Genomic DNA, 139,525 nt, shown 5'->3' with positions numbered 1-139,525 from the left:
TTCGGAGTCATAAGATTGAGTCCCCATTGGGCTCAGCACTCACCGAGGTGTCTGCTTATCCCTCTCCCTCTGCTCCTCCCTCTGCTCTCTCTCTCTCTCTCTCAAATAAATAAAATCTTGTTTTAAAAATTAAAAAATAAAATTAAATGAATGAGTGGTGCCTGGGTGTCTCAGTTAGTTAAGCAACCAACTTTTGATTTGGGCTCAGGTCATGATCTTGGAGTCACGGCATTAAGTTCCAACCAGCTCTCCACTCAGGGCAGAGTCAGCTTGTCCCCCTCCCTCTGCTCCCCACCTCTCCTGCTCATGCTGTCTCTCTTTCTCAGATAAATAAATAAAATATTTAAAAAATAAAAATAAGGGACACCTGGGTGACTCAGTGGTTGAATGTCTGCCTTGGGCTCAGGTCATGATCCCAGGGTCCTGAGATCGAGTCCTTCATCAGGCTCCCCACAGGGAGCCTGCTTCTCCCTCTGCCTATGTCTCTGCTTCTCTCTGTGTGTCCCTCATGAATAAATAAATAAAATATTTAAAAAATAAAAATAAATTAAAAGAAGAGAAAATAAAAATAAAATGGATGTTAAATGGTGCAGCTGCTGGAGAAAATAATACAGAGGTTCTTCGAACAATTAAAAATAGAATTACCAACACCTGGCCAGCTGAGTCAAAGAATGTGCAAGTCTTTACCTCAGGGTTGGGAGTTTAAGCCACACGTTGGGTGTAGAGACTACTTACATAAAACTTAAAAAAAAAAAGAAAGTAAGAAAGAAAAACATTGTACTGTAGTGGCAGGCAGGTACCAGTATTCCACTGCCCTTGTAGACAGGTGGATGTCTCTTTACTGCCTGCCCACCTGCCGTGACCCAGGACCCCAAGTTATGGTCAGTTTGGCCAAGGAGGACAGAGCCTGGATCCCAGGCAGAGCATCAGGGGTGCTGAGCACCCTAACACGCAGAATGGGAAAAGGAGACATGGGTCTGTGCAGCCTCCGTAGGGATTCCAATGGGCTTTTTCGCCCCGGACTCCCATGGTCCCATGGGTTCCTGGCAGCCAGGGAGTGGGCGACCTGAAAGAGGTTGGGGTGGCCATGCCACCCTTGACTTACATCCCGAGGCCAAGGTTCACTGAGACTGACGCAAGAAGCTGAGGGAGCCAAGGTCGCACTCGTAGCTTGGAGGAGATTTTCACAATGTTAGGGGATTTTTTTTTTCCCTCTTATTTATCTATTTCCCCTCCCTCCCTTCCCTCTTTCCTTTCTATTTGATTTTTTATTTTCCTTTCTTTCTTTTTTTAGTGTTAATCATGGCAAAATACACAGATACACGTAACATAAAATTTACCATCTTAATCATTTCAAGTGCATGGTTCAGTGGCATGAAGGACATTGACATTGTTATGCAACCATTAGCACATCAACCTTCAAAACATTTCCATCTTCGCAAACTGAAAGTCTGTCCTCATTAAACACTAACTCTCCCTCCCCCTGCTACCCACCATTTTCCTTCTATCTCTATAAATCTTTTTTTTAAGGATTTAATTTATTTATTCATGAAAGACACAGACAGAGAGGCAGAGATAAAGGCAGATGAAGAAGCAGGCTCCCCATGGGGAGACCAATGCAGGGCTCGATCCCCGGACCCCGGGATCACACCCTAACCAAAGGCAGACGCTCAATCACTGAGCCACCCAGGTGCCCTGTCTCTATAAATCTGACTCCTCTAGGGACCTCCAATAAATGTAACTTGCCCTTTGATGAATGGTTTGTTTCACTTTTTTCTTTTTTATAAAGATTGTATTTATTAAAAAAAAAGATTGCATTTATTTGAGAGAAAGAGAAAGAGAATGGGGGGTGGGGAGAAGGGGAGAGAATCTCAAGCAGACTTCCCACTGAGCGTGGAGGCCAACATGGGACTCAATCTCACGACCCTGAGATCGTGACCTCAGCTGAAATCAAGAGTTGGACACTCAACCAACTGAGCCACCAGGCACCCCCTGTTTCATTTTTTTTTGTAATCACATAAGTAGTAATACATGAATACGACACATCCCTGTAGGACGTCAAACATCACAGGACACAGTGAAAGACACTTTCTCACTTGCCTCAGACTGGAACCCACGGCTGTGTGGCTCCCTGGATGTCACCACTTGCTCTGGACAGTTGGCATGCAGCCTTGACTGGAGTTCCAACCTCTACTCATTTTCACTCCAGCCCACGACTGTCAATCAGTCTTGGTTCTTCAAGAGTCATAGAAATTCACAGACGGTCTGCTCTTTTTTTTTTTTAAAAAAGATTTTATTTATTCATGAGAGACAGAGAGAGAGAGAGAGAGAGAGAGGCAGAGACACAGGCTGAGGGAGAAGCAGGCTCCATGCAGGGAGCCCGACGCGGGACTCAATGCCGGGACTCCAGGATCAGGCCCTGGGCTGAAGGCAGCGCTAAACCGCTGAGCCCCCTGGGCTGCCCAACGGTCTGCTCTTAGAGATGCGACTGACAACCTGGGCAGGCAGAAGCAAGCCCAGCTGGCCATCCAGGAGCTTGTGCCTTTGTAAACCAAGAACAGACTGCTGGTAAATGAAAGTCTTATCTTGGCCTTTGGGATCCCCGTGGCATCTCAATCCCACCTCAAGTACCTTGCACTTGCTCTTCCTTCTGCCCACATCCCCCTTTCTTCAGCCAAGCCTTACCTTAAATGCCCTCATCCTCAGAGATGCCTCCCTTCCTTCCCCAACTTAGCTCAGCCCAGTGGTGTGAGGGACACTGCTAATATTACCTATATTACTCTAGGTGGTAGTTACACAAATAAGCCCATATAAAATAAATCTCTGGTGGAACACTTGGGTGGCTCAGCTGGTTGAGCGTCTGACTCGATCTCAGCTCAGGTCTTGATCTCGGGGTTGTGAGGTTGTACTCTAAGCTCAGTGAGGAGTCTGCTTGAGATTTTCTGATTCTCTCTCTCCCTCTGCCCCTCCCCTCTATGTGCTCTGTCTCTAAAATAAGTATATAAATATTTTTATTTTTTTAAGATTTTATTTATTTATTCATGAGAGACACACAGAGAAAGAGAGAGAGAGAGAGAGAGAGAGAGAGAGAGAGGGAGAAGCAGGCTCCATGCAGGGAGCCCGACGTGGGACTCGATCCTGGGTCTCCAGGATCACACCCTGGGCTGAAGGCAGATGCTCATCTGCTGAGCCACCCAGGTGTCCCTATAAATCTTTTTAAAAAAAATCTATGGAGGATGGGATCCCTGGGTGGCACAGCGGTTTGGCGCCTGCCTTGGGCCCAGGGCGCGATCCTGGAGACCCAGGATCAAATCCCACGTCGGGCTCCTGGTGCATGGAGCCTGCTTCTCCCTCTGCCTGTGTCTCTGCCTCTCTCTCTCTGTGTGTGTGACTATCATAAATAAATAAATAAATTTTTTTTAAATAAATAAAAATAAAAATCTATAGAGGTGAGGGCAGCCCGGGTGGCTCAGTGGTTTAGCGCTGCCTTTGGCCCAGGGCGTGATCCTGGAGACCCAGGATCGAGTCCCACGTTGGGCTCCCTGCATGGAGCCTGCTTCTCCCTCTGGCTGTGTCTCTGTGTCTTTCTCTGTGTTGTCTCTCATGAATAAATAAATAAAATCTTAAAAAAAAATCTATGGAGGTGAATACATTAGGTTTGTGCATGTCTTTGCTTGTATGTTATATCTCAGTTTTAAAAAGTCACAAAAAGAGGCACTTCCCACACTAGCCATTCTTTTTTGTATTATCACGAATTTGGTTATCTAAAATCACCTTGTTGGGACACCTGAGTGGCTCAGAGGTTGAGAGTCTGCCTTTGGCTCAGGGCGTGATTCCGGAATCCCAGGATCGAGTCCTGCATCGGGCTCCCTGGATGGAGCCTGCTTCTCCCTCTGCCTGTGTCTCTGCCTCTCTGTGTGTCTTCCATAAATAAATAAATAAAATCTTAAAAAAAAATAAAATCACCTTGTTGATTTGTTTCATACTATCTCCTCCAATGGAATCTCAGCTCCTGGAGGGGTGGAATCTTTGTTTTGTTTCTGTGGTGTCCTCAGCACCTAGAACATTCCTGGGACAGAGTAGACGCACAGGAAAAGTTTAGGGACACCTAGTTGGCTCAGTGGTTGGGCATCTGCCTTTGGGTCAGGGCGGGATCCTGCAGTCCCAGGATCAAGTCCTGCAACAGGCTCCCTACATGGAGCCTGCTTCTCCCTCTGCCTGTGTCTCTGCCTCTCTGTGTCTTTCATGAATAAATAAATAAAATGAAAAAAAAAAGGAAAGGTTTATTGAATGAGGAATAAATACAAAGAAACGGAGACCCAGAAAGAAGATTTGTCCAGGGTCCCAGAATTGACGTAATTGAGATGCAGAGCTGACTTCCCACTTCTGGACAGATTTCCCATACCTCTGAAGCTTTCCAGTATCTTCCAGATCATTCCAGATATTTCAAAACCATTGCAAAAATTCTCCATCTGTGGGCAGACTGTGAGCAATGCACTTCACATGGATATATTGTCTAAACCTTGACAGGGTGCTCGCTTCCGCAGCACATGTACTAAACCATGACAGGGCAAGGACTGCTAATGATTGAATTTTTCATTCCAGGATTCATGTGGATTAGTAACTAGTGGGTGCGTCAAATACAAACTGTAACTAAGAGGTGTAATCCCCCACTCTGGCCATCTCTCCCTACTTGCACCTCAACTCTGGTCTAGGCCTCCATCCCATCCCTATCCTGTGACCTAATTAATGAGTCATCTGCCCAAATTACCACTTGGACCTGCTGCTCTCGGCCTCCCTGGCCTCAAATGCTTCTGAGTGCCCTGGAAATAGTTTCCTTCATTCGAAGGGCATGCCAAGCCCTCGGGTATCTATCCTGATTTTATTTCAGCCTTACAGCATTCCACACATGTGCCTCACCCTTCAGCCACCCTGTCTCCTGCCTCCACCGAGGTGCCTCTCCTGCTATTTTTAGTCCTTTTTCAGTGGACAGAAAGATAGAGCATGACATGCAGAGATTTCCCATATATCATTGCCTCCACCACGCACAGCCTCCCCACCGTCAACATCCCCACCAGAGGGGTGCATCTGTTACAATGGATTGACCCACGCCAACAGTCATTTTCGCTCAGAGCCCATAGTATACATTATGGTTCACTCTCCAGGTTGTACATGCTTTGAATTTGGAGGAATGTATGAGGTGTAGTTGCGGTTACAGTATAATATAGAATAGCTCCACGACACTAAAAAAACCTCTGTGCTCCGGGACACTGGGTGGCTCAGTGGTTGAGCATCCGCTTTTGGCTCAAGGAGTGATCCTGGAGTCCTGGGATCGAGTTCTGCATCAGACTCCCTGCATAGAGCCTGCTTCTCCTTCTGCCTGTGTGTCTGCCTCTCTCTCTCAGTCGTGAATAAAATCTTAAAAACAACAACAACAAAAAAAAAAAACACACAAAAAAAAACCCCTCTGTGCTCCACCTATTCATCTCCACCCCTCCCCCCAGGACACCTGGCAACCATTCATCTGTTTACCGTTTTCATAGTTTTCTCTTTTTCAGAATATCATATGCGGGGTTGGAAGTGTACAGTATGGTGCTTTTTCTTTTTTTATTTATTTATTTACTTATGTTAGTCACAGAGAGAGAGAGAGAGAGAGAGAGAGAGAGAGAGGCAGAGGGAGAAGCAGGCTCCATGCACCGGGAGCCCGACGTGGGATTCGATCCCGGGTCTCCAGGATCGCGCCCTGGACCAAAGGCAGGCGCTAAACCTCTGCGCCACCCAGGGATCCCAGTATGGTGCTTTTTCAGGCCAGCTTCTTTCACTTGTTAATTTGTGTTTATGAATCCTGCATATCTTTTCATGGTTTGATAGCTCATTCCTTCTTAGTTCGAATAGTCCATTGGCTGGATGTATCATGGTTTATTTATTCATTTACCTGCTGAAGAACATCTCGATTGTTTCCAAGTTTTGGCCATTCTGAACAAAGCTGCCATAAACATCTGCAAGCAGGTTTTTGGGGTGGGCTTAAATTCTCATCTCATTTGGGTAAGTATCAAGGAGTGTGATTGCTGGATCATATGGTAAGAGTGTGTTTACATTTGTAAGAAACTGCCAAGCTGTCTTTCAAAGTGGCTGCACCATTTTGCATTCCCACCAGCCAGTGCATGAGGGTTCCAATTTCTCCACAACCTCACCAACACTTGTGATTTTCTAGTTTTGGCTTTTTAAAATTTTTATAATAGCTGTCATGGTAGGTATAAGGTACGTAGCATCTTGTCATTTTTTTTTTTTTATGATAGTCACACACACACACAGAGAGGCAGAGACACAGGCAGAGGGAGAAGCAGGCTCCATGCACCGGGAGCCCGACGTGGGATTCGATCCCGGGTCTCCAGGATCGTGCCCTGGGCCAAAGGCAGGTGCCAAACCGCTGCGCCACCCAGGGATCCCTCTTGTTGTCATTTTGACTTGTATTTCCCTAATGTTTAGTGATGAACATCTTTTCATGCCCTTACTGGCCATTTTTATGTCTTCTTTGGAGAAATGTGTATTCAATCCTTTGCTCATTTTTTAACTTGGATTGTCTGTTTTGTTGTTGAGTTGTAGGGGTTCTTTACATATTTTGTTGGAAGCTAGACTGTTATCGGAAACAGAATATGCAATTATTTGCTCCCATTCCATATATTACCTTTTCATTTTCTTGAGAGTGTCCTCTGATGCATGATAGTTTATAAGTCTTCTGAAACCCACTTTACTTATTTTTTCTTTTATTGTCTGCGCTTTTGGTGTCACATCAAAGAAAGGATCGTCAAATCCAATGTCATGAAGTTTTATCCCTATTTTTTTCTTCTAAGAGTTTTATAGTTTTAGCTCTTCCTTTTATTTATTTTTATTTTTTTTAGCTCTTCCTTTTACATCTTCCTTTTACTTTACATGTGAACAAGTTTTCCCAACACCATTTGTTGAATAGACTGCCCTTACCTCATTGAATAGTCTTGCACCTTTGTGAAAAGTCATTCAGACCAGATATACATGGTTTATTTCTGGGCCATCTATCCAAGTCCATTGGTCTATATGTCTGTCCTTATGCCAGTAACACAGTGTTTTGGTTACTGTGGCCATAAGTTTTGAAATCAGGAAGTGGGGGGATCCCTGAGTGGCTCAGCAGTTTAGCGCCTGTCTTTGGCCCAGGGCATGATCCTGGAGTCTGGATCTAGTCCCAAATCAGGCTCCTTGCACGGAGCCTACTTCTCCTTCTGCTTCTCCCTCTGCTTCTCTGTCTCTTGTCTCTGTCTCTCTCTCTCTCTCTGTCTCTCACGAATAAATAAATAAAATCTTAAAAAAAAAAAACAACAGAAATCAGGAAGTAGAAGACCTCTGACTTTGTTCTTAAGATTTTTTTGGCTATTTAGGGTCTTTTGAAATTCTATAGGAATTTTAGGCTGAATCTTTCTACTTCTGCTAATAACCTCATAGGGAATTTGATACAGATTACATTCAATCTGTAGAATGCTTTGGGCAGTAGTGACACCTTAACACTATGTAGTCTTTCTTTTTTTTTTTTTTTTTAAGATTTTATTTATTTATTCACAAGAGGCACAGAGAAAGGCAGAGACAAAGCCAGAGGGAGAAGCAGGCTCCTTGCAGGGAGCCTGATACCGGACTTGATCCCCAGAGCCCAGGATCACACCCTGAGCCAAAGGCAGACAGATGCTCAATTGCTGAGCCAACCAGGGGTCCCAACATTATGTAGTCTTCCAATCAATGAACTCGTGATGTCTTTCCATTTATTTGTGCTTTTTTTGAATTTCATTCAGCAACATTTTTTAGTTTTCAGTGTACAAGTCTTTTATCCTTTTTTAAAAATGTTTATCTATTTATTTATTTTATTTAGAGAGCCCAGAAGGGTGGGGGAGGAGGGGCAGAGGGAAAGGGAGAGAGAAAATCCCAAGCAGACTCTGCACCAGGCACAGAGCCCAACACATGGCTCAATCTCACAACCCCAAGATCATGTCTTGAGCTGAAATAAGAGTCAGACAGACCCTCAACCCAATGAGCCACTCAGGCATCCCACAAGTGTTTCCTCTTGGTTCATTTTTTTCCTAAGTATTTTATTCTTCTTTTCTGACCCTGGGGTTTTCTACGTATAGAACTTCTACTTGTTTTCTACTTCTTCCTTTCTGTTTCGGATACCGATTATTTCTTATTATCTAATTACTCTGGCTAAAACTTCCAGTGGTATGTTGAGTAGAAGTAATGAAAACAGCATCTTTCTCTTCTTGATTTTAGGGAAAAGTCTTTTTTCTTGTTTGAATCATGGGAATGTTTCACCCATTCAAACTAAATGAAAATATACTTTTTCTTTAGTGGCCTTCTACTTCTCATTTGAGAGGTGGTCTCTGCATTCTCCAGCACTGCAGAGGCCCATGTTTGTAGACCCGTCCTACCCTGTTCTCTCTCCTGGAGTCTTTGAAGATGAGGTGGTATCTTGGTTGGTTTTGAATCCACACCCCACACACCCGGCCACTGACTCGTGGCTCTCTCAGTGTTCTCAATACAGGATTGCATTTGAGTCTGCTGTTCTGTGTGTGTGTGTGTGTGTGTGTGTTTTAAACATTTTATTTATTTATTTGAGAGAGAGAGAGAGACTGACAGGGAGAGAACAAGCAGGGTGTGGGATTGAGGAGGAAAGGGAAAGGGAGAAGCAGACTGAGTAGGGAGCCAGACATGGGGCTCAATTCCAGGACCTTGAGATCATGACCTAAGCGGAGGGCAGATGCCGAACCAACTGAGCCACACAGATGTCCCATCTGCTGCTCTGTTTCAAAGGAAAGACTGTCAGCCTGAGATCAAAGTTGAGTTCTGAATTATCAAAATCCCAACAAAAGTGGAATTCAGAAACAGTGCATCCCCAATATGGCAGCCACGCCAATGATGATTTCTCTTATTTTCACTTATTTATTTAACCCTTACCACAGCCAGATACTGGAGATAGAAGCAATGGTCTCAGCTCTCACGTGGCTAATGGGCATCGTATGGGGATAAGTGATGGTCCAGTAGATTCAGGTCCTTTAGTCACACCTATTTGAAGGCACAGAGGCATCTGTAATTACTCACCTTCTCTATGTAGCCTGCTGGGCCAAAGGGCAGGCTGTATCTGCCGTGGCTCACTTCTGGCAAAAGGCCAGGCTCCTCTGGCCTGAGCCTCCTAATGAATTAGAGGTAAAAACTGGGACATGGCAGGTTGTCCACCAGAATGAAGATTATGCCTCCCCTAGTCCTAGATGACTATGCAAGCCCAGCCACTTTGAAATGAAGTGGATTCTGTGGAAGGATTTTTGTTTGTTTGTTTAGAAAACTAACATTTATTATAGATTGAAGGTGTAATACAGTTTCCAAAAATGTAGCAGTGAGAATACCAGCATAAAAGATAAATTTGAGGGCAGCCAGGTGGCTCAGCGGTTTAGTGCCACCTTCGGTCCAGGGCATGATCCTGGAGACCCGGGATTGAGTCCCATGTCGGGCTCCCTGCATGGAGCCTGCTTCTCCCTCTGCCTGTGTCTCTGCCTCTCTCTCTCTCTTTGTGTCTCTCATGAATAAATAAATAAAATCTTTAAAAATAAATAAATAAATAAATAAATAAATAGATAAATAAATAAATAAATAAATAAATTTGAGTGGTGCCTGGATGGCTATTAGTAGAGCATGCGACTCTTGATCTTGGGGTTGTAAGAAACTTGTGCTAAAAACACCTTATTCATTATTGGCAATATTACATAACAATTTTTGTGGATTATATTTTAGTGCCTTCAAGGAAGGTTTTCCCTGAAAAGAAGAAAAAATGATGCAGTTATAGACAAAAAAATAAAAGAGTACAAATCCATATATGGTGTTTACTGAGTGCCAAGCATGGCTCGAAACACTTTATACATTTATGTATTAATTTACTTCTCACATCAACCCTATGAACTAGCTGCAAATGGAGTCTCCAGTAAATTGAAACAGAGAAGTTAAAACCAGCATGACTCCATCCTTAAGGCAATATATGACCATGCCTAGGTGTTGAAGGGACAGGTGGGGCCTTGCGATTTCCAAAGACAGATCAAAGGGAGACCTTGTCCAGGGTTAGGCATCACTGAAATGTTCTTTACTGAGCTCTCATGGCCCTTTGCCAAGCCTGCCCTTACATCTCTGTAGAACTAGCTTTGAAGACATATTAAGCTAAGTCCCTTCCCAGAAGAGAACTCCCTCCTAATAACTTCTTCCAGACCAGCTGGGGAGAAAGGGCCTCCTCCTACCCTATGAATAAGAGAAAGCTGGGGTCTCAACAGAAACTGAACTTACCAGGTGTTGCAATTTTTCTGAAGGGAAATGAAACCTAGTGCTTTTAACTGACCCCTCCGCCCCCCCCAAAAAAAAACAAGAAAAAGAAAAAAGAAAAGTCACACATGGTAATAGGAATGGAATTTGATGATGACATTCATAAATGTGGCAAAAACTCCCAGACCCTGCCCATCCTTACAGATTTTCCCAGGTGATTACTAATTATCTCATTTGACCCCCACATGGAACCTGTCAACAAGGGAAGCGACCATTATTTCCTCCCCTTTCCATGTCGGAAAAGCTCATTTACTCACCCAGGGTCTGCCTGATTCCGAGGCTGGAACTCTAAACTTTTTCTTTCTTTCCTTTCTTTCTTTCTTTCTTTCTTTCTTTCTTTCTTTCTTTCTTTCTTTCTTTCTTTCTTTCTTTCTTTCCTTTCTTTCTTTCTTTTTCTTCTTTCTTGATTTTATTTATTTATTCATGAGAGACACACAGATTAGAGAGGCAGAGACACATGCAGAGGGAGAAGCAGGCTCCATGCAGGAGCCCAACGCGGGACTCGATCCTAAACTGCTGGGCCACCAGGGCTGCCCTAAACTGCTCTTTCTTTCTTACTCTGGATTAACCATTCCCACCCACCCCCTCCCCGAGGGTTCAATTGTCTCCTTTTTGCCTCTTTTCTGCCTCCTCTCTTGGGTTTCTCCATAAGCCTGCTGAGATAGTACACTCTGCCAAGCTCAGTTTGTAAAGCCCCAGAGAGCTCTGCTTATTCTGGGGGGCAGGGGTGGGGGGGTGCCCTCCAAGACTACCAGAGCCTTCCTGGGGTTCAGACAAGATTCTCACACGTGCCTTTTTGGCAAGTGGTCTTGGCAACCTCATGAATCCCAAAAGAGACTGATTCTTAAAAGCTGCTCTCCATCAGTTCTCTGTGATTAGGGCAGTTTCAAAACTAAAATCCATTTAGTTTTGATTTTGCTTTGGGAAGAGGAAACTCCCTGTTTGCTCAACTCCTCCTAAAACAATAAATCAGTATTTATGTCCAGACCCCGACTGGACGGATCAATTGATTTCAGAGATGTTTTTGCTCCTATTCGTCCAAGTGCTGGATCCCACAAAACAAGATCAGTTTTAGGCTGAATATTTGCGAAGATTTCGTTTAAATTCTTCACTGAGTACTGTTTAGACCAATTCTGACGAACGGTCTCAAAAGTATCTAGGACTAAACTCCGTTAAAAATCTAGATATACGATTCCTAGAAAGGAGAAGGCAAGTAGAGGGAAGAGGAGGTAAAGTTTCGGACAGGTCTAGTTTTTCCTTTGGAGCCAGAGGGGAGATGGTCATCAATTAGCCTATTCCATGATTTGGAAGCAAGGTTTGGAAAAGCCTGGAATCCAGAGACAGGGCTTCACGGGTTAACTAGCCCTGGTCACATCGGCCGGTCGAAACTCCTCCTCTCGAAACTCCTCCTCCCGCAGTGAGGTGAAGATATTCGAAAATCACCCCACCGCAGACTCCTCCCCCTGGCGAGGAAAGTCTCATTGAAATGCTGCAAATGACCGGGGCCCCGCGTGCATTTGCCGCCCGACCGCGCGAAGCCCGGGTTTCCTGCACGGCAGCTAGCGGGAGGCTGGGAGCATGAGACCCGAGGGCTGGGGGCTATGCTGGGCCGCCGCCCTGCTCCTCGCAGCGACGGGGGCGGCAGGTAAGGCTGGCTCCAGGTTCCCGCGTGCGGTGGGGTGACCTCCCAGAACTCGGGGACCCCCTGGATAATTCTGGGGCGGAAGCGGAATATCACCCCGTCCTTGTGAGATGTGTGGGGAAAACGGCACGATGTCCCCAAACGGCTTGGAGGGAGTGATGATGGGACTGCGAGGCTTTGGGGATGTGGGGGCGTCACGAGAAGCGGGGCGAGGCTTTCCCTAGAAGTCTCCGCCGGATGGGGGGCCCCCTTGTGTTCCTCAGAGAGGGACAGCGGGCTCTCCAGCCCTAGGGAGGCAGGGACCCCTCATCGAGTTATTCTAGGGTGAGGGCTGCCAGAAGCCCGGGGGTCCCTGCGGACGCCCCGGGGCGGCTTTGTATCGCGCAGGGGCTCGGCTGGAGCCCAGAGCCGGACGCAGACCTTCCTCCCCGGCTCCGCACGCTCGCTTCTGCCGGTGGCCGCCGCCTGCGGCCCCGCCCCCGGCCCCGAGGGCCAGTCCCCGAGCTCCCATTGGACGCGACTGGAACACGCGAGCCTCGAGCCACTCCCCTCGGCCAATGGGAGGCGGCGGATGCGAGGGGCGCGCGGGGCGGGGCGGGGCGGGGCGGGGCTTGGCCCGAGGTGTGGCCGGGGACCCACCTCACCTGGTTCCGGTGAGGCGACCGCGGAGTTCCTCGCGCCCGGCCCGGGTTCCTGTCATAAAGCGGCCCGCGCGTCCCAGGCCCCCGGAGTCGCCTCCGCGGCCCCGGCCCGGGTGGAGTTCGCCCTCCGCGCCCCCAGACCCCTTTAGGGGCCTCCGCTGAAGCGCGGCTGAGAGACACGCAATTCGCGGGGACCCTCCGCTGGGGCAGGGCCCGGGGGGCGGCAGCGTCACACGGATCCCTCGGGGTGGCCTTGCTCGCTCAGACGCTCTGAACGGCTTTAGTGGCGGCTGTGCGCACGGCGATGTGCCCTTGACGGGGGCGTCCGGTTTAGATTTGGTGATGGGAGCAGTTGGTGCGCCCTCCCTGAGGTAGCCTCCCTGAGGCATTTGACCTCGCCCTGGGTATCAGAGAAGCGGGCTCTTTTCCAAGCTTAGAACCACAGCCGCCCATTAAAGAATTGGGGTCACCCGATCGCAGGACGGCAGGAAACGTTTTTTATTGACCGGAGGGGGAGTGGGCGGCCTCGTGTGCGGAGATTTGAACTGGGATTCCTTCCTCCCCGGGACGCGTCAGTTTTCTCCGAGGGGAGGAAGGGAGGATGCTGCCGCACAGGGGAGTTGCGGCAACTCGGCCTCCCGGTTGCGCGAAGACGAGGGAGTGCAGCTTGTGCAGACGAGGCGTGTAATTGACCTTGGATTTCAAACGCCTATTGACTCCCTGCCTGAGGAAATCGTGGCTCAACTCTTGAGCAAGATTTGTCACTTACTTACTTTAGTTTCGGCTTTCCCCCTGGGGTTCTTTTTTTTTTTTTAAGTTTTTTTTTTTTTAAGTTTTTTTTTTTTTAATTTTTATTTATTTATGATAGTCACAGAGAGAGAAAGAGAGAGAGGCAGAGACAGAGGCAGAGGGAGAAGCAGGCTCCATGCACCGGGAGCCCGACGTGGGATTCGATCCCGGGTCTCCAGGATCACGCCCTGGGCCAAAGGCAGGCGCCAAACCGCTGCGCCACCCAGGGACCCCCCCCCCCCTGGGGTTCTGATACAGCTGCAGGAGGAGGAGTTTTCTGGAACTGTCTATGTGGCCGGGCTGGTTAACCCCTGAAGCCCTGGCTCCCATTCCAGTCTTTTCCAGAGCTGCTCCAGGGCCAGCTGCTTGATCTGTCCAATTTTGGTAAACCTGGAAGAACTGAGCCCCGCCCCCACCACCCCAAATTGGGAATGCACCTCCCGAAAGATCTCTTTCCTTTCTCTCAACTTGTATTTGATTTTTTTTTCATCCCTAAGCGGAAATGATGACAGTGAAGTCTTGAGCAAGATGCGTTGCTTGACTTTAGTTTTCTCTCTCCAGGAGCCTCAGTCCTGATGTGTTCCCCAGACTCCTGGGAGCTAGCAGCTCCTTCTCTGGTGTTAACAGGATGATGTGTATTTGTAGCAGTCCTGGCTGCTCCCGCGTGCTCCTTAACTGTCTTTAAAACATTTTGGGGGGTGTAGGGAGATGGAAATTCTTGTTCTTTTTCCTTGGAAATGGAAGTTGTTGGAATCTGAACTGCATGCCTTCCCTCAGCCAGATCAAAACCAGTTAACAGTTGTGTGCAGAGTATGGAGTATGCCCAGGGCACACCCAAAAAACTCTACGCAGAAAAGTAGAGCACCTTGCAAAGAGTTGTGTCTGTTTTAGCAACGTGGGCCAGGGAGATTCATTTAGTCATTGCTGGGCATACTTTTCTTCCAGGGCAACACTGGAAAAAAGACCAGGAGAGCTTTTTTGAGACTGCGAACCTTCAAGGAGAATTATGTGGCTCATTCTGTCTTTCCAGGATATTCCTGCTCTTATCTGTAGGGTTCCTCCCTTGATAAGATCCAAATCTAGATGCCTTTGTTGCTCAGTGCTTTGATGGCCCTTCACATTTCATCTTAAGTACATTAATAGCATTCACACTTTCCGTGGCTGTCAAGCACGTGACATTTGTTGCTAAGATACCGTGGAGGTAACCAGCAATGAACAATCACAAAAATCAAACCCTCCCCAAAGGAGCTGACAACAGCTTCCACAGAGATCACCTCTGAGGAAAATGCCTTGGCATCCCCTAGTTTGGAAAAGCCTGCTGGAAAATTGATTTTGCATTCATATTCAGCTGAGTCTGTTTGCTCCAGCTGTTCTTTTTTTCAAAGAAACAATTCTATAATTTTTTTTGGAAAGATTTTATTCATTCATTCATTCATTCATTCAAAGACACAGAGAGAGAGGCAGAAATAGGCAGAGGGAGAAGCATGCTCCCCGTGGGGGGCCTGATTTGGGACTTGATCCCAGGACCCTGAGATCTGGACCTGAGCCAAAGGCAGACGCTCAACCACTGAGCCACCCAGGTACCCCCTATCTGTAATTTTGATTTTCCTCAACAACTCTGTTCAGTAGTATGGGGGAAAAAAAACATCGAAAGCATTTGTGTGCTGGAGAAAAAGCAGAAATGTGTATTCTCCTTTTCTGTTTCGATAACCTTATTCCTGACTTGTCCTGTGTGACAGGAGAAATTTACTGGCTGAGTTTTGAGATTTGGACGCTGGAGGGTGTGAGTGTGTGCAGTTTTTGTATAATTTTAGGCATCCCCAGCCTGAGGAGAGATGGGTGGATGGGGGATGCTCCAGTTTGCTTTTACTGGAATGCAAATGAAACTGACAAGGAAAACACAAACCTCACTTCTGCAACAGGGAGGAAGCCCTGTGGTTTCTTTGGGTAGTGGTGCTTGAAACAGGACTGATTCAGTCCCCTTTCTCAGAACGGTGTTGTGTGCTGCGGGGACAACCTTCTGATGTGCTGTCTCTTGGTGCTTGCTGTTCCTGATCCCTGTCCCCACTAGCCAGGCCATGGGACTTATTGATTTCCCAGCTGACAGTTGCCTGGCTGCACCTGTAACAGTAAAATCCATTAGCTTTTCATTCAAACATTGTCTGGAGCTGTCAGCCAGCTATTGGACGACCTATCCTGATAAAAAGTAAGGGTAGGGTTTTCCTGTTGGTGAGGTCTTCAGCCATCTTTGACTAGCAAATATTTGGAGAGCTGTTGCCATGGTGTCCAGGGAAAGGGTTTATTATTCCTTATCCCTCTTTAAAGGGCCTCAAGGGGTTATTACTACTTCCAGTCTTTCTGGCGGTATGTTTTGTTGGTAAAATAAAATAAGGCTTTGTCGAAAGGTTAGGAGGCCAGAGGAGTGGATTAGTGGTAATGGAAGTTGTGATCCCCTAGGAGAGGAAGATGTGATAGAAGCTCCTCCTCCAAGATCCTCATTGCAAATGCTCTGTGCTTGAACTTCCTCTTTAATTTTTTTCTGAGAGTCCTGGAATTCCAATTGCTTTTTACCCACCCTGTGTGCCAGTAGCAAGAAGTGAGTCATATCCGGCTTTTGGGACAATTACAAATCAGTTGTGAGTCATAAGGGTGTAGGGTGTATTATAGAGGCAGCTCTGAGGGAGTCATTGTTCAGATCAGTAGTTGGGCAGTTCAATTATTGGTATGTGTAACTGCAGCACATTCCAAAGCTCAACACATTCCCTTCCCTCTTACTTTCTCCTCCTCATTCTCCTTAGTCACCTGGGCTGTCCACTACGGCCACCTCAAGCATGGCATCCTTATAATTCATTTGCCCATTTCTTTAATTCTTCTAAGCACTCCTTGTATTTCTCTGAGCCACCCAGGTGGCCCTCACCCCTGTTTGCTTTTTAAAATGGATAGGGCATAAAAAAATAAAAATAAAAATAAAAAAATAAAATGGATAGGGCAGCCCCAGTGGCTCAATGGTTTAGCGCCGCCTTCAGCTCAGGGTGTGATCCTGGAGGAGACCCACATCAGGCTCCCTGTATGGAGCCTGCTTCTCCCTCTGCCTGTGTCTCTGCCTCTCTCTCTTTCTCTCTCTCTCTCTCTCTCCTGTGTCTCTGCCTCTCTCTCTCTCTCTCATGAATAAATAAAAATCTTTTAAAAAAGTTTAAAAAAATAAAATGGACAGATATTAAATGAAGAACTCAGTGAGTTTTGGTAAATGTCTACCTCCATGAAAGCACTTCCCTTTAGGATATAGAACATTTCCAACTTCCTAGAAAGTTCCCTGGTGCCTCCTTTCTTGTTTAATTACCTCCCCTACACACTAGAGGCAACCACTAATCTGATTTTTATGCTTAGAGATTAGCTTTACCTGAACTACAACTTCACATACTCTTGAGCAAAAGAAGCCAGGCAGGTAACATTTCAGAGATTCATCCATGACAGTGCATTCACCAGCCGGTTGTCCCCTTTTATTGCTGAGATGTGTCCCATTGGATGAACACATCACCTGTTTTTAACCTGATGTTATGTCAGCATGTGTGCAGAGCTCCTTTTTGTTATTATGTTCCTTAATCCTCAAAACCGTCTCACAAATAGGGACTCTCCCCTGTTTTACAAATGAGGAACTGAGACCCAGAAGGATTAAGTCAGTAGTGCAAGTCAATCTACTTAAATGACCCAGAAAGCCATTTAAACCTAGGTCTGGGGGCACCTGGGTGGCTCCTAACATTAAGTGTTAAGCTTTGGCCTTCATCTCAGGTTATGATCCTGGGGTCCTGGGATCAATCCCCATTCTGCATCCCTGCTCAGCGGGGAGCCTGCTTCTCCCTCTCCCCTCTGTTCCTGCTCTTTCTCTCTCTTTCTATCTCTTTGAAAGAAAGAAACAAAGAAAAGTTAAAACAAACCCAGGTCTGACCTCTACACTGCCTCTGAGGGAGTCTATGTGAAAGGGCTGGGTGAACCATCAAAGTAGAAATGATAAAGGGGCTCATATTTGAGAACTGCAATACATGGGTGCATACATACATAAATCCAGACACACCTCATTTTTTTAAAAGTTTTATTTATTTGAGTCATCTCTGCACCCAATATGGGGCTTGAACTTACGACCCCGAGGTCAAGAGTCGCTCGCTCCTCTGGCTGAGCCAGCCAGGTGCCCCCAGACATACCTCATTTTATTGAACTTTGCAGATACTGTCTTTCTTTACAAATTGAAGGTTTTGGCAATCCCTCATGGAGCAAGTCTATATTTTTTCCCACAGCTTTTGCTCACTTCATGACTCATCATATTTAATGTAAACATAACTTTTATATGCATCAAAAAAAATAAATTCGTTTGGTTCACTTTATTACAATAGTCATTTTATTGTGGTGGTCTGGAACTGACCTGCGATATCTCCAAGATATGCCTGTATGTAAATAGTTAGATAATATAAATAAATTAAAAATAAGTAAATATATAGTTATATTTAGTTATATTATATTTAGTTAAAATAGCTTTTTTGGGGGGGGGGCACCTGTGTGGCTCAGTTGGTTAAATGTCTGCCTTCAGCTCAGGTCATGATCCGCCTGTCTGTGATCCCTATGTCAGGTCTCCCTGCTCAGTAAGGAGCGTGCTTCTCCCTCTCCCTCTGCCCCTCCCTACTCTTTATGTTCACTCACTTGTTCTTTCTCTCCTCTTTCTCTTAAATAAATAAAAATCTTTAAAATAATAGTAAAAACAGCTTTTTAAAAAGATTTTATTTTTAAATAATCTCTACACCCAATGTGGGGCTTAAACTCATGACCTTGAGATCAAGAGTTGCATGTCCCACCAATGGAGATAGCAGGCACCCCTAGGGAGGTCGTTTTTAAACTGGGTCCCAATGTCCCTGGCCCCCAGGACCCCCTGGTGCAGGTTCAGGATTAGATTTAAGCCTGGATGAAGTGTTCAAGGGGGTCTGGAGGTCTCTAGCTTTGTCTACTCCTATTGGAATGACCAAAGACATCAAAAGATACTTGGAATAGTTAGACAATTGGAGTAACAAGCACTAAAGCCAGGGACATGCAGTGACTGGTGTGGTTATTTTGCTTGATTATTTTTTCTTTCCATTTATTTATTTATTTATTTATTTATTTATTTATTTATTTATTTATTTATTTATTTATGATAGTCACACAGAGAGAGAGAGAGAGAGAGAGAGAGAGAGGCAGAGACACAGGCAGAGGGAGAAGCAGGCTCCATGCACCGGGAGCCCGACATAGGATTCTATCCCAGGTCTCCAGGATCGCTCCCTGGGCCAAAGGCAGGCGCCAAACCACTGCGCCACCCAGGGATCCCTCCTTTTAAAAAATCTAAAAAATAAAGCATTTTTTGAAGAAAAATAACTCTGAAGTGAGCTGGCCATTATTCCCTATGTGGAAGCACAGATAAGATTCTATTTCTTTTCTTTCTTTCTTCTTTTTTTTTTTAAAGATTTTATTTATTTATTCAGGAGAGACACACACACACAGAGAGAGAGAGAGAGAGAGAGAGAGAGAGAGAAAGGCAGAGGGAGAAGCAGGCCCCATGCAGGGAGCCCGATGTGGCACTTGATCCCGGGTCTCCAGGATCATGCCCTTGGACCAAAGGCAGGCACTAAGCCGCTGAGCCATCCAGGGATCCCCTCTTTCTTTCTTTCAAGATTTTATTTATTTATTCATGAGAGACACACAAAGAGAGAGGCAGAGACATAGGTAGAGGGAGAAGCAGTCTCCATGCAGGAAGCTTGATGTGGGACTCAATCCCAGGACTCCAGGATCACACCCTAAGCCAAAGGCAGATGCTCAACGGATGAGCCACCCAGGCATCCCTCTTTTCTTTTTTTTAAAAAAGATTTTTTTTTATTTATTAGTGAGAGATACAGGCAGAGGGAGAAGCAAACTCCCTGCAGGGATCCTGATGCAGGACTTGATCCCAGGACTCCAGGATCACAACCTGAGCTCAAGGCAGACACTCAACCACTCAGCCACCCAGGCGTCCCAATAAGATTCTATTTCTTTAAAAATAGGGCAATGAGGAACCATTACAAACTATTCTGCACATCCTTTTTCTCCCCAGTTAGAAAATGTGATAGGCAGCTTTCCGTTTTACAACATAGGATGACTTCATTTCTTTCTTTCTTTCTTTCTTTCTTTCTTTCTTTCTTTCTTTCTTTCTTTCTTTCTTTCTTTCTTTTTTTTTAATTTTTTTTAACTTTTATTTATTTATGATAGTCACAGAGAGAGAGAGAGAGAGAGAGAGAGAGAGAGAGAGAGAGGCAGAGACACAGGCAGAGGGAGAAGCAGGCTCTATGCACCGGGAGCCCGACGTGGGATTCGATCCCGGGTCTCCAGGATCGTGCCCTGGGCCAAAGGCAGGCGCCAAACCGCTGCGCCACCCAGGGATCCCTCTTTCTTTTTTTTTTTACTTCATCTTTTTCAGTGGCTGTAGAGAATTCACATTATTATCATCTACAGATTTTGCATACATCACTATATTACCTACAGTTAGATATAGATAAACCTTTTTAAGTTAGGTTGTGTGTTAATTAGGGGTGCCTGGATGGCGCAGTTGGTTAAGCATCTAACTCTTTGGTTTCGGCTCAGGTCATGATCTTAGGATCATGGAATCGAGCCCCCACTTTGGGCTCTGAGCTCAGTTGGGAACCTTTCTGAGAATCTCTCTCTCCCTCTGCCCCCCCCCCATGTCCTCACTCTCTCTCTAAAATAAATAAATAAGTCTTTTAAAAAAAAACCCATGCATGTATTATCTCACAGTTTCTGTGAATCAGGAATTTGGAAGTAGCATAGCTAGATGTTCTGGCTCAGGGTCTCCCATGAAGGTGCAATCTGGATGACTACAAGGAAAAAAAAAATTGGGCAAGCCGGGAGGGAGCATTGCAGCAGATAGAGCTGCAGGGATTTGAGCTCTGAGGTTGTGAAACTTTTATGGGATCCAGTACAGAGCCAGGATATGGGTCGCAAGATTCATTGTGAAGGGGGCAGGAAAAAGTCCCTTCCACAGTGTTGTAATTCACACTGTTTTGGGGCAGGGGGCAGTTTTTGAAATCTGGTGACCACAAGGTCATCACTGCCTTCCTTGCTTGTAGGGAAGGGAAGCTTTCAGATCAGCAATTTATGGGGAAAACGAATGTCTGCAGGTGTGTGTGTGTGTGCGTGCACACGCGCATAAGGAAATGGCATGGAAGGAGTGCTGGCCATATATCCATAAGATTGGAAGGGAAGTACTAGGCAGGTCCTTTTAATTAAATAAAATAATAAAATAATCTTTAAATAAATAAAATCTTTAAATAGCCTTTCTATTTTGGAATTAGATTAGATTTACAGAAAAGTTGCAAAGATATTGCAGAGAGTTCTCATGGGCCCCACATGCAGATTCCCCCAATGCTAACATCTTATAGACCATGGTATATTTGCCAAAACTAAGAGTTTAATGTTGGCATATTACTATTAACTCTAGACTTTGTTTGGATTTCGCCAGCTTTTCCCTTTCCTCTTCTAGGACCCAGTCCAGAATTCCACTTTGCATCTGGCCCTAAAGTCTTTCATCAGTCTTAACTAGTTGCTCTCCAAACTCTTTGAATTACATACCTCCACTGGTAAAACAAAACAAAACACACTGAGTATGTTCTCCCCAATATAAATTTTCATTATATACCACTATTACTGGTATGATATGACTCCATAGAAAAGCAGAGATGTTGAACAGGATAAGCTTAAAAATACGTAGCACTTCTTTTTTTTTAAGATTTTATTTATTGGGCTGCCCAATAAAGTAATTATCTTTGTGCAAAATAAGGTAATGATTAAATTTTGTACAAACCATTAAACTATTCTTTTGGTTATGGCTAACATTCAAAATTGATTAATAAAAGGAAAAACAGAGGTGCCCAAGTGGCTCAGCAGATTAAGGTTCTAACTCTTGCTTTTGGCTCAGGTCACAGTCTCTGGGTTGTGGGATCGAGTCCTGAATTGCTTGGTGGAATCAGCTTGGGATTCTCTCCCTCTCTCTTTCTCTCCCCCTCTACTCCTTCCCCTGCTCTGTCTCTCAGATAAAATGAATGAAATCTTAAAAAAGAAGAAAAAGAAAAACGATCTTTCTTTAAAGATTTTATTTATTTGTTTGAGAGAGAGAATGAGATGGGTGAGAGTCAGATAGAGAGGGAGACTCTGCTGAGTGGGGAGCCCAACACAGGGCTTGATCCCAGGACCCTGAGATCATGACCTGAGCTAAAGGTAGTGCTTAACTGACTGAGCCACCCAGGCACCGCAAAAACAATCTTCTTACAAGAATAGTGGAACTTATAATAAATATAGCCAACATTCAAAACTTATATTTTACATACTATTTGCCTACAGAACATCTGAGTCAATAGGAAAATCCTGCCAGCTTCGATTTTTATTTTTTGGTCTTATTTATTCATATTTTTTGGTCTTTTTTTTTATGATAGAGAGAGAGAGAGAGAGAGAGGCAGAGACACAGGCAGAGGGAGAAGCAGGCTCCATGCATCAGGAGCCCGACGTGGGATTCGATCCCGGGTCACCAGGATCACGCCCTGGGCCAAAGGCAGGCGCTAAACTGCTGCGCCACCCAGGGATCCCCTATTTTTTGGTCTTTTTTATTTATTCATAAAACATGATGAGATAAGCCACATCATAATTTGGGCCACATTGTTTTCATTTACATAGGGCATCCAAGTTTATACTTAGAGATTAAAAGATTTTTTTTTAATTACCGGGTCTCACTAATAATAATAGTTTGCTTTGATTCTAGTTCACATAGAATTGTGCATTCCAAATCAATGATCAATTGATTGAGGGATGCCTAGTGACTCAGTGGATAAGCATCTGCCTTTGGCTCAGGGCATGATCCTGGAGTTCCAGGATCGAGTCCCACATCGGGCTCCCTGTATGGAGCCTGCTTCTCCCTCTGCCTGTGTCTCTGCCCTTTCTGTGTCTCTCATGAATAAATAAATAAAATCTTTTTAAAAATTATCGATTGATAATGAAGTTAATCAATAATGGTCAACGTTGAGATCTCTTTTCCAAAATGCAAAAATCAATGTATTTTAGGAAATTTCCCCAAAATGTACTTGTCCTCTTTTTTTTTTTTTAAGATTTATTTATCCATGAGAGAGACAGAGAGGCAGAGACACAGGCAAAGGAAGAAGCAGGCTCCATGCAGGGAGCCTGATATAGGACTCCATCCCCTGACTCCAAGATCATACCCTGGGCGGAAGGCAGGCACTCAACCGGGGATCCCCAACTTGTCTTCATTTTTATCTAAAAATCTGAGTCTTTTTTTTTAAGTTTTTATTTATTCATGAGAGACGAGAGAGGCAGAGACACAGGCAGAGGGAGAAGCAGGCTCCATGCAGGGAGCCCAATGTGAGACTCGATCCTGGGACTCCAGGATCACGCCCTGGGCTGAAGGCAGGCGCTAAACCACTGAGCCACCCAGGGATCCCCAGTTTTTGCTTTTCTAGAAAAAAGTTTCTCTTACTATAGATTTGCTATGTCTCTGTTCCATTGTTTTTTATCTGACCTTCCAATATCTGATTATTTTTGCTGCAGCATCTCTGTTCTCTAGCATCCACATTCATCATTTCTCACAATTTTTATCTCCATACTTCCTCCCTACCTACTGGAGACGGCCCCTCATTTTTCCTTGATTTCACACTGTCAATTTTCCTCATTACTATCACCAACACAGGTTTGTAATATGCTAAATCATTTAAATCATTTTCTTTATTCACATGCAAGGAACTTACACTGTTTTGTTTCCTACCTTAGTGGGTCCATACATTGGACTCAACAATTATTATGTCAAGTTTTACATGTTCTAGATCTAGTCTTTGCATCCTCTGCTACACTTTTAGTTCATGAAATTTATTGGGTGTGTTTTACTTCCTGGGAACGATTAGATTCTATTTCTAGTTCATTCTGCAGCTGGCAGGAAATAGAAACACTCAGGTGGTGGTGTCAGTTTCTGATTCTGGCGCTGAATGGTCCTTCCTCTTCCCTTCTCTCTCAGTGGAAGACAAATGCGGGAGAAATGAGTTCCAGTGCCAAGATGGGAAGTGCATCTCCTACAAGTGGGTTTGTGACGGGAGGGCCGAGTGCCTGGATGCCTCAGATGAGTCCCAGGAGACCTGCAGTGAGTCCTCTTTGGGTGTAACACACTTCTTACCCTCTTTGATGATAGTGGGTGACAGACGAAGTGGACATCAGCCAGCAGATTCATGTGTTGAACCATGAATTGGGACTTGGGGGAGGAGATGTTTCTGAACTTTAAGGCTTTTTTTTTTTTTTAACGAGGTGAAATTCACATAATGTAAAATTAACCTTTTTTTTATTTTTTTAATTTTTTAAAGAATTTTATTTATTTTTGCATAAGAGACATAGAGAGAGTCAGAGACACAAGCAGGCTCCATGTAGGGAGCCTGACATGGGACTCGATCCTGGGTCTCCAGGATCCCACCCTGGGCTGTAGGCGGTGCTAAACCGCTGAGCCACCAGGGCTGCCCAAATTAACCATTTTAAAGTGACCAGTTCAGTAGTATTAATACGGTTATGATGCTATGCCATTATCACCTCTCTCTCCTTCCAAACCTTTCCACTGCTTCATGTCTGATGTTTTTTTTAAACAAGTTCCATTAGATGTCCTTCATTTTGACCCAGAAAGGTGGGCTTGGCACCTTCTTTCTGAAAACTGTGTTTTTCCTCTGCAAACCTGGGGCTGGGAGGCAGATTGGGCTTCCCTCTGAGCAAACGCTCAGTTCTGTTTCTCCCACAGTGTCTGTCACCTGCAAGTCGGGAGACTTCAATTGTGGGGGCCGTGTCAACCGCTGCATCCCTCAGTTCTGGAGATGTGATGGCCAGATGGACTGTGAGAATGGCTCAGACGAGCAAGGCTGTCGTAAGTGTGCTCCCTCCCCCTGCAGCCCTGTGAGGGTCCCACTGGTTCCCCCAGGCAGTCCTGCCCCAGCTGAGCTGCAGATTGGGGCTCTTCAGTTGGGTCCATCTCCTGGAAGCTTCTACCAAGCCCTCTTGCACTGTTTGAACCCCACCTTGCCCAGGAGGCATTGCAGGGGATACTGATGGTATCACTTCTTGGGGTCATCAGCATACTCAATGAGGCTGTCCTTGTCAAGTGTCCTGCCACCCACATGGCACAGGATCTGTTGAGCCCCTGTGACCACCACCACCAGCCACCCTGGGAGGCCAAGCACACAGTAGGTGCTTGCTGGCCAAGACCTGACCCCTCAGCTAACCTGAGAAGAAGGAAGCTTCACCAAGTTGCAGGGTTCTGGGAAGAAACAGGGTCAAGAGTCCTGGAGGGGGAGGCACGTTAGAGAGCTGGGCGTCTGTCTTGGCTCTTCAATGCTAGTTAATTAGTTATCGAAATGAGTGGTTTGGTTTGGTTATCCTAATAGGGTAAGTCTCTGAGAAAAATAAGTGGGAAAAATTTAAATAACTAAGATAATGTCAGATCTGCAAGTTTGGAAAATATAAAGCTCCATGATATTAAAAAAAAAAAAAAACAACACATGAGTTTCACATACATTCACTTTAGAAATGCATGTCTAACCTGGATTAATGGTCATCTGATGAAATACCCCCTCAGGGAATATTTGCAAATAAAATGGATTGTTATTCTTCTTCCAGGTACATTTTTTTCCTTCCAGCTTTATTGCAATATACTTGGCATACAACATTATGTAAGTTTAAAGAGTAGGTGGGGGAAAATTAATTAATTTTTTAAAACTTTTTTTTTTTACAAAAAACAAATTTTTTAAAAGTTGCCAATTTCTTTTTATTTTTTCTTCCTACAGATTTTATTTATTTATTTGAGAGAGTGGGTGGGAGGGAAAAGGAGGAAGAATCTGAAGCAGATGCGATGTGCTGAGTGCAGAGCCCAGTACAGGGCTCAATCCCACCACCACAAGATCGTGACCTGAGCCAAAATCAAGGGTCAGACACTCAGCTGCTCAACTAACTGAGCCACCCAGGCGCCCACACCCCTTTGTAAAATTTTTTGGGTGGAGGTGGCACCAGGGTAACTCCGTTGAGCGTCCTACTCTTGGTTTCTGCTCAGGATTGTGAGATCGAGCCCCAAGTCAGGCTGTGCTGATTGTAGAGCCTGCTTAAGATTCTCTCTCTCTTTCTCCCTCTCCCTCTGCCCCTCTCACCTACCTCGTGTGTATGCTTTCTCTCTCTAAAAACATAAAGAGTAGGTGATGATTTGTTACACATACATATTGCAAAATAATTACCCCTGTAGTATTAACTAACATCTCCATCACATCACATGAACCACATTTTTGTGGGTGGCTCTTTTAATAATAACAGCAAACTTTTTTTTTTTAAGGTTTTATTTATTTATTAGAGAGAGAGAGCACAAGCAGGCAGACAGAGAGAGAGAGAAGCAGGCTCCCTGCCAAGCAAGGACCCTGATATGGGGCTTGATCCCTAGACTCTGGGATCATGACCTGAGCCAAAAGCAGATGCTTAACTGACTGAGCCACCCAAGTGCACTAATAATAACAGCAAACTCTTAAATAGTGCTTCCCCTGCCTGGGCCCATGTACAGATGAGGAAACTGAGGCACAGAGGGGCCACAGGAGCAGGCTGGGGACACTCACCTTGCCCGGGGTTCCCTATCCAGGGCCCCTGACCACTATCCTGGCTTCTCCAGGGTCTCTCACTGGGATCCGGCCTCTCCGAGGCTCCGTGTCTTCATCTTTGGAATGGGCTGCTAGTGAGAAGTGAGGGCTCTCTGGTGACCAGGTTCTTTTCCCATCAATCCCTGCAGCGCCCAAGACATGTGCCCCGGATGAGTTCCGCTGCCAGGATGGAAAGTGCATTGCCCCGGAATTCGTCTGCGATTCAGACCAGGACTGTTTGGACGGGTCCGATGAGGCATCCTGCCACATACCCACATGTGGCCCATTGCACTTCCAGTGCAATAACTCTGCCTGCATCCCTGAGCTGTGGGCTTGTGACGGCGACCCAGACTGCAAGGACGGCTCAGATGAGTGGCCACAGCACTGTGGGGGCCGCAACACATCAGCCCCCCAAGGGGACGACAACCCTTGCTCTGCCCTTGAATTTCACTGCCAGAGCGGCGAGTGTATCCATTCCAGCTGGCGCTGTGACGGTGGCCCTGATTGCAAGGACAAGTCTGATGAAGAGAACTGTGGTAAGGGCATTGTGCATGGGTCCTCTCCCCTGTCCCAGCTATGGGACAGGTCGGCCTTTCAGGACTTAAACGATTTCAAGCCACACATCAAGAACTTCAGTCTCATTTCATGTCTCTTCTAGTGTTACTGATCACATGGAAGAGAAAGCCTCCCTTAAAAGGAGACCCTGTCTTTTATGCTTGTATAATTAATCTCTCTTAATTAATTAACTACTTATTTATATGACAAAGAGGAAAAAGAGGGGAAGCAGCAGAGGGGGAGAGAGAGGGAGAAGCAGACTCCTGGCTGAGCAGGGAGCCTCATGCAGTATTTGATCCCAGGGCCCCAGGATCATGACCTGAGCCAAGGGCAGACGCTCAACCAGCTGAGCCACTCAGGCACCCTTAATCTCTCTCTCTCTCTCTCTCTTTTTTTTTTTTCTTAATCTCTTTTTTTTGACAAGGGGAACAAGCTGCAAGCTGCAGTATTATTTTCATCCAGAAAGGATCCTGGGCTCCAGGCCTGGCTGGTGATCTTTGGCCAAGGACTCAACCTCACTGTGTTGTGTTCTCCTCCCTCACAGACTGGGGCAAGAACATTGGCCTTTGTAGACTTCAACTGGAGTCCAGCACCACCCACTCAAACGTTCTGTGGTGGTGGAGACATCCCATGTCTGCACTGCGATAGCTGCTACCGAGGAGTAGCTGGTGCAACCACAGAATGGAATATTTTGTGTTATTTCACTTTAATGAATTGAAAGTTTCGTAGCCACACATGGTTAGTGGCTCCTGTGTTGGAGACAGTGCAGATAAAGCATTTTACCAAAGCCCTGAGTCATTGCTTCCTGAATGAGGGGCCGGTTCCTCAAAGCTAGCGGTGTTCTAGATTCACAGTAGACACGCTTTCATGTCTCTGTTTCTTTGGTATCTTTGCTCACGTGCACTCTTTGCATAGAATTGCAATTGCAATCTCTGTAGATGTAATTAGACTTTTTAAAAGTCACTTTAAAAAACATCACTTTGGAAAAAAAAAAAAAAAAAAAAAAACATCACTTTGGGATCCCTGGGTGGTGCAGTGGTTTGGCGCCTGCCTTTGGCCCAGGGCGCGATCCTGGAGATCCGGGATCGAGTCCCGCGTCGGGCTCCCGGTGCATGGAGCCTGCTTCTCCCTCTGCCTGTGTCTCTGCCTCTCTCTCTCTCTCTCTATGTGAGTATCATAAAAAAAAAAATCACTTTTTTTTTTAAGATTTTATTTATTCATGAGAGACACAGAGAAGCAGAGACATAGGCAGAGGGAGAAGCAGGCTCCTAGTGAGGATCCTGATGTGGGATTTGATCCCAGATCCTGGGATCACGACCTGGGACAAAGGCAGACGCTCAACCACTGAGCCACCAAGGTGCCCTCCCTTTTTTTTCAAGTTTGTCTTTTTTTTAAAGTAATCTCTACATCCAATGTGGGGCTTGAACTCACAACCCCAAGATCAAGAGTTGCACACTCTAACAATTGAGCCTGCCAGGTGCTCCTACATGTCACATTTTTAAATAATGTGTGGTCTTGTATACAATCGGTGCTAAAACTTAACACAAACTCACTTAATTCTTATAAATTGTGAACAGGCTTCCCCCATTCTTTACAGATGGGGAAACTGAGGCCCAGAATGGGTGAGTAACTGGGGGACACACACCTGTGAAAACAAAAAATTCATCTTTCTATGGGTACCTGGGTGTCTCAGTGATTATCTGCCTTTGGCTCAGGGTGTGATCCCAGGGTCCTGGGATCAAGTCCTATATCGGACTCCCCATGGGGACCCTGCTTCTCCCTCTGCCTATGTCTCTGCCTCTCTCTGTGTGTCTCTCATGAATAAATAAAATGAAAAAAAATTTGTCTTCTACTGCAGCATCATCTCATAAACATTTGTCCTACTTCACAATGTGACTCGGTTCTGCACAATGGTACTGATCAAATTTGTCACAATTTGGCCTATCTCTGTCTAGATTGGGGATACAATATTGCCCTTCTGCTAAGAGTAGCCTTTGGCTCTGTCAGGTTTATAGCAAATTATGTGATCTAGAGACACCTGACTGGCTCCCATCAGTAGAGCGTGCAACTCTTGATCTCATAGTTGTGAGTTCAAGCACCACATTGGGTATTGAGATTACTTAAAGTCTTTTTTTTAAAAAAAATGGTGCATTCTCAAAAATGCTTAAGTGGAAAGACTGGTGAGAACTCCAGGAAAACTCAGTGGTTGTGTTAGGGTGCTTCCCCACATTTTCTTATTTTCCAAACTTTACTCAGTGACATTAGTAATAATTTTTGGGGATTCTTCATTGAGGTAGAAAGTACTTACTGCCATGAAAGAAAATCTAAAACTACATTGGTCAGGGAAGCCTGGGTGGCTCAGTTGGTTAAGCATTTGACTCTTGATTTCCAGTTAAGGTCTTGATCTCAGCATTGTGAGGTTGAGCCTCATATCAGGCTCCATGCTGGGCATGGAGCCTGCTTAAGATTCTCTCCCTCTCCCTTTGCCTTCCCTGCCCCCTCTTAAAAAAAAAAAGAAAACTACATTAGTTAAAATTTAGAACATGAAATGGGGTGTACCTGGGGAATTTTTACTCAGGTGGGAAGTAGGTAAAATGGATGGGCCACTGTTTTCTCCTGTTGGCAGTGGGCTGTGTTTTCTCACCTTGAAAATCTTTCCTGTTACATGCTCTCCCTGATGCCTGAGGTTGCCAGGAAATTGCTGCTTCGAAGATGGTAATTAGTTTTTCTTTGCTGCTCCTTGAAAAAAGCCAACATGTGCCCTGTCTTTCCCAGCTGTGCCCACATGCCGGCCTGATGAGTTCCAGTGCTCAGATGGGACCTGCATCCATGGCAGCCGGCAGTGTGACAAGGAGTATGATTGTAAGGACATGAGCGACGAGATTGGCTGCATCAATGGTGAGCTCCCTTTGGATCAGCCCTGCACCTACCCTATGTCTTCGGGCAAGTTACTTGACCACCTCAAACCTTACCTCCACTTATCTGACCAATGTGCATGGCAAAAGCATCTACTTCAGGACTGTGTGATTTCACGAGGCCAAAGTGTGCAGAGCTCCTGTCTTTTGAACTTAGAGATAACACGTGCAGTATAATTCCATGGAAAGCCCTTTCCTGAGCTTATAATATGACAATTCCACTCCTGGGAATGGTCCCAGGAGGATATGCAGAGCAGCACTGGCCTAATGGCAAAACACAAGCAGCAACCCGATTGTTTATCAGAATTAATTTTAAAATGGTTTTAATTGTGGCAAAATCATGTAACATAAGGATTTTATTTTTTTTATTCAAATATTTTATTTATTTTTAGAGCAAGTGTGTAGGGGAGAAGGGGGAGGGAGACTGAGAATCTTTTTTTTTTGTTGTTAAAGATTTTATTTATTTATTCATGAGAGACACAGAGAGAGAGGGGGGCAGAGACACAGAGGGAGAAGCAGGCTCCATGCAAGGAGCCCGATGGGGGACTCGATCCGGGGTCCCCAGGATCACGCCCTGGGCTGAAGGCGGCGCTAAACCGCTGAGCCGCCCAGGCTGCCCAAGACTGAGAATCTTAAGCAGGCTCCACATCCAGTGCGGTGCCAGGTACCAGGGTTAGTCTCACAACCCTGAGATCATGACCTGAGCTAAAATCAAAAGTTGGGTGTTTAGGGCAGCCCGGGTGGCTCAGCAGTTTAGTGCCCGCTTTCAGCCCAGGGCCTGATCCTGGAGACCCAGGGTCGAGTCCCACGTCGGGCTCCTTGCATGGAGCCTGCTTCTCCCTCTGCCTGTGCCTCTGCTTCTCTCTCTCTCTGTCCCTCATGAGTAAATAAATAAAATCTTAAAAAAAAAAAAAAAGAGTTGGGTGTTTAACTGACTGAGCCACCCAGGCACCCCCTGAAACAAACTTTTTTTGAACAAGAAGTTAAATGCTGATAATCCACTTTTTAACAATTGTAAATGATACATCGCAGGAAATTAAGTATGTTATGTTTTATTTATGAACACATTTACATATAATCGTATACAAATGAACTTTCATGTGAATAAGGAGTAGTAAGCAGGCTCTTGCATCTCAGAAGCACCTGACCCTCCTCTTTGCCTCTTAGTGACACTGTGCGAGGGACCCAACAAGTTTAAATGCCACAGCGGCGAGTGCATCACCCTGGACAAAGTATGCAACTCGGTCAGAGATTGTCGGGACTGGTCGGACGAGCCCCTCAAGGAGTGTGGTGAGCCCCGGGGTACAGGTGGTGCTCAGACTTATGGGGAGCTGGGGATGTGACCCAAACATGGATACTGTGTGCCTGTGAGTGCTTTAGCTGTGGGGCAATACAAACGTGGGGGTCTTTGGTGATAAGTGGCTTTACTTCCAAGCCTCAGTGTTCACGTCTGTAGGATGGTTCACACATCTTAGGGCTGCTGGGGATTGGCTGTTGCTATCCTTGTAAGGTTTCAGCAGTACCCCTTAACCTGTAACTATGTAAATATTTTGGACTTAACCAGCTGTAAGGTCTGTCACAGCTGTTCAACTGTCACACCTGTTCAATAGGACCGTTATGGCAGGAAAACAACATGAATGCACATGTGCACACAAACGTGTGTGACTGTGCTCCGAGCAAACCTGATTATGGACATTGATGTTTGAATTTCATGTGGCACAAAATACTGTTTTTCTCTTGATTTTTATTCATTCTTCTTTTCAATCATTTAAAAAAATGTAAAAACTATTCTTAGCTTTTGGGCCATGCAAGAACGCATGGTAGGCTGGCATTGGCTGAAGTTCTGTAGAGAGCCTGTGCATGGATGCTGGAGCTAAGCACCCTGAGTGTGGTCTAGTACTGTGATCTTGGACAAGTCTTTGAGCCTGGCCATGCCTCATTTTCCACAGCTGTAGTTCAGCTACCTGTATGGTTGTTGAGAGTTAGCATATGCAATTGTGGGATATGGTTTTTATTTTTTATAATCAAGAAATGAGTTTTACCCAAAAATAGCAGAGGATTTATCCTCTTAACCATTTTTAAGTGTCCAGTTTAGCGGCATTAAGCAGATTCACATGGTTGTACAACCATCCCCATTATCCATCTCTAGAACTTTCTCATCTTTCCTGATGAACCTCTGCCCTGTGAAACACCAACTCCCCACCCCTCCCCCACCCCTGGTGTCTGCCATCTACTTCCTATCTCTGAACTTGACTCTAATAGGGACCTCCTAAGAGTGAATCCTATAGTATTTGTCCTTCTGTGCCCCACATAGTTCACTCAGTAGAATGTCCTCGGATTCACTCATGGCACTACACATGACAGTGGTTATTTTAAGTCCCCTTAGCAGACATGGTAGTTCACTGGTCTCCATGTCCTTGTGATCATGATAAGGGTGATGAGATGGTGCAGGGGTACTAACGACCTGAGCGTGACCAGTCTGCCCACCCCTCCCCCACACCTGGTGCAGGGACCAATGAGTGTCTGGACAATAAGGGCGGCTGCTCCCACATCTGCAACGACCTCAAGGTGGGCCACGAGTGCTTGTGCCCAGAGGGCTTCCAGCTGGTGGACCAGCGAAGATGCGAAGGTGAGTCCTGAGCAGCATGGGCTCCCTGCCTCCTCAGCCCTTTCTCCTTGTGTGGTTGCCAAACCTTAACAGGTGTCCCACCTGTTAAGTGGGCATGAAAATGGTGCTGACCTCCAGGCCTGTTAGGAGGATTTAATGAGGTTGCCAGATGCATGGGTCATCAAGTACAGGCTTGGCCCGTGAGGAGCACTTGGTTCTTGCCTTTGGAGATTAATAATTAAGAAATAAATCCCTGCTGATGCAGCTTTGCCCTGTGGGTGGCACCTCTGGGGTGAATGGTGAGGTCAGGGTCATTGTTGGAGATGACGCTTGGCTGTTTCCGTGTTTTCATTCCTGAACCTGATGGCCCCGAGACCTTGGTTCTGCAGGTCTTCCCCAGAGGGCATGGGGTGTCCCCATTTGCCCCCGGGAGGCATGGCTTTCAGTAGGAGCCCATCACTCTATCAGCACCCCATGAAGAAGAAGCCCCAAATCTTTTTCTGTGCCCTAACTTGCAGATATCGACGAATGTCAGGATCCCGACGTGTGCAGCCAGCTGTGCGTGAACCTCGAGGGCAGCTACAAGTGCGAGTGTGAGGAGGGCTTCCAGCTGGACCCCCACACCAAGGCCTGCAAGGCTGTGGGTGAGCAAGGGGTGGGACCAGTGGGGCAGGGGTGGGGCTGGTGGGGGCAGAAGGGCACACTGTGTCCTGCAGAGACCTCTGGCAGATAGATGAGCAGGCCAATTAGGAACTTTCTAGGAGGCTGCTCTCACATGTCTTGCTTCCCTGCAGACTCAGGTCAGTTGCATGAGTGCTGGTTTCTAGCCCCCAGCCCTGCCAGTGGCTTCAGGGTACAAGAGGTGAAAAGCCATGGCCTGAACGGCCTGCACCCCCTGTTCTTTTTTTTTTTTTTTAAAGGGTGAGTTTTATTTCTATCAATACATCGGTAACATTCACCATTGTTGGGAACCAGCTTTATTTTTTTTAAGTGATATTGATAGATTTTTTTTTTTTTAGATTTTATTTATTTATTCAGAGAGAGAGAAAGAGAGAGAGAGAGAGGCAGAGACACAGGCAGAGACACAGGCAGAGAGAGAAGCAGGCTTCATGCAGGGAGCCCAACGTGGGACTCGATCCCGGGTCTCCAGGATCACGCCCTGGGCTGCAGGCGGGGCTAAACCGCTGCACCACCGGGGCTGCCCCCCCCCCCCCCAGCTGTTCTTATTCACTTACAGGAACCTATACCCAAAAAGCAAATTCACTTAATACAGACCAAGGTATAATCTCTCATAAGAAAACCAAATCACAGGGCAGCCCGGCTGACTCAGCAGTTTAGCACCGCCTTCACCCCAGGGTGTGATCCTGGAGACCCGGGATTGAGTCCCACGTCAGGCTCCCTGTATGGAGACTGCTTCTCCCTCTACCTGTGTCTCTGCCTCTCTCTCTCTGTGTCTCTCATGAATACATAAATAAAGTATTAAAAAAAAAACCCACAGCAATAGTTGGGTTTCTTTTCTTCTTAATCTAAGATTATAGGGTGCTTGGGTGGCTTAGTTGGTGAAGCATCTTCCTTTGGCTTGGGTCATGATCCCGGGGTCCTGGGATTGAGCCCATGTTGGGCTCCCTGCTCAGTGGGGAGTCTGCTCCTCTGTCTCCCTGTGCCCCTCCCCCTGCTTGTGCTCTCTCTCTCTCAAATAAATAAAAACAAACAAATTTAAGATTAGAACGGCACTCATGCACTGATTCTCAGAATCTCCAAATCAAGAGATCCCATGTGTTTGGAGGCATAGCCAAACTCCCTTTGCTTTGTGTCATGTCATTACCCGCCTGTCTGATTCTAATGAGGTACAAGTTTGCAGAAATATTTTAGATCAACTTCTGTTTCCTTACGGTCTGTTTTAGCCTTGAAGTCTTTCTCCTGTGTTATCACCCCTTTTGTGACGGTTCCTTGGCCTCCCTTGCTCATACCCCCACGCATTTCCTGGTTTTGGGGAAAACCAAAGACTGAGCTCATGAAACCCTCTAGGATTTGAAGTTTCACTTTCCTTCCAATATCTATGGACTGATGTCTATACAGGTGCCTTCCAGAGGGTAAGGGGCACATGGTGTTGTGGGAAGGGGTATTCTGAGTGAGGTCCATTGTACACATGGTTAGCTTGTTGGTGAATATTGGCATCATGGTTAACAGCACAGTCCCCAGGGACAGGGCAGTGTGTGTTCAAATTCCAGCTCTGCCACTTACTAGCTGGTATGACCTTGGGCTAGTACCTTCTCCTCTCTGAGCTTCAATCCCCTCACATACAATAGGAGTTTGACAGTAGCCCTGGTCTCATCGGAGTGTGCGGACCAATAAGGGAAAATATAATAGGAAAAGCACTTAAGGAGAATTTCCTGCCCTAAGGTATAGCTCTATACACATTAGCTGTTAATGTTTCTTCTTCCTCTTTTTTTTTTTTTTAAGATTATTTATTTATTTGAGAGAGAGAGAGAGAGCAAGCATGAACGGGGTGGAGCAGAGGGAGAGGGAGAAACAGGCTCCCCACTGAGCAGGGAGCCTGACGCAGGGCTCCATCACAGAATCCTGAGATCATGACCTGAACTGAAGGTAGACACTTAACCGACTGAGCCACCTAGATGCCCCTCGTTTCTTCATCTTTACGTTCCAAAATGTAAAATGCTGGGGCCCCAGTGCAGATTTTATTACCAATGTAGGCTTTATTATCATTCAAGTATGGCAAGGCCAACCAGTCAGGAGATGGCCACCATTGAAATGATCGGTTGTTACAGTTCCCAAGAGGAGGGCCATGGCAGCCAGGGGGCCAGCCGGGGAAGCACCAGGGTCAGTCAGGAGGCAGAGGAAGAGGAGGGGTATCACATGGGCCAGAGCCTCCCTTATGGTTTCCTTGGGCATGAGGTGAAGCAGGGTGAGCAAGCTCAGGACTAGCTAGTCTGAATAATCTCAGCGGGCTCTGGGGCAGAGCAGCTGCCCCTGGTTGTCTGGTACCTGCCCTGTGGTGACTGAAGCAGGAGGAGGGGTTGCGACCCAGAGCATGAGAGCCCAGTGGAGGGGTGGCGGGCATGGGCTGGAGAGTTTGCTTTCAAGGCATGTCATGAACCATCCCTAGGAGCTGGTTGGCCCTGGGAGGGGCTGTCCTTTCAGGTTCTGCAAGGCCTCGGATGTCAGAGCATCAGAACCACATGGTCTTGTTTTGTTCTGTTTTGTTTTTAGTTTTATGTATTTATTCATGAGAGACACAGAGACAGAGGCAGAGATGTAGGCAGAGGAAGAAGCAGGCTCCTTTTGGGGAGTCTGATGCGTGACTTGATTTCTGGCAACCAGAGATCACAACCTGAGCCAAAGGCAGACACTGAACCACTGAGCCACCCAGGTGCCCCTGGAGCCACATGGTTTATACACCAACGAGGCATTTCCCATGGCATCTTGGGTGTCTCCCCTGGTTCAGCCAGACCCCCAAGGGTGACAAGCTCGAGTCAGGGGGCCTTCTACTCCCCTGAGCATCCTTCCTGTGTCCCCAGGCAACATCGCCTACCTCTTTTTCACCAATCGCCATGAGGTGAGGAAGATGACTCTGGACCGCACCGAATACACCAGCCTCATCCCCAACTTGAAGAACGTCGTCGCCCTGGACACAGAGGTGGCCAGCAACAGAATTTACTGGTCCGACCTGTCCCAAAGGAAGATCTACAGGTGAGCCTTGGAGCTCCACCCAGCCCCCCAATCCAGGTGAAACAGGCCCCTCATACTGACGTTCTGCTCCCGCTTCTCCCACTGACAGCACCCAAATCGACAGAGCCCCCAGCTTCTCCTCCTATGACACCGTCATCAGCGAAGACCTCCAGGCCCCCGACGGGCTGGCAGTGGACTGGATCCACAGCAACATATACTGGACAGACTCCATCCTGGGCACCGTCTCCGTGGCTGACACCAAGGGTGTGAAGAGAAAGACGCTCTTCAAGGAGAAAGGCTCCAAGCCACGTGCCATTGTGGTGGATCCCGTGCATGGGTTGGTACCCCCATAGCTGAGGGGCTCAGAGGGAAGCACAGGCGGGGTTTAGAAGTGGTGAGGACTCAGCCTGGGGAAAGGCATGTGCCTGGGCTGGATTGACCTTTGTAGGCATGGGGCTTTCCTTGCTGTCAGGAAAGCACAAAACCTGGAATGGTCTTCTCCACCTGCCTTTTGGGAACCAAGTATTGATCCTTCTCGATGTCTGTTGAGATGGAAGCAGACCCTGAAAAGTCATGTGCTCAGGATAAGAGCCCCAAATCAGAGACACGCCTGGGTGGATGAGTCGGTTAAATGTCTGACTCTTGATCTCAGCTCAAGTCCTAATCTCAAGGTTATGAGTTCAAGCCCTGCATTGGACTCCATGCTGGGTGTGGAGTCTACTTTAAAAAAACAAAACAAAACAAAACAAAAAAAAACCAGAAATTGAAATATGGATTTAAATTGGTATTAGAAATTAATACTAAAAAATTAATACTTATTTAAATTCTGCTTTAGTATTTTACTGCAGAGAATCCTGTGCCAGGATAGGATTGGAGAAAAAGCACTCAGCTCCAATGGTAGTTTACAGGGAGTAAAGATCACCACCCCAACGGGGCCCCCAGGAGGGTGTTTGCAGGGCCGGGGGCTGACTCAGCACTCCAACGCCCACAGGGACCTGTGTCCCCTGGCAGAAAGTATCTCCCCACCCCCTGTCCTGCACCCATTACACCACATCTGCCTGTGGAATTTCACAACTCTGGAGGGGCGGTGGCAACCTTGGTACAGGCATCCTGTCCTGGTGGCAATCATCAAAAGGAAAGGGAACTGTTTGTTTTTTTTTAAGGTTTTATTTATTTGAGAGAGAGTGAGCACAAGCAGGGCATAGTGGGAGAGGGAGAACCAGGCTCCCTGCCAAGCAGGGAGCCCCATGCAGAGCTCCATCCCAGGACCCCAAGATCATGACCTGAGCTGAAGGCAGAAGCTTAACTGAGCTACTCAGGTGCCTCAAAAGGGAACTTTGGAGATGAACATGACTCAGATGGGACAGACCCTGGGGTGAAGGTGGGCCTTGGCCCACAAATGTTCTTATTTGGCAAAGGGACACTTGGTTTAATAAATTTAGCTCCCCAGCTGCCAGGAAAGAGCGAGACCCCTAGAAATAACCCCTTAGATACAAGTCATGGGATGTGTGTGTGTGTGTGTGTGTGTGTGTGTGTGTGTGTGCATGTGTGCATGCTCTACTGTTGGGTTTCTGTTCCCCTCCAGAATATAGTGTAGGCTTGGGCTCTTGCTCTCTGTTCTCCACTTGGGTCTTTCATTTGGCACATGGGGTTCATTCCCTGTGGACTGGATGAGCCCTGATTTGCTTTGTACCTAGCACATGGAAATTGAGTTTTTTTCCCCCACCTCACACCAAGAGGCCCTAAATACCTTTGAATTCCTTTAAATGGGTGTCACTGCAGTTTTTTGTCTGCAGGATTGTAGATTCTAGATTTCTCATTCTAGAAGTTAGATCACTAGATCCAAGGGTACATCCACGGATATAGCATCAAACTGTCATGGAACACCTGCTCTCCAGAAGTGCAGCTGAGGACCCATTTCACTCACTGTCACCAGCCGGTCTTCCCTCTTTGCCAGTCTTTTTTTTTTTTTTTTAAGATTTTATTCATTTATTCATGAGAGACAAAGAGAGAGGCAGAGACACAGGCTCCACACAGGGAGCCCGACGCAGGACTCGATCCCGGGTCCTCAGGATCACACCCCAGGCCGGAGGCAGGCGCTAAACCGCTGAGCCACCCAGGGATCCCCGACCTCTTTGCCAGTCATGATGGGGAGGGGGTCTTTCAGTGTATTTGTATTTGGCTACTTGTTAGTTTGAACATCTCTTCAGAGGCATAAAAGCCATCAGAGATCTACCTTTTTTTTTTTTCATGAGAGACAGAGAGAGAGGCAGAGACCTAGGCAGAGGGAGAAGCAGTCCCCCTGTGGGGAAGCTGATGTGAGACTCAGTCCCAGGACCCCGGGATCACGACCTGAGCCAAAGGCAGACACTCAACCACTGAGCCACCCAGGTGCCCCCACTTCCAAGTATAGATCCAAAAGCAGTGAACACAGGCAGGCAAACAGGTATTTGTACCCCCGTGTTCATGGCAGCCAGGGTATGGAAGCAGCCCAAGTGTCTCTGGATAGATGAAGGATAAACTAATGCAGTCCACCACCTGATAGAATTGTATTCAGTCTGAAAAAGGAAGAACATTCTGACACCTTCTACAACATAAGGCAAGAAGTCAGACACAAAAGGACAAATACTATATGATCCCACTTATGTGAGGTTTCTAGGGGAGTCCCATTCATAGAGATAGAAAGTGGAGTGCTGGAAGCCAGGGGTTGGGGCAGGTGTTTGATGGGGTCAGAGTTTCCGTGTGCGGTGGTGGAAAAGTTCTGGAGATGGATGGTGGTGATGGTTGCATGACAGTATGTATGTACTTAATGTCACTGAACTGGACACTGAAAAACGGTTAAGCTGGTAACTTTTATGTTATGTGTATTTTACCATGATAAAAAAAATCTTTTTAAAGATTTTATTTATTTGAGATAGAGTGAGAATGAGAGAGAGAGTGCACACACGAGTCGGGGAAGAGGCAGAGGGAGAGAGGGAACAGGCTCTCCACTGAGCAGGTAGCCCAATGAGGGGCTCAGTCTCAGGATCCGGAATCGTTACCCAATCCCAAGGCAGATGCTTACCCAACTGAGCCACCAAGGTGCCCATTAAAAAAAATTTTTTTTAAAGATTTTATTTATTTATCCATGAGAGACCCAGAGAGAGAAAGAGGCAGAGATACAGGCAGAGGCAGAAAAAGTCTATGCAGGAAACCCAATGTGGGACTTGATCTGGGGACTCCGGGATCACGCCCTGAGCTAAAGGCAGACGCTCAACCGCTGAGCCACCCAGGCGTCTCACCATTAAAAAATTTTAAAGAAAAAAAAAAACACTTTACAAAATAAAAAATGTATAAAAGCCTTCAGAAAGCACTGTCGAGGGTGCACATTAAGCGTCCTCAGTCCTGACATTGGAATCGAAACCTCCCTTTGTTCTCGAAGGTTCTAAAATCCTGCAACCAGGTTGCAGGCACTAGGGTAGTGGAAGAAACCAATTTGAGGTGTCTTTTGGGGACTCCTTACAATTCCTGGCCCTGCTGCTTCAGGCGGGAGCCTCCCCTACTGACATCCTGCTATTGCTGCTTTCCCACCAGCTTCATGTACTGGACGAACTGGGGAACTCCCGCCGAGATCAAGAAGGGGGGTTTGAATGGTGTTGACGTTTACTCACTAGTGACGGAGGACATCCAATGGCCCAATGGCATCACCCTGGGTATGTCCTTGGTTGGGACGTTGGTCTCTGGGGTCAGGCACGGCCTGGCGAAAAGAAGGGAGTGGCCAGGCTGCACCTGAATAAAAAAAATGCAGCTCCCTGTTTTTTATAACCTGCCACTAAACTGCCCCAGCATGGCGTTTGGGCTGACAGGTGGAGGTGTGCAGTGGGGGCTGCTTTTCAGGGCACATCTCTGCCGGGTCCTCAGGGGGTCCTTCCTGTGGGGAGTGGAGTGACCAGGCCCAGGCCCCTCTGGCATTGACATGTGATCTCTCCTTGTCCACCTGTGGATTCTAGATCTTTCTGTTGGCCGCCTCTACTGGGTTGACTCCAAGCTCCACTCCATCTCCAGCATTGATGTCAACGGGGGGAACCGGAAGACCATTTTGGAGGACAAGAAAAAGCTGGCACATCCCTTCTCCTTGGCCATCTTTGAGGTGGGGACGGGGAGCCAGGGGTTGCTCTTTGGGTGCTTGAGGGAAATCCCATCTACATGCTAGTTACTGACACAATGTATGTACGAGGCATACGTGCTCATGCTAATGGGTCAACCCACATTGTCTGGTTCATTCAAGCTGAGACCAACTTATAAAACTGAAGTTATTTCCATTTTCTTCTCATCAAAAGAGATATATTTTTTAAGATTTTATTTATTCATGAGAGACAGGCAGTGACATAGGCAGAGGGAGAAGCAGGCTCCCTGCTAGGAACTCAATGCAGGACTTGATCCCAGTAGGACCTGGAATCATGACCTGAGCCAAAGGCAGATGCTCAAACACTGAGCCTCCCAGGTGCTTCTGTTTTTTGTCTTTTTAAGTAAACTCTACCCCCAGCGTGGGGTTTGGACTCACGACTCAGATCAAGAGTCGCAGGCTCCCCGAGCTGAGCCAACTTTTGGGTGCCCCCTCACCCAAAGAGTCTTAAAGCAGCAGTTCTCATTTGGAGAGGCCATCTTGGGGCCCAGGGGACAATCTGGCACTTTCTGGAGACTTTTTGGTGGTTGCACTTGGAGGGGGAGTCCCTCCTGGTACTTAGTAGGTAGAGGCCTAGGAAGCTGCTAACAGCCTTACAGAGAGAAAAGGAGGCCAACCACAGCTGGAAACTGTTTTAAGGAAACATAATGTTTGTGCACCCTCATTCAAGCAGTGTGACTCAACATTCACCAAGAGGTAGAAGCACCCTGGGTGTCCGTCAGAGATGAAGGGCTAAACAATATGTGTAACTATGCAGTGGAACGTGATTCAGGAGACAGGGAGGTGCTTCTGACACACTGCCACAGGGACGATGCTGGAGAGAACCAAATCCAGACACAAGAGAACAGATCCTGTCTGATTCCACTTGTGTGCGGTCCCCAGAGGAGTCCTGTCCTCAAAGACCGGAAGTCAATGGTGGGCATCAGGGCCTGGGGCAGGGGGTGGGGAGTCCCTGTTTCATGGGGACAGAGTCTCAGTTTGGGTAGATGGAAAATTCTGGAGACGGATGGTGGTGATGGTTACACACCAATGTGAATGTACCTAATGCCCACAACACACTTAAAAAGGATTAAGATGGTTGATTTTAGATTATGTGTATTTTACACAGTTAAAATTTTTTTAAAAAAGAAAGTAAAAAGAGGGGCGCCTGGGTGGCTCAGTCAGTTAATCATCTGCCTTCGGCTCAGGTCATGATCCCAGAGTCGTGGGATCGAGCCCCACATGGGGCTTCCTGCTTAGTGGGGAGCCTGCTTCTTCCTCACCCTCTGCAGCATCCCCTGCTTGTGTGCTCTCTTTCTCTCTCTTTCTCAAATAAACCTTAAAAAAAAAAGAAAAAGGAAACGAGGCTCGTACCCCCTAGTGTTGCTTCCTTCCAAATATTCGGGTGTCCTATGCCCTCAATTAATGGGATCTGCTGTCTTCTTTAATGCCATATAGGATAAAATCTTTTGGACGGACATCATCAATGAAGCCATTTTCAGTGCCAATCGCCTCACAGGCTCAGACATTAATTTGGTGGCAGAAAACCTCTTGTCGCCAGAGGACATTGTCCTTTTTCACAACTTCACACAGCCAAGAGGTAAAGATAGGGTGACTGCTTCCTGCCTCCACATCCCTGCTGGTGGTTCTGGAATTTTCTAGAATTTTCTAACCTTGCTCTCCTGCCTCTTCCACCTCAGGGGTGAACTGGTGTGAGGGAACTGCCCTCCCCAATGGCGGCTGCCAGTACCTGTGTCTCCCGGCCCCGCAGATCAACCCCCACTCGCCCAAGTTCACCTGTGCCTGCCCTGATGGCATGGTGCTGGCCCAGGACATGAGGAGCTGCCTCATAGGTAGGGGCGCCGGCCTGCCTGCGCGTGAGTCCTGCTTCTGCCCCCTCTTCTGGCTTTAGTCCTGCAACTTGACCTTCCTGATCTTTTATTTGCTCATCTTCCAAACGGGAGGGGATGAAGCTCCAGGAGGCCCTCATAAGGGGTAACCGTGGTTTGCCTTTGTCGTGCTGGATACGTGAGCCCTGTGCCAGGCATTTAGACAGATGCCATTCACCTTTGCTGTCCGGTTCACTCTCTCCCAGCCCCTTGGGAGGTGATCGATTGTAGACCTGGGCATCGAGGGAGAAGATGACCCCCTTTTTGGTGTTTCTCATCCTCAGAGAAAGTCTCAGTTTGGGGACAGTGTGTTTGAAATACTTGTGAATCTGTCTTTCAACCTATAACAAATAATGTAATAACAATATAGATATTAGTGTGCTTCAATTGTTTTCAGTTTTTTTCAAGATTTTATTTTTTATTAGAGAGCACGAGCAAGGGGGAGGGGCAGAGGGAGAGGGAGAAGCAGACTTCCTGCTGAGCAGGGAACCCACCGAGGGGCTTGATCCCAGGACCCTGGGATCGTGACCTAAGCTGAAGACAGATGCTTAACTGACAGAGCCACTCAGGCGCCCCTGTTTTCAGTTATTTCTTTGTGACCCATGGCACATGCTACTTATCCATCGTCATTATCACAGTTATCAGAGAAGCCCTTGGGCAGTAGAGCACTCAGGAGATGTTTCTTCTTTCAGGGACTGAACCTGGAGCCACCATCCAGGGCACGGCCACGGTCACGGTCAAGTCGACGGTCCATTCCACAGCCGGGAGGCCGACAGTCCCCTCCACAACCGTGGGGCCAAAGCACACAGCCAGCCCGTGGTCTGTGGCCAGCCCTGAGTTCACCACGGCTGAGATGGTGACCATGTCCCACCAAGGTAAAGGCGGGGACTATCCTGGCCCCAGGTTTATAGCTCAGGCGTCTAGACCGGCCCCTTCAGAGGCCAAGAGAATCTGGGGAAGGGATACTGTGGGTCTAGTCTTGTCCCTGCACTCTCTCTGACACAACCTATGCAATTTCAGAAGCCTCCATTTGGCTACCTGGAAAATGGGACCAATGACAGTGGCCGCCCTCCTCGTGGTCGTGGTAGTAGTGGGGATTGTGTGGCCCAAGGCGTGTGAAGCACTTGAGTGTGTGGTGGTGGCTTATCCCAGAGTCTTCCCAGTGCAGAGACCCCGGAGCCTGAAATGTTATCAAGGCCCATTCGATGACCTGCTTTCCAGGTGTCTGCCCAGCAGGCCAGGGCTAGGGTGAGGCAGATGAGGCGCTCCACAGGGTGGCATCTGAGGGATCACCAAAAACCCAGGACTTAAAATAATATTTTATTGCATTACTTTTTCAAAGATCAAATCCCTGAACTATGGGCCGAACACCTGGTCTTGCAAATATAATTTGGTCAGATGGGGCACCTGGGTGGCTCAGTGGTTGAGCATCTGCCTTCGGCTCAGGTCGTGATCCCAGGGTCTGGGGATCGAGTCCCGCATTGGGCTCCACATGGAGAGCCTGCTTCTCCCTCTGCTAATGTATCTGCTTCTCTCTGTCTCTCATGAATAAATAAATAAAATCTTTAAAAGATTTTGATCAGAGCCTGGGTCCCAACACGGCCAGGACAGGCAAGTGTAGATTCAGAGCCTGTCTTCCTAAACATTTGATATTTTATCAGGGGGTATTGGCCTTCATTTTTATTTCTTAAAAAAAGGTCACATTAGAATATTACTCTATTACTAAGGGTTTTTTTGTTTTTGTTTTTGGCACGGGGCGGGGCGGGGAGTGGTGCAGGCTCTAAGTTTTGTGCCTATGGCTTAGTGCCTGGCTCACAACCTAGCCCAGGCTCTCAGTGAATTAATGGAAGACCCGCCATTCATCTCTTTGCCCACCAGAGGGCACCTGCCCTCGTGTTTGGCCAGAAAAATGGAGCTCATAGATGTTTCTAGCCAGAAAAAAATGGGCTCATCAGCAAGTTGGACATTTTTTTCTCCCTCACAGTGGCTGAAGCCTATGTACCACCATAAACAAGGTAAAGCAGAAACTGCTGTGGTTGAGAGAGGCCAGGAAATCTTTCCACGGGGGGCAGTGCCACTGCTTGGAAAATTGTTTCACAGATGGGCCCACCCAGGGCTCCTTGATTTGAGCAAAGGATACCCCCCTTTTTTAAAAAGATTTTTTATTTATTTATTCATAGAGACACACAGAGAGAGAGAGAGAGAGAGAGAGAGAGAGGCAGAGGGAGAAGCAGGCACCATGCAGAGAGCCTGACGTGGGACTCGATCCAGGGCCTCCAGGATCACACCCTAGGCCGCAGGCAGCCCTAAACCACTGCGCCACTGGGGCTACCCCAAAGGAGCTCTTTTAAGGGAAAAACTTCTCAAGGATCTTGCTGGTGCCTTAAAGTATTTTTGTTAGAAGTTTTCTTAAATATGCACAAATATTAAAAAAAAAAAAAAAGGCAATTTAAACTACACCACGTATAACCAGCCAATATAGGGCAGCCCAGGTGGCTCAGCAGTTTAGTTCTGCCTTCAGCCCAGAGCGTGATTCTGGGGACCCGGGATCGAGTCCCGCATCGGGCTCCCCACATGGAGCCTGCTTCTCCCTCTGCCTATGTCTCTGCCTCTCTCTCTCTCTCTGTGTGTCTCTCATGAATAAATGAATAAAATTAAAAAAAAAAAAAGATTAACCAGTCGATATAACCCACCTGGGGTTTGAATAGAACTGATGATGTAAATCATGGCTCACTTGCGTCCATGTGGCCCAGGTGTGGATCTTCGGTCTTCCCGGGCTGTTTGGAGGACTTTAAACTTTGATTTGCCTGGGGCCCTCACAGGGCTCAGGTGCACCAGTGTGCTTGTATAACGAGGTTCCCCCCAGTATTTATTAACTGGGGTAGTTGACACAGGAGTCTGGAGCTTTGGTGCAGTCCACACTGGGCCCAGGAATTGCTGAACAGTCCGGAGTCAGGTGGCTGCTATCCCGTCCAGACCTGTCTCCTTTCCATCAGATGCAGAACCAGCATGAAACATTCCACCAGTGACCTCACCAGCTAGCAAATGTACCTGCAGGCTCTTGCCTCAAAGATCGTTGGTCCCTCCCCCAGAGCTTTGAAATGCTTGGCTGAGGAACCTCTTAAATCTGCTCTAAGTCCCATAATCCCAACTGCTAATGAAAGAGGCCCCAGCGTGATGCCTCTCAAACCTGGGAGACGCTCCAAGTTCCTTTGAACTTCTTTTTTTTTTTTTAAGATTATTTATTTTAGAGAGAGAGAGTACAAGCAGTGGGAGGAGCAGAGAGAAAGAAAACCCAGCAGACTCTCTGGTCAACACAGAGCCTGACATGCAGGGTTTGAACTCATTACCTTGAGATCACGACCTGAGTTGAAAGCTAGAGTCGGACCCTTAACCCACTGAGCCACCCAGGCTTTGAACTTTTAAAGACACCAGGAAATAGGAGGTGTTTCCGTCTATGTGTGGGTTGTTATACACCTGCCGTGGATCTGAGCTTCACTTTGTCCTTTCTCCCATGCAGCCCTGGGCGACGCTGCCAGCAGAGGAGACGAGAAGCCCAGGAGCGTGGGGGCTCTGTACATCATCCTCCCCATCGGTAAGTGAGCAGGCCAGGCCCACCCTGGGGCCCAGCTTCCTGCAAAATGACCTCCCTGCCCAGCGAAGCCACCCCAAGGGCCCACTAGAAATGGTGCAAAGAACACTCAGAAGAAAAGAGTTTTGGCCGCATTGGTAGAGACCGGTCCCATTTCTGAAGGAGGGGTAGCCCCATGTGTGGGGACTCAGAGGAAACCTGGGAGAACCAGCCACGGTTGGGTAGCTCCAGGGCGACGCAGTCGCAGTGGGCTTTGCGTTAGAGATTTGTTAGGCACGTAGATAGGGTTTGTTTGTTTGTTTTCCAGTGGACGAGTATGGCTTTAAATTTGCAACAAAAACCCTAAATAAGTCAAAAAGGGCAGGAGTCTGCAGGCGGTGTCACTCGGGGGGCTGAGCTGGGTGGCAGGGCCCTGGGGCGGCCTCCTGACCTGGCCACCTCCCGTTGCAGTCCTGCTCATCCTCCTATGCTTTGGGACCTTCCTCCTCTGGAAGAATTGGCGGCTTAAAAGCATCAATAGCATCAACTTTGACAATCCTGTGTACCAGAAGACCACGGAGGACGAGGTGCATATCTGCTGCAGCCAGGACGGCTACACCTACCCTTCGGTGAGTACCGGCCCAGGAGGCCCCCCACCTCCTCGTCCTCCCCACAGGGCTGGGAGATCCTCCAGAGACCCTCAAGGTGGGGGATAGGTAAGGACAGGATCAAGAGAAAGCAAACAAAAGAGGGAAGTGGGGGCTTTTGGAGAGGGAAGGAGATTTTTTTTTAAAGTTTTTTATTAAAAAAAAAATTTACTCATGAGAGACAGAAAGGCAGAGACACAGGCAGAGGGAGAAGTAGGTTCCATGCAGGGAGTCTGATGCGGACTCGATCTGGGACTCTGGGATCACGCCCAGGAGGGAGATTTTAGATGAGGCAGCTGGGGCAGGCTCCCCAGGCCAGGGAGCGTGTGGTGTGCAGAACACATCGCCTAGGTGTAGACTCTGAGGCTGGTGAGGCTGGAGCTGAGAATCGGGGTGGGGGTGTCGAGCGAGTTGCCCAACGTAGGGAAGGGACCAGGCAGGGCCTTGTGCACCTGGCCTCAGGAGGAACCACATGGGAGCCATGGAAGGTTCTGATTAGAGGAGGGACTTGGCCTGACTCCCGGCTCACCGGCGCCCTCAGGTGGCTGTCGGGGGAAAGACGGGGGCAAGGTCGTGGGGTGGGGCCGGCCCCCAGCTTGGCGGAGGCTGCTGCGCTGGTGCAGGCTCCGATGAGGGGGGCTGGCCCCCCGCGCGGGCGCGGGCGCGGGCGTCAGGGAGGGAGGCGTAGGTGGCCTCTGGCCATGTTTACTGAATGTTGGACTGATCGCTTCCGGCGTTTATCCTTCTGTTGACAGAGACAGATGGTCAGCCTGGAGGATGATGTGGCCTGAGCCGCTGCCCCTGGTCCCGTCCTTCCCCGGAACCTGCTGCCGGTCACCTGCTGCCGGTCACGGGCAGGAAGGACACTTTCTCCCCGGACCCTTGACCTGCCACAAACCCTTCCTGAGACCTCGACGCCCTCCTGTTTCATGCAAAGTGACCAAAGCCCTGCTGGCAGCCGCAGCCTCAGCGCCGGCTGCAGCTTGGCCTGTCTGCCAGAGCTTTGTTCTATATATTTATTCATCTGGGAGGCAGAACGGGCTTCCAACGGCGCACACGCAACGGGTTTAGGTAGGGCTTTTTTTTTTTTTTTTAATTTCTCTATGAATAGCAGAGAAGAGAAAGTCGAATGAGCTGGGGGGGGGGGCGGGGCACGTTTCTGCCCTCTCCAGGGGACTGCTCACTTCTCCCCTCCTGTGGGACTGACGGAGGGACAGAGAGGGGGAGAGAGAGGGAGAGGGAGAGAAGGCAAGCGGCTCTGACCACGAGAGCAGGCCCTACCCAAGGTCCTGAGTAGCTGCCTGCCCCCCACTCTAGCCCGAGCCCCCAAACTCAGGAGTAAATGTGTTCACCTCTGCCTTGCTGGACAGCCAGCACTAGCTTTTGCCTTGCCGCCCCCTCCCCTGCCCAGATCTGGATCAAACTAGTGTTTTCCAAGCAAGATTTGTGCCCTCCCTTTACGCCAAGACTCTGGTGTTGGTCCTGATGTGGCCAAATCCAGCGTCCTGGGCGCGGGGGCCAACCAAACCCCATTAATTCACCAAAACCTCATCGGTTCCCAGGGAAAGCCTGAGCCACCGGTTGCCCTTAATATTTATTAAGTGCCTGAGATACCCAGTCAGCTGATGCATGGAGACAGCGGCCCCCGACCTCTAGGAGCATCCTTAGGCCTGGGTGCGGCGGTGCAGACCCCAGCCCCTGCGCCCACCCCAGCCCCTTCCAGATCCCCTTGCACTTTTTTTAGTTCAGGGCTGTATCTTGTGTAAAGTTGACATAGTCACTATTTTGCACTGGTTTCTGTTCCAGTTGGGATGGGCTCCGGGGTGGGAGAGGATGGATGAATGTACAATCTCGGGGCCTTCCCCCCCAGCGCCCCCTTCCTACCCCTCCCAGCACTTCAAAGCCACAATCATGACTATCCAGCCTGTGTTTCCACGTCTATGCAGATCCCCCTGAGCCATTAACTTCCCCAAGATGGTTGTCTTTTGTTTGGCGAATGCCCATTTTAGCCCTGTAGGATGTCCCCCGGGCTTCGTCATTTTATGGGACTTAAACAAAATATCTTTCCAATACTATCATACGGTCACGTCTATGACCAAAGAGACAAGTGGCAGCCTCCTGTGGACTCCTGTCAAGGGCTTGTCCACTGTTCACTGCATGACCACCAAACACTGTGCCCCTGTAGGAAACTGTGAAAGCCTTTTCTCCTTCTGAAGCATGTAAATAAACCCCTGTTCAGGTAATGGGGGGGGCTTTTTGTTATGTTTGCACTTTGTATATTTGTTAAACATTATCACTTATGTATATGAAACAAAGATCTATTTATTTTTGCAAACCCTGGTTGCTGCATCGGTGACCCCTCCGGGGGCTCTGCGTTGAGGGAAGTTGTCTCTGAGACGCCTCTTTTTGTACAAAGATGACTCATGCGGGCTTTGCGCAAAGCTCTTCGGGAGGACCGTGTCTGTGTTGTATATATGATGGGTTGCTTTGGGGGGATGGGTATCGCTTTTTAAACCACTGTATAGAATGTTTTTATAGCCCGAATGTCTTACTGTGATCAATTAAATTTCTTAAATGAACCGCTTGGTGAAACCTGGACCGCTTTCTTCCTCTGGTCTCTGGCTCCTCTGTCTGTGCATGAGCAGAACTTCCCAGGAGATGGCTCTGGAAAAGGGAACATTTCCCCAGAGCTCAGGACAGTCACAGGCTATGGGGCGCTTCCCTGAAGTGGGGTTTTGCTAAATCTCCTTCATGCTCCTTCACAGAACCAACATCTAATGGGCGCCTGTGTGGTGTGCAGGTCCCGGCCTAGGCGTGTGGGACACTGCCATAAATAAGAGAGTAAGAGTCTGCCCTCAAGGAGCTGATATTTTAGAAGGGGAAATAGATACAATGATGATATTTTAGAAGAATATTCTAGAAGAATGTTAAACAGGGCAATGGGGCAGAGAAGTGACTGGCAGGGAGAAGGCTCCTTTAGGGAGGGCTCAGGGAAGGATTTTCTAAGGAGGTGACATTTGGGCTGAATCCAGAAGCATAAACTGTGAGGAGTGGCTGGGGCTGAGACCTTCCCACTTGGTTCAATCAACACACGATTCCCGAAGGGAGCGTCCCCTACAAACTCTTTGGGCCCCTGGATGGTTGATGTGAGGTTTTTCTTTTTTTTTTTTTAAGATTTTATTTATTCATAACAGAGAGGCAGAGACACAGGGAGAGGGAGAGAAGCAGGCTCCGTGCAGGGAGCCCGACGCAGGACTCGATCCCAGGACCCCAGCATCACACCCCGGGCCGAAGGCGGGGCCAAACCGCTGGGCCACCGGGGCTGCCCAATGTGAGGTTTTCTTAAAGGATGAACACCCAGGAAATAAATTGCTGAGATAATAAAACGAGGTCTCACAACACAAATCCAAATAATCACGAGTTCCGGCGAATCGGGCCTCAAATTCCGTAGTAACAACATTTGGCCAGAGCTGTGGGCGTTGCAGGCACACGCAGCCCCATTCTCTCTGCACCCCAGCTTTACTGGAGTCTGACGTGCAGGCTTCAGACCCCTTTCCCGGGACATGGCAAACCAAACCGCAAGGAGTCTAGGCACACCCGTCGGGGGTCAGAGACACAGCGGGTCCATGGATGCAAAGAACTTAATATGGGGAAGTAGGTATAAAAGCTCAAATGGGACCAACCACACTGACACCTCACGCCCTGGGCTTCCGCTCTAGGTCCTTACAGGTGGGAGCCAGGGCCTGAGGGACAGGGGTGGGGACACAGGTTCCATTGTGAAGACCGAGAAAGTTCTGAAGACTGGTGGTGGCGGTGGCCGCACAACCATGTGGATGTACCCGATGACCCCAGATTGGACACTTAAACCCGGTCGAATGGGAAGTCTGATGCTGTGTGTATTGGAAGGCAACGCTAAATGATTATTTCTTTAAAGACCCAATAGGGGAACAATGAGGCAGCCAGAAGTAAACGCGGTGTAGGGCAGAGCTGGTATTACCGGACCCAGAGGGAGCTGTTGGGAGCCTCGTAGGTGACACTGTGTATGGCAAAAAAAGGGGGGGGGGAGTCAGCTTCTCCCCTCCTCCTGGTGGTGCCCTCTCCCACCAGCGAGGACCCCGCAGCCTGAAGCCAGCAGGACCCCGACCCCCCCCACACTCACACACACACCCCGCCTTACAGGGCAAAGGGAGGGAGAGCAGGAATGGGCTGGGAAGCAGGTGACCCAGGGTGCAGGGCGGTGGGGTGGGAAGGAGCACATCCCGGGCCGAGCCACCTAGGCACCTAGGTTGAGATGTGGGGGGGGGGGAGGTCTCGCACGCCTTGGAGCCTCAGTTTCCCCAGCTGAAGCTGGGGTCAGGGCTAACCCCCAGCTCCCAGGCTCAGAGCGCGTGGGGGGCGCCTGCACAGGCCTGGAGAGGAAGGCCCGGAGCCGGGGACTGTCATGTTCGCTGTGTCCACAGGGTGGCACTTCCTTCCTTCCTTCCGCCCTTTGTCTTGGGAAGGTTCCAAAATGCCTCTGGGGGTGAAGGCTGAACGGGCGCCCGGGAAGCGCGGGCCGGAGGCCGCTCGATAATTGGTTGATTGACTGATTCCAAGCTCAGCCGCGCGGCAAAAGGGCCAAATGAGCGTAAATGGCCCGGCAAACCGGAGGGGCCTGGAGGTGACCCGGGAGCAGGCGGGGAGGGGGCAGGACGTGGTCCCCGTGTCCCCGCGGAGGGCGCCGCCCGCAGCCAGAGGGGCGGGCGCTTCTGGTCTCTGGCCTCGGCCGTTTTGTGCTCCAGGACGAGTGACCGGCTTCCTTCCTCGGGGCGCCCGTGGCGACACTGCATGTGGCCCACACGCGGGACTCGGAGCTTCATGACAAGTGACAGCAAGCCCTTGGCGGGGATGAATGTGGCTGCTCCCCAGCGCGGCCCCTGAGCACGGGGCAGTGTCAAGCGCCCATTTCACAGATGGGCAAGGGGAGGCTCGGGTGGCTGGGCTCAGCTCACACGGCTCTCGGGGAGGACCTAGAGGCCACCCCTTGCCTTCCCCTACAGGCTGCGAGGGGTGGAGTGGGGGGTTCTTGGGGCTCGGACAGGGTCCCCTACCGGCCCCCCGTGGGACTCCAGGCCTGCACGCACCGCCAGCTCCCGGGCCTGTGGGTTCAGCACCAGAGCACCGCGACGGAGCCGGTTCTGGGGGGCACGGGACTCTGCAGCTCAGGGGACTGTCACCCCCAAGGACAGGGTGGGGGACTGGCAGTCCCCTGCGCCTTGGCTCTGAGGGCTCAGCAGCTCCGGCCAGGGCAGGGTGGGTGGCGCGAGGAAGCTGCTCCCCTGGGCTTGGTACCCCCAACTCTGTCCTCTGCTGCCCCCCACCCCCACCGGCGGCCCAAACCACAGCTGCCTGCGGTGAGTCAGGCTGGAGCCTGCGGGGCGAGCCCAGGTCCGGGGGAGGGGAGGGCTGCCCGCACCCTGCAGCTTCCCCAGCCAGCCCCCCTCCACTGTGAGGGGTTAGGACCTACTTCGGGCCCCCCAGAAGTGAATTCTCCGACGGCGGGGTGTGGGAGAGGCTGAGGGCCCCGACGGGGGGTGAGCCCTGGGCACACCATCCACCCCCCAGCAGGGCAGCGGCCGGGGCAGGAGGGGTTGGAGGCGGGGCAGCCCTGGGACTCCTGGGTCTGGTCCAGCCTCCCCTCCAGGCGGCTCGGGTTTCAGCCCTGCTTCCTGCCCTGGTGGAGGGGCTGCCTCCTCCCCGAGCCCCGCCCTCCCAGGCCCAGCTGCTCTGCTCACCCTGGCCTCTGCTCCCACACTGGGCCTGGGACGGAGTGGGGAGAGCTAGGGGGTTCACAGCAAGACCAGCCCCCTAGAAACGCAGGGCTAGAGGAGGGTGGCCTGCGCTCAAAGGTCGTCATCAGGCTCCCTTTTCCTGGGCCCCAAGTCTGGGGTCCTGCCTGACATCTGAAATCCCCCGCAGATCTAATTGTGGACTGCAGGCCCAGTGTGATCCAGCAACCACTCCCTCCTCCCAAACCTGCGTGATCCAGCCCCTTGCCCCACAGTTCCTGCAGGCCTCTTTGCTACCTCTGAGCACTCGCTTTGCACTGGCTGTTCCCTCTGCCTGGAACACCACCTCCACACTTCCGTCTCCTGGGGGCTCAAGTCTGGGCTCCAGTGACACCTCCTCTCCAGGGCCTCCTACAGAGCCTCCCCCGACAGCAACAGCATTGATCACTAGCTGACAGTTGGAGTTTAAATGCCCAAACTCTGGATCCAGGTCAAATCCTGGCTCTGCCCCTCAGCTGTAAGAACTAACACAAATAACTTGACCTCTCCATGACTCAGTTTCTTCCTTCTCAACCCACTGGTCTTGGCCTTCACGGGAGTGTGGCTCCCTGACAGGGGTGCCGGGGCAGGGCACCAGTCAATCACAGATGCCCAGTTCACATTTCTGAGTCAATCAGGGAGTGTCCCCAGGAACCCCAGCACTGTCATGACATCCTGCAACCAGTCTTTCCAGCCTCTCCCCAGCCAGGCCAGAGAGATCAGGTCACGGCCTCACATCCAAGAACAAGGTTCAAATCCATCCTTGGACATCCATCCCCCAGGCACACACACTCACTGGGACCCAGGCCCTTGATCTAGAAACTAGGAGCAGCTCTGACCACGGCTCAGACCAGGACTGGGAGTGGGGGACACTGGGAGGACCCACCCATGGCGATGAAGGCCTGGGGGTTCAGAGGAAGAGGCCGAGCGGGACCCTCGGGGGCAGCCAGGCTTAGGACTTTACCAGCGACTGCCCAGTGTGAGGCCTTCGCTCCCAGCAGTCCCTTGACGCTTTCCCCAGAAACACCAATGGCAAGCTGGGTCAGCTGGGCATCCGGACACTTGCCTCACAGCCACCTGTCAATAATGCCTTTATCTAGAACTTCAGCTTTACCACTCCATCAACGCAGGCGTGAGTTCCAGTCATTGCTTGGCCTCTTTCTACCCGGGTAGCCTTGGAAAAGGCCCAGCCACCTCAGAGGCTGTTTCTCCTCTGAAAAGCCTGAGATGCTCCTCCATGGACCCTACAGCCCCACTGTGGGGGTTCAGACTCCAGGGGTGTCATTGTCCTGTGACTGTCAAGCCTGGATCACGCCATGCCTGTTTCCCCATCTGTAAAATGAATACTCTTTACTGGCTTGGGATGGTGCTGGGCCCGTGCTGGCCCTGGGGTGGGGGTGGGGGGGGTGCAGGAGGAAGGGTGGGGGGTGAGGGGGTCAAGCCTCAGCTCGACAGGTGCAAGGCCAGTGACCTGGCTCCCCACTCCCTGGTCCTGGGGACACGAATCTTGCTTCTACCTCCACCGGGCTGGGCCCAACACTCCGCATGCCTGTGGCCGGCCTCCAGAAATCAAGAGCTGGTGACCACTGGTGACCATTGCCGCTTGGGTGGCTCTCCAGAGGAACGACAAGCAGGAATGGGGGTAGGGGTGCAGGCTGGAGGTCTGAGGCTGTCTTGCTGGCTGTCCCAGGCATCCAGCCAGCACTGGGCAGTGAGTCAGGGCCCAGGCATGCGGAGGGCCGGGGCCTCTCCAGGCCCCTGTGAGCTCAGGCACCTCCCTGAACCCGCCCGCCAGGCCACGTTCCTTACTGGCTTGCTCACTCCTTCGGCCAGACCCGGGGCTGCCCGGGTAGACGAGAGGAGCACGGCCACTCTGAGCCTGGGCTCACGCAGCCTCCCCGAGGGGACCTTCCTCCTGGGGAAACTGAGCTCCGAGCAGGCCAATACCTCCTTGGCCTCCGCCCAGAGCCAAGCAAAGGGACTGCCTGGAGGGAGACCGGCCCGTGGAGGGCTTTAGGGCCAGGGCCAAGGGCACTCCTAGGTTCTGGTCTGTAACATCCCGCCCCCCACACCTGCTCTCTCCCGGGCACTCGGTTTGATAGCCGGCAGGTCTGCTGGATCAACCGCGGGACACATGCCTCATTGCCTGCCCCTGAGCTGGGCTGGGGCTGCTCTGACATGCTCACGGGGCCCACTAGAGTGGGGGGCGCTCCTGGCACCCTCACCCACGCGGCTGGGCAGGTGGAGGCCAGCTGTGTTAGCAGGAATGCCCATCAAGGTGACAGCAGCTGCTGAGCCGACCACATGTGGATGCCTGGCTGGTTCTTGGCTGAGGCTGCAAGGCCAGAAAGGCAGGGGTGGGGGTGGAGAGAGGAGGGGGGAGGGGGCAGGGAGGAGACGACTGCCTCCTGTGTGCTCCACATTTGTCACGACTGAGGGGGTGCTCCTGGCATCCAGAGGGTGAGGGCCAGGAATGCTGCTACATGTCCTACAGCGTCCAGGACAGCCTGTGAGAATGACTGGCCCCGATGTCCCTAGGGCTAGGGTGAGAAAACCATGGCCAAGGTCAAGTTTTCTGGAGGCCGATGGTACAAAGAGGGGGCTCTGCGCCCATCTCATGCCATAAAAGACCTTACTGATCTTGAAAATCAACAGCTCAGGAGGGCTTATGTGACCACTTACTCGAACACATAAAGTCAAGCCCTTGGCATAAAAACAGGGCCTCCGAAGCTCTGGGAATCTCTGTGAACCGAATGACCTGGTCCGTCTCCCTAGTCCTAGAGCCCAGGCTCCCTTGCCCCAGAAGCTGCAAGGGTGACCTGGACAGACTGTCCGATGCCCATGACACACTCAGATGCTGCTAGACTTGCTGCTTATGCTCCCTCTGCCTAGCACGCCTCCTCTCCAATTATAAAAAACTGTCACATTTGCACTTACTAGAAACAGAGCAGTTACAGAGGCGTGCACGAAACCCCAGACCCTGAGGACCCAGAGGCTTGTGGGACCATAACAAATCTACTGACAAGGCTGCATATAGAAGGTGGCTGGTTAAGTTTGAGGGAGACCAACTTCCCCTTCCCTACCCTCAGGCAGGCGGGCCGTAAGCGTCCCATTCTTAGTGGTACCCCAAATCACTGAGGATGGCGGATAAGGGAACATCTAGAATGGCCTGGGTCGTATGCTGCATCAAGTAGATTTACATCAGGAGCACGGGACTCTTGCTCTCGTAGTGAGTTCGTGCCCAATGTTGGGTGGAGATTATAAATATACAGACTAAAAAAGGGCAGCCCCGGTGGCCCAGTGGTTTAGCGCCACCTTCAGCCCAGGGCCTGATCCTGGAGATCCGGGATCTAGTCCCACGTCAGGCTCCCTGCATGGAGCCTGCTTCTCCCTCTGCCTGTGTCTCTGCCTCTCTCTCTCTCTCTGTCATGAATAAATGAATAAAATCTTAAAAAAAAAAAAAAACGAAATGTGGAACTCAACATCAAAAAAAAAAATTTAGCTGTTTGTGATAAAAAAAAAATAAGTAACAGTGGCACACACAACATAACTTAGTGTTCCCTTCCTCCACACAGAGAGGTCCAGGGCTGGGGCACCTCGCTGGTTTAGTTGGTCATGTCCGACTCTTGATCTCAGCTCAGGTCTGGATCTCTGGGCCATGAGTTCAAACTTCAATGTTGGGCTCTATAGTGGGTGTGGAGCCTACTTAAAAATAAAAATAAAAAATAAAAAAAAAGGGATCCCTGGGTGGCGCAGCGGTTTGGCGCCTGCCTTTGGCCCAGGGTGTGATTCTGGAGACCCCGGATCGAATCCCACGTCGGGCTCCCGGTGCATGGAGCCTGCTTCTCCCTCTGCCTGTGTCTCTGCCTCTTTGTCTCTCTCTGTGTGACTATCATAAAATAAATAAAAATTAAAAAAAAAAATCCAGGGGGACCTAAGTGGCTCAGTCAGTTAAGCAACTGAATCTTTTGACTTTGGCTCCGGTCATAATCTCAGGGTCAGGAGATGGAACCCTGCATCAGGCTCCACCTTCAGCATGGAGGTGGCTTGTCCTTCTCCCTCTATACCCCCCTCACTCGCACACACTCTTTCTCAAATAAATAAGTAAATAAAATCTTAAAAAAAAAAAAAAAAAGTCCAGTGCTGATACCTGGGTTCCACAGTCATCGGGGAACCAGGCTCCCATCGACCCTAGAGAACTGCATCCCTCCTTACATATGGCAACATGACTACCAGGGCTCCAGCCAGCACTTCCATATTCCAGTTCTGGGCACAGAGTGCCTAACTTCAATCACAAATGATAAAGACCCAGGATTTGTTATCACACACACTATGGCATCATCTGTATAGTGTCGCCAGAGATGTGAGGCTACGGTCTGGCAGTTAGGGTAGTTCTCTATGGTTACCCAGCCAAGGCCAGTCCAGCAACTGAGGCCGAAGGCAGAAAGACGCGCAGTAAAAAACCCTTTTGTGTATAAACATTTAATTTTAAGCTCATCTCACCACTGAGGCACCACCCACCCTCCACGGCAGATCCGTGCTGTGCGCAAACATGTCCTCGAGGCTCCTGGCTACCAGTCCGTGTCCACCAGGTTCCAGAGGTAGTCGCTGATGAACTTCTTGGAGAGCTGGGTGCTGTCCAGGTGGATGGGCTGTGCGATACTGGGGCCGTGATGGACTATAGGGCAGATGTAAGGAAACCTGACATGCACGGCCCACCCCGTGACCCCAAGAGGAAAGGATACTGCCTTTAAAAAAATGTTACTAAGATATATAGAGACCAAACGAGACTTTTGTAAACAAAACGTTGAATTCTGGGCACCTGGATGGCTCAGTGAGTTACATGTCTACCTTTGGCTCAGGTCATGATCCCAGGGTCCTGGGATGGAGCCCCTCATTGGGCTCCCTGCTCAGTGGGGAGTCTGCTTCTCCTTCTGCCTCTCCCCCTGCCCACATGCTCTTTCTCTCTTGAATAAATAAATAAATAAAATCTTTTTAAAGGGACACCTGGGTGGCTCAATGGTTGAGCACCTGTCTTCAGCCCAGCACATGTGCTGGGGTCCCGGGATCGAGTCCCACATCAGGCCCTCTGCATGGAGCCTGCTTCTCCCTCTGCCTGTGTCTCTGCCTCTCTCTCTTTCTGTCTCTCAAGAATAAATAATAAAATCTTTTTAAAAAATTTTTTAAGTTAAATTCTGATAATGTACTATCTTTTTAAAAAACTGGTGAAAAAAAAAACCAAAATACAATAAATAAAATAAAATAAAATAAAAATAAAATAAAATAAAATATAAAATAAAAATAAAATAAAATATAAAATAAAAAACTGGTGAAATAGGCAGCCCGGATGGCTCAGTGGTTTAGCATCGCCTTCAATCCAGGGTGCGATCCCGGAGACCTGGGATCGAGTCCTGCATCGGGCTCCTGCATGGAGCCTGCTTCTCCCTCTGCCTGTGTCTGCCTCTCCCCCTCTCTCTGTGTCTCTATGAATAAATAAATAAAATCTTAAAAAAAAAAAAAAAAAGAAAACATAGGGCAGCTCCGGTGGCTCAGAGGTTTAGCGCCACCTTCGGTCCCAGGGCATGATCCTGGAGGCCTGGGATCAAGTCCCACGTCAGGCTCCCTGCATAGAGTCTGCTTCTCCCTCTGCCTCTCCCTCTCTCTGTCTCTCATGAATAAAATAATCTTTAAAAAATAAAAAAATAAAATAAATAAAATAAAAATAAAAAACTGGTGAGATACATACAAAATAGACCATGGGAACAAGCTCAGTGGCATGAAGTACATGCATATGATGTGCAGCCATCCCCACCCCCTGGCCCCCGGTGCCCACCATCTACTTCGTCTCTGTGGATCTGACTCCTCTCGGGGCCTCCTGGCAGCGGAATCAGACAGTAGTTCACTTTTTGTGTCTGGTTTGTTTCACTTAACATCACGTCCTCCAGGTACACCCGTGTTCTAGCATGTGCCAGAATTTCCTTCCTTCCTAAGGCGGAATACTATTTTATCGCACGGAAACACAATAGTTTGCTTATCTAGCACTTTGCTGCTAGATGATTGGGTTGTTTCCACCTCTTGGCTGTTGGGACCAAGGCAGTTAGGAACACAGGTGTGCAAATACCGGTTCAAGTCCCGGCTTTCGGTGTCTTTGTGTTTATCCCCAGAAGGGGTACTGCTGGATCCTGTGGGGACTCTGGGGGGACCTGCCAGACTGTTTTCCACAGCGGCCTGGCGCTTTGCGTGGCCACCAGCAGGCGCACGGGGCTCTGCTTTCTCCACAAAGGATACTGCCTTTGACCATCCCCGGCTCACACTCGTAGTCCCACTCAATTTTACTGACTCGGTGATAAAGCTGAGCCACGTACCTGTATGAGAACACGAAAGGAGAGAGGGAGGGAGAGAAGCCAGTTACCCCAGTGCAGACTCCAGCTCAGGGCTGCGGGGTACGCACACGCCAGCACACGCGCTGGGGGGACATACACGGCTGAGGGGATGGTGACGGTTGTGTCTTCGTCAACTTCCCTCTCCTGTCTCTCGAGACCGGCCTCAACCTCCTTGAGCTCCTCCAGCTCTGTGGTGAGCTGAGTAAAGCAGGCAGTTAAGGTCACCTCACTGGAGGGGGGTCTCGGGCGCTAACCCAGCCTCTCTGGGCCCAGGGCCCCCCTGGCTCCAAGCGGGGTCCCTGGCTTGAACCAGCGGGCGACCCCGGGGTGAGCCCGCGGCCCGGCCTTCGGCGCACGAGGGAAGGATATAGGAGGCTGGCCTTCAGATGCGTGTTCTTCTCGCCGGCCTTCTGAAGCTCAGCTTTGAGCTGCTGCAACTCGACCCCACTCTGGTGCGCCTGCTCCTTCTCATCAAGGAGGCGCTGGGCCACTTCTTCCTCCGTGGCCAGGATCTCTGTGGAGGGTGAGGGGGAGAAGGCTGAAGTCCTACAAAGAGGTTTCTCCAGGGTCTGTCTTTGCCCCAGAAGAGCCGAGGACAAAGCCGGGGCCGGGGCCGGGGGCCGGGGCCGGGTGGGGTGGGTAGGGAGGTTCATCTGCCTGAGGCCTCAGCCACTCCTCCCGTCCCTGTCTATGGATCCCCAGGGACCTGCTGATCCTATTTGCAAATTGTAAAAGTGCTTCCATTTCACCAAAACACACCTGAATCCTCCAAAAAAAAAAAAAAAAAGAACGAATGAACGATAAAGTAATCAATCAATCCAGTCCTTTGCACACCAGTCTTAATGTATAGTGTCCGGGTCAACCTTGCTGCCCAAGCAAGAAGCCTGGCACTCACTTTCCACATCCAATTAGTGATCCAGGCCTGCCCAGTCCCCTACTCCTGCCCCCACTGCAATCCCCTCACGGGTCCCTCAAGGATCACCCAGATTCCCCTTAACACCTTGCTTTGGTCTCTGCTGTTGCCAGTTCCTTCTGCTCTCTGCCTCCAGAGTGACTGCCTTAGAGACCAAATGTGAAGTCACTCCCCTGCTCGAAGATCATCCATGGCTCCCTAGTATCTCCAGGATAAGATCCCGGTCCCTCTGAGCATCTTTACCTTCCCCGACGGCCTCCTTTCTGCCTGCTTTTCACCCCCACACATACTCTTCTCTCTGCTCCGGCTACAAAGACACCTCATCATTCTGCAAACAAGCCCCATCCTTCACAGGCCTGGGCCTCCACCTGCCTGTCCTCTGTGGGATGCCGCTGTGCTCCTGCCTATCAGGCACTCCTGGACCCAGTCTTCCAGACTTCCAGGCAGTGCTTGCCTCAGGCAGCTGGACACTCTCCTCTCCCTCCCAGCGCACGGCCATGCTTCCATGACAGCCCCGCCAGCACTGAATGAGTCATTCTTCCTCTTTCTTCCTCGAACCAGGGATTGCATCTTATATTCACCATATATCGCCAGCACCTACTCAGAGTAAACATGCTTTGAACGAAACATCCAGAAAGATCAAAAACACCCTAACAAGGTTACCGTGTTCCTTTCCAGAGAGTTGGAGAAATCTGCCAACTCCAAGAAGGCACAGATGGAAATGCTTCCCAAAGGGCTGGTGTTTAAGTGTTTACAAACTTACATTAAGTTAATTTTTCATCAAAATATTACATGTATATGGCTGTGAAAATTTAAACACACAGAGGAACCCCCCCCCAAGCCTCTCCACCCCTCTGAAGCAGCCACTTTCAACTCATCACTGTTTTCTCTGGCACTGACCTTCACATTTCTAAATAATTTGCTTATGCTGCTATTTCTTGATTTGTCTGTTTTAAACAGTGCCTGCTGACTTCCTGTTAGGATAGCTGGGGATCTGGCTCTGTTCTGCAGCCTTCCTGCCCCTTCTCCCCTCACCTTCCCTATAGACAACTGAGTCTCCTTGGAATCTTCCCTGGGGGCACCCTCCTCCCCGTGGACGCTGGTACAGAGTGCCATCACCTGAGTGTGCACTGAGTGCTGCAGGATGACCTCAGAGCCCCTGCTCGGTGTGTTCTCACAACCCTCTGAGGAGAGTGGCTTAACCCCTGCGCCCCATGGAGAGGTGAGGGACAGAAGCCCAAAAACAGTCAGTGACTTGTCCATAGGCACTTAGCTCTAACATCTGGATCTGATCTGGATCCCAGCCCCAACTCCATCCATAATGCTAAACCCCAGGCAGGCTGGGTGATGCCATCCTTCTCCCCAAACCATCAATCGAGTGGGGAGTGGGGAGGAGAGAGGAGAGACAAGAAGAGAGAGGAGGAGAAGAGGAAGACTGACTGAGACATCCACCACACTTAAAACAACCTCCAGGGACGCCTGGGTGGCTCAGCGGTTGAGTGTCTGCCTTCGGCTCAGGGCGTGATCCTGGAGATCCAGGATCAAGTCCCACATTGGCTCCCTGCACGGGGCCTGCTTCTTCCTCTGCCTCTCTCTGTCTCTGTGTCTCTCGTGAATAAATAAATAAAATCTTTAAAAAATAAAAAATAAAACAACCTCCAAACTCCTCCTGGGTGCTCACTGCCGGCAGAGTCTGGTTGTGGTTGACCTCACCTTCACTGCTTTCTCCTGGGTCTCCAAGTTCACTCTCATCTCATGACCTTGGCATTTCCAGTCACCTCTGCCAGGAACACTCTTCCCCCAAGCCATTCCCTGCTTAGCTCCTAGGTCATTTCAGTTTCAATCTAAATAGCATCTCCACATGAAACGTAACTGTAAAAAGACATTTAAAAAAAACCTGGCACCAAAATCACTATAGAAAACTGGAGGACACTTTCTCAAAAAATTAAATATCAAATTACCATGTGAGCTAGCAATTCCACTTCTGGGAAAATACAAAAAAGAATTGAAAGCAGGGACCCAAAGAGATATTTGAACACCCATGTTCATGGCAGCATTATTCACAACAGCCAGGGGCTGGAAGCAACCCAACTGTCCATCAATGGAGGAATGAACAGAGGCAGCCCAGGTGGCTCAGCGGTCTAGCGCCGCCTTCAGTTCAGGGCGTGATCCTAGAGACCCAATATTGAGTCCCACATCGGGCTCCCTGCATGGAGCCTGCTTCTCCCTCTGCCTGTGTCTCTGCCTCTCTCTCTCTCTCTCATGAATAAATAAAATCTTAAAAAAAAATTAAAAATGGACAAATGAACAAACAAAATAAGGTATGTCCACACATTGGAATATTATTCAGCCCTAAAAAATGAAATTCTGACATGTTACAACATGGATGATTCTTAAAAACACTGCACTAAGTGACATATACCAGACACACAACATAAAAAATAATAATAAAAAGAAAATAAGCCACACTAAATTCCAGGATTCCACTTATATGAGGTCTCTAGAATAGTTCATAGAGACAGGAAGTAGAAGGGGCTGGGAGAAGGGGAAATGGGGAGTCAGAGTTTAATGAGTAGTTTTAGTTTGGGATAATGAAAACATTCTGGAGATGGGACGGTGGGGATCGCTGCACAATGATGTGAATGTACTTAATGCCACCGAACAGGACACTTAAAAATCGCTAACATGTTGTGTTTTGTTTTGTTTTTTAGGATTTTATTTATTTATTCATGAGACACACACACACAGAGTCAGAGACATAGGCAGAGGGAGAAGCAGGCTCCCCGCAGGAAGCCTGATGCAGCCCTCGCCCCAGGAACACGACTTGAGCCAAAGGCAGACGTTCAACCACTGAGCCACCCAGGTGCCCCTAAAATGGTAAGTCTTTTATCAATTTTACAACAACAACAACAAAAACCTGGCACTGAGAAAAGCAGTGGCAATGGGTGCTGTCAGCAGTCCCATTTCACAGATGAGGTCACTGAGGCATGGGAGGGAAGCCCCTGGATCGGGGCTCATGAGTTACCTGAAATCCAGATCAGAACCTGGGAGAGCCCCTCACCTGCAGGAGAGGCTTGATGCAGCCCTCCTATGTAGCATGTTAAGATATTTATTAGCAAAGCTTTTCATCCTTCGCTTTAAAGGAGTCTTACATTTGATGGTGTCTTCAATTCCACGTAAACGGTATTATCCATGTAAAGCAGGAAGCACCTTTACCTGCACCGATTTATTTAATCCTCCCTGGCTCTCTCCCAGGCCTCCTTGGGTTTCTACTAAAACATCATCTTTCAGAAGTCTTTCGCTGACCAGCCCCAAAACATCACCACTCCCTCCAACACAACCTAGTTTGTCCTTAGCCCTCCTTAGCCCATCACCTCCTGACATACCCATTTTCTTGGTTTATCTTCTGATCTCCCCTCAGTAGCACTATCAACCCACTAAGGGATATATTGTCTGTTTCGTCCTCTGCTTCCATCCCAGGGCTGACACTCTACCTGGCACACACCAGGTGCTCAGTAAAACAGCTGAACCTCAGTAAGTGGAAATGCTGGCATTAAAACCCAGCGCTCCGACTCCTGAACCCCACTTCGGACCTTGGGTCCCCCAGCTCCTGCTCACGGAACGCTCAGAATTGGACCAGACCCTCTGAGCTCCTACATTCACTAACTCGAGGGCGCCGCCATCCCGAAGCCCATTTCACGGGTGGGGAAACTGAGGTTCAGCGGGCGTAATGTCCATGGGAGAACAGGGCAGGGATGGGGGCGCCCAGAAGGGAGGGACTTGCTGCCCCCAGGCATCACCCGGGTCCCAGCCGCCCCCGGCCCCGCCCCCGGCCCCGCCCCTGACCTCGCAGCCGTTGCTCCGCGAGGTCTTGCGTCTCCAGCAGCCGCTCCACCACCTGCTCGTGGCGTCCCAGCAGCCGCCGTTGCTGCGCCTCCGCGCGGTTGGCACCCAGCAGGCTCAGCAGCCCCTGGCTCACCTCCTCCATGTCGCGGAAGGCCGCCATGACTACGCCAGGACCTTTCCCGCGCAAGTTTAACTGCCCTCAGGGCCCGCCTCTCTCCCCAGGAGCCTCATTCCCATTGGTTTGATCCTCCATCAGTCATCAGGAATGGGCGGGCGGTAGCCGCAGGTCTGGCCTAGTGCGCCTGCGCCGGCTCCTCCTCCGTCTCCGGCAATGGCCAATCGGCGCAGGGAGGTGGGGCTTGTGTCTTTGCGGGAGTCCTGCGTGACGCGCCTGCGCAGGCTGGAAAGCATCTGGCTGCTCCTGAAGTTGTCAGTTTAGCTGTAGCTGCACCAGGGGCGCGGTGCCAGGGGCGAAGCATTGGACCGCCTCTCGTGGAGCTGACGTTCTATAGGGTGTGCGTGGGATGCTCCCAATCAGCGTAATAAATAAGTAAATTCCGTAAGGATGCACAGCAAGCTGGAGCATGCAGCCAGATTTATGGGGTTCGAATCCCACTTCCTAGCTTCCTTATCCTGGGCAAGTGACTTCACCCCTCTGTGCCTCACTTTCCTCGTCAGTAAAATGAGGGTCATAATAGTACCTACGTAGGGGTCGGCGTGAGGATTAAGTGAGGACGGTGCTGAGTATTCAGGGAGCACTATATTAAGGCGTTTAAGAAAACATACATGGAACCCGAGCAGGTGCCTAACTGGCACCAGACACCATGCTGTGTGAAGGGTCCTAGGAGAGAAAAGACAAGCTGCGCATTTATGTGACAAATTTCTCAAACTGAGGTAAAGAAATCTAATTTGGCAGGTCATGACCAGCATTTTCTACAAAATACAACGGGGGAAAAAATCAGTGCATGTGCAGAAAGTTAAGCATTGTTTTTGGGAAACTCCAAAATCTGCGAGTACTGGGTGTGACAGATTATATTTTCAAAAATTGAATACAGAAATAGTTCCAACCTAGCCACTCCCCGTCCAGAGGCACACTCTCATTCTCCTCCTTTTGAGCTTCAGCAGGACTTGGTGCAGCAAATAAAATGTGGCAGAAAGGGGATCCCTGGGTGGCTCAGCAGTTGAGCACCTGGCTTTGGCCCAGGACACGATCTTGGAGTCCTGGGATCGAGTCCCACATTGGGCTCCCTGCATGGAGCCTGCTTCTCCCTCTGCCTGTGTCTCTTCTTCTCTCTCTCTGTATCTCTCATGAATAAATAAAATCTTTTTTTTTTAATGTGGCAGAAAGGATACTGTGAATTACAAGCCTTGGTCGGAAACTAGGAGGCAGCTTGTGCCTGGTGCTAGCTTGTGCAATCTCTTGCTCTCTTGCCCTCTCTCAGTTTTGGGGGTACTCAGAGCCCAGCTGCCATGTTGTGAGGAATCCGAGGTGATGTAAAGAATCTCCCAGAGGAGGTCGCAGTAGAAGCCAGCATCAACCACCAGACCAGTGAGTGAGCACAGAAGTGATTTTAGTCGCCACCCTTCGAGCCATCCCAGCTGACAGCAGGAGGAGCAGAGATGAGCTGTCCCCACCAAGCCCTGCTGAAACTGCAGATCTGTGAGCAAGATCATTGCCATTGTTTAAAGGCAGTAAATTCGGGAATATTTTGTTATGCAGCCTTAACATGTGGATTGCTGGGTCCCATGTGAAATTTCTGCCTACTGTGGGTCACACAAAGGGCATCAAAGGCCACTGCTCTAGTGGCAAGACCTCACAATAAGCAAGGAAACAAATGAACAGAATCATTTTAGATAGGGACATTCACTTTGAAGATACTCCAACCCGGTCTAGGAAAGCGTCACTGGAGTTGGGGGCAGGGAAGGAAGTGACTTTAGGCTGTGTGGGCAGGGGCAGGGATGGACTCCCTGGACAGGGGACATATGAACCATGAACTAGGATCTGAGTGATAAAAAGATATTGGGAAACCAGTGCCAGGCAGAAGAAAGAGCATGTGCAAAGGACAATGAAGTGGGGAAATCTTTAATTTGTTTAAGGAATAGTGAGGAGGTCCAAGTGGCTGGAGAGGAGGAAGGAGAGAAGGTTTGGTTTCCAGGGGCCCTGAAGCTTTATTCTGGTTTAACAAGAAGCATTGGAAGGCACTGAGGGAAGGACAGCTATGGAGTGGACTGGCTTCCAGATCTTCCAGAGTCTAGAGAACTCTGTGGCAGGCTGGATATGCAGAATGAGGAAAAGGAAGAAGTTGCTTCCTGGGTGTTTGGCCCAGATACCTGGATGGGTAGTGGTGGCCCAGACGGGGAGGAGCAGGCATGGAAGTGAGGGGCTCCATGAAGTGAAAGGTTTAGAGAAGTGCTTAGTAGCTGGGGAATGGCCACATGGAGCTATGAAGAAGATAATGGCTTGGCTATGAGTCTGTAGAGACACTTAGGCTGGGAATAAAAGCCAGTTGTCCAGAGGCACCAGAGACCAGATGCCACACCCTGGAAGAGAATAAGAGGAGGGGATCCAAGGACCAAGCACTGTGATCCTCCAACTGTAGAAACTGTAGAAAAGAGAGGAGGCATAACCGGGGAGAATGGAGAGAAGCTACCACAGAGCAGTCAGAAATGTGATTTTGAAAAAAAAAAAAAAAGAAATGTGATTTTGATTGACCATCAGGACTCTGACAGGTCCCCGATCCCACACCTGGGACCACTTTCTTCCTCAGAGCTTACTTTCTTTTTCTTTTTCTTTTTTTTAATTTTATTTATTTAAGTAATCTCTCCACCCAACATGGGACTTGAACTCACGACCCTAAGATCAATAGTTACATGCTCCTCCAACTGAGCCAGGCACCAGCAGAACTAACTTCCAAGAGACAGTTTTTGAGAAGCCCCCAAGGGCTGTTTTTATGTTTTTACAGTGGTCGTGTAGCAAGGGACACACTTAGGGCCGATAGATTTATTTAATCTTACCCAAGAGGACGCCTGGTGGCTCAGCGGTTAAATGCCTGCCTTTGGCCCAGGGAGTGATCCTGGAGTCCGGGGATTGAGTCCCACGTCAGGCTCCCTGCATGGAGCCTGCTTCTCTCTCTGCTTGTGTCTCTGCCTCTCTGTCTGTGTCTATCATGTATAAATAAATAAAATCTTAAAAAAAAAAATCTTACCCAGGTCACAGATCTCTTTGAAATTTGATAAAAGGAATGACACAGGCTCTTCCTTGAAAAATACACGCAACATCCACATCTGTTAGGATTTTGTACATATTTTGGGTTTAGGACCCCAGAGGGCCATCCCCAGATTTTTAGGTTAAGAAGCTCCCCAGCCTTTGTCTCATGGAGTAGCTAGCAGATGTATAAGTGGTGAGAGTCTTGCAGAAACATCAGTGTGTGGGCATGGAGTTGGGTCCCTGGAGTCAGCACCTACGGTGAGCAATGCTCAGCTCCTCTTGGCTGAGTATTTATGCTAAGATTGCTATGTCACCCTCATCTGTGTGACCTTTGGTGGCAGGGGCTCACATTCTCTGTGTCTAAAGGGGGTGGATTACTTAACAATGCAGAGTGAAATAATGAGGAGATAAGACGTCAGGGGTTCAGTTTCTGGTTCTGCAGATTACCTGTGACCTTGGCAAGCTCTTAACCTTACTAAACCATGGGCTAATGATAGCTCTCTCTTATCAGCTGGGGTGGGCTGTTCACAAGATAAGCCATTTGAGATTGCACAACCATAGCCTGACAGATATAAATGCTCCTGTCAAAAAAAGGTCACTCACCTCCCTTCCAAAAAGCAAAGCAAGAATCACCTCACAACCATTAGGATGGATATATTAAAAAAAAAAAAAAAGTATTGGCCAGGTGGTGGGGAAATCAGAACTCTAGAGCATGGAGGGTGGGAATGTAAAATGGTGCAGCAGCTATGGAAGACTATGGCAGTTCCTCACAAAATTAAAAATAGAATAACCCAGCACTTTTATTTCTAGGTATATACCCCCAACACTGAAAGTGAGGACTCAGAGATATTGCGACACTCGACATTATTTACAATAGCCTCAAAGGTGGAAGCAACCCAAGTGTCCGTTGATGGGTGTTTGAACAAAATGTGGTGTATCCATTCGAATGGATATTTAGTCTTAAAAAGAAAATTCTGACAGATACGACATGGGTGACCCTTGAGGACATGGTGCTAACTAAAATAAGCCAGTCATAAAAGGATGACCACAGCATGACTCCATCCTTTTTTTTTTTTTAAGATTTTATTTATTTGGGATCCCTGGGTGGCGCAGCGGTTTGGCGCCTGCCTTTGGCCCAGGGCGCGATCCTGGAGACCCGGGATCGAATCCCACATCGGGCTACCGGTGCATGGAGCCTGCTTCTCCCTCTGCCTGTGTCTCTGCCTCCCTCTCTCTCTCTCTCTGTGACTATCATAAATAAATAAAAATTAAAAAATTAAAAAAAAAAAGATCTTATTTATTTATTCATGAGAGACAGACACTGAGGAGAGAAAGGCAGAGACACAGGCAGAGGGAGAAGCAGACTCCTCGCAGGGAGCCGGATGCAGGACTCGATCCCAGACCCTGGGACCCATGACCTGAACTGAAGGTAGGCGCCCAACTGCTGAGCCACCCAGGCGTCCCTCCACCTTTTTTTTTTTTAAGGTTTTATTTATTTATTCATGACAGACACGCAGAGGCAGAGACATAGGAAGAGGGAGAAGCAGGCTCCCTACAGGGAGCCCGATGAGGGACTCGATCCCAGGACCCCGGGATCATGACCCGAGTCAAACGAAGACAGTCACTGAGCCACCCAGGTCCCCCTTCATGACTCCACTTACTTGAAGTCCCTTCAGTAGTTAAATTCATAGAGACAAAAAGTAGACCAACAGTAGCCACGTTGGGATGGGGTGCAGGTGGTGAAAAGTCGGTGTTTAATGGGCACAGGTTCAGTTTGGGAAGAGGAAAGTCCTGGAGATGGACAGTGGGGATGGTTACACAACAGTGTGAATGTGCTTCACATCACTGAACTGGACACTCAGAAATGGCTTCGATGGGGGGGCGGGTGCCGGCTGGTTCAGTCACTGGAGTGAGCGACTCTTAATCTTGAGGTTGTGAGTTCAAGCCCCCTACTGGGTGTAGAGATTACTTTAAAATAATCTTTAAAAAATGGCTTAGATGGTAAAGGTCATGAATATTTTACAACTAAAAATAAAAATATATATATTAGAAAAAAGTAAAGCAAGAAACTGGGTGGTGTTGGGGAACAAGGGAACAAAATATGAGCTGAATGAGTTAACAATGACAAGATGGTCCTCAGCAATTGCTTCTGGAAGGCCTCTTGACTCACAGACCCCTCTAGAAAACTGACGGGAGTAGACCTTTTAGTTCAGAAATACGTAACTTTCCAGAGGGAAAACAAGAAGAGAGGTAAGGAGAGCCATCTTTAAAATCACCCTTGAGGGGGATCCCTGGGTGGCGCAGCGGTTTAGCGCCTGCCTTTGGCCCAGGGCGCGATCCTGGAGACCCGGGATCGAGTCCCACGTCGGGCTCCCGGTGCATGGAGCCTGCTTCTCCCTCTGCCTGTGTCTCTGCCCCTCTCTCTCTCACTGTGTGCCTATCATAAAAAAAAAAAAAAAAAAAAAGTAAAGATTGGGAGTTTCACAAAGAGTATTTCTAAAATAAAATATAAAATAAAATAAAATAAAATAAAATAAAATAAAATCACCCTTGAGGGAAGTGAGGGGCAGGACCCAGGGAAAGGCAGCGGGGATGCTCCACCTCTTGTCCTGCCGCTGACCTAGGGATACTGTTTGTCAAAAGTCATAAAGTTATATACACTTTTGTACATGGTGGGTGCACAAAATGTATGCATATGATGCCTTGATAAAAAATCAAACAGCAAAACACAATGTTAAAGATTCAACTTATTAGAAAAAGCTTTGGCAGGAGATACCCCAGTGAGCTGACAACAGCAGACATTTCCACCAATTGGAACCATGGCATCTTCCACTATGCCAAACATTTCTATATTATTTTTTAAACTTTTTAAATATTTTTTTTGTTCTTTTTTAAAAATTTTTTATTTATTTATGATAGTCACAGAGAGAGAGAGAGGCAGAGACATAGGCAGAGGGAGAAGCAGGCTCCATGCACCGGGAGCCCGATGTGGGATTCGATCCCGGGTCTCCAGGATCACGCCCTGGGCCAAAGGCAGGTGCCAAACCGCTGCGCCACCCAGGGATCCCACTTTTTAAATATTTTATTGATTGACAGGGAGAGAGATCACCAAGGGAAAGGGAGGCAAGCAGGCTCCCCGCTGAGCAAGGAGACTGATATGGGGCTCAATTCCAGGACCCCAAGATCATGACCCGATGGAAGATGCTTAACCAACTGAGCCACCAGGGTGCCCTCATTTCTGTATTTTTAGAATTTTGCCTTTTGCAATCACTATGAAGTATTTTATCATGAGGGAAAAAAATATCAGTAAAGATTTTTTTCTGTGGTGTTCACAGTAGGTGTTCATTAAAACTTTCTGCAGGGGCGCCTGGGTGATGCAGTTTGACTCTTGGTTTCAGCTCAGGTTCTGATCTTGGAGTCATAGCATCGAGCCCCATGTCGGGCTCTGTGCTCAGTGGAATCTGCTTGGGACTCTCTTTCCCTCTTCCTCTGCCCCTCCTGCTCTAAAATAAATAAATCTTAAAAAAAAAAACTTTATGCAAACATGGCAATGTTCTATACCTCCACAGTTCAATACAGTAGCCACCAGGCACGTGTGCTTAAGGAGCACAAATTAATTGTAACTAATTTACATTTAAATGGAAATAGCCACTTGGGATAGAACCCCGTAGTGCAGAGCAGTAGGGAGTTTACCATATTATTCTTGTCACTTTTCTGTTGCTCTGACCATTGTTTGAAATAAGTCCATTTTAATTTTAACGTTTTTTTGAGAGTGCATGTGGGTGGTGGGGAAGGATGAAGCAGAGGCAGAGGGAGAGAATATTCCAAGCAGACCCCAGCTGAGCATGGAGCCCGATGTGGGGCTCCATCCCATGAAACTGAGATCATGACTGGAGCTGAAACCAAGTCGGATGCTTAACTGATCGAGCCACCCCAGACGCCCCCAAAATAAGTTCATTTTTTTAAAAAAGATTTTATTTATTCATGACAGAGAGAGAGAGAGAGAGGCAGAGACACAGGCAGAGGGAGAAGCAGGCTCTATGCAGGGAGCCCAATGCGGGACTCGATCCTGGGACCCGAGTATCATACCCCGGGCTGAAGGTGGTGCCAAACTGCTGGGCCATCGGGGCTGCCCTAAGTTCATTTTTAAAAAGAGATCTATTTTAAAGCTTAAAGAGGAGCATAGTGAGACAAAGACCAGGCACTCGTGTGTGGACATTATCATACGGTAGCTTTATTAAATTCCTTTACCTTCTACAACGCGATTACAAAAAGGAATACTTCATTTAAGTGTAATACTGTCTTTATGGACGTACCGTGGTCAGAAAGTGGAGCTAAAGGTCACGAACGAATACACGTGAGAACAGGGACAAAGGCAGGACGTCCCTGGAGCCTAGTCTAGCACAGCGAGCCCAGTGGGTAGGGGAAGGGAAGCAGGGATGAATAGACTTATCTGGGGGGCGGTGGTGGTATTGTCCATGAGCTGCTTCTAGGAGCTTAAACCCAAGGGCCGGCGCAGGGACCAGACACACAGGCGTACAGCTTTGGTACCACATCTCAAAGCTGCCCAAAGTCCTGGCCTTGTGTCACACACAGCAGTTGTCCCCAGTCAGCTTTGGTTTTGTTTTCTCTCCAATTTACACACACACACACACACACGCACACGCACACATGCACACGCAATCAAGGGTGTCTTCTTTGACCGTCCAAGCTCTTCTGTCTTAGGTACCTCCCTGCTGTCAAAATCAAAGCACGCCAGACTCCATCAAGCCAAGAAACCCCTTCTTTCCTAGGAGAGAAGCCAGCACTTCGCTTTCCTGAATGAACATGAGCACTCAGGGCTCACTCTGTCCAGCTGCGGTTTGGCTCCAACCCTGGCAGCTGAGCTGAGGGGACAGGACGCTGATTAGCTGGGGATCTGACTCCCTGTCTGTCACAAGGCACTTCTCAAGGCTCCGAGCCCATCCCCCACCCACCGCCCCTTTTTTTTCTTGTTCACCAAAGGAAGGAACTGGAAAGAAAACTCTGTTAAGATTCTGGGGACAGAACAGGCCATGAAGGAAACTGTGTGTGTCTGGTGAGCCTGATTTCCAGCAGGCCCTGGTCCAGGCAGCTCCGGAAAGCCCGTAGGTTTTAAAAAAAAAAAAAAAGAAAGAAAGGAAGAAATAAAGAAAGAAAAAGAAAAAAGGAAAAAAAAAAAAAAAAACATCACCAACCCCAGCTGGCCTTTGTTTGGTTTTCCGCAAAGCCCTGTCTCTTTAAGTTTGCACTGGGAGCCCTCGAGGGCAGCCAACTTTTAATTGTGCACACATGGAGTTTCTGGAGCTTGCCCTGTGCTTTGCCAGCAAGCGCATGCCCTGTTTTTTCCCCCCTCCTTTGAGAGAAATTCTGGAGTCTGGGGAGGTGGAAGGCGGCCCCCGTGTTACCAGGGTTCCAAGTCCAGGGACTCGGCAGCTGCTCTGGGAACCGATTTCATTTCCTGCATCCCTAGGTCTGAAGGATTTTCTAGGAAAATTAATATTTGCCAGGGCCTCCACGCAGGGAGGGGACAGATTTCTGGGTGATTCTTGCATGTGAACTGCTCACACATCTCGGCTGCTGGGTCCTGAGCCCCCCTGACTTGGAAGCAGCAGGAAAGACTGAGCTTCCAGCCCTGAGTGACAAGGACAGAATCTGGCTTTGCGAAGAGACCAGAAGAATATTCTACCAAGAAAGTGGTTGGGGGGGGTGGTGGTTGAAGTGGACAAAACACTATTATCTGGCAGACAAGTAAATGTGGGGTGGGCAGTGGGAGGGGGCGGGGGCGTCAAGCCACTCCAGACGTGACCTGCGCATAATGACATTCGGGATTAAAATGAAAATATGCAATTCCAGTGACTTTCAAATTTGGCAACAAGGAATAGGATTTCCCCCACTCCCCCGATAATGACTCAAAAATACGGTATTCTCCTTTTCACCCCGCTCCATCCATAATTGCCAGTTGATTGTTCTCCATGTTCTTCACAAACCCACGCCCCAGCATCAGCCACTGGCGCCAATTTATGGAAGAATTTAGCTCCAGTCTGCGCTGCGGCCGCTTTGAACTGACGTACCAGGGAGAAACCCGCTTTAGGCTGGAGTCTTGTTGCTGTTGCGGGGCTCCTCCTGGGAAGCGGAAGGAAAACCCCACTTGCCTTTGAGACTTGGCCTCGGTGGGTCGGCGTGGGGGCTGGCGAGGGAGGAGACAAGGGGCAAGGGAGGAGGGACGGTTGGTTCTGGGGCTGGTCTCCCTCACGGCTACTCTTCCGCAGAGGATGACGCAGGGCTTTCGTCATCTGACATCGGGGCAAACTGAAACAAGAAGCAGAATTCGTTTTGTTTGGCATCACTGCCAATGCCTACGTGGCGCCAACCTTGTTGGCTGGCCCTGTGGCTGAGGTGAGTGAACAGGAGAACGCGGTCCCTTGGCCTCGAGGAGGGGATGTTCAGAGCAGCACACGAATGCAGAGGAGGATTTTCATCACGGATTAAAGGATGGAGGGGAATGAAAGTGGGGTACAGGTAGTCAGGGCGGGGGCCTTCTGGGCTGAGTGATGCTGAGGGGCCAGCCAAGGGGTGGGCATTCTGGCAGTGGGAGCAGCAAGTGCAAAGGCCCTGAGGCAGGAGAAGCGGACAGGCTGATTGGCCTGAGCAAGGTGCAGAAGAAGAGAGGGGGGGAAGGGAAGGGGTTGGTGCAAGGCTTGGTGGGCTCTGGGATGACTTTGGCTTTTTCTCCAAGTAGGGGGACAGCCAAAGAGTGCTGTGTGCTGAGGAGGGATGTACCCTAACTCGGGGGTTCACGATGACCTCTGGTTGCTGTGGGGAGTACAGACTGGAGGAGGCAGTGAGGGTGGGGTGCCAGGGTGGAGGCAACAGCAGTGGTCCAGGAGGACAAAGATGGAGGACTGGGGTCTGTCCCTCAGGAGTCCCTGGGGGCAGACCACGTATCAGACAACAGGTTATCACCTGGTCCTAACACTCCCATCTTCCAGTTGAAAAAAACTGAGGCTGAGCTGATCCCTAGGTGATGCTCTGAGCACAACTGTCCCAGGTGACCCAACACCCCGGGGAATGAAGCTGGAAAAACCTAGAGCCTTAGTAAGAAGCCGAAGACCCCTTCTGTTTGGGGGGGGGGTCACTGTAGTCAATGCTCACCATGCCACCCCCGAGCCGGGTCCCAGATGTGCCTCAGGGAGGCCAGAGCAAGTGCAAGGTAGAGTGAGGAGGAAGGAACATGAGATTCCTGCCCAAGGTCTGGAGTCATATGCCCCCCGGGGCCTCCACCCCTTCCTATCCGTGGGACTTTGGGCTGTTGGGGGGAAGGGGGCTGTAACCATTCTAAGCCTCAGTTTCCCCACCAGAAAAATGGAAATGATAACAGTACTTTGTATAGCTGAGTCAGGCTCTTGTGGAGGGTTCGAGAAATCATGGCTGAGAGGCACTTAGCATACAGTCCATCAGACTGGAAGAGCTTGTCTCCTCCATCAGACAAGGGTATCGTTTTAGAGACCTATGAAGAGTGCCCCTGTCTCCTCCTTCAGACTGGAACAGCTCTCTCCTCCATCAGACACTTAGGATAGAGCAAGTATCAAAATTATCCTGTCAGGCTTCCTGAGAGTGTTTTGCTAACAGGCATGATTTACTTTTTTCCTTTTTTTTTTTTTTTTTTTTTGTGCATGATTTCTTAAAAAACCCTGGTTTCTATGCTCAAATAGAGAAATGCCAAGTTAGACACAGGTTAGGTTTCTTTACAGGGAGACATGTCAAGGTCTTTCATACACTGACATGCGTCGACTAAAAGCCAAAGTCCTCACCATGGCCCAAAAGATCCTTCATGATCTATGGAATCACCTCCTCGCTTTCATCTCCTCCCCTTGGAGCCCTTGATGCTCCACACCACACCAAGCATGCTCCTGCCTCAGGGCCTTTGCAACGGCTGTTCCTTCTGCATGCACAGTCACACAATTCACTCCTCCTCTTCCTCAGTAGGTCCCCACTCTCACTGTCCCTCTTATCCTGTTTCAGGTTTCTTTCCAGCTGCTACTGTCCCCTGGCTACACAGTGATTTGCATATTTTGTATCTTGCTACGATGCCTGCTCTGTGGGGGCAGAAGCCATTTCCTGTTTGGTTCAGGGCTGTGACTACCAGGGCCTATCACGCAGTGGGTGCTCCGTAAATATTTCTCAAATGAGTGGATGGTAATTAAGAGCATGCATTTGGAACCAGACAGATCCAGGTTCAAATGCTATTATGTAGTCTCAGCTGTCCGTGCCTCATTTCCTCATGGGGGCACTGGGAAGGTTCAACAAGCATGGGCCGCACACAGCACCAGCCCAGAGTCCCCACCGCCCACCCTGCCAGGGTTGACACTCACAGAGCACTTGATGTTCATGCGAGAGTACAGCATGGATGCGATTTCACTCTGCCCGGCGTCCAAGGCCACCATCAAAGCTGTGCTCCCGTCCTGTAAGGCATCCACTGCTATGACGAGGCCCCGAGCTGGGCTCCCGCCCTCCCCGGGGTGCACCTGGGTGGGGACTCACGCGATCAGTGAGTGAGATGTCGCAGCTGGGCACAGCCAGCAGGAGCCCTGTGATCTCCTTGTGGCCGTGCTCACAGGCGCACATGAGGGCCGTGGAGCCATCATCGTCCTGCACGTTGACATCTGCTTCACAGGCCAGCAGAGCTTTGACGACATCCACCCGTCCGTGGCTGACCGCCAGCATCAGGGCTGTCTGTCCCGCCTGGGCAAGGCAAGGAAAAGGTTTATGGACCATGCAGGCCCCAAGGCATGACACCCTTGCTCTGGAACCTTCCATGGTTCCCAAGTACTGTGATATTAACAGTATCCCCACTTGCTGGCCTTCTAGATCTCAAACAATTCCTCCCACCACTGGGCCTTTGCACCTGGCTGGTTCCTTCTCTTCCTGCTGTCCCCTCATCCCTCACGTTTTGGCTTAAACATTTCCTCTTTGGAGAGGTGTTACTTGCCTACCCACTCCCATCCCCAACTAAAGTTGATTCCTAGCTGCCAGATGTAAATATAGATGTAAAAACTTATTGAGCTAAGATTTGTATACTTTTCTGTATGTCAGTCGAACCTCAAAAAAAATTAAATCAATGTTCATTAGTGGCTGAATGGAAAAGCAAACTGTCATATACTCATACTACAGAGTATCATTCAGCCTTAGAGGTGAATGAAGCACTGATGCACACTGCATCACGGACGGATCTTGAGAATGTTACGCTCAGTGGAAGAAGCCAGACAAAAGAATACGTATTATGTGATCCTAATTATATAAAATATCCAGAATTGGTAAATCGATAGAGATAGAAAACAGATGGGTGTTTGCCAGGAACAGAGGGAGAGGGGATGGGGAGTGACTGCTAATGGCACAGTGCTTCCTTCTGGGGTGATAGGAATGTTCTAGAAGTAGATAGAGGTGATGGTTGTACAACACTGTGAATGTACTAAATGCCACTGAATTGTATACTTTAAAAGCTATAATATTTTTTAAATTATTATTTGTGTGTGTGTGTGTGTGTGTATGAGAGAGAGAGAGAGAGAGAAAGAGAGAGAGAGAGGGAGAGAGAGAGAGAAAATGCTCATGTGCAGGGGGCAGAGCAGAGAATCTTTTTTTTTTTTTCAGAGCAGAGAATCTTAATCAGGCATCATGCCTAGCACAGAGCCGAACACAAGGCTCGATCTCATGACCTGAGATCATGACCTGAGTAGAAATTAGAGTTGGATGGTGAATCAACTGAGCAATCCAGAACCCGTTTTATTATTATTATTATTATTATTTTAAGTAAACTCTACTCCCAGGGTGGCACTCAAACTCAAACAGGACCCAGGATCAAGAATCACATGCTTTACCAACTGAGCCAGCCAGGTGCCCCTCAATGGATACTCTTATGTGAATTTCACCTCAGTTAAAATAAGTAAACCATTGAAATACTGTTTTTACTTAAAAACTAAATCAATAGGGACGCCTGGGTAGCTCAGCAGTTGAGTGTATGCCTTTGGCTCAGGGTGTGATCCCAGTTCAAGGATCGAGTCCCACATCAGGCTCCCTGATGGGGAGGAGTCTTCTTCTCTCTCTGCCTATGTCTCTGCCTCTCTGTGTCTTTCATGAATAAATAAATAAAATCTTAAAAAAAAAAAAAAAACTAAATCAATAGAAGAGCCAGCAGGGTCTGTTCTTGCTCTTTATGCCCTGTGACAGAGCCCTGCTTCTATCCTGTGTTTTTTTGTTTTTTTTTTTTAAGATTTTATTTATTTATTTGAGAGAGGGAGAGGGAGCATGAGCAGGGGAGGGGTAGAGGGAGAAGCAGGCTCCCTGCTGAGCAGGGAGCCTGACTTGACACAGGGCTCAATCCCAGGGCCCTGAGATCATGACCTGACCTGAAGGCAGACACTTATTGGACTAAGGTGCCCAGGCACCCCTCCTTCGCTGTCTTTAAGCTGTTGCAAATCCCCCCCTTTCCTGCTATCCCCATAGAGTCCTGGCTGCCCTTCTGCCCAGATGCCTGTCCACGCCCCAGTCACCTCCATGCTCTCTTGGCTTCTGCTCCCCAACATGCAGCCAAAGGGAGATTTTTCAAATCAGAAAGCAGGCCATTGCCACCGCCCTGGTTAAATGCCGCTGGTGGCTTTCTGCAGCCCCCGACCAAACCTGCTCCAAGCCTCTGTGCTGCCTGGAATGCTCTCAGCTCCCAGAGCTCCAGGCCGCTAGTGAACTTCAGGAGGGCAGAGACGTGCCCGCTCGTCCACCATCTGAATCCCTAGCATCTTCAGCTGCTGCTCAATGAATTACCAAGCACGACGTGGGATGGTGTCAGATTAAGAAAGGTGGAGGATCCCTCCCACACTCCACACCCCATCTCCACCGGAAGGCCCTGTATCAGAGGCAGTCTGGCAGGCAGGTCATTAAGGATGGGGTTCTAGGGGCATCTGGTCTGGGTGGCTTGGTCGGTTGGACATCCGCCTTCAGCTTGTCATGATCCTGGGGTCCTGGGATCAAGCCCCAAGTTGGAAGAGCAGGGAGCCTGCTTCTCCTTCTCTATCTGCCTGTCACTCTGCCTACTGTGCTCTCTCTCACTCTGTCAAATAAATAAATAAAATCTTGAAAAAAAAAAAAAGAAAAAAAAGAATGGGGTTCTAAAGCTAGATCAGCTGGGTTCAAATCCCACCTCCTTTAGTCTGACCTGGAAGACATGAGTGCTTCTCTGAGACTCAGCTTCCTCTTCCGTGCAGCGGGGATTCTCCCCCTGGGCACAGAATGAGATCACACCTGGGCTTGGTGCACAGCCAGGGCTCAGGAAGCAGGAAGTACCACTGGGGTCTGCAGCACCAAGGGCCTGTACCTGGCTGGCTTTGGCATTGACATCTCCGAGCCGGAAGAGCTGCAAGACGGTCTCGATGTCATCCTGGGTCTTCAGGTTGGCCAGGGCAGTGAGCATGATGGGGCTGTAGCCAGCGCGGTTCTGCTTGTCCACCTGGCACACACCTGGGAGGGTCGTAAGGAGGACGTGGGACCCTCAGACCTCAAAACTGGGGGAGGGCCCATGAGAACCAGGCAACGTCTTGACTATCACAGTCTAGCTGTGGCCTGAGTCTTACCTTTCCCCAGGCTGAGCGCCCCATTCTGCCCCAGGGTCTCCACCTCTATTATGCCGCCCCATTAGATGAGGGACTTCTAAGGAGGGGGAGACTGTCTCCTTCATCAGCCTGGAGACTCTGACACGCAGGTTTAGGGCTAAAAGTAGGGGACTGTGTCTCCTCCACTAATCTGGAAGAGCCAGTCCCCCTTCAGACTAGCCTCTACCTTCTCCATCAGATTGTGGGCCCTGCCTCCTTCATCAGTCTGGGAGGCTGTTATCTTCCTTGTTAGACCAGGGAAGAGCAGATTTCTTCCTGCCTATTCAAGGACCACATCTTTGAAGTCCCAGAAGGGAGGCTATGGCCTTCTCTCAGACCACGGCTCCAGAGAGGTCACCTTCATCACATAGGGGTCCTTGGGGGTGGTGGAAAAGTCTACACAAAGACTGTGTCTGCCTTCGCCAGTGTACGGGTCTATGGGTACGGACTGTACCTCCCTGACCAGGCTGGAGGGTGGTGTCTCCTCCACCAGACAGGGAGGACAGCATCCCCCCATCAGACCAGAAGGCTGGCATGCCCCTCAAGAGACTATGAAGGCAGTGTCTCCCCCATCAGACCATAAGCTGGGGGTAGCAGACAGCCCACTTGCCCAGGGCCCCCCTGTCCTGCCCCACCAGCTCACCGCTGTCAAGCAGCTGCCGTACCACAGGGAAGTTGGCATGAGACACGGAGTAGTGCAGAGCGGTGTTGCCATTGCTGTCGGCGATGTTGACCACGTAGTCCAGCAGGCGCGCTGACATGGCCCGGAATGTGACCAGGTGGCGCCGCACGAGCTCAGGGTGGGCGTCGCTGCGGCAGGCCAGGCGCAGCCACTCCTGCAGCACCGTGGTGTAGGCCACTTTCTGGATGCGGAGGGGAGAAGGGTAAGAGGGCAGCAGCAACCTGCTCCCCGCCAATTGGACTGAGCCCCAGGTGTGGACACCCCTGTCCCGAACCAGAGCCTGAAGGAGAAGCATGGACAACCCTCCCTGGGTAAGCCCCTTGCACTAAAGAGTGTGGTCTCCCTGTCCCGGACAAGGGAGGCCCAGGTGTGCCCCCAAGGAAGGTGTGAGCATCTCCATCCTGCGCATGTGCTCTTCAGAGGCAAGGACGGACACCCGTCAAGAGAAATGTGGCACCGCCTCCCTCAAGATCCCAAAACAACAGGAACCAGAGGCCAGGACTGCCAGCAGGTGACCGTCTCCAGCCCCACCCACCACCCTGGCCCCCATCCAAAGCCATGACCCAAGCCCCACCCCCCCCCACCACCCCACCTCCCAAGTTCTCTGTTTGGATCCTGGAGTCCCTTCGAAGCTGGCACAGGGAGACACTGTGGATGAGACGCTGGGGTAGGGGTGGAAGGGAAGAAGGGGACCCCGGACCCAGGGCCCCATCATACCAGCTCCCGCTCAGTGAGGGCATTCGGATTGTCCAGGTACTTTTCCAGGGCCAGGCAGGCTGAGATGAGGTCAGGGCTTAACTCCATCCTGCAAGGGGTGGACAAGAGGGAAGTTTACCTTGGGAGCACTCACCTCGGCCTCCTGGGTGACCACAGACAGGGGGAACACACAGATTCCAAGAGAAAGTGGACACACAGACTCAAGTTTATTCCAAGTGGGCAGTAGTGGATAGAAAATCTTTGCCCAAGGGCAGATTTTTCATCAGGGTGGAAAAAAAAAAAAGATACAAACATGTGTGCAGGTGGAGCATTCATCCCAAAGACAGTGGGTAGCTTAAGGACAAATTCTGCCTGCCCCTTAAATTCTAACCCCAATAACCCAAACTGCCTGCATCAGTTTATCAAAGCCTGTAGACCTTCTGATAGCCAGGAGAAAGCACTTGTTTGCTAATTCAGACTAAGGTGTGTCTGACTGATGGGAGGTTCCTTCAGAGGGCATGAATGGTGAGATCTATTTTTTTTTTAATTTTTATTTATTTATGATAGGCACACAGTGAGAGAGAGAGGCAGAGACACAGGCAGAGGGAGAAGCAGGCTCCATGCACCGGGAGCCCGACGTGGGATCCGATCCCGGGTCTCCAGGATTGTGCCCTGGGCCAAAGGCAGGCGCCAAACCACTGCGCCACCCAGGGATCCCTGAATGGTGAGATCTGAGGCAGAAGTCACCCACCTCACTCTGTCTGAGTCCCTCCTAACAGAGAAAACTGACCGGATCTCCTCCTCTGCATTCGCTCCTGATGCTGCCTCCGCCACAGGCACGTGCTGAGACTCCCGAGGCAGCTGGCACTCCTCCTGGCTGGTCTTGGCTGCTGCTGTCTCCGAGGGCCTGAGCTGGGGGGCTTCGACCACACTTGCAACCCTCTCCTCTGGCTCTGGGGCCTCATTCTCTGTGCTCTCGTTGTCCGAGAAGTTCTCTGCTGTGCTAGAGTCCTCAGATGAGGACTCGTATCTGGGCAGGAAGGACGGGTGGAGTGAGGAGATGCTGCAGATGGGACAGGACATGGCAGGGGAGGGCACAGTGTTCTGACAACTTGACTGCTCTGCGCCTTGGCTTCCCCATCTGTTAGGTGGGAGTAATGGCAGTATCTACGTCACAGGGCTGCAGGGATGTGCCTTCCAGCACCTGGCACCCAGTAGGTGCTCAATAAACACTAGCTCAGCCTGTGATAATGCTCAGGGTGGCTCAGGGAGAAATACTGCTCTCACCTTCCACCTCTTTCCCCTTTGCCTCTTAACGCAGGTCCCTCACCCCACTGCAAACAGGTCCCTCTTGTGCTTCTTGCTGCCTCTGGACAAAGTATAAGCTTTTGGGCCTAGCAGTCAAGCCCCCAAATGGTCCCTGACTCCGACCTCCTGTGCCTCTTGCTTCTCAAGGGTATCACTGCTTCCTCTCACCAGAGCCTTTATCAGGCTGTGCCCTCTACCAGGAGTGCCCTCCCAACCCCCACTCTTCACTTGGTAGCTCCTGCTTATCCTTTTTTTTTTTTTTTTAAGATTTTATTTCTTTATTTGAGAGAGCAAGCGAGCACAAGAACGGGGAGGGTCAGAGGGAGAAGTAGGCTCCCTGCCGAGCAAGGAGCCTGATGTACGTCTCGATCCTGGGACTCTGTGATCATGACCTGAGTTGAAGGCAGATGTTTAAACTGACCGAGCCCCTCCAGGCGCTCCCTGCTTATCCTGCAGCACACTCGTCCCCTCCTTCAGTGTCCTCTCTGGGGACACCAATGCCTCCCCCGACACAGTCTGAGGAGGGGTGTGGGGCAGAGGCTGCGGCCCAGGCTCGGGAGTCTGACTCCCGGTGGCCGTGTGAGCTCCAGCAAGTCACCTGGCCCCGATGTGCCTCGGTGTCCCCAACTGGCTACTGTGCTTTGGTTCCAGTAATGAATCAAAACAAGGGGCCCAGACCAGGGGGCATTCTCGGACATGAAGGAGCCAAGGAACAAGGAGGAAGGTAAAAGCTGAGGAAAGGGTGGTAGCGTGGGCTGGGGGAAGAGGGGACTCCCCCTCTCACCCGCCGTTGACGCCCACAAACTGCAGGCTCCTCCGCCGGGCTGCAGGGTCTGCGGGCTCCTCTTTGCGCTTCATGATGGACCGCACACCGACCTGGGGCTCACCTGTGGGGATGGGTGGCATCATAAGAACCTCCCCAAGCTGGACCCTAAGCCCAGGCCTCCAGCGCCCCATCCCCCTGGGAGGCCACCCGCACTTACCTACGCCCCCCACCTCCTGTGACTGGCATGAGGCTGCTTGCCTGGTGGGCTCCCCGTCAGCAGCATCCCGGGCAGCCGACCCACCTGCACTCTTCTCAGGCTGTGCCCGGGAGGTGGCCTCCATCCCTGGGGGTGACGACGGTGACTCTGCAGGAGCCGGTGGGAGCCCTGCAGGGGAGGAAGAGAGGTGCTTACCATGGGTGGATAAGAGCTGCGTCCTTGGGGTCACATGCTCCGGGGCCAGGTGCTCTGGGGGCTGATGCTCATGTCACTTGGTCAAATCTTCCCACCCCATGAGATCCGGATTGTTAGAGATGAGAAAACTGAGGCACAGAGGGTTGCCTGGAGTCACCCAGTGAATGAGCAGGAGAATCTGATTCCACCAGCGGTCTCTTGCCTGCAACAGCAGCGGGTCAGGGACAGGGAAGACGCTGCAACCTTACAATCCTGGCTTGTGACCCCCACCTCTCCAATATCACTCTGAAGGTTGTCTGGAAACGAGGTGTGATCACAGCCAAGAGTCGTGGTCATGGGAGGGTCTCAACTCTCCCATGAACAAGCTGTGTGACCTCAGGTAAGTCACTTAACCTCTCTGTGCGTCAGGAGAATGGCATTTCTGTGCAGACTGAGGACCACAGTGTGGGGGGAAGGGCTTAGAACAAGGTCTGGACATCAACAGTGCTCGAGGATCATGAATTGCAGACGCTACTTTGATAAGACTTATTAGTATTTTAACAAGAGCAAGGCTGTGTTATGATATCACAGCTCCCTTCTTCTGAACTTTAAGCAGGTTAACACTTTAACAATCAGGAAAAGAAACAATAAGGGCTATTACAAAATAAATTTTTAAAAAGATTTTATTTGAGAGAGAGAGAGAGAGAGAGAGAGAGAGAGCAAGCGCGAGCAGGGGGAGAGGGAGAAGCAGGCTCCTCGCTGAGCATGGAGCCGGATGTGGGGCTTAATACCAGGACCCTGGGATCATGACCTGAGCCAAAGACACTTAATCCACTGAGCCTCCCAGGTGTCCCCAGAAAATAAAAATTAAAACCCCACCCAGGTAGGGGTGCCTGAGTGGCTCAGTCCGTTAAGCACCTGACTCTTGGTTTCAGCTCAGGTCATGATCTTGAGACATGGGTTGGGATCCACGCTCAGTGCAGAATCTGCTTGAGATTTTCTCTCCCCTTCTGCCTCCGCTCCTCCCACCCCACTCACAGGGGGACGCATGCTCTCTCTCTCTAACAAATAAACAAAATCTTAAAAACAAAAAACAAAAACAACCCAAGCCCACCCTGGTAGATTTTCAGTGTGAGAAGATGAAAATGTTCTGGAAATGGATGGTGGGGGTGGTTATACAACAATGTGAATGTGCTTAGTGCCGCTGAACTGGACACTTTAAAATGGTTAAGATTGGGGGGTGTGGGGTGGGGGGACACCTGGGTGGCTCAGTGGTTGAGCTTCTGCCTTCAGCCCAGGCTGTGATCCTGGAGTCCCGGGATCGAGTCCCACATCGGGCTCCCTGCATGGAGCCTGCTTCTCCCTCTGCCTGTGTCTCTGCCTCTCTCTCTCTCTGTGTCTCTCATGAATTAAAAAAAAAAAAAGACGGGGGGCGGGGTGGGGTGGCAAATGGCTGGCTCAGTCAGTGGAGCATGTGACTCTTGGTCTCAGGGTCATGAGTTCAAGCCCCACATTGGGCACGGAGCCACTTTAAAAAATAAAGTGGCTAAGATGGTAAGTTTTATATCATGCATATGTATATGTTATCACATTTAAGAAACCCTACCCAGGTTTGGTAGAGGACAAAGGTGACTCTGATGGTGGCTGTCCCCATCTCAGAACCTGCTCAGGGCCCCCCACAGGCCAAGTGTGGCTTCTATGTACCGCTTCCCCAGGGCATCTCATTTCGACCGTTGGCCTTGGGGTCTGCCGGACAATTCCTTTCAATTCCCTTGAATGGTTACAACCTTTTCTGACATACACAGTAACTACTTCAAGTCCATGATACTCAAATGGAGTTAAGAACAGAGAAGGGACACCTGGGTGGCTCAGTGGTTGAGCGTTTGCCTTTGACTCAGGGCATGATTCTGGGGTCTGGGATCGAGTCCCACATTAGGCTCCTTGCAGGGAGCCTGCTTCTCCCCCTTCCTGTGTCTCTGCCTCTCTCTCTCTGTCTCTCATGAATAAATAAATAAAATTTAAAAAAAAAAACAGAGAGGAAATAGAACAAGCACAGAGCGAAGGACAGATGAGACCCAGCCACAGAATGTGTCTCTGACAGCACCCAGCTCAGGGTGTGGCTGGGCCAGGCTGATTCCAGAGCCGCAGCCCGAGCCCTGTGGGGAACCAAAGCACAGGCTGGGTGTCTATGTGGCTCTCTCGGTTTCTTTTTTAAACTCTGTCAATAAAGTCAATCAAACAAACAAACAAAATCACTATATGGCCAAGTGGAAGGTGTCAGAAGGCAGACGGGCCAGTTCAGAGCCTTGGTTATTTGCCCCAAGCTCAAGACTCTTAATTTAAAGACCTGGCAGGGTAAAAAATAAAAATAAAAATAAAAATAAAAAATAAATCAGGTGAAACAACACTCAGCTTGGTGAAAGAAACCAGTCACAAAAGGACAAATCCTGTCTGATTCCACTTATGTGAGGTCCTCAGGGGAGTTACATTCACAGACAGGAAGTCGATGGTGGGCGCCAGGAGCTGGGGGAGGGAATGGGGAGTCTGTGTTTAAGAGTTTCAGTTTGGAAAGATGGGAAAGTTCTAGGGAGGGATGCTGGTGCCATGTGAATGTACTTCATGCCACTCAATTGGCCAGTCAGACATGCTAAGTTTCATGTTCTATGTTCTTTACCACAATATTTTAAGACGTAGAAAAAGGAAACAAACAAAAAAAGAAACAGAGCAGCCCTATAGCCCATTCTGCCCCAAAGGTAAAGCAGGCCCTGTCTCCAAAAGCTTGGATGGCTCCTTCTGGAGTGAGGAGTTCAAAGTCAGGCACTACAACTGTTGAAACAGCAATGACAATAATAGAACTGATCGTAATTGTTATTGTCATTCCACTAAGGAACAGGACAAAACGACACCACAATTTATATGGAAGAACCGAAGTCTATGACCAGCCAAAACAACCTTATAGTAAGAGGGTAGAGATGGCGAATCTGACTGAGGAGGGCGTAGTAAAACATGCCAAACAGCCAAACAGCCACAGTGGCCAAAAGAGCAAATGTTGCTGAGGGAAGAAATGGGCCAAAGGAACAAAAAAGAAGAGAAGACCCAGCAAAGGCCCCAGCTGAGGGAGCTTGGGTTAAGACAAAGGGGTTTCCACAAATCAGTGGGAAAGATGGTCTTGTGGTGTGGTGCTGGGAAAAGCAGCTCACTCAACCCAAGAAAAATCAAGCTGCATCCCTACCTCACACCTTAACATGAAAACTCAGAAGGATGGATGTAGCTACAGGAAGGTACAAAGCTACAGGAAGAAAATGTAACAGAATATCGGGGGCCTCAGGAAGAGGAAAGATTCCTTTAAAAATTCGTCAAAGATAGGGCACCTGCATGGCTCAGTGGTTGGGCGTCTGCCTTGGCTCAGAGTGTGATCCCAGGGTCCTGGAATCAAGTCCCACATCAGGCTCCCCACAGGGAGCCTGCTTCTCCCTCTGCCTAGGTCTATGCCTCCCTGTGTCTCTCGTGAATAAATAAATAAAATCTTAAAAAAAAAATTCCTCAAAGATGAGGCGCCTGGGTGCCTTAGTTGGTTAAATGTCTGACTCTTGATTTTGGCTCAGGTCATGATCTCAAGATTGTGAGATCAAGCCTGGCATCAGGATCTGTGCTAAGTGCGCAGCCTGCTTAAAATTCTCTCTATCCCTCTCCCTACTCCTCGTTCTCTGTCTCTAAAAACAAATAAACAAACCTCAAACTACATATGAAGATGATCTCACATGTAGAAGTAAAAACAAAACAAAACAAAACAACAACAACAACAAAAAAACCCAGGGGATTCCTGGGTGGCTCAGCGGTTTAGCACTGCCTTCAGCCCAGAGCATGAGTGATCCTGGAGACCCAGGATCGAGTCCCACATTGGGCTCCCTGCATGGAGCCTGCTTCTCCCTCTGCCTGTGTCTCTGCCTCTCTCCCTCTCTGTGTCTATCATGAATAAATAAAATCTTAAAAAAACAAAAACCAAGAAACAACCCAAACTCCTAGATGCAGAGAACAGACTGGTAGTTTCCTGAATAAGGAGGTGAGAAAATGGGAGAAAGGGGTCAAAATGTATAAATTTCCAGTTATGAAATACATAAATCCTGGATCTGTCCTGTGCAGCATGGTGACTATAGCTAATAATGCTGTATTGATTGAACATCTGAAAGTTGCTAAGAGAGGAGATCTTAAATGTTCTTGTCACAAGAAAAAGTCTGGAACTCTGTGAGCTGCCAGATATTAACTAAACTTACTATAATAATTATTTTGCAATATATACAAATATCACAATCATTATTTGATTACCCTGAATGGGTACAGTGCTACATGCCAATTACAGGTCAATAAAATCTGAAAAAAAATTTAAAAATTAACAAAAGAAAAAAAATAGGATGGGTTTAACTGTATTTGACATGAACATTTCTACTTCATTATAAAACAACAACCTTCATAGACAAAGTTAAACGACAGGGTATACACTATGGGAAAATATTCACAATGCCAGAAGTGACCAAGGATTTTCTTCCAGAACAAGACTCAATAAACTTTTTCTGTAAGGGGCCAGACAATAAATATTCTGTTATGTGGGCTGGAAGGTCTCATTTGCAAAAGCAGCCCTGGACAGTATGTAAATTAATGGGCATGGCTGTGTCACAACACGAATTTCATATTAATTTTGTTCATGTCACAAAATGTTGTTCTTCTTTTCACATTGTTCAACCATTTAAAAATATGAAAAACCATGCTTAGCTTGTGAGCCTATAAAAACAGGCAGTGGGCTGGACTTGGCCCAAAGGCTGTAGTTTGCCAACCTCGATCCTGGAATATGTCAGAACTTCTCAAAATTGCCCAAGGAAAAACGGACAAAGGCTACAAATAAGTGATTCACAGAGCAATCTTATGAAACATGTATGGTGATGCCCTATCTCACCAAAAGATCAAAGAAATGCACATTAAAACAAGGAGATACCACCCTGCACCAGAGTCGATGGGCAAACCATGAGAAAAAACGTGTTGGTGGGTATGTGGGGCAATGGGCACCTCAGATCCAAGCGTGGCTGGTGGGAGCATGGACAGGGAGAGCTTGCCCAGAGAGGACTGGACAAAACTTGGAGTGAAATGGTGAATTCCCTGTGAATCAGCAACCCCAGGGGAAGCGACATGTGAAGACAGCACCAGCACTGCTCATGGCAGCCAGAAGCTGGACATAACTGGGTGCCCCCAAGGGGGTATGGATGAGAAAAGTGTAGCACACACTAGGGCAGAAGGCGACGTGGTCCTTCTGACTGACAAACACAATGTATAAGCATCAGGGTGGAGAGTTCAAAAAGAGTGTACAGAGAGATAAAAAAAAAAAGAGAGAGAGAGAAACAGCAAGATTTTTTTCTTCGGAAATCACAATACCATTTTAGGAAATCAAGCATGCACAGAGCATATTTTTCAAGGACACTGAAATGTCTAAATAAGCTTCTGGAAGGTGGATTGCGAGGAATGATATTACATGGGCTGGGGGGGGAGTGTGAGCGGCATAGAGCAGGGGTTGGCGAATTATGAACTATGGGCACGATTTTTGCATTCTTGATGGTCGGAAAAACAAAAAAGAATGCTATCTGGGACATGTGAAAATTACATGAAATTGCATTTCATATAGCCACGCTTGTTCCGTTCTATACTGTCCACACTTACGTGCTACAGAAGGAGAACCGAGACGCTAAACTCATCAAAATTCGTGCACAAAATATGCTATTTTTTTTTGCATATTAAGCTCACTGCAATCAAGCTTAAAAGAGAGAAAGAGAGAGAGGGAGAGAGAGAGAGAATGAACCAAGCAGAATTGAGCCATTGCCACTAAGATCATACGGCCCACGGAGCTGAAAATATTTACCGACCCTCAGCACTGGGGGTGGAAGGTGGAGGTGGAAAAAGAATCAAGTAAAATGAGGGAGCTGGCAGGCGCAGATGGAGATGGTCACTGTGAGCAGAAGAATTTAGATGAACTCAGTTTGGGCCTTTGGGCCAAAAGAAATTTTTAAAAATTTAAATCACTCAGCCACCCAGTGTGGGAAGGGAGTGGGGCCACAGGGGAATAAAGCAAGTTGGCAAGAGACATCATGGTCCTCAAAAATGGTCTTCCAGAAACCTGTCCTGAGAAAACAGAAGACGTGAGGGGTTTCTGCAGAGGGACGTCTGTGTGGCGCCCGATGACAGCAGACATCGACGTGGCTCACCAGTAAATACTACGTCCCGGGAATTTTTAATCACGGGAAGAAATGCCCCTGGGATCAGGTTCCATCAAAGAAAACCAAAGGCGGAGTTTGAATCCTGGCTCCATGAACAGTGGGCAACCACTGGGGCCCTCTGTTTCCTCTTCTGTCAAATGGGGAATGATAACGCCACCCACCTCACAGGGGTGCTGGGGATGTAAATGAATTAAAATGGGAAAAGAGCGTCTAGAAACGCCCTGGCCCCAAGTAAAGCTACCTAAATGCTTTTAAAAGTGAAATAATGCAAGACAACACATTCCATCGGTTCCCTGTTGCTGGACTTGAAACCTACATATTATTTTCTGCATTAAAAATTTCGGAAGGAAAGAAGCAGAAGTGCTGACAACAGCTGTGTCTGGGCGGTGGTGGGTTTATGGGGGTTTTGTTTTGTGTTCCAGATTTTTCTGTACTTTCCAAACTTTCCACAGAGCATATGAATTGCTGTCATAGGAATATGTTTTGAACAGGAGCAAAGGAAATTTCAAAGCTTTGGAGCCCCCACGGATGCACACGCCCAGCTGCCCCGTCTCCCACTCATCTCCCTGCCTTGCTTTTGGGTGGTGGGGGGATGGGACTTCATGAGGTCTCCCAGCCTCTGCCTGCCCCACCCACCCTTTCCAGCCTGAGGGGAAGGCTGCTTCGCCCTTTGGCTGCAGTGAGGGAATTCTAGATGGCAGAGAAGTCCTCCTTGCCTCCTCCCCCAGGGAGTACTCCAGGACCTACCCATCAAGCTGGGTGACCTAAAGACATGGTCCGAACGCTTGTCAAGTCCTGTACATCTAATTTCATTTTTCATATTGCTCCTCCTCCCCAGTCTGCAAGCCCTACAGGGCCCGCCGCTGATGCTCAGGCACCTCTGGACCTTGCTTGTCTGGCCTCATTACTCTAGCTGGTTCAACAGTTTATGTGCTCGAGCCCCTCCTTGCTTCAGGACCTTTGCCCCCACTGTGAACACTCTTCTTCCCACCTTGGTGCCACGTGGCTGCTGCCTCTCTTTCACATCTTGGTTTATTTTTTATTTTTTTTAAGATTTTATTTATTTATTCATGAAAGAGAGAGAGAGAGAGAGGCAGAGACACAGGCAGAGGGAGAAGCAGGCTTCACGCCAGGAGCCTGATGTGGGACTCGATCCTGGGACTCCAGGATCACGCCCTGAGCCAAAGGCAGGCGGTAAACCGCTGAGCCACCAGGGATCCCCCACATCTTGGTTTAAAGAGCCAACCGCTAACCCTCAAGCACCTACCATGTGCCTGATGCCACATGGAACACCCAATGGGAACTGATGCATTGAAGCCTCACACTGATCTGGTGATACCAGGCTGTCAGGACACCCTTACCCCCAGCCATTTGCAAACGAGACACACAGAGGTCAAATAACTAGCTCAAGGGCACAGAACTAGGCGGCAGGGTAATCAGGGTTGGAACCCAGACCATCACCCCACCTGATGGCTGCCTACCCCACGCCCCTGTTTTATTTGCTTCAAACACCTCTCCTCTGAAATGATACTTCTTCACTTATTTACTATGGGGCTTCACTTGTTTGTCGCACTTGTTTGTCTATCTTGTTCACTGCTGTACCCCCAAAGCCCAAAAGAGTCCCGCACATAGCAAATGTTCAATAAAAGTTTGCAGACTGAGAAGACACTGAAATGAACGGGCAAGCTCCAGCTCCGCCCAAGCAAAGCAGAGGCTGGGGCTGGCTGCAGCAAGGAGGAGTTAAGTGAGACACAAGGAAGAGCTTTTGGGGGCAGCAGCCCACACACAGTGGGAACATCACTAGGTCTGTGTGTCCTGCAGGCAGGCAGCCCCATGGCTGCCCTAGGTGGCATGTCTGGAATGAAGGCTGCCTCTCAGAAATCCCAAGGCGGAGCTGGGCAGAGCCCTTGGCTGGGGGCCAGAGTCAAAGGGCCGGGTGTTTGCGATGGACACAGAAAAGAGGAGTGGTGCCTGGAGCTGGCCAGGAACAACATGGAAAGGCAAAAAAACACAGCTGGGTCCCCTCCCTCCAGCATGTGCCCTCTGGTCCCTCCATGGGGCTCTGACATTCAAGACTGGGACAGGGACCTAGGCTGTACCTTAGAGCCCCCTGCAGGTTCAGGCTGACCTCGGTTTAGATCCTGGCTCAGCCACTTCGTGGCTGTGTGACACAGGGCAAGTACAGCTCTTCCCTGAGCCTCAGTCTCCCCAGCTGTGAGCAGAATGGGCCTGAAAGTTATCAACAGAAGCAGCAACAAGCAACGCTGGAGGGTTCACTGTGTACATCAAGTCACTAGTCCTAGGGGCTGGGACTATCGTTATGCCACTTTACAGATTGGGAAGCTGAGGCCCGGAGGGGTGAAGTCCCTCACCTAGGGCTACATCATGAAGTAGAATTTGAACCCAGGTTGCTTAACTGTAAAGCCCATACTCTTCAGCCTTCCATGATTGAAAGCCTCAGCACAGCACCTGGCACCAGGCTAGCCTCTGATAAAGAACAGCTGTCATTATTATGACTCATTCTGACAGCTTCTCCCAGGAGCCTAAGGGTGGCAGTGGTGGGGCAGCTGTCTTTTGTAGATCCCACATCCCCTTTCCTGGCATGAGGACTCAGCACTTCCTCTGGGGGACACCCCTTTGTTCCCTCAAAGGCCACAGGGCTTGGGTGGGGCTCCTCTACCCCCAGGATCTGGGGGTTAGAGGATCTGCACTGGGGGGCAGCGAGAGACACTGTGATCTGGCTCAGTGATGGGCACATGATGGCCACTGGCCAACGAGGGGCGCTCCTGGAATCGTTATGGGCACCATTTCCACCAAGATGGAAAGACAGATCCCTGGAGTGGTGGGGCCACTTTCACTCACCTGAGAAAGACGTCAAGGTGCACAAAAGATATTTGAGCACCTAGATCCAGCTATGACTGAACCCGTCACCAGGTTACATGAATAATACATTGCCTAAACCGGACTGAAATTGGTTTCTACCATTTACTGAATAAAATAGATGGGTTTTTTGGCTCAACAAGCCAACAGTCCTGGGGACCCTTCTTCAAATACCTCCTGTTTTCTGGATACTTACAATGCACTAGACATGAGGACATACACTCAATCAGATACCTGATTTTTCTGCATGGTCCCTACAGCACAGAATCAACGGCATAACTGTCCCCTTTTTGCAGGTGAAGAGACCGGGGCTCTGAGAACCAGCGTGGTTGGTCTGACGGAAGGCCAGGGCTAAGGCTAGACCTTGGCCTTCACAGGAACAAAGGGCACCTCTCCCCCAGCCTCCCCCGTGCACTATGGCTCACCTGCTGTCCCGTCGCAGCTTCGTTCCGTGATGCTAATTTTCTTCACCAGGTGGATGTTGCCAGTGGATGCAGTGGCTGTGGGGAACGCTGTCTCTACCACCTCATGGGTACGGAACACTGCAGGGCTCTCAACCCCTCCAGACGTTGCCAGGGACCGCAGCCCTGTCCCATAGGGCTCCAGACTCTGGGCCCGCTGTGCAGGGGCCCCAGCGGCTGTACTGGCAACCACCTCCACCTCCCGAGGGCCCTCTACCACCCGGACAGTGTCCACGCGGATGGGGCTGTCTGGTGGAGCCGAGGCTGGGGCTGGGCTGGGGGTCAGCCTGCCGGGCCTGAGCTGCCTGCAGCTCCTGGAGTGCTTTCTTGAGCTGGGTCTCCAGCACGGCGACCTTAGCGGCAAGGGCCGCCTCCCCGTCAGACACACCCAAGTCCCGCTCTCGGACCCAGGTGCCCACGCTCCGGGTCTCGAGGGTCACCGGGTCCTCGGGGGGCTCTGGGAGGTCCAGGCAGAGCTCACTGCGGCTCCGGGCCCCTGTGGGGTGGCCCAGGAATTTCTGGCTCTTGAGCTGTACTGTGAGCTGCCGTTTCTCCTCCTGCAGCACAGAGAGCTTCACCTGGAGCACGGGGATCAGCTTCACCTGCTCCTCCAGCTGCCGCAGCTTCCGTAGCGCACCCGCCATCTGTTCCCGCACGTGGGCCAGGTGCCCAGCGCTGGGAGGCACGGGTGTGGACAGTCCCGAGCCCCGTGGCGTTGGGGGTGGCAGCCCCACGCCCACCAACGAGCTTGTGGAGCCTGCTGCGCTGGGGGTCAGGGAGCCCAAGCCAGTGGGTGCAGCCGCCTGGTCCTCCAGGCGGCGACGGGCGTCCAGCAGCGTGCGCTCCACGCGCGGGTTGAAGCCAGCGCGCGTCTCTAGGGCACCATACTGCGGGTAGAAGCCACGGCCACAGTAGGAGTAGGCCGAGTGGCGGCTGTCCCCACTGGCATTAGAGCACAGAGACTCAGTGGATGTCCACCAGGAGCCGGGACCCCGTGGCAGTGAGCCGAGGCGGGGCCGGCGCTGCACGGCCACGCGCCGGAGCGTGTGGCCTTTCTCAATGTCATCCACGTACTTGAGAAAGTCCAGGTCGAGGCGGTAGCCGTAGGGCGTCTCCACGGAGTATGGTGGGTCAGGCTCCCTGGCAGGGAAGGCGGGTGGGGAGGCTGGACCGGGGGCCCCTGGGGCGTGAAGAAAGACCAGGGCCTCTGAACACTGCTGTCCCCTCCTCAGGGGGAAGACTCATGTTCACATCCCAGGGAGAGTCGAGGTTTATTCACCCACAGGAGGGGAGGCCACTGGGTGCTCAACTGAGGCTCCAGTCTTAGGGCAAGGCCCTGCCTCCTCAGAAACCCCCAGGGCAGGGACCAGGGACTGTCTCTGGACTCAGACCAGCCCCTTTCCCTAAAAGACTATCTCCCCCATCAGACCCTCTAGGGCAGAGCCAAAGGCCCTCATTCAGGCCTGCAGGGCAGGGCTGTATCCTACCCCCAGTGACCATGCCCCCCTCCCACTGCCCTCGAGGCAAGGCCTTATCTTTTCCCCCAGACCCTGGGGCAGGGCCCTTTCTTCCCGAGCCCTCTGACCTGGGAAGGGGGCTGGCACGTGCAGGACTTGGGCCATCCTCTGGTCTGCAGACACTCCTCAAGAGTCACCTGGGGTTTATCTCAGATCACCTGCAGCACTGGCTGAGGCTTACCTGGGGAAAGGGGGATGTTGGAGCCTGGAGTCAGGAAGAGTCTGCAGTGGGGAAGAAGGGGATGTGGCCACCCTTCCCCCACGATTGTCCCCCTCCCAATCCCTCCTCTTCCCCGAGTCTGGGACCCTCTCACAGGAACACACCCGGCCTGGCTGTGGAAAGGGGTGGGGGTGGGGGGGCCCGCGGCCTGGAACAAAGAAACCAAACCTCACGGCCCGCCTGCACATCTGTCCAGCGGCTGGACAGGCTCCAGCTGTTCCCACAGCCCCGCCTCCACAAGGCCCTGGGCTGGGGGCCCCCGGAGCCTAACAGGCCCCACCCTTCCTGCACCCCTCCTCTCAGCCCAGGCCAGAAGCTGGCTACAGGGATGCATGGGGGCTGAGGTGGGCAGGGGGCTGAGGCCCTGAGTAAGGGACTGTCTTCCTGAAAGGATCCGAGGACACAGAGACACGGGGACACCAGGAGAGATGGAGCTCAGGGTAGGGGACCCCAAAGCAGAGCTGGGGCAGGCCAACCAGAGTGGGGCGGGGGGGAAAGTCGGTGAGGTGGGGGAGGCAGTGAGGAGCAAAGCCTTTCCTCTTTATGGAAACAATTTTCTCTAAAAATAAACAGTTTCGCTGCCGGGCTACACGAGAACTTCCTGCCCCCCCAGGATGCGTCCGGCTCAGGGGCACAGCAGGGATAGAAGGCCGAGTGGTGGCCAGGGAAGTCATGGGGGTGGGAGGGTGGGGAGGAAGTAAGAGAGGGTGCCTGGAGGCTGCAAAAGGGAGGGACAATCAGAGCCTCTCACTAACCCTTCCTCAGCCCTGGAGACCAGCCAGCACCCTTTTGTCCCCAACACTCAGCCTGAGCTTGGCCAGTTCTTTCTGCTGTCTGACCTCTAGCCACCTTGCTCCAGAGTGCTCCAGATAGCCCCATCCCATCCCATCCCACCAAGGAGGACCCTTTCTGGCCGAGGGGGGCGAGGGCAGTGGGTACCTGGGAGGATGGACCAGGCCGGGCACCTGCCGGGCATGAAGGCGGGGCTGGGGCTCCAGGGGCGGCCAAGCTCCTCCTCGTCTTACACCCTGCTCGCCTCCTGCTTAGTGCCTTTGCTTAGTCTCTTCACGTCCCTCTGCGTCTCTCCACGCTCTCCACGCCTGTGTATCTCGCTCCACTTCTCTTACCCTCTGTTTCCACGTCTCTGGCTTCCAATGCCGCCTGCAGCACAGTAACCAATTGTATGAAACTTGGTTTTCCACCTGCTTGGAGGTTCACCCCTACACACCAAGGAGGTGATCAAAAGCATTTTCTGGGGACCTGCGAGAGATGGGCGGGCAGGAAACAGAATCGGAATATCCCGTGGGGGCCCCTGGAGGTGAAAAGGGGTGGGGCGAGTAATAATCGTAATAGTAATAATCACCCCAGCTGCTCATCTGATCACAACATTCCCATCAGGCACAGGTTATTGCCCTGTTTTGGAAACAGGGCATCTGGGGTCACAGAAATGTACAGTGAGTTTGTCCAGGGTCACTAGAAGGGGAAGGGGCTGGGTCTGCACTTGAACCTAGGCCCGGAAGATTCCCCACTGCCAGGGTCACCTCACACCTAGCTCCCCATCCCTCTGCCCATTTCCCAGAGACTGAAGTCAGAGGGTCTCTAGTCATCTGATCGCCCTCTAGGTGCGAGGACGACTCCAGGTCTAGAACGCAGATGGAGGTGGGGAGCGTGACGGGGGAGGTGTCTGTGGCTGAAGCCCCCCTCCCTGAGTGGGACCCTGCCTGGGGTATAAAAAAGGAAACACCGGGTCGGAGAGAGATGGAGAAAAAGAGGCGGACACTCCAAGAGGGAACAGGTAACGGGGCGCGGGGCCGCGGGACCGGGGCCGAATGGCCCGCGGGGTCTCCCTGCAGCGCCCCCTCCCAGCCAAGCCGGACGTCTCTGGGGTCTCCCCGCCCCAAAGATGGGGCAAGGGTGACCCCGCCCCGTGGAGGGAGGGGGCGGGGCCTGCGGGGTCCCCGGCTAATGGCAAACAGCTGCCGCTCCCCACGCCGGCCCAGCCGCCAGGCCGAGGCCCAGCGCGGCGTCCCGCCGGGCCGCCTTCCCGCCGTCTGGGGCCCGGCCCGGCTCGGCCGCGGAGGAGGCGAGGGGGGCCAGAGCGGGGGGAAGGCGGTACAGAGGACCGAGGTGGCGGAGAGGGGCAGAGCGACGGCAGGGATGGGGCGGAGGCAGGGCGAGAGGTGCAGGCGGAGGACGGGGCCGGGGGCGAGAGGCAGGGACGGGGCCAAAGGCGGGGAGGGGACAGAGAGGCGGGGAACGAGGCTCTGAGTCCGGAAAGTTTGGACCGAGACGTGAGTTGGAGGCAGAGGCTCGTAGAGAACGGCGAGGTCGCGCCCCGGGATTGGGGGTGGCTGGGGCGGGGACCACGCTCCAACCCCGAACCGGACTCGAACCCCGACCCAGCCTCGGGTCCTACTCGCCTCGCGCGCTCCGGCCGCCGCCGTCCCTGCGTCCCGCCGCCCGTGCGTCCTCCGCGCGCCACCGCCCGGCCGCCCGGCCCTCGGCGGTGGCCCCGCCCCCGCCCCGCCCTCCCCGGGCCGGCCCCGCCCCCGCCCCGCCCCGCCCCGCCGCCCGGGCCGCCGCGGAGGGGGACGCCGCGAGGGCGCGACCGCACCTGGCCCGCAGGTGTGTGTGCGCGCGCGGGGGGTCCCGTGGCGCCCTCCCGCCCCTGCTCCGGAGTCCCCGGGGCACGGGCCACCCCCACCGCTGCAGCTGGGCGCAGTGGGGGGCAGGAGGGGGCGGGGCTGGCCGAGGCCCAGCTCCGGGAGGGCGCTGGCGGGGGCGGCGGCGGCGGCGGCGGCGGCGGCGGTCACCCGTCCTGTCCTCCCCACCCCCCGCCGGCCAGGCTGGAAGCGGCCCAGCACAGGCCTGGTACAGGGTGGCGTGACCGCCGCGGGGTGGGGAGTGGGGCTGGGTCAGTGCGAGGCTGCGCAGGCAACAGCCAAACCGGACCTGGGCTCCAATCTCAGACCCACCAAACCTTTAACTGCTTGGTGCCTCAGTTTCCCCACCTGCAAAACATTAAGAATGCTTCCTACCTGATAATGCCATTGAGAAAATTCACTAACTAGGAGGTAGGGGCCTGAGAGAGGTCCCTCGGGCAAAAAGACCCCATAAACAGGGCAGTGACTTTTTATGAGCCCTTCATCCCTGGGCTGAGTACTCTGCAAGGGTTTCATTAACGTTATTATTCCCCATGGGCAGGTGACATTGTTAGTTGTGTGTCGCTTCTACTAGAATATCAGCCCCACCAGGGCAGGAATTTGCAAATGTCACTACAGTGTTCCTGGCACTCAGTGAGCTCTCACAGAGTCTGTCAAAGATCAGGGTGTGTGGGTAGACGGTGCACACATGACCCAGCTCCCAGGATCCACATCAAACAGGCTGCTTATGAAAAACACTTTAAATTAGAAAAGATAAGAAGCATCAGTGCACACAGATGGGAACAGAGGAATAGAGGGCCCAGCCCGGTGTGCAATATGATCACCCCACAGCCCAGGGCTCAGTGGGGGAAAGTCCCAGGAAGGCATAGACAGGTGAAGCCAGGGTGATGGTTCTTCTGGGTGTGGCTTCAGGTCACGCAGGTTCAGAGGTCGGCCTTGCGGAAACTTGCTCTGTTTAAGGAGTTCCTGGGGGGAAGGATGAGGGGGGTCAGCATGACCATGGGGCTGCCAACTCCATAGTGCTCATCAGCCGCCTCCTCCTCCTCTAAAGATCCCTTTAGGGATTCTGTTTCTTTCACATCCTTTCTGATCTGGCCATGGGTTCCCAGAATCTCTCTTGGAATCTACCACCAAAGATAAGAACTGTGCCCATTTTACAGATGTGGAAATCGAGGCTCAGAGAGGTGAAGACACATGTCTGAGAAGGGACGTAGCCAGGCTCTGAAGTGGCTGCCTAGAGCCTGCCCAGCACGCATGCTGACGTGCACATCTGTTGACAGCACCCATCTGTGCCTGCCTCTGCCGTCTCTATGGTTGGGGGGCCAGGGTCAGGCACCTGAGGCCTGCTGTGGTAGGCGCCAGCAGCTGGGGCAGGCGCTGGGTAAGCAGGGGCTGCAGAGCCTCCCGTAGGCGGCAGTAGTTCCGCTCCAGTTCACGGTGGTACTCCTTCTGGTCTGGTCCTATCAGGGCCTTGTTCTTCCGCAGGGCGTCCTCACACCTGAGACACACAGACCGCAGGAGATGCTCAAGTGCTAGCAGTGAGGAGAAAGCAAGACTGGCAGGGGGAGGGGGGCGCAGTCCATGGGTGGGGGTCAGGAGCTATAATGGGAGTCAGCTAGGTAGAGGAGAGCGAATGAGAACCAGAGAGGCGGGAGCTCCATAATGGACTCTGTATCCCAATGAATACAGAGAGGCTGTTCGGGGTCAGGAGGGCAGGGAGCCCATAATGGGGGCTTGGAGGTGTCAGGCCTACTTCTTGCAGAAGTCCTTGAAACAGAGCCGCAGCTTGTTATGATGCCTGAAGAGTTTGGGGTCTTCTGGGATCTCTGCCAAAAAAACCTGGGCCACCTCCAGGGGACCCTGCAGGGTGAGAGGGGCTCATAAGGGTGTCTGCATGGTGCCTGAGGATGCCTCAGTCGGGAGCCTGCATGCCCCACTGGCTGTACCTGGTTCACCGTGGGCCCCACAGAGCCCTGCAGCACCATCTGCAGCATCTTGGCGTCGGGTGGGTCCTGCTCAGTGGCGAAAGCCAGCTCCCTTGTCTTCTTCTGCATGTCCTCAATGGCCACTTCCACTGGTGTCAGCACTGTCTGTGGGGTGGGAGGTTGTCAAGTACTGGCTGGGGCCTGAAGATGTCCTGACCCAAGCCAGCCCAGGGCAGCTTGGACCCCTGCTGAGGGGACAGAGGGGTTCCAGGAGGCTGTGTGATGAACAAGGTGTGGGGCCTTCTGCCCGCCTGGCTCTGGCAGAGTGGGGATCTGGTTTCAGTTGCCTATGTCTGGCCCTGGGGACTTTGGTCTGGTTGGGGTCCAGCCTCAGGTTGGCTAGGTCTGGAAGTAGAGGTTTGAGTCTGAAGACTGGTGTCTGGGGGTTGGAGTTTGGGGTCTTCTCACCTCCCCAATCTGGGTCTGGGGCACCTGGACCTCCCTTGGATCTTGGGTCTCTGCATCTCCCCTCCCTGGGCCCCTGCCCACCTCCTCCCGGTGGCACACGCGGATTCGAGTCTTGATGTAGGGGAAGGCGTGGTCTGTGCTGAGCAGCGTCTTGCGCTTGTGCTGCTCTGGGAGCTCCCCGTGTGCACGCCCATCAGGTGTGAAGGGCGTGCAGAACAAGAAGGTGCGCAGCCCATAATTGCGGTCGAAGTAGGTCACCCGGTCCTTGAGCTCATACGTATCGAAGTGCGGTTCCACGTAAGTGATCTGGATGTAGGCCTGGGACACGGGGCTCAGGTATGAGGCTCCCACAGCCCCAGTACACACCCTTGGGGCTTGCCAGCCTCCCTGCAGGGCTATCCCTGGGGAAAGGGGATTTGGACTTCCTTGGGTCTGGGAGCTTTAAATCTGGGATTCTCCCTAAATCTAGTTTTAAGAACCTCCCCCAGGAAAAGGACTTGGGGCCCCAAGGGAGATAAGCTTTGAAGTTTGCCAGGGAATTAGGATTTGAGGGTCCCCAGGAAATTATACTTTGAGTCTCCCCAAATATAGGATCTGGGGGTCCCCTGGGATGGTCAGGAGCCCCTACCTTCTGTGGGTCGAGCTTGGTCTTGTCCACAGGGTTCGAATCTTTGACAATCTCGACCACGTCCTCCCCAAACCTCTCCGTGTAGAACTCCTGGGGACATGGGGCTGACTCGGGGCCACAGAGGAGCAGCCCCCACTCCGCCCCAGGGCAGCCCAATGCCCATCTACCCCCCTACCGCTGGGACGTGCCTCCAGCCGGTGTGAAATCTCAGCCAGCTTTGTGATGGATGGCTCCTTATACACAAACTCCTGCTCATCCAGGTCACCAAAGCGGGCACCATAGAAGCCCACGCGGAAGTACGTCCCAAACACGCGCTACATCTGCAAGAAGGGGAGCTGTGGCCCAGGCAGCCCCTCTGGAGGTCCCCTTGCCCTAGGGATGCATGTCCCCTAGCCCCACGTACAGAACAGGTGGGCAGGAGGAGGGGAACCCCAAGAACATTAGGTCATAGACACAACTGGGGGGACCCTGAGATCCAGACGACTGCCAGCGGCCCACACCCTCACTCTTTCTCCCCAACCTCTGTCTCCTGCCTCCCCCAAATCTTTGTTCTCATTCAACACAAGTCCCTAGTTTCCGATTATCCCTCTGGTCCTATGTAATTCTTCAGAGTCTGGATCTCAACATGAAATTAGAACTAGAGCTCTATTGCTTATAGCTGTGTCCTCAATGCCTACAGGGCTGGGTACATAGCAGGTGCTCAATAAATGCTTAAGTGACTGAGGGAATGCATAGCCCTCTGGGATAGAGGCTCTGGCCCCCTTGTTTCAGGGCACCCACCCCCACCCCACCAGGTATACTACCCTCGGTGAGAAAGGAAGAGGGTAGATAGCTCCATGTTCACTCACCAAGGCCGATCCCAGGCAGGGTGGGGCGGGCACAGGGGTATTGGTAGGGGAGGGAGAAACAAAGTCATGGGAGAGGTCAGAGGCAAGAGCCCCCAACCCCCAGGGTCCTGGTTACACTGCCCCATGAGTATCATTCTTTGGGCAGAGACCAGAGATCCAAGGAAGGAGGGGACCTACCCGGCCCCCACCCAGCCCTCCCATCTTGGCTCTGGGTTCCTGCCTTCTTTGGCCAGAAAATTCTCCCCAAACTAGGAGATGCCTAAAAATAGACCCAAGTGAGGGGAGAGGCGGGAGAGGGGGAGCACTAAATGGCAATGAGGAGCAGAGATCCTCGGGGAAAGTGGAGGAGACAGAGACAGAGAGGGAGTGTGAGCAAGACAAGGAGCGAGGAAGAGACAGGGAAAGAGACCCAAGACAGAGACAAAAAGGAACATAGAGACAGACAAGGAGGGAGTCAGAGCCCCCCCTTCCCCCCATTACAGGCAGTGACCAAGCTGGCCCTGCCCGAGGGGAGGGGTGTCTCTGGAGAGCTCCCAGCTGGGTGAGTCACAGGCTGCCCTCGGGATCTGGGGCAGGGAGGCCCCCCCCCCCCCCCCCCCCGAATGGGGGAAGAAGCGGAGGGTGTGTCATTGCCCACTGGAGCACCAGCCCCTGCAGCCAGGCAGCCATGTTCCTCCAGCACCCCCTGGTGGTCCCTGACCACTGCAGACCAGCCATCGGGAGGGGGCCCCACAGGCAGGTGGCCACTGGCCTGACTCACCTCCCAGCCAGAGCTCTGTAGGAGAGAGAAGGGTCAGGGTCAGCTGAGCTGTGCTGAAGGTGGGAGGTGGGGCCGTGGGCAGGGTCTGGGAGGGCATCTGGGCCCACCTGGTGCATGATCTTGGTGAAGGCCTCCTGCAGTTTGCCATGCACAGCAGCCAGCTTCTTGTAGTCTCGGTGGGCTTCCAGGATGGGGATGAGGGTCTTGTAGACCTCGTTCACTGCCTCGTAGAGCCCGCCCTGGGGGTGGAGGCACATCAGGATTACCAGCACCCTCGCTAGTTTTCTCTTCTGCCTCAAACAGCCCACCTTCTGTGCTACTACTCATCTCCAGGGCTCCATCTTTACCTCCTCCAGGAAGCTCACCCTGACCACCCCCACCCAGATGGGATACCAGTCTTTCAACTCAGCCTGCATAGACCCCCGTGTGGCCTCTACCATGCTTCCTATGGGCCAGATGCTATGTACATCTGCACTTTACCCATGTTCCTTCATTAGTGGGAGGAGTTTGGTTTTTTTTTTTTTTTTCATTTCTCAGAGGGAAAATGAAAACTCAGAGACATGGCTTCCCAGGGCCAGGACCCGAACACTAATCCTTTGGGTGTGGTGCCCAAGATCTCTACACCCAACTACCTCTTGACACATGGTCACAGCCAATCCTAAGTGCCCCTCACCCACAGCTGGTGCCAGCATCGAACCCAGCACACAGCAAGCACCCTGGGATGTGTCCTGACCAACTGTGAGAGCTCTGTGTCTACCATCTGATTTATTCCGAAGGCTTTTTGTTCTTGAGCCTTTAAACAAAACGACAATAATGAAAACCCCACTAGGGGGCTGGCCGCACAGAAAATAATTCTCACTGGAAAACCTGACCCTGAATCTGAGCAGAGCTCCAGATCAGATCACCAGTTCCCAGGAACATGGGGGACTAAGGAACAGGTAAAGCAACACCACAGGGACACCAGCCCTGTGCAGGCCAGAAAACCCGTTAGCACAAAGCCCAGGTATCCAACAAGTGAAATCCAGGGAAAAACCCAACTGTTTTCACACAAGCAAGAAAACGGAGGAGAAAAACCTATCTACAACAATGGGAAATACAATACCTGGGCCTCAACCTATCCAGGAAAACACTAAGAACCTTAATTGTAAAAAGTGGGGGACTGAGGCCCTGTCTTTTGTTTTTGTTTTCTTTGATTCAGGGAGTGTTAAGAGACTTGTCAGTCACAGTCACTGTTGGTCATGGGTCCTGATTCAAATAGATCAACTGCAAAAAAAAAATTGTTTTGAGATCCTCAGGAACCTCTAAACACGTACTGGTATTAAAGAGTTGTGTAGGGGGATCCCTGGGTGGCCCAGCGGTTTGGCACCTGCCTTTGGCCCAGGGCGCGATCCTGGAGACCCAGGATCGAGTCGTGCATCGGGCTCCTGGCATGGAGCCTGCTTCTCCCTCTGCCTGTGTCTCTGTTTCTCTGTTTCTCTCTCTCTCTCTCTCTCTCTCTCTCTCCCTCTGCCTGTGTCTCTGCTTCTCTCTCTCTCTATCATGAATAAGTAAATAAATAAATCTTAAAAAAAAAAAGAGTTGTGTAAAAGGATTTCATCAGCGAGGCTGTACAGGGAGGTACTTGAGTGGGGAACAATGTGATGGGTAGGGTTTAAGCTGGAACTTCTCTGACTCCCAACACACAGAAGGCTCTCTGAGATCTTGTTAAAATATAGGGTTCAGGGGTATCTGCCTACAGCTCAGGTCATGATCCTGGACTACCAGGATCAAGCCCCACATTGGGTTCCCTGCTCAGTGGCAAGCCTGCTTTTCCCTCTGCTGCTCCTGCTTGTGTTCTTACTCTCTCAAATAAATACAATCTTTAAAAAAAAAAAAAAAAGGGTGGGGATCCCAGGGTGGCTCAGTGGTTTAGCGCCTGCCTTTGGCCTGGGGCATGATATTGAAGTCCTGGAATCAAGTCCCACATCGGGCTTCCTGCATGGAGCCTGCTTCTCCCTCTGCTTGTGTCTCTGCCTCTCTCTCTGTGTCTCATGAATGAATGAATGAATGAATGAATGAATGAATAAATAAATAAATAAATAAATAAATAAATAAATAAATAAAATGTTAAAAGAATGCAGGCGTCAGAGAGCTGGGGAGACGACACTGTATTTATAAGAAGCCTTCAGATGAGGACCAACAGCATGGCTGCTGAGTAGGCAAGGTTTTAAAAAGGAAACTCCAGCTGAACAGTCATGTTGGGTTTCGTCAATTTGTGAAAATTAAGATCTTGTCTTTTTATGTTAAAAAAAAAAGGCCATCAAAAACCAAAAGCAAAACAAAAAACTAAGGGCAAAGAGGAGATGAGAGAGTAAAGACTGATAGTTATTGGATTTGAGTGCTGCGTGTGGGGGTGGTGGTACAACTTCTTCTTTTATGTGTGCTTGAAATTTTCTCTAATAAAAAAATTAATAGTGGCTGAGTGTATTGAAGGCTGTCTATATCCAAGCCATGTGTTAAGGGTTTTACAGGGAGGGAGGCAGGTAACCCGAGCTTGTGAAGGTCCCTGTTGTCCTCTGACAATCCCTTGCCCAGAAAGGGAGCAGACAGCGGCTTCCTCTTGAGCCTCTAGGAGCCGGTATCAGGCCCTTCAGTGGATCTGCCGCCACCACCCTGGCCCAAGCCCCACATCCTGAGGCCAGCCACAGGTCTCACCATGGTGAAGTAGGCAGCCGCCTGCTCCAGCAGCCCCACCAGCCCCAGCTCCGTGAAGTGCTTCCCAGAACAGAAGCCCTCCTCATCGGGCGACAGGATGTCGTCAGAGATGGCAGACTCCTCCAGCACGTTGGATGAGATGTTCTAGGGTGGGAGGTGGCATCAGGCCCTGGGCCCAGCCCAGGTGCCACCCCCTGCCCATCATACCCCCACCTCCACCCCCAGCACCTTACCTGGAAGGAAACGCAGCCCACCGGCAGGTAGCGGCTGTCCTCCAGCAGGGCGAGGTACTCTGCCACCAGGGCGGCAGCGTGCACCATGCACTGGGCGGCCTCTGCGTGGTTGCCCAGCTCTGCGTGCTTCCCCGCCATGTTCTGCAACCACGTGAGCCGCAGGTCAGGGGAGCCCTGGTAGCCGCGGGCGATCCTGGCACACGGGAGGTGGGTGGTGAGGAGGACAGGGATGTTTTACCAGTCATTTCCCTGCCCTCACCTTGCTTGGGCCGTCTCCTGGCCGCACACCTGCCCCTGTCCCCACTTACTCCGCCATCACCTGTCTGTGGGTGAGAATGGCCAAAGGAACTACCTGGCCCTCCTCACCTGTACATGAGATCAATGAGCATCTCAGGATCCTCCTGATGCTCCTTCATCTTCACCGTGTCCGTCAGGATCATGTGCAGGTTGAACATCAGGTCCTGGACCTGGGGAGGGGGAATGGCCGGGGACAATGAGGACATCGAGAAGTGATCGAGAGCCTTAGCGATGGGGTTGGGGATGTGGGGGGCGCTAAGCAGGCAGAGTGAAGATGCAGGCAGAGGAGGGCATGGTGGGGGCCCAGCGGTGTTACCTGCTCGGCGAAGGTGCTGTCCCGCAGTCCCACGTCCTCCTCAGCGTAAGTGAGGATGGTCTTGAGTGATCGTCTCAGATGCTCCTCACTGAAGCTCTGCGTTGTCCCCACCAGGGATGAGAGGGACATGGTCACTTGCATCTTCACGCGGGCGAAGTTCTAAGAGGAGCCGGGGAGGAAGAGCACACCTGTGAGTCTTGGACCCTCACCCCCCACCCCCCGGCCTGCTCGACCTGCCAACTTCTCCCCTCCTGCCCTCACCAGAGCCGGCTGCCCTCACCAGAGCCTCCAGGAGACCATGCCCTCTTCCCGCTGCTCCCACTTACGTTGCCAATCTCGAAATTCTGGCGCATGAGGAGGTAGAGCGAGGCGCTGGCGTGCATGCGGATGGTGCTGATGCGGCTGCCGCAGTGTCGCAGGAGCCTCAAGCAGAGGTCAGCACAGAGCTCGGTGTCCTCCTCGAACAGCAGCTCTGGGAACTGCCCGCCGGGGCAGGACAGACATGGCTCAGCCCCTCCCCATTGTGTCACAGAAAGTCCCTGATGGGGACTTTGGCAGGGGCATCTGTGTTCTGCCCTCTTTGGCCAAGCACAGTGGGCCTTAGAATCAGCCCTGGGGTTAATCCTTTGCTGTGTGACCCCGGGTGAGTGACTCTGCCACTCTGATCCTCAGTTCCCTCCTCTGTCAACTATGGCTAAGGAGCATCTGTCTCAGGAAGATGCTGGGCACATAGTGGGTGCTCAATGGGCTATAACTATTACTGTGAGAACCCCGCCTGTCGAGTGGGGCTTACCTTGGACACCAGGGCTCGCTGTGTGGCCAAGCCGTGTTGTAGGAAGAGGGCACTCTGGGCACTGCCCAGGCTGTACAGTACAACCTTTAGCACTGCTCCTAAGATGCTCTCCCGGGCCTCTGACAGCATCACTGTCTGGAGGAGATGGGCGGTGGGGAGGGGAAAGAAAAGGATTCTAGACAGAGATCACAAGGCATGGTGGCGGGGTCAGAGGTCAGGGATATGTTGGCTCAAGCCCTACCTGCACGATGATCTCCAGTGTGTCTAGAACCACCAGGCTGGCCTCAGTTGCCAGGTTCCCATCCACCAAGGCCTCATGTTCCATTTCATCCTTGGTCCTGGAGGGGATGGGAGGAGGTTGGAGGCTGAGCTCTCTCTCCCTCCCTTAGCTGCTCTAGGGACACCAGTTCTCTGGAAACTGGTCTGACCCCAACAAACTACTCCCTGCCCACACCCACTTGTCCACACGGTCCGAGGTCTGTCTCCAGTGCGTGATGCTCTTCCGCCAGCGTACGTTCTCCTGGTTCCCAAATGGGCTCCTCTCTGAGACACGCAGGCACGTGTTCACAGATGTGCAAAAACATAAGGATATGTGACCATGAGGAGATACGCTCTGGCATTAAGATACACACGTGGGATAGATAACCCCAAGGACACCGGGTGACACATGCATGCTAAGGGAGCACACAGATAAACATGAATGACATGTGAGAACAGACAGGGAACACAGACACCCGGGTGCACAGGGATGGTGCGTGCACTTCTCTCTGGGAAAGGTGAGGCCGACACACACAGGTAGGGATGCCCCCTCCTTGGGGTCCCTGAGACAAAGGCCAGGAGTGGCCGGTGGGGACATGCACAGGGTACATCTCCCTCTCACCACGACTCCGTCGGACCATTTCCTGTCGTGCTCCAATGGTGCCCAAGATGGCTTCCTCCAGACGGGCCTTCATGTCCAGTGACTTCTTGAACGTGAGGCTGTTAATGCGCTCAAAGGCCTTTCTCCCCTGTGAGGACAGAGGACAGGTTCAAGACTGACTCTGTCCCTTTCCTGTAGCACCTGCCTCTTGTACCCCAGGCCCCCCGGCCCAGCCCACCCCCATCCCCATACCTTGTACTCAAAGGCAGCCAGGCAAAGGTAGAGCAAGTCCAAGAGACGACCCAGCTGAGGGAGGGCAAGGTCGGCAGCCCAGCGCTGCAGGAGGGCTGGCTCCGCATTCTTCAGGACCCACAGCACACACACCAGTAAGGTCCGGCTGGACTCGGCGGAGAGGGGGCAGCCTGAGCGGGAAGCCTGGGGCCAAGCAGGGGAGAGGGTGCTCAGGAGGGACGGAGCTGATTTTTCATTCCCTCCATATTGTGATGAGAACTGGCCTACTGGGGGGGCCTGGGTGGCTCAGTCGGGTAAGCATCCACCTTAGGCTAAGGTCCTGATCCGGGGGTCCTGGAATCTAGCCCCACGTGGGCCCCCTACTCAGCAGGGAGCCTGCTTCTCCCTCTCCCCACCCCTACTTGTGCTCTCTCTAGCTTTCTCTCTCATTCAAATAAAGAAATAAAATCTTTAAAAAAAAGGGGGGGGGAGGGATCCCTGGGTGGCGCAGCGGTTTGGCGCCTGCCTTTGGCCCAGGGCGCGATCCTGGAGACCCGGGATCGAGTCCCACGTCGGGCTCCCGGTGCATGGAGCCTGCTTCTCCCTCTGCCTGTGTCTCTGCCACTCTGTCTCTCTCTGTGTGACTATCATGAATAAATAAATAAAATCTTTAAAAAAAAAAAAGGGGGGGGGGCAGCCCGGGTGGCTCAGTGGTTTAGCGCCCCCTTCAGCACAGGGCCTGATCCTGGAGACCCAGGATCAAGTCCCTCAGGCTCCCTGCATGGAGCCTGCTTCTCCCTCTGCCTGTGTCTCTGTCTCTGTCTCTCTCTCTATATATATATATATATACGTCATGAATAAATAAATAAAATCTTTAAAAAAAAAAAAAGGAACTGACTTATCAGTATATCCTTACATAACTTCTATTACCAGGTTGGATGGTGTCTCTGAGAACCGGGACCAGCATCATACTCACTGCCACTGGGCCCTGGGAGATGCTGGACCGGGAGCCAGGGGCTAGGGGGCCACCAGCGATGGCCATGGCCACTGAGGGGTTGATGGTTCCTCCGATGTCCCCTTCCCCTTCTGTGTCTGAGTCGAGCATCGAGGCCAGTCTTGACCGTTGACCTGGGCCCTCTGGTGGGGGAGGGGGCCAGAAGACAGAACAATGAGCCCTTGGTAAGTTCTCTCTCTCTCTCATAGTCTAGCTTAGAGTTCACCTCCTCAGGGAAGCCTTCCTTGATAGCACTCCCCCAGACCAGGGTGACATCTCCAGTTATCTATTCACAGAGCTCACTTTTTGTTCTCATCATTAGATACACTGATCATACAATTGCTTGTAAGATCACAATCCTGAACTGCTCTGGCTGCTGCTATATACTCAACACTCAGAATGGGGTCTAGCCCACAGGAGTAGTAAATGTTTACTACAATGATGATGATGATGGAAACATTAGCATTAATGACAACGACAACAATAATAGTAATAAATGCTACCACTGGGATTATAGTATCAATTAGTACTTGGATAGAATCTCCTATGTGCCAGGTGCTATTCTAAGTACTCTGAAAATATTAACTCTTAATCTTCAGAACAAGCCTATGAGATAAATACTTTCTTTTTTTTTTTTTTAAAGGGTTGCCACTGAGGGCTTGTAGGGTTGGTTTATTTTTTTATTTTTTTTATTTATTTATGATAGTCACACACACAGAGAGAGAGAGAGAGGCAGAGACACAGGCAGAGGGAGAAGCAGGGTCCATGCACCGGGAGCCCGATGTGGGATTCGATCCTGGGTCTCCAGGATCGCGCCCTGGGCCAAAGGCAGGCGCCAAACCGCTGCGCCACCCAGGGATCCCGAGATAAATACTTTCATCCTCACCACTTTGTGGATGAGGAAACTGAGGCACAGAGAGATTATGTCACCTGCCTGGGGTCACATAGCAGGTAAATGGTAGAGATAGGATTTTAACCTAAATAGTCTGCTTCCAAACTCTATGATCTTCAAAGAGTAATCCCTGAGGTGCCTGGGTGGCTCAGTGGTTGAGCATCTGCCTTTGGCTCAGGTCATGATTCCAGGGTCCTGGGACCAAGTCCTGCATCAGGTTCCCCGCAGAGAGCCTGCTTTTCCCTCTGCCTATGTCTCTGCCCTCTCTCTGTGTCTCTCACAAGTAAATAAATAGAATCTTAAAAAAAAAAAAAAAAGCCTTAAAAGAGTAACCCCTATAGCCCTCCCCAAAATAAGTCTCACCAGAGATAGGAGCTGGTAACAAATACAGATCTCCTCTCATCCCAGAGATTCTTGAAACAAAGAGTCAACTGAGTTTATCTAAAGCTCCAGCCCAGATTAACCTAGCTTAGCAGGTGATCAGCCCATTTTCCTATCTGCATAAGAGAAGGAAAGAGGAGCCGTCACTGGGAAAAGATGACATTCCCTCAGTTCTGATACTTCATTTACACACAACATCTAAAATATAGTAACAAAGTATAAGATGTACGAAGAAGCAGGAAAACATAATTGATAAGGGAGAAAAAGAGACAACAAAAGCAGGCACACAGATGACCACATGTTGAAGTTAGCAAACAAGGGACTTTAAAATATAAAGTGGCAGGAAAGATGGACAAACATGGACAAAAAATATGGCAAATTTCAATAAAGAACTGGGGATCTATAAAAACACAAAAAAAATCAAATGAACATTGTATAGTGGAAAAATATAACATCTGAACTTCCCAATTCGTGGATGGGATTAACAGAAAATTGGACACAGCCAGAGAAGACATAAGCAGTGAACTTAAATACAGGGGAATGGAAAGATCCCCAACTGAAGACAGAATGGAAAACAGAACAGAGCACGGCAAATACGTGGGATGCAATCAAAAGGTCTAACATACGTGCAATTGGAGTCCCAGAAGGAGAGAAGCGAGAAAATGAGGCAGAAGAAATTGCAAGAGGTAAGACTAAGAATTTTCCCCAAATGACAAAGGAGATCAACCCAGAAATCCTAAGTCTTTGCTTCCAACTGTACACTATCCCCCAGGTGCCAGTGAATGTTGGCACAGGAGTGAGTGACTGAACACGGGATTCCAACCATCCCCTCACCCTGATGCCCCACCTCCCCCTCCTCACGTATGGGGGGTGACAGAGTCCTAGGATGCTGCTCCCCAAATTTTCACATAACCCTAGGAAGTAGCTGATGCTACTACTGTACCCATGTAACAGTTGAGAAACCTTGAGGCTCAGAGAGGCTAATGGCTTGCCTGGGACCCCACAACCACACACTGGAACCCCCTCGTCTGACTCTGCCACCCATGCTTTTGTTCCTAACCCTGCTCCCCCACCTCTTCTGATCTGAGCTTGTGTGATCAATGAAGCCCCTGGATCATGTAGCCTCCTCCTGCCCTGGCCCACTGACCAGCAAAGTCATGCAGGCGTGGCAGTGTGTCCCGTGCAAGTGACAGTAGTGGCAGGTACAGCTCAGCCACACGGGCCTTCACAGTAGCCTCGGCGTAGCGGGGGTCAGCATCATGGCCACAGAGCAGACTGTGGACGGCACTGATGGCTTTCTTGTGCAGCAGGGATGCCCTGTTGGGGAGTGAGGAGCTCAGGATGCAGTGGACATGGCTCCTGGACCTTTTTGCCAGCCTGGGGCCAGAGAGGGCTTGCGCTCACCCCTCAGCCTCAGGTTCCAGGGCCAGTGCCAATTCTGTCAGCAGGAGCCCAGCCAGGAAGTGCTGCTGCCGGAATGGCCCACTCAGCTCGAACATGCTGGTTACCTTGGGGTCCGGGGCCTGGCTGGAGAAGGTGGAGCTCTGCAGAGGGTCGTAGGAGAAAGCAGGGGTGGGAGGTCAGGGGTCAAGGGTCAGAGGTAAGAAATTGGAATTAACCCATATGCCAGGTGACAGGGCCTGGAGTCAAAGGTCAGAAGTCTGAGAAAGAGGAAATGGAACCCTAGTTGGGAATTAGGATTTAGGGGTTAGAAATGAGAAACTGTCAAGAATGAGGGGTCAGAGAGGAAAGGTCAGACTACCTGGGCAGTGGCCCACCCTAAAATAGACCAACAAGGGATCCCCCAGAAGATTGGTTGAAGGAGAGTAGTCAGAGGTCAAGAGAAGGAGCCAGAAGTGAGGCCCGCCAACCTGGGAAGTGGTGGAGGATACAGAGGGTGATGGTGAGGCCGGGGGCGACAGGGGACAGCAGGGGAGGTTGAGGGTCACATAATGCTCGTGGCTGCACAGGATGCGGGTGAAGTCCATGCGAAGGGTCAGCAGCAATGTTGGGTTGGGGGCCGACTGCAACCGCGTGGCTACCTGTGGGGAAGGGGTCAGCGGGTGACATTCACACGGCTCCACCCACCACCCCCAGCACCACGCCCAGTCACTGCAGGTGCACTTTTCCCCACTGTGTCTACCCTTACCTGCTTGTAGTGGATCCGGACCAGGTTGAAGACGAAGCCGCGGTCCACCAGGGACAGCAGGTCGCTGAGGAAGAAGGCTAGGCTGGCGTTGAGGCGCTCGGCCAGCTCTGCGTCCTGGGGGAACAGGGCCTGTCAGCTCACACCCATGTGTCCCACTGAGCCTCGGTCTCCACACTGGGCCTGGCTCTCACCAAGGCTACCAGTGACCTCCAGGAGTCCTCTCATTGCCACAGAGCTTGGGGCTTCTTGACACACCCTCATTTCTGGCCTTCCTGGTTGACCTCTTCCCTCTGGGGGTCCCTCTCCTTTCCACAGTTATATGTCTACACTCCTTGGGACTCTGTTCAGAACACTGTTTTCTTTCTTTTCATTAGATTTGAATAATGCAATATGGATGGCAGAAACTGGGTGCTGACTTCCCCCAAATCCTCTCCCCCCGCTCAGGGTACTGGAACCCTTCTTCCGAGTTCAGAGCTGTGTAAAGACTATATTTCCCAGCCTCCCTTACAGCTGAGAGTAACCACGTGACCACATCCAATGGGATTTGGGAAGAAGTGACTTGATCACTTATAAACAAGGGGCAGGGCCTCCTGTTCCCACCACTTGCCACATCCCATGTGGTGGGCACCAGGGTGAACCACGATGGCCAGGCCCACACTGTAGAACCCCCTGCAACCCAGCTATGCTCAGAAATAAACTCTGATCACATTTAAACCACTTAACGATTACGTTCAAGCAAATCAACCTCTGCCCTAACTGATATGTTCTTGGCAATCATTTAACAAGACTATACTGAGCATCTTCCATGTGCCAAGCCCTGTGAATGAGAGAGACATGGTCCTCGTGGCTTATCCAACTCAGTCTTTTGGGGGGGCGGGGCAGACAATAAAAAAAAGGATTGGAGATAGTTCCATGTGTTTTGAAGAAAACTGAATGGGGTGCTGTTTGGAGAGAAGCCTGAAAGATGGGAAGGGCCAAGATGAGAAAGGCATCCTGAGCAGAGAACAGTAAGTGCAAAGGCCCTGGGGTAGGATGTGCCTGGCAACGGTGAGGAACAGAAGGCTGCTATGGCTTCGGGCCTAGCTGATGCTTGTTCTGCTCTCATGCTACTTACTATGAGCCATTCTGTGGCTTCATAAGTTAGCAGCAGTGGCCCTCAATTCCCTGTAACCCCAAAACACAAAATATAGGTCTCTGCTCCTCTGCATTAGCTCTGAGTCCAGAGGGGAGCAGAGACTGGGTCTTCCTTGTACACTGAGCTTGATAGTCAGTGCTCGATAAATGTCAAGTGAAGCAATGAAACTACTGTGGCCCATTGCTGATGCGCCACTAGCAGCTTTTTTTTTTTTTTTTTTTTTATGATAGTCACACAGAGAGAGAGAGAAGCAGAGACACAGGCAGAGGGAGAAGCAGGCTCCATGCACCGGAAGCCCGACATGGGATTCGATCCCGGATCTCCAGGATCGCGCCCTGGGCCAAAGGCAGGCACCAAACCACTGCGCCACCCAGGGATCCCCTAGCAGCTTTGACGATGCTGATTCTCAAGGGCATTGTTTTTCCCTATGGCCCATTCTGACGGTGCTTTCCTCACAATCCGGGTCAGACCCTGGGAATATCAGTCGTTGGGGAGGCTCCAGTGGAACAAGGTCGAGAACTTTGAGCCCAGCCCAGAGGTCATGGGAGATTGCACAAGGGTTGACTTGGGTTGGGCCAGCATTTCAAAAATCTGGAAAGTTGCTATCAAATTCAGAAGTCCCATTTCTCCTTAAAAATCAAGCATTCTGGCCATAGCCAATGGATACATGTCCCCCAGTATAAGCCACCATAAGTCCCACTCCTCCCAGGTTGGTAAGGGTGTGGGCTCTGGAGCTGGTGGCTTCGGTTCAAATCCCCATTCTGCCCTTTCTCAGTGGTGCAGTGTCAGGTTGTTACCTGGTCATTCTCTGCCTTGGTTTCCCCACCAGTAAGATGGAGACAACTCCATGGGGGTGTTTGGGAGAATTTAATATATGATCCATCTAATGTGTTTAGGATACACAGTAGGTGCTCAACAAATGCTCAATATTATTACTATTATCATTATTATTATTGCCTGCCTAGCTCCTGTGAACACTGGAATTAGTGATCTAGGACCTGCACAATCAACGATCAAGGTCTCAGAACATTAATGTCCATTTCTTGAGCACTTACTGTACTTGGCACTGTGCTAAAGGCTAATGGATCTGTTCTGTCCACCTCCTCATCCCCATCAACTCCCATTCCCACCTTTGCTCACTCCACTCCAGCCATACTTACCTCCTAACTGCTCTACCAGCCCAAGCATGGTCCTACCTCAGGGCCTTTGTGCTTGCTGTTCCCACTGCCCAGAAGGCCCTTCCATGGCACAGAATGCTCTTGCTCTTTCTACTCCTTCAAGTCTCCTCGCAAAGTCAGCTCCAAAAAGCATGGATTTGGATCTGTTTTGTTCACTGCTGTCTACCAACCAGCACGGGACTGTGCACACAGTTAGTGCTCAAGAAATAGATGCTGAGTGAACAGACTGATCTGGCCAAGGAGGTACATGGTGCCCTCACCTGGCTGGCTCTATGTCCTCTCTCAGACCCCACCCATTGAGTCCCTTTCCCGCACACCTTGTATACCCGGGTGATGACCTCCAGGCCCACGGAGCTCACAAGGGCCATGATGTCATCCAAGAAGCGGCCAGGGAAGCGAAGCTTACGGGGTGTGTCCAGTCGCTGGCCCAGAAGCAGGTGCAGCGCCATGCTTTTCACCTGGGGGTGGGGGGTGGGGTGAGAATGAAGTGGGGCCTGAGGGACTGATCAGGGGCGTTCACCAGAAGGGGCAGGGCCTGAGAGGTTGTGAGCAGTGCTCTAGTAGCAAAGCACATGGGCTAGAGGTGAGCATAATGGGTTCTGGGTATGGACTGAGACCCAACTCTTTTTTCTTTTTTTTAAGATTTTATTTATTTAGGGTACCTGGGTGGCTCAGTGATTGAATGCCTGCCTTCAGCTCAGGTCATGATCCCGGGGATCCTGGGATCGAGTCCTTCATTAGGCTCCCTACAGGGAACCTGCTTCTCCCTCTACCTGTGTCTCTACCTCTCTCTCTGTGTCTCTCATGAAAAAAGAAATAAAATCTCTAAAAAATTATTTATTTATTTATTTTGAGAGAGAGCGAGCAAATGAGTGAGCACGAGCCGGGGGGAGGGGCAGAGGGAAAGGGAAAAGCAGACTCCCCACTGAGCAGAGTCCAAAGCAGAGCTCAATCCTAGGACCCTGGGATTCATGACCTGAGCTGAAGGAAGACACTTAACCAACTGAGCCACCACTGGAGCCCTGACTCAACACAAGGCTTGAGCTGGCCGTGGGCAGAGTCTGAGCGGGTCCTAGCAGGGTGCAGGGGTGGGGAGGCTGAGGGAGCCTGAGAGGGGCTGGAGGAGGTCTCCTGGATCTAACTATGTGGGTATGCCAGAAGGTAGGGCCCCAGGAGTGGGATCTGAGGGACCCCTGGGTGGGGTTTGATGGCGCCACCAGACTGGGGGGGTCGTATCTACCAGTGATCCTTCGAGGCACCTGTGGAAGAGTTTGGTACAGAGGTCTGAAGTCTGAGCACAGGGATGCTCTTTCTCTCTGGGTATAGCTCGAGAGGGAGGGGGCTCCTCACTGGTTAGAGGGTCTCTCAATGGTCTCTATAATCTCCTAGGGAAGGTGGGGGGGGTCTTCTCTCTGTGAAGGGAGTTTCAGGTAAGTTTCAGGGGGCCTCTCTCCAGGGAGAGATCCCCTTACCTGTGTCTTATCTCTCTACAGGGGGGTGTCTCTTAGGATCATTTCTCAGGGATCTCAGGTACAATCTCAGGGAGCTTCTCTCCCCGAGGAGAGGATCTCCCCTGGGCAGCACGTGCTCTCAAGCAGGGAGGAGGGTGTCTCACCATGAGCTGAAAGAAGAACCAGGCGTGCTGCAGGACGGCCTCCCGCACGGCACTGCTACTGACCACCCACTGCAGAGCCAGCTCCTCGTGCAGCAGCTGCGGGTAGAGGCAAGGGTCACAGAACTGAGGAGTCCCCCCCCATGCCTCCCCCTGTTCCCTCCTCTGGAGGGCATATCGGGGGTTGGATGCAGCTGGATGGCTTGGGGTTAGTGCAGCCGGAGACCATGCAGGAGGAGAGGGAGCAAGAATCAGCATGCCCTTTCCCTGGGCCCTCTAAACCCTGCCGGGCTTCGGGGGAGACAGGAGCTCCAGGGCCAACACTGTGTCACCCACCCCCCTGCGTCCCACTACCTTCTGCACAGTGGGTCTCGGCTGGGTGGCTGGTGGGGCCAAGGAGGAGCCCTCGAGGTAGGAAGAAATTCGGCTAGAGCTGCAATCGATGGCCTAGGATGGGATGAGGTGAAGAGGATGGGATGGCGAGGGGGGTTAGTGAGGTTGCCGGTGGTATGGACAGGGAGGAGATGATTGGTATGGATGGGGGACAGATGTGCCGGTGTGGATAGGCCACCGGGCCATGGATGAGAGAGCAGAGATAATAAAGATGTGATGGAGGGGGGATGAAAAGCATAACAAAGAGGAAAGGGGTGCCCAGCAGGGTAGACAGAAAAGGTGAGAATGGGCACAGGAGCCCGTTGACAAGATGCAGAGGTGAGGGTGGGAGGGTGGACATGGTGAAGAGGGAGGGTGAGGGCAGAGAAGGGGAGAGAGTCCGTGAGGTCATGAGGTCGGGGTGGATGGAGGAGAGCAATGAGGTGGAGGAGGAAGCAGAGACAGGGGAGCAGAGTATAGAGGGTAGAGAGAGAGAAAGAGACAGGACGGAGGTGAGAGGAGATGCTGATAAGATGCAGCAGGAGCAGCCGAGAGCCCCAGGTTCCAGGCCTAACCCTGTTCCAGCCTTGCTTGCAGCCTTGCTGGCCTCCATGCCCCCATCTGTGAAATGGGGTGGGGACCCACATTCCATCCACTCCCCGCTCCTCCTTTGCTGGTCAGGAGGTGAGGCTGCTGGCAAGGAGAGGAGGCCCAAAGATGGAGCTGGCCTGACCCATGGAACCTGCCCAGGCCTCGGTGCTCAAGGGACCCCCGCTTCCCACAGTCTCAGCAGGGCCCTGGCTCCTTGGCACATACCAGATAGGCCACCCACAGCAAAAGCCAGCCTCAGTGTCACCTCCTGCCTAGAATGCCCACCCTCCCCCTACCTTGTCCCCTGCTAGGTGCTCGAGACCCAGCTGACACCTTAGAGAGTGAGGACATTGGGGGAGGCCCTTTTAAAGATACCGGGGGTGGAGGGGCAGGACCCATGAACCCAGATTTCCAGCCATCTCAGGAGAAGACTGTCCAAAAGGTCCCCTGCTGCTAACAGTCCTCGGGCCTGCCTTCAGGGCTTTCACGGAGCTGGAATAAGGTGTATAGGGAAACCACACGGGTGGCCTCCTTTCAGTACCTCAGGGGACTCTGAGCTCAGTCCCAACCTTTGCACATGCCTATCTCTCTACCTGGAACACCTACCCTTCCCTGGCTGGCTCTGTCTCACTCTTCAGGTCCCAGCAGAAAAGCCATCTCCCTGGAGAGCCTCCCTCCCCCCCACCCAGGCCACCCAGAGGAGGCTGGTGGCCTCATTTCTGTTTGTGTCTTTTCAGGCTTTTTTATACCCTGCACTTACATACTCCTGTGTTCGTTCAATCAGTGCCTATCTGGGAGATAGGCTACCTGTCAGCTCAGAGGCCAGGCTGAGTGAAATCTATCCCAAGAAAGTCTGCCCCTCATGCCCTAACGCGTTCCCAGGTTCGGGACCACTGCGCTAAACACTTTGCTTTGAGTCTTTACCACATGTGAAAACTCAGAGCCTGGGGCACAGGGTGAGCCGGTAGTGGTAGCAGAGAACTCGGACCCAGGTCTGTCTGAGGGCAAAGCCCCTCCCCACACCAGATCCCTGGGAAGGGGCCGAGGGTAAAGGGGGCTGCCCACAGAGTCAGCCTGCCTGAAATAGGATGGGAGAGCCCGGGGGTCAGTCCCGGCCCTGTGGCATGATTAGGGTCGCTATGTCAAGGGGACAGTTGAGAGTCTCCAGAACAGAGTGGATTAAAGGAAGAGAAACAGGCCATGCGAGGCAGTGAGGTTACAGGGGCTTGGTTTGCATATCATTTGCATGCTATTTGCATCCTTCTGTCTCTGCCTGAGGCTGTAGTCTGTATGGCAGCAAAAGGCTGTGCCTACAACCCTGACTCCACAGCCCCTAAACAAAGGCAGGAGGGGTCTGCTGCCTCCTTCAGGCAGCTCCCAGAGGTTAGTGGGCCACAGCCAGGAAGGTGGGAGGAGCTCATGCCGAGTTGGGGTCACACACGTGCAGGGACAAGTAGGGAGGGCACCTGTCTGGGGTCGGCCCCGCAATAAGGGGGTGCCCGTCGCAGCACAGCCTTGCTGCCTCCTGGAGCATAAGCAGAATTCACCCAGGAGTGTGAGCGGTCGATACCCTGGAGACACACGGGGAAGTGGTAGAGTCCGTGGGCAGAAGGCAGGGAGGAGAGCACGGAACACCAAGCGTGAGCACTGCCCAGGACCCCCACGCGACCCTGGCCAAGGCACGTGCACACAGGTGCACGGGGTCCGTGAGTCTATGCTCCCGTGGGCGTCCGTACAGGGAGTGCACGTACGTATGTGCCCCGTGCACCTTCATGCATGGGGTACGTGAGTATATGCACCTGTGTGTATTCGTGCACAGACGCACCTGCGCCACTGTGTACAGAGTGCTTTTTTTCAACCAGGCCAACCTCCAGCCACCCATCCTTGGGTTGGCCTTGGAGTGCGGAGCCCAGGGCAAAGTCTGAGTCACTGCTCCCAAGCTGTGACAGCCACAGACCAGCCCTGCTGCCCAGAGTCAGCTTCTGTCCATGCTGCTGTCCGGCACTTCCTGTCCTCTGTCAACAGTGAGATCCTTCACCCGCCCACCCAGCAGCCATGGCTAGAGACCCCAGGGCTCCCTCGCCCTACCTTGCTGGCCAGGATGCGGGAGACCTCGTCGTCCACAGAGCCCGGGGCCACGGCCAGGTCGGGGTTGCTGCTGCTGATGCTCTTAGAGCGGGCCAGGTAGAGGCTTGCAGGGCGGCCAGGGCCACGGGCCAGCGTGGCCGGCTGTACCGCCACCGGAGGGGACCCTGAGGATGGAGGCAAGATGGTCAGCCCCCTGCCCCTTCCATAAAGTCACTGCTGTCCTTTGAAAAGTCACTTTCTGTCTCTGAGCCTCCACGGCTCTTTGCCTATAAAGACGGGCATGCTAATGGCTGCTGCTTATAGTGATTTGGGGGAGACTGACAAACCCCAAGAACAGAGCCTGGCACATAGTAAGTGCCCAGAGGAGTTAGTGCTTAGTATTAATTGCTTAGCAAATAAAAGAGAATCCAACTGTATTGAGCGCTAACTGTCCCAAGCCTGTTGTATGGATTACTAGTTCATTTACTATCACCAGCACCCCTGTGCGGCAATGACCATTATTATCCTTGTCTCACTAATGGAAAATGGACCCAGAGATGTGAAGTCACTTGCCCAGGGTCACAGAGTTTGTAGGAGGCAGAGCTGGGATTCAAACTTGGGCAGTCCAGCTGAGTCTCTTGCTCTCAGCCTACTGCAGATGCTTGTTGATAGGCTGAACCGCCCACCAGTCAAGCAACAAAGACCACATCCCTGGCGGTGAGGGGAGGAGTGAACAAAAACTCTCATTCTTGCCAGTTGCTCAAACCAGCCAAGGTCTGTATGGCCTCTGGGCCTTTGCATATGCCATTCCGCTGGCTGGGATGCTCTCCTCCCAGATACGTCCTGTCCCCCAGAGCCTCCCACCAACACTTACCACTTGGGAAGGTGGGCTCAGTGCCAGGCAGTCGGAAGGCATAGTAGACATAGGCAGCCAGCAGCGGGCAGTGACCACGGGAGTCCTGGGCAGCCTCCAGACTCCGGTGGACAAGGCTGACTACATGGGCCATTGCTTCAAAGGCCCCACGACCTAAGTTCACTGCCGGACAGAGCAGAGGTCAAGTGCCAAAGCCCAGGGCCTTCTCCCTCCCCAAGGAACCTCCTATCTGCTGCCACCTCTCCAAGGGGTTGTGTATGTGGCCAACCAAAAGGTCACAGCACACCTGCTCTGGGCCCAGGGGGTTGGGAGCCATTTTTCAGAAAGGATCGAGGCCAGAAAGATAAGTGGACTCTAGGAGGTCACCCAGGACGGGGGGGGGGGGGCGCTGAGGGGCGCTTCTCAGATGGGTAAACAGGTCTCAGGCTGTGCCTGCTCACCAATCTGGCCGCCAATGATTGGAGGCCGCACAACTAGACGTACGAGCTTGTCCAGCACGTGGTGGGAGAAGGCAACAAGTGGCTCGGGGCTGGCGAGGCGCAGGGCTGCTAGGCTGGCCCGCAGCTCCTGCTCCACGGTACCCTCACTCAGCACGGTGTCCTTGAGGCGGAATGGGAAGGCCCCCTCCTCCAGGACATGCACCAGGGTGAAGAACTTGTCCAAATGAGGGTCCTGGGGGTGGGGGAGTTGCCTGGGGTGAGCAGGGTGGGGCCAGGGTTCCATGGCTGGAAAGACCCTGGGGGTGCAGATGGGGAGTGCTCCATGGGCAGAAAACCAAGGCCAGGGATCAATGAATGGACTAAAAATGAGACAAGGGATGAGCTGGTAGTTGGATGGAAGAGAGAGGGGGAGTGACCACAGAAGCGGCAAGGAGAGATCATGCAAAGGGCCAAAGCCCCCAGCTGGGATGGCCACTGGTAGGGCCACCCCTGCCTGAGTCAGCAGCTTCCCTGGGAGCCTGGCCTGGCTGACCCAAGTCACATCCGTGGCCTGAGGCCAGGCCACCCTGGCCAGTGGGAACTGTTGCTCAACCCCGGGGCCGGACTCCTGGGTTCCCCCGCCCCCTACCTGGGGGTGCACAGAGGACACAGCAGTGAGCTCCACGCTGAACACGCCCTTGTGGCCGTCCACCCAGCGCATGCCCGGCAGCGCCACCTGCGGGAGCGACACAGCAGGTGGGCACCGGGCAGCCCTCCCGCGCCGATCAGGCCACCAGCCCCAGCCACTTGCAACACCGTGGGTGGTGCACAGCCCAACCTCAGGGAGCAGCAGGGCACCAGCCCAGGGAGGCGCGGACAGGAGGGAGTACCGTGGGTGGGGAGCCCCCGGGGCAGGCTGGAAGCCCGGGGTCCTAACGGAGGAGCAGAGAACAGAGGAGGCCTGGGGCGAACATTACCAAGGGGAATGGGTCAGGAAGGAGCATGATGGGAGAACTTGAGGTCCACGGGGCATTAATGGCAGCTCAAGGGAGTAAGCGGGAGGGTGACAGCATTAATGGGGGTGATGGGCCCTTGGAAGAGCTACAGGGGAAGGGATCATGTGTGGTCAAGGAGGCAGGCAGGACTGCTAATGGGGGCCTGGAGCAGAAAGACAGCGGGGGACAGAGAGGGACACATGGGTCAGCAGGACACAGACAAGCAGTAACGGGGATGATGGGGCGGCCCCAACACAGGACTAAAAAGCTCCCAGGGGTATTGATGGGAAGGAAGGCAGGGCATGGATGAGGGGCCATGAGCCTGGGCAGTGTCATCAGGGGACAAGGCCTCGGGAGGAGAGGCAGGGGGCCAGCACACATACGTCCGGTGTGAGCACAGAGTAGCTGGGCGGGAGCTGGTCCACGGACACAGGGAGGCAGAAGGGGCCGGTCCTCAGGCGGCCATGCTGCAGCAGTGGGATCCACTGGGGAGAGGCTGGGGGTCAGGGATGGGGCCAGAGAGGGGTCAGCAGGGCTGGGGTGCGGGGAGGGGACGGGGCTGGCAGGGCTCTCACAGTAAAGCCCACGGGAGTCTCCAGCGCTGTGCCTGGCCGGGGCTGGCAGCTCACATGGTAGAAGGTGAACAGCAGGTGGTGGTTCTCGGTCACACAGGCTGGAAGACGCAGCTTGAACTCCTCGTAGAACTCTGGGGACCTGGCAGGGGGCTCTGCTGGGGGCTGGGATGCCCCCTTGCCATCCCCACCCCCTCTCGCAAGGGATTCCCCAAGGCTGTCTGGCCCTGTCTGCTCTCTGCCTCATGTTCCCCCATTAGGAGGTAGCCTCCTTCCCTTGTGTTGTCCCCTCATGTCCCCATCGCCGCCCTGTCTCTCTATCACGTCCCCACATACTTGTTGTGGTAGACCACTGGTGTGAAGGCCTCCCGCGTGAATTCACTGCAGCTGGATTTGCCAAAGATGACCTGGGGGGAGGGTGTGCATGAGGGACCCACCTGGGACACCCCCCCCCGGGATACCCCCCTCTTCTCCCCCAGGCCTGGCCACTGACCGGCAGGGCCTGGCTGGGGTCCTCGCCGGCCATGTACTGCACTCGCACAGTGAGGTTGCGCACGGAGCCCTGGCGGCTACTGAAGTTAAGGCAGTGTGGGTAGACGTACAGCAGGTTCCTGCGGGGACAGGGGGGCATCAGAGGGACAGAAGAGGCTGGGCTGCTGGCACAATCCTGGCCTGGGACACAGGGGGGCAATGGCCATGCCGCTGGGCACCGAGGGTGGGGTATGGAGAGAGCAATTAGGGGCACCAGGAGGGAGGTGTCACTGACAGAGTGGGGGCAGAGAGGCACCCTCAGGGCATAGGTGGGAAGAAGGCACAGCAGAGGGTAGGAACGCAGAGCAACTTCAGGGGCACATAGAAGGCATGGGGAGGTGCCAAGTGGGGACAGACGGGTGCTCGGGGTCGGGCTTCCAAGAAGGTAGCCCAGGTGGCCAGCAGTCAGGCCTGAGCTCCGCCTGGGCTGACCTGCCCTTCCCCCAGGAGAACCCACTAGAGTCATGAGGCCTGTCTCCCAGCTGGAGAAACTGAGGCCAGAATCAGAAGTGGGGCTGGGCTAAAGTCTGAGTTCTGCCTCTCTCTCCTGGGGTGACTCTGCAAGCCCCAACCTCCTTCTGGGCTTCAGTCTCTCTATCTGTAAAATGGGGGCAGCCAAGCGTTCATAACAATACCAATAACGATAAGCAACCAGAGCGACAAGGATCGTACCGAACATTCCTAGGGCACCCACTGTGTGCCCAGCTCTGTTCTAAATGCTCAGTGTGAAACAACTCATTTATTTCTCCAAGCAGCCGAAGAAGGGGGATGAATGTCCCTTCTGTTCTACAGGTAGGGGAAATAGAGGCACTTGCCCAGTCATCCAAGGAGCAGAAATGGCAGTTAGCGCCGATCCAGGGCACCCTCGGGTCCTTCAGGTCAGGCTGTATGGCCTTGGGAGAGTCTCTGCCACCTGCACCTGCTCCCCCAGGCGTCAAGCAGGCCAGCACAGACCCCAACATCATGGGCTTGTGGGAAGGTCATGGGAAGCCAGCTACCGTCAGGGCCCTGAAGCATGGCCAGGTGAACGATTGGCGCGAAGACGCTCACTATCACTACTACTGTCGTTACCATGCCTGTTACTGCTGTTATCCCTTCCACTGGTGGGGAAACTGAGGCTCCAAGCTTCAGGTTCCCCCAGTGGGGTCCAGGCCTGTCCTCTCCCAGTGCCTCCCAGTCCACATCTGGCCCCAAGCCCCAGTCAGCGTGATCTCAGCGTGGCCTAGCCAGACATTCGCCTGATGCAACTGTCTCACCACCGCCAGGCCCTTGCACAACACGGGTTGCCCAGCTGGCCAGTTAACGATTGACCGGGGGTTAACGGGGTGCTGGGACATAAAAGCTGGTGGCGGTGGCGCCGAAGCCGCACCCTCAGAGCCTCAGCCATGCCCAAGCTCGCACTGTGCCTACTGTGCGTCCTGGCAACGGTGGCCCGGCCTGCCTCTGCAGCTCCCGTGGGGGGCCTGGAGCCGGCAAAACAGGAGGAGCTGACCCTCCTCTTCCATGGGGCTCTGCAGCTGGGTCAGGCCCTCAATGGCGTGTACAGGGCCACAGAGGCACGGCTGACAAAGGCTGGGCACAGCCTGGGACTCTACGGCCACGTACTGGGGCTTCTGGGGCAGGAGGTCAGCCGGGGCCGGGATGCAGCCCAGGAGCTACGCACAAGCCTGTTGGAGATGCAGGTGGGCACTGCAGTTGGGGCACCGTGGGGTGGGTAGGAGTTTGCAGTGGAGTCGTCTAGGGTAACCAACTGTTTGGGTTTGCCCAGGATTGAGGGAGGATCCCTGGAATACAGGACTTCCATGCTAAAACTAGGCAAGTTGGTCATCCTACTAACACCCACTATTTATCGATCAGGTGGAGGAGGATGCTCTAAAGCTGCAAGCAGCGGCCACGGCCCAGGCACTGAGGGAGGTGGCCCAGGGACAGCAGATGCTGCGGGAGAGCATGCAGCGACTAGAAGTCCGGCTGAGGGGCGCCTGGCTGGGCCATGCCCGGCAAGAATTTGAGGCATTAAAGGTAAGAGGCTCCCAGCCCTAGTGGAGGTGAGACTGAAGAACTCACTCCTGAGCCTTGAGTCCCAGAGACATCTTCCAATCAGCCTCCCTGCCATTGCCTCTAGCCTATGTGACACTGGGCAAAATCCCCGCCCCTTACCATGCCTCAGTTTCCCTGTTGGCAAATAAGGGCAACAATTCATGTCTCGGAGCAGAGACAGGGACTCAATGCAGACAAAATACTCAGCATGGGGCAGGGGATATAGAAGTTACTCAATAACTATTAGGGTAACTGGTATTACCTCTCGAGCGCCCAATAACTACCCTGCTGTGCCTCTTAATAATCCATATCACGCTTAGAAGCAAGTCCTATGGCATCGCCATGTAACAGATGGGGAAGTTGAGGCCACAGAGCAGCAGTGACTTGTTAGGTCATACAGAAGCAGTTGGGGGTAGGGTAGGCAGCCCTGGGCAGGGTAGAGGGACAGGGAGGGGAGTCGGCCCCAGCTGAGGTTGCTGGCCCTGACCCCACAGGCCCATGCTGACAAGCAGAGCCACATCGTGTGGGCCCTCACTGGCCACGTGCAGCGACAGGGACAGGAGATGGCAGCGCAGCAACACCGGCTACGACAGATCCAGGAGAGGTGAGGCTGGAGGGGGCTGGATGGGCAGGGCTGCCGGACAGGAGGTGTGCTGGGCGACGGGATGGGGGCCCCTCTGCCTTGGCTGAGCCTCATCTCCCTTCCAGACTCCACATGGCGGCGCTCCCGGCCTGAGCCTGCCTGGGCGGAACTGAGGACCGGTCATTCGCTGCGGGATGCGGCCATGCCCCACGCGGCCCCTAAACAAGGAGGAGCTGCCCATGCTTGGGGTCGGCCAGGGTGCTGGCTGGGGCCTGCTCCTGGCCACAGAGGAGAGACGGAAGCAGGCGGGGCCACGGGCAGAGGACACGGCCCCCTGTCGAGGAGGGGTGGAGGCAGGACACAGGACACTTCATGCGTACACACCCCTCCATTAAAGCGGAGTAGTGGGATCTCACTCTGGATGTCTGCGTGTGTCTGGGAGAAAGGGGACCTCGCCTTGTGTGATGCATGAATACCGCCCCCTCCCCGCTCCACTCGAGTGCCCAGCTGGGCCTGAGGGGCCGTACCTGTAGCTGGTGTGAGGGGCATAGACCTCACGGGCAGGGAACTCCAGGATCTCCTTGGTGGGCCGGCCCCTGGGGTCTGGGTAGGGCTTGACATGAAGCAGCTCCGGGGAGAGGCAGAAGTGTGGGTTCTCAGGGGCGGGGGAAATGTCGATCTTGAGCTGGGCTGAGGAGAGAGGCGAGGGTTGCACCTGCCTGGGAGCCTCCCACTTCGGCCCCACCCTCTCTGGGCTGCAGGGTCAGGGCTCTGACTTTTCCATGATGCCCTCTAGTGGCTGTCCTGCCGGTGCTAAGGCCAGAAGTCACCTTCAACTGCTGTATCTTGCCCCCACATTTGATCAGCTCTACCCTCCGGACCCATGTCCCCACTGCTACCATGTCCCCCATTTGACCCACGATCTGTCGCATTATATTTCTTGTCTATGACTCCCATCCAGCCCCTGACATCAGGGATTTGTGTCAGGGTCACCACTGGGTCCCCAGGGCCCGGCACAGCAGGCACTCAGTGTAGGTCTGCTGAGTGACTGCATGAAGTGTCAGCTCTTATTTACAAGATGCACCACGCACCAGTCACTGGCCGCAGGCGCCGCAGGAGAGAAGACGGGCGTCGCATGTCAGCCAGGAACTTGAAGAGGTCCTCATCACTGAGCCGCTCGGCCTCCTGCACAGGACATGCCCATGTAAACTGGGTCCCGGAGGCCCGTGCGCCCACAGTGGGGTAACAGGGGTTGTCCCTGGGAAACCCTCCCCCAGCCCCACGGCCTTGACACCTGCTTAAAGAAGTTGGTGACGGTTAGCGTGGCTGGGCGGAATCCAGAGAAGCTGCAGGTGTCATCCCCACTACCTGTCCGATCCTGGGGCCCGCGACGGCGGCGGTCAGTCCAGGCAGGTCGGCGCTCTAGGGGGGGCAGTGACAGCGATGGAGGGGGCAGAGGTGAAAGGAAGGCGGCGAGGGCCAGGGGACCAGGAGACTCAACCTTGTACCCAGTCCGGCCAGCAGAGGGCGCCCCTCCCCCTCCCCGTCGGCCCCGCCCCTTCCCCTCTGGCCCCGCCCCGGCCGTCGGCCCCGCCTCCTCACCCCCCTCGGAGTCCGAGGAGTCCCGGTCGGGCTGCCCAGCGCTGCTCACGATGTTGGCCAGGTGCACCGCCGTCCAGGCGAAGGGCATGCGGTAGCGGCCCAGGCGGGTGCAGAACTGCTCGGCCGCCAGGCGCAGCTTCTCCAGCTTCTCTTTGTTCTGTGGGGACACCCCCCACACACATGCCCCACCCGCTCAGTGCTCCAGGCCTACTGAATCCAGGACCTGCCCTGCCCGGGGACCCCTTCACCACCCTGCGCAGCCTCCACTTGCCTACCTTGGCCGTGTCCACCTCCTTCATCACCATGTAGGGCTCGCAGCACTCGCTGATGTCCCCTTGCTGCAACACTTTCTCCAGCTGAGGGGCGGGCGGGGCCAGTGAGGTGCAGCCTGGGACCCCAACTTCCCACCGCATTCCCCCTCCTGGGCCCTCAGCCACTCACTCCATCCAACTAAGGCTCTCCCTCCAACACCTCCCATGGTTCCCACTGTCCTCAGGACTGAACACTAGCAGTTGGCTTGCCTGGCCGGCTGCCCCTTCCCCCACCCTTTGAACCCACTGCGAACCCGAGTCTCCATATTTCTCTACATTTATATTTTTGTTAGTATATACAGAGGCCACTCCAAGCAAGGCCAGACCCCTATCCTGACCACTTGGGGGCTGTGGGAGCCTAAACAGGTCCCCAACCCATTCTGTACCTCAGTTTCCTCATCTGTAAAATGGGGGCCATGGCAACCCCCATCTCCTGAGGCTGCTGTTATGTTAAAGGTAGTAATCCCCGTATAGCCTTACTGACCATGAGCACTGTCTGCCTAAAGGTGCTCAGTGTAATTAGCATAACCTAATTGAAATTTGGGGAAGAAAATTTGAGCCCATTTCTAAAAACAGAAAATCTCACACAAATGTGCCAACTAGGTCTTTCTTCCCCTAATAAACTGAAAAACTCTCAACTTAAAAAAAAAAAATTCTAAATGTCCATCTGCATGTGCCCGGATACTGTTTCTCCCCAGGGTACCCAGTCATGGGGCTTGGCTTAGCCATCACCTCTCCATGGAAGCCTTCTGTGATTTCTCCCCACCTGGGCTGGGTCAGGAGCCTTCTCTGGGCTTGCCCAGCTGATTGTGTTTCCCTCACAACAGACTTGATCACCCTTCCTGGTGACATGTCCATCCTCTCCCATGAAAGCAGGGACCACACCTCTGACGTTTACCATTATCACCCCCTGACCTAGCCCCAGCCAGCACCTTGATGACCAGGAAGATGTCAGGTGAGGGGTATGTCACGGAGAAGATAGCAGAGCGGGCCAGGGTGGAGATGGCGGGGTGCGTGCCATGGGCCCGCAGTAGCCCCTTCATGGAGTCCGAGTTCAGGTCAAAGTAGAAGTTTTCTGAGATCTGGGGACACGAAAGGCAGCTGAGCCACCACCTCCAGGAAGCCCACTGCCCTGCAACAAGGAGGAAGGTTGGGGTAGGAAAGGGAAGAAAGGGATTCCTACCTTTTTCTTCTCCCGCACATCATACAGGGCCAAGATGCCAAAGATGGGTTCAATTTCGATCTCAAACCTACATGAATGGAGAACTCTGGCAGAGGCTGCCCTACCTAACACTCCCACCATCCACACATCCCTCTCCCTCTTGAGACCCAGCCCAGACTTGGTGCATCTTGGTGGTGGGGCTAATTTCCATTGGGCCACAAAGAATTGCTACTCAAGGGCTTGCAGGAAAAGCCTGTCCCATTTTGCAAAAGGTGAAACAGAGGCACTGAGACCCCACCCACCCCAGGTAACCCACACAGAGCCCTTTCCCTGAAACTATGATATGGGGGAAGCTTTTGGCACAATGCTCCCCCCCTCCAGTTTTAAATTCTCAACCCCTGGGCCTCCCTGTCTCCCCTTCTGGGGTGCCCCCTGCCATCCTGGGCTGAGTCTCATCTTCACTCACCTCAAAGGTCCCTATAACCACCTCCCTGTCTTACTCTGCCTTCGTGACCCCCACCCATCACGTGAGTCCTAAGGAAGCATTTTAAAGCTTACAATTTGAGGCTCCCCAGTATGCTGGGAACAAAATCCTACATGTCCAGCCCTGCCACCTCTTGGCCTGTTTTCCCTCTTCAGACATCTCCCAGCCTTTGGGTGTGCTATGTCCCCCCCACCTAGAGAGCCCTGCACGGTCATCCCATGGTTACAGGCCTTGTACACAGTAGGTGGTCAGTGAGTGTTTGTTGAATGACTAGATACTCCTAGAGCTGGTTCCCAACCCTAGTGCTAGGGGCAGGCAGCCCACCCGGGCCTCAGGCCAGACCAGGGCCTCCCTTTCCTGCCTCCATCCAGGCAGGAACTCAGGGTGGGGAGGGGCAGGGCTGGGATCAGGTCCAAGGCCACATCCTGTTCAGCTCCATTCCCACGCACTTCTGGCGGCTCCCAGAGACCAATGTGGAGGGGGCCTTGGTCAGCTGGGAGCCAGAGCCCCCTCCAGCCTGGGTCCCAGCAAAGTGAGTGCCAGACTCTGGCCTCACACGGCTTGTGATCTCGGGTATGACGATTGCCACTCCGTGCCTCAGTTTCCCTACCTGCACCTATGTCACAAGCTTCTGAAGATTAGGGGTAATACACGCGAAGGGTTGAGAACAGAGCCTGGCATATAGTTAGTGCTTAAGGACTAGTGGCTTTGAAGAAGAAGAAAAGGAAGTCTGACTTCCCACCTAAACAAAGTGCACAGATGGCCATATGGGTCTTAGGGATGCACACAGTTGTGGCCCGGCTTGAGCAGCAAATGGTCAGTGTGCGCATACGTGCATGCTAACCAATGTGGAGCCTTATATGTCTGGAGGGGCAGGTCAGCACACTCACTTCAGTGACAGACACTTGACCAGGATCCTCTGTCCAAAGTGTTCACGAGGTGGCTCGGGGCGGCTGCAGCGTTCCACGGCGTCATCCTACCAGGAACCAAGGAGGGCAGCTGGGACACATCCTCAAAGAAGGGCTTGGAATGCATGGCTTGAGACCAGCTTACCCTCAGCCTGACCTAAGTTTCTTGCAGTTCCTTGCCACTGTGCTTTTGCACATGTTATTCCCCCTGCCTGGAAGGCCCTCTGTCTCCCTACCTTGTTCAGATTGCAGCTGAGCTAGCACTTCCTCCAGGAAGCCTTCCCTGACTCCTGAGGCCTGAGCAGACAGCTTGTCCAGGTGTTCACAATGCCCTATTGCAAAGGGCCACATGGCTGGGACAGAGAGGGCCATGCGAAGGCCAACTACCGGCAACTCACCATGGCACCACTCGGTCTGGGTTGCAATCTCTTGGTAGGAGGATCTCTCCTCCACTACATTGTGAACACTGAGGGCAGAAACTGAATCTATCCTGCTCATGGCTATACCTCCAGGGCTTACTATACAGCTTAGTCAAATAAATATGAAGGTATACAGTAGGAACCTACTAAAAGGTGGTTGGATAAACATAGATGTATACAGAAAACATCTGATTAATGCTGACTGTACATACAGAAGGATACATATTAGGCCCCCAATAACTACTGATTGAATAAACATAGGAGTATACAGTAAGCACTCAATAAATGGCTGAATGAAAACATAGGTGTAGGAACACCTGGGTGGCTCAGTGACTGGGTGTCTGCCTTCGCCTCGGGGCGTGATTCCAGGATCTGGGATGGAGTCCCACGTCGGGTTCCTTGTGGGGGGCCTGCTTCTCCCTCTGCCTGTGTCTCTGCCTCTCTCTCTCTCTCTCTCTCTCTGTGTCTCTCATGAATAAATAAATCTTTAAAAAAAATAGGTGTATACACTACTAGGTTCCTAATAAAAGTTGGTTGGGTCAGGATGTCTGGCTGGCTCAGTCGGTAGAGCATGCAACTCTTGATCTCAGTCGCACGTTCAAGCCTTGTGTTCAGCATAAGCATTGCTCAGAAAAAAAAGTTGGTTGAGTAAACATTGGTACTCAAGACACATTAGTTGCTTCAATACTATCTGATTAAATAAAAGATTACACAATAGGTATATAATTCATATTGGTTGGATAGAGAAGTATATAATAAGTGACCGATAAACATTTGGTGGGTAAATAATAAGAGTATATATAAAGTAAAAATCACTGAATAGGGACACTGGGTGGCTCAGCGGTTTAGTGTCTGCCTTTGGCTCAGGTCATGATCCCGGGGTACTGAGATCAAGTACCACATCAGGCTCCTGAAAGGTCTCTGCCTCTCTCTCTCTGTGTCTCATGAATAAATAAATAAAATAAAATCTTAAAAAAATACATGCTATAGGGGGATCCCTAGGTGGCTCAGCGGTTTAGCGCCTGCCTTTGGCCCAGGACGTGATCCTGGAGTCCCTGGGATCGAGTCCCACATTGGGTTTCCTGCATGGAGCTTGCTTCTCCCTCTGCCTGTGTCTCTGCCTCTCTCTCTCTCTATGTCTATCACGAATAAATAAAAAAAAAAATCTTAAAAAAAAATACATGCTATACACTGGGTGCCCAATAAGTGTTACTTGGATAAATATGGCATATATAGAAGGTGCTCAGTAAATATCAGTTGATTCAATTCTGTTTGATTAAGAAGAATAAGAATGACTATAGGAGTATATAGTAGGTATCCAATAAATGCTGTTTGGATAAATATAAGGGCATGTAGTAGACATCCAATAAAAGGAATTGAATAAGAAAAAAAAAAACAGGGTGTACAGGGGCCCCTGGGTGGTTCAGTTGGTTGAGCCTCTGACTCCTGATCTCGGCTCAGGTCATGATCTCAAGGTCGTGGGATGGAGCCCCTCATGTGGGGGGAGGTCCGTGCTCAGCAGGGAGTCTGCTGAGATTCTCTCTCCCTCTCCCTCTGCTTCTGCCCCTCCCCTCTATGTGCACCAACTCGAGCTCTCTCTCTTTCTCTCTCTCAAATAAATATTTTTAAAAACCCCAAAGAAACCAAAAACAAAAAAACCCAGGGGGTGTACACGAGGTACCCAGCAAACGTTGGAGGGAGAACACACAGCATCAGCTGCATGGGCATCGGCCTCAGAGCCCGTGTGACCCACCTCATCAGGTGCCGGGTAGAGGGCCAGCAGGGCGCGGGGCCGGTGCTGCCGCCGCAGGGCCTCATTCCGCCGGTCCCCATCCTCAGGGGCTGTGCGCTCCAGCAATGAGGGCAGCAAGGAGTCAGCTGCCAAGTTCCTCAGGTCGAAGATGCCAGAGGCGCCGCTGCTTCGTGGGGTGTCATCTGGGGAGCCCGAGGAGTGCCGGGGGTCGTCCTGCCAGTGGAGAATGCACAGGCACTCAGCACCAGCTGGATCCACCTTCAGTCCCATTCAAGTGGGACTGCCCTCATGCCCAATCTATAGATGGAAAGCTGAGGGGTGGGGTCACCCCTATGAGGGTCACCGTGAGGCTTTGCTGAGCCTCTTTCTAGAACCTTCAGCCTGGGAGGGGGGCGACGCTCCTTTACCATGGTTGGCTACTCCTGAGCAGCCCCAGGGATTGGTGCCGGGGTAACGACACATGTAGGCTGGGCCAGGAGAGCCTTCCATGAGGTTTTGCTCACTGTCACCAGGGGAGGGAAGGTTCTTCCCAAGGGGACTGTCACTGGCTCAGGGCCGCCTGACCTCCCCGACTCAGGTATGGTCAGAGGCTGACTACCCTGGTCCAAATCCCCACTCAGCTCTGTGACCCTGTCCCGGAACCCAACTTAAAGGGCGTCAGGATCCTCCTCTACATCTCAAAATCGATTTTGAGAAGCAATTGCAATAATTCTTGGTAGGGTTATCGTGAGCATAAAGTAGGAGCCTGGTGAATACCGGTTGACAAAATGTAGGCTCGAGACCCAGGGGGCCAAGGAAGCTCCTCTAATCACCTTGCTGTGCCTCAGTTTCTGTATCTGCAAAACGGGTGGTGCCCTACCTCACAGGATGAAAGACAAAGACAAGTCTAAAGCCCTTAGTATACACTGAGCACTTAATAGATGTTTATACTCATTACCCTTAACTTTTAACGCACAGGGCTGACACATTTCCTGTTGGATTCAAGGCTGTTTGGGTCACTTCCCGTCACGTGTGACCAAGAGCTGAGGCCAGAGCCCACACACACCCCAATAGTGACCGGTGCCCGGGGCTCCCTCACCGAGTCCTCTGGGCCGGACCTCTCATCCCCAGAAACATCCTGCTCAAAGATCTGCCGGGTGAGGCCCTTCTGCCGCTCTCGCTGCGTCTCCGTGGTGATGGGGCTGTACGCCGCACTCAGATGCTGGTACCTAGGGGGAGGCAGGGTTGGGTGGGTAGCAGGTATGAGGGCACACCCCGCAAGGCCCCTGAGATGTCTGCAAGGCCTTCCACCTTCCCTGTGATACACCAGACAAGATCCACCCTAGAGAAGTCCAGCTGCCCTTGCAGGGACAGTGGGCAGATAAACAGGAGGACTGGCCCAGTGGGCTCTTCTGGGCTCAGACTTGGCCTCTTGCCCTCTGCCCTAAGCTGCCCCCAGGGCCAGACCCACCTCCTGTGGGCAATGATCCAATCCTCTGTGTACATCTCCACTGCGGCCCTCACCTGGGCATCCAGCTTTCTGCACAAAATAGAAAGAGGATAGGGACGCCGACGTGGCTCAATGGTTGAGGTCTGCCTTCGGCTCAGGGCGTGATCCCGGGATCCGGGGATTGAGTCCCACATCGGGGTCCCCATAGGGAGCCTGCTTCTCCCTCTGCCTGTGTCTCTGCCTCTCTCTCTGTCTCTCATAAATAAATAATAAATAAATAAATAAATAAATAAGTAAAATCTTAAAGAAAAAAAAATAGAATGAGGGTAAACAGAGGCAGGGCAGAGTGTTTCCTGTGGCCTGAGGTGGGGCCTGCTCTTCTCCCCATTTTGGAGACGTGGAGATGGAAGTTCAGAGAGGGTAGGTAACTTGCCTAAGGTCACACAGCCAAGCCAGCAGTTGAACTTGGGGCTGTTGGAACTTGATGAAAGGTGGGTGCTGATGAGGGGCACGGAGGCAGGCCGGAGTTACAGACACGGGGTGGGGGGGGGCGTGCGGCTGAACCTACCCATCCTCGGGGATCCCGGGCTCTGTGGTCCGGGATTCCCGGGGCTGTAGCAGGAGCTCCAGGTCATCAACGGGAAACTCAGCCAGGTCCCGGAGGGGCCCGGGCTCAGCGTCTGGTGGCCGGCTCAGGAGCACATCTTCGAAGTCCAAGGGCTCAACGACCTCAGTCAGTGGGACCTAGGTTGGAGCAAAGTGCCTGTGGCCCCTGTCCTGGGGGCTGAGAGCCAGGGGTGAGTGCTGGGCTTGGGCTAGAGTAAGAGGGCAGAGGGCGGTGGGAGCCATGGAGAGTGTGGGAGCTACGAGGAGCCAGGCAGGACAGTGACCTCAGACTCTCCACCCCATCCCAGCAGGGCCTGGCCCGCCCCTCTTTCCAGGCCGGAAATCACACCCTGTGCCTGGAGAGGCAGGGTTATGCTGGAAGGAAAGGCATGTTGGCTGCAGCAAAGAAAGACAATTCCTCAGGCCCCACTCCCTCTCAGCTGCAGCTGAAAAGTACCTCCCATCCCCCCCCCAACATCTGGGTGGTCCCAGCAGCAGGAGGTGGGGTGACATCAGTCGGACCACCCACCGGGCTGCTGTTGCCCCCCAGCCCCTCAGCAGCTGCAGAGAGGGGGCTGCCCTCCCCACTCACAGGGAAAGAGGAATGGGGACGGTCCCACCCAGGATGGGGCACTAGTGGGAGGGGTGTGTGGGACCAAGCCCGGGCAGAGGGGAACCCCACGTCTGGGAGAAATCAGGGTCCTGGAGGGGGCACCTCCTGAGCACGTACCCCCAGGGAGGTGCTGCTGCGTCGGCTGGAGTGGGGAGAGCCACTGCGTTCCCGGGACACCTGCTTCCGCACCTCGGCAGCCACCGTCCTGTTCAGGCAGGGAAGGGGCCATTGAGGACATGAAAACTTGGGCTGTGGGGCCCTGGGAACTCCACTTCAGGCCAATAAATTCATTCTCTGAGCAGAAAATCTAGGCTGTGGACGGGAAAAACCCAGGCCACGGACCAGGAGAACCGAGGCTTCAGAATCCACAGCCCTAGGGACCCCAAGGCTTGGGCTGATAGAGGCTCCGGGACCCCCCAAGGTGGACGCGGGGCCCTTCCAACCCCTCACCAAGCACAGATGGAAGGATTTGCTCCCAACAAGGCATGAGGGTCACAGACCCTTCATTGTCCCTGGTGCCCACCACAGTGGGTCTGAGTCCTGGCTGGCCAGCCCCCTCCCTGGTCCCTGGTTTCAGCCTCCTCGTCTGAGGGACCTCCACCCCCCTGCCTCCCTTCCAGAACGTGTGCCCTGCCCCATCCTTGCTACGGGGCTTTGGACGAGTTACTGCTGCCTCTGAGCCTCAGTTTACCCATCTGTACTTGAAGTGACCTCACAAGGCTGCTGTGCGGAGCCGAGCACAGGGGCCTTGGCATTCAGGGGGCGCTCTGTACCTCATTCTCGGGGGGTCAGAGGCCAGGCTGAGTGTGTGTTAAGAGACCAGCGTGACTCGTAGAGCACATCTAGAAACCAAGATCTGTGTGTGGCCTTCCTGGGCCACTTGCACCTGTGCTGGGCAGGAGGAGGGTGATGGGGCAAGACCCACAGAAGAGGGGGCCAGCACAGGAATCTGGGACTTGGCACCCCCAGGCACTCAATTCCTTTAGCTGAGCTTGGAAGGAAGGGAAGGAGAGAGAGACACACAGTCACCTGGGGAAGAGGATTCTGGGCAAAAGGTACAGCAGGTGCAAAGACCCTATAGTTGGGTGCTGTGCTCCAAGCATGGAAACTCCTGCTCCCCAGAGTCTCTACGAAGTCAGGAATAGAGCTGTGTGGTGCCCACAGAGGCCCCAGCACCAGTCCTGCACACAGTAGGTACCCAATAAATTTTTCTTGATGGAATGAATCCCTCCCAACTTCCCTCCTGGTCCAACTTGCCTAAATCCACTGTGTGTTAGTTCTAAGAGAAGCCCCGGACATTTTAGCTGTGTGGCTTTGGGCAGGTGGGATACCCTTTCTGGGCCCCAATCCCTCTTAGAATTGAGAAGGCAAGGGCAGCCCAGGTGGCTCAGCGGTTTAGTGCCACCTTCACCCCGGAGTGTGATCCTGGAGTCCCGGGATCAAGTCCCACATCAGGCTCCCTGCATGGAGCCTGTTTCTCCCTCTGCCTGTGTCCTCTGCCTCTCTCCCTCTTGAATAAATAAATAAAATCTTAAAAAAAAAAATTTGAGAAGGCAACTGTCTTGATGTTTGGGCTTCACTCCCTTCCATTTTCCACTTTCCTGTCTGCTTGGAAGTTTTCATAATAAAAAGTTGTACCTCCCCCCACAAAAAAAAGTACTATGCTGACTGCAAATCTCATGGCCCATGGGCCGCTGACGAGATGGACGTGTGTGGTGGGTCCAGGGAAGACAGGTGAGGGTGGGGAAGGCTGGGGCCAACGGGGGTCATCTGGAAGCCTCTGATTTCCAATCTGTGTTGGTCAAACAAAACTTGACCATGACCCTGATCCAACCTGGGGGCCTCACCCCTCTGCCTCTGGACTCTCTGTCAATGGTCCCAGAACTCTGCTTCTATTTTTAGGGGCATAGCGGGGAGGTGATGGAGGATGTTCTAGGAAATTCAAAGGGTGTTCAAACGAGGTATTTGTCCTCAAATCCCCAAAGTTGGGGCCGCCTCCTCCAGAAGCCTGGGCACACAGGATCTCAGGGGATGATTTATGAGGCATGCCGGGACAGGGCACAGCCATCCATGCCCTGGTCCCAGCTGTTCCGCAGCTGCTGCCCCAGAGCAGGGAGAGGGGTGGAGGGAGGGCCGGGACTCTCACTTCATTTTGTCTTTGGCCTTGGAGAGATGTCCCCAGAGTGGGCAAAGGCCAGGTCCTCAGCACTGTGGCCACAGGAGTCACTTTCCTGTGTCACAGGGCTCTGCACGTGGACCTAGGCAAGCACAGATGAGTGACATCCCCTCTCTAGACCTCTGGGCTCAATACAGTACCCACAGCTTATTGAACTGCTCCGAGTATAAGGCTTGGCGCACAGTAAGTGCTCAATTAAGGCTTGCTGTCACTATGTTGGCCTAAAAGGATCCTGGGAAACTGGAATTTTTGGCTCTCCTTTTTATGGCAAAGGGGAGAGAGGCTCAGAGAGGGTCATGAGGAATCCAGGGTCACGGAGCCCAGAATCAAACCCCTGTGAGCCAGGAGTGAAAGTCTGTGCCTTCCAGCACCGGGTATTTCACATTGCCCATGATGGGGAGTGGGGCTCCAGAACCTGCCTCTTCCATGTCCACGCTCACCCCCCTTATGGGAGTCCCATCCAATCTCCAGGTTTCAGAACCACATAAATAGGAACCCTTGGGTCCACTCTGTGGGACACCTGCCTCCCTCGCACAACCATGTGGGGTCCTGCAGGCAATGAAGCATGACCAGAACCTGCCCTCGCACCACCTGCCCTGTCTCACTAAGGGCAGCCTTGCCCTCAGGGGTGCTCAGGACCCACACCTGGGAGTCATCCCCAACTCCTCTTTCTCATACCTGCATCCGATCTGCTTCAGACACCCCCACGGAGCACATTTTTTAAAAGGAGGCAAAATGTTGAGCTGAATATACTAGTTTTCCTCGGAAAGGGAATCTCAGGATTGCAACGAGAGAAACTGCAAAGATCAGGCGGGGAGTTATAGCTACTGGTGAGACAAATCCTCCTAAGGTGAGAATCAACAATCGTACGTGACACCATGGGGACACCGAGAGAGGAAAGATAAAGCAGTGGCATCAGTGGGAATTCTGTGAGACTATGGACCTCACCCCAGGGCTGGTCGGATTAACAGAAGTCCACTCTCACAGGGGAGGAGGACCATAAAACCAGAAATGAGAATGGCATAAGTCTCTGATGCTGTGTGCTCCCACTTGGGTGAAAAATAAGGGAAGAATATGAATCCATATAAAACCACAAAGAGATTCCCCATTATATACCATTCCAGCCCCCCTGGACTGTCAGAACTTTTTTTTTTTTATTTCAAAGAGAGAGAGAGAGACCAAGTGAAAGAGAGAGCACGAGTAGTGGGGAGACGCAGAGGGAGAAAGAGAAGCATGTCCCCCACTGAGTGGGGAGCCCAACATGGGGCTTGAACCCAGGACCCTGAGCGGAAGGCAGACCTTTAACCGACTGAGCCACCCAGGTGCCCCCGGCACAACATTCTAAAGATAAATAATCTGCCTGCCAGGGAGGATGTGAAGCGATAGCAACTCTCATCTGCTGCTGGGGGAACCCCTTTGGACAATCGTCTGTAATGTTCAAGCAAAGTTAAAGATAAGCCCATCCAGCAATTCCACTCAGAGGCGCAGATACTCAGGAGGAAAGACACGGCTGAGAATGTTCACTGCAGCCCTGGTCATGACAACCCCAAAGTGAAAAGACGCGCACGTTCCTTGGCCAAAGTTGGAGTGTGCCTACGGGAGGAATAGTATGCAGCAACGAAAAAGGATGCGCAGACCGCAGGCAATGGCACAGCTGAGCCCTTCTCCTGACATGTTGGATGAGAGACTGGGCACACAGGCCTTGACATCACACATGACTCCACTGATAAGACGTTCTAAATGGGCAAAAGTAACCCATGGCACCCAGGGAGCCAGCTCGGCTGGAGAAACCATAACGCAAGTGAGGAAGGGATGGGAGCCACCCTCAGCATGGCAGTTCCCTGAGGGACAGAACTAGGTGCAGGATCAAGAGGGGCGGCTGGGTCGGGTGGCCCTGGAGATAGAGACTTTGTCTTGACCCAAGAGACTTTTTCCTTGCCATTTGCTGTTTTGTTGTTGTTGTTGGATTTCTTTTTTAAAGCTTTTATTTATTTATCATATTTGTGTAAGATTTGAGAAAAAGAGAGAGAGAGAGAGAGCACAAGCAGGGGAAGCTGCAGAGGGAGAAGGAGAAGTAGGCTCCCTGCTGAGCAGGGAGCCCAATGTAGGGCTTGATCCCAGGATCCCTAAGTAAGAAATGCCACCTGCCCCGCATCAGACAGCTGGGGGGTCAAATAAAAATGCTGCTACCAGACACCGGGAAGAATGGGGGATATATGAGGACAGCAAGAGACAAGGTTTCTGAGATTGTTCTGAACACTGAGGCCACCCCACCCCCATACACACGGGCTCACCTCCCCAGAAGAGACGTCCAACAGTGACCTAACCACTGTAGAGTCCAGCTTTCCACAGTTACACCTATGTCAACAGGCTCTGGTGACAATTAAACGAGTGGCATTCCCGATGGGGACCAGCATGCCGTAAACATATTATACACGCTGGCCATTATCACCATCCAGATTGGGTTTATTTTAAAGAGTACAAGTGAAAAAAAAATGGACAAGTTCTACTGCACACAGTAATGTCTGTCCATGTTATTTATGTTTATAAGAGTTTGTAGTTTTTAAGCTGTCCCCCCAAAATGTTTTTTTAAAAGAATCTGTTCATTAAGAAACTGGGGGACTGTTTAATATTTGGGTCAATATGGCATTGTGGCATGAATGACTAAATGATTGAAAAGATGAATACAGGCCTAGCTCCGAGCATGTAGACACCTGGATGTCCACTAGGCTGCTCCGGAGGCCCTGGCAGGGGGTGGCTGGAAGACTTGAGCCATTTGCTTGTAGTTCACTGGGGCCCCAGGATCATTCTCTGCTCTTCTTACCCTGGGCTCTGTAGTTATCCGTTCCCCAGGGCAGGACCCAAGATCTCTCTTTTTTTTTTTACTGGAGTGGAAGCCAGGACCCAAGGACACAGAGACTGAGTGTCAAAGAAAAGATGCCAAAGGTCCAAGACAGAGAGAGACCAATCCGGGGACATAAGGATAACAGAACATAAAAAGTGCCTGGCCACAATGCTCCAGACACATGGTCACATCCCCTATGTTCAGATTTCTTCATGGCTCCCACCTCACTCAGGTTACAAGTTAAAGTCCTCTGCACAACCCACAAGACCCTGCACCATCTGCTCCAGACTGGCCGGCCTCCTCAGATCATCTGTAAATACACTCTGCCTGCTTCTGCCTCAGGGCCTTTGCACTTGCCTTTCCCTGTGTTTGGATTGCTTTTTTCCCCCCATACGACATGGATACCTCCCTCACCTCCTTCAGAACTTTGCTCAAGTGTCACCTTATTATCTGGGCTTTCCTGATCTGTCTCCTGTATCTATAATGGTCCCCATCCTCCCCATCTCCTTTCCGGGCCTTGAGCACTGGCGCTTATCATTAATATATAATCTACTTTAGTGTGCTACTCCTCTGTCCACCCCTTTGTATCTGCCCCCAAGGGTGGGATCTTTTCTTGTGTCTCCACCAGGCCAGCTCTGGACCCACGGGTGCTCTTTCGCTTGAGCCTGGCCAGCACAGGTGCCCCGAGGAGAGGACCCCTGGGCAGACTCTGCCGGGCTAAGGAGGCAAAGAGGGGGAGAGGCTCTTCAGCCCTAGTGTGACCTCCCCCTCCCAGGCTGAGTCTCTTACAATCTCCAGTGGCCACGGAAATGGATCCCCCAGCGCCTGGCGCCTGTCCCCTCCCCCGTCTGCCCACCAGCTGGTTGGGTCCCCAGCCCCCACTCGGTCCATTCAATCACCCATCCTTCTCCAGCGCGTCCAGCCGGTGCCGGGAGAGCCTGAAGCTGGGCTGGGGGCGGGGGGCCCGCCACAGCTGTCCCCCGCTCCCCAGACAGCTGGGCACGGGCCCCTGGCGAGGGGGGGACCTTCCCGAGGGGCCTCCAGGGCCTCCGAGGGCACCCTCCGCGTTCCCGCATCCGGCGCCCGGCGGGAGGGGGTGGCACAGGCCCTTCCCGCTCGCACGCCCCCGGGCTCGGGGCCCCGGGAAGGACCCAGAGATGCGGGGCGACGCGGGGCGCTCCGGGCACCACCCGCTCCCCCGGCGCCGCCTCCTCCAGGAAGGCCCCCCGGCCACGCCCCCGCGCGTCCCCCCGGCGCCCGGGGCGGACTTCGGCTCCGCCGCCATCGCACCCGCCGCCCCGCCGCCGCCCCGCCGCGCCCCCCGGCCCCCGCCGCCCCGACCCCCGGCCGGAGGAAGCGGGCCGACCCCGCGCGGGCGAAGGGGCTGGAGCGCGGGGCGCCGGGGCGGGGGGGCCGGGCCGCCCCGGGGCGGGGCCCGGACACGTGCGGGCGCGGGAGGGGCCCGGAGCCGCGCTACCTGTTGATCTTGTGCGCGAAGGCGCGGCGCTCGGCGGCCGCCATGGAGCCGCGCCCGTCCCCCCGCCGCCGCCGCGCGCACCGTCCCCGCCGTGGTCGCCGCCGCCGCCGCCGCCGCCGCCTCCCGGCTCTGGGCCGCCCGGGTTGGGCGGGGCCGGGGCCGGGGCCGGAGGCGGGGCCCTTCCGGGTGCGCGGGGCGGCTCCGTGCTGCCCCTGCCGGCCGGAGGGGCGCGGGGGCCCCGGGCTGCCTCCGCGCCCCTGGGGGAGGGGGAGGAAACTGAGGCTCCGGAGGGGGGGGGGCCGGGGAAACTGAGGCTCCGGAGGGGGCAGGGGATGGGAGGCGCCAGGACCGAGGCCGGGGGTGTCAGACTCCGGGGGATGCTCCTTCTGCCCTCTGATTAACCCCCGCAATCGTCCGTAATAAGTATAATCTCGAGCGTTTATGAAGCATGGCCCTGC

The 139,525-nt window shown here is 51.9% G+C and overlaps 5 protein-coding genes across 11 annotated transcripts; 2 read left to right on the top strand and 3 right to left on the bottom strand.

Moving 5' to 3' along the window:
- The first annotated feature begins 11,872 nt into the window (after positions 1-11,872).
- Positions 11,873-48,766, top strand: LDLR (low density lipoprotein receptor). Its single transcript, XM_055343477.1, has 18 exons — positions 11,873-12,025; positions 23,537-23,659; positions 24,299-24,421; positions 26,318-26,704; positions 29,499-29,621; positions 30,806-30,928; positions 32,148-32,267; positions 32,765-32,890; positions 35,786-35,957; positions 36,046-36,273; positions 39,510-39,628; positions 39,926-40,065; positions 41,539-41,680; positions 41,781-41,933; positions 42,662-42,844; positions 45,490-45,564; positions 46,012-46,169; positions 46,943-48,766. Exons 1-18 carry the CDS (start codon positions 11,959-11,961, stop codon positions 46,976-46,978), a joined length of 2,598 nt encoding a protein of 865 aa, XP_055199452.1. The 5' UTR covers positions 11,873-11,958; the 3' UTR covers positions 46,979-48,766.
- A 7,700-nt stretch (positions 48,767-56,466) lies between these two features.
- On the bottom strand, positions 56,467-63,313 carry SPC24 (SPC24 component of NDC80 kinetochore complex). The gene is made up of 5 exons (XM_055343730.1): positions 63,137-63,313; positions 58,734-58,891; positions 58,475-58,575; positions 58,283-58,359; positions 56,467-56,672 (listed from the first exon to the last, which is right to left on the bottom strand). Exons 1-5 carry the CDS (start codon positions 63,294-63,296, stop codon positions 56,566-56,568), a joined length of 603 nt encoding a protein of 200 aa, XP_055199705.1. The 5' UTR covers positions 63,297-63,313; the 3' UTR covers positions 56,467-56,565.
- A 7,243-nt stretch (positions 63,314-70,556) lies between these two features.
- KANK2 (KN motif and ankyrin repeat domains 2) lies at positions 70,557-94,346 on the bottom strand. Its single transcript, XM_055344745.1, is given in 13 exon segments — positions 70,557-72,674; positions 74,738-74,827; positions 74,907-75,107; positions 77,731-77,873; positions 78,648-78,867; positions 79,404-79,491; positions 80,173-80,412; positions 81,475-81,577; positions 81,674-81,841; positions 91,413-91,716; positions 91,718-92,628; positions 93,034-93,146; positions 94,125-94,346. Coding segments are annotated over 12 exon segments (2,559 nt in total). The 5' UTR covers positions 93,071-93,146; positions 94,125-94,346; the 3' UTR covers positions 70,557-72,620.
- A 2,224-nt stretch (positions 94,347-96,570) lies between these two features.
- Positions 96,571-139,166, bottom strand: DOCK6 (dedicator of cytokinesis 6). Of its 7 annotated transcripts, XM_055344743.1 has the most exons (50): positions 139,068-139,159; positions 132,687-132,774; positions 131,919-132,094; positions 131,372-131,440; positions 131,000-131,129; positions 129,922-130,134; positions 127,732-127,817; positions 126,379-126,445; positions 126,128-126,277; positions 125,160-125,240; positions 124,885-125,041; positions 124,577-124,704; positions 124,374-124,467; positions 123,810-123,972; positions 120,625-120,742; positions 120,468-120,538; positions 120,135-120,273; positions 119,943-120,044; positions 119,214-119,300; positions 118,586-118,817; positions 118,146-118,307; positions 117,293-117,456; positions 116,671-116,775; positions 114,596-114,688; positions 114,245-114,340; positions 112,947-113,087; positions 110,317-110,430; positions 110,039-110,209; positions 109,572-109,711; positions 109,315-109,484; positions 106,877-107,037; positions 105,922-106,104; positions 105,691-105,817; positions 105,269-105,353; positions 105,052-105,148; positions 104,811-104,945; positions 104,344-104,496; positions 104,018-104,176; positions 103,771-103,871; positions 103,405-103,597; positions 103,172-103,315; positions 100,585-100,716; positions 100,478-100,492; positions 99,058-99,183; positions 98,870-98,959; positions 98,323-98,559; positions 97,795-97,938; positions 97,602-97,708; positions 97,185-97,346; positions 96,571-96,814 (listed from the first exon to the last, which is right to left on the bottom strand). In XM_055344743.1, exons 1-50 carry the CDS (start codon positions 139,109-139,111, stop codon positions 96,772-96,774), a joined length of 6,345 nt encoding a protein of 2,114 aa, XP_055200718.1. In that variant the 5' UTR covers positions 139,112-139,159; the 3' UTR covers positions 96,571-96,771. The 7 variants fall into 7 exon arrangements, 6 of the variants coding, with proteins under 6 accessions (XP_055200718.1, XP_055200713.1, XP_055200714.1 ...); XM_055344738.1 differs by lacking the exon at positions 114,596-114,688 and having other exon boundaries at positions 139,068-139,166; XM_055344739.1 differs by lacking the exon at positions 116,671-116,775 and having other exon boundaries at positions 139,068-139,158.
- Positions 121,301-123,679, top strand: ANGPTL8 (angiopoietin like 8). Its single transcript, XM_055344744.1, has 4 exons — positions 121,301-122,344; positions 122,520-122,681; positions 123,194-123,303; positions 123,408-123,679. Exons 1-4 carry the CDS (start codon positions 122,048-122,050, stop codon positions 123,433-123,435), a joined length of 597 nt encoding a protein of 198 aa, XP_055200719.1. The 5' UTR covers positions 121,301-122,047; the 3' UTR covers positions 123,436-123,679.
- Positions 139,167-139,525: the final 359 nt, after the last annotated feature.

The sequence above is a fragment of the Nyctereutes procyonoides genome, unplaced genomic scaffold, assembly GCF_905146905.1.
Source record: "Nyctereutes procyonoides isolate TBG_1078 unplaced genomic scaffold, NYPRO_anot_genome, whole genome shotgun sequence".
Taxonomy (NCBI): domain Eukaryota; kingdom Metazoa; phylum Chordata; class Mammalia; order Carnivora; family Canidae; genus Nyctereutes; species Nyctereutes procyonoides.
The sequence above is the reverse complement of the archived record's forward strand: the minus strand, read 5'-3'. Positions and strand labels throughout refer to the sequence as shown.

What these genes read in the sequence shown, in the direction of transcription:
- ANGPTL8 (XM_055344744.1), top strand. Translation starts at nt 122,048, where the DNA reads ATGCCCAAGCTCGCACTGTGCCTACTGTGCGTCCTGGCAACGGTGGCC. An exon ending in CAAGCCTGTTGGAGATGCAG is followed by an intron (nt 122,345 to 122,519) that starts GTGGGCACTGCA and finishes TTTATCGATCAG; the next exon opens with GTGGAGGAGGATGCTCTAAA. An exon ending in AAGAATTTGAGGCATTAAAG is followed by an intron (nt 122,682 to 123,193) that starts GTAAGAGGCTCC and finishes CTGACCCCACAG; the next exon opens with GCCCATGCTGACAAGCAGAG.
- DOCK6 (XM_055344743.1), bottom strand. Translation starts at nt 139,111, where the DNA reads ATGGCGGCCGCCGAGCGCCGCGCCTTCGCGCACAAGATCAACAG. An exon ending in CCCGGGATCCCCGAGGATGG is followed by an intron (nt 131,441 to 131,918) that starts GTAGGTTCAGCC and finishes TATTTTGTGCAG; the next exon opens with AAAGCTGGATGCCCAGGTGA. An exon ending in AGATTTCACACCGGCTGGAG is followed by an intron (nt 98,960 to 99,057) that starts GCACGTCCCAGC and finishes CCATGTCCCCAG; the next exon opens with GAGTTCTACACGGAGAGGTT.
- SPC24 (XM_055343730.1), bottom strand. Translation starts at nt 63,296, where the DNA reads ATGGCGGCCTTCCGCGACATGGAGGAGGTGAGCCAGGGGCTGCTGAGC. An exon ending in GCCTCCTATATCCTTCCCTC is followed by an intron (nt 58,576 to 58,733) that starts GTGCGCCGAAGG and finishes TGCTTTACTCAG; the next exon opens with CTCACCACAGAGCTGGAGGA. An exon ending in GCCGGGGATGGTCAAAGGCA is followed by an intron (nt 56,673 to 58,282) that starts GTATCCTTTGTG and finishes TCTGCCCTATAG; the next exon opens with TCCATCACGGCCCCAGTATC.
- LDLR (XM_055343477.1), top strand. Translation starts at nt 11,959, where the DNA reads ATGAGACCCGAGGGCTGGGGGCTATGCTGGGCCGCCGCCCTGCTCCTC. An exon ending in GTCTGATGAAGAGAACTGTG is followed by an intron (nt 26,705 to 29,498) that starts GTAAGGGCATTG and finishes TGTCTTTCCCAG; the next exon opens with CTGTGCCCACATGCCGGCCT. An exon ending in TCTCCTTGGCCATCTTTGAG is followed by an intron (nt 40,066 to 41,538) that starts GTGGGGACGGGG and finishes AATGCCATATAG; the next exon opens with GATAAAATCTTTTGGACGGA.